Source organism: Falco rusticolus, chromosome 14 (assembly GCF_015220075.1).
Source record: "Falco rusticolus isolate bFalRus1 chromosome 14, bFalRus1.pri, whole genome shotgun sequence".
NCBI lineage: Eukaryota > Metazoa > Chordata > Aves > Falconiformes > Falconidae > Falco > Falco rusticolus.
Window position 1 is genome coordinate 1,150,851 of NC_051200.1, and position 137,788 is coordinate 1,288,638.

General features: G+C 53.1%; 5 protein-coding genes across 25 annotated transcripts; 1 reads left to right on the forward strand and 4 right to left on the reverse strand.

Moving 5' to 3' along the window:
- Nucleotides 1-376: 376 nt before the first annotated feature.
- Nucleotides 377-16,392, reverse strand: LOC119157241. Of its 11 annotated transcripts, none has more exons than XR_005107475.1 (13): nt 16,267-16,334; nt 13,742-13,796; nt 12,493-12,660; nt 10,867-11,208; nt 7,574-7,843; nt 7,261-7,377; nt 5,980-6,081; nt 4,883-4,999; nt 4,553-4,648; nt 4,115-4,207; nt 2,882-2,958; nt 1,727-1,873; nt 377-512 (listed from the first exon to the last, which is right to left on the reverse strand). XR_005107475.1 is itself a non-coding variant. In XM_037407948.1 (13 exons), exons 4-13 carry the CDS (start codon nt 11,710-11,712, stop codon nt 1,778-1,780), a joined length of 1,317 nt encoding a protein of 438 aa, XP_037263845.1. In that variant the 5' UTR covers nt 11,713-11,784; nt 12,493-12,660; nt 13,742-13,796; nt 16,267-16,330; the 3' UTR covers nt 377-1,777. The 11 variants fall into 11 exon arrangements, 8 of the variants coding, with proteins under 8 accessions (XP_037263845.1, XP_037263844.1, XP_037263847.1 ...); XM_037407948.1 differs by adding an exon at nt 11,686-11,784 and having other exon boundaries at nt 377-1,873; nt 10,867-11,188; nt 16,267-16,330; XM_037407947.1 differs by adding an exon at nt 12,078-12,401 and having other exon boundaries at nt 377-1,873; nt 10,867-11,188; nt 16,267-16,330.
- A 4,271-nt stretch (nt 16,393-20,663) lies between these two features.
- On the reverse strand, nt 20,664-28,648 carry LOC119157135. 3 transcript variants are annotated; one of them, XM_037407665.1, is made up of 10 exons: nt 28,116-28,648; nt 27,952-28,006; nt 25,632-25,976; nt 24,423-24,692; nt 23,137-23,908; nt 22,493-22,615; nt 22,176-22,268; nt 21,749-21,841; nt 21,407-21,464; nt 20,664-20,826 (listed from the first exon to the last, which is right to left on the reverse strand). In XM_037407665.1, exons 5-10 carry the CDS (start codon nt 23,147-23,149, stop codon nt 20,775-20,777), a joined length of 432 nt encoding a protein of 143 aa, XP_037263562.1. In that variant the 5' UTR covers nt 23,150-23,908; nt 24,423-24,692; nt 25,632-25,976; nt 27,952-28,006; nt 28,116-28,648; the 3' UTR covers nt 20,664-20,774. The 3 variants fall into 2 exon arrangements, 2 of the variants coding, with proteins under 2 accessions (XP_037263562.1, XP_037263563.1); XM_037407666.1 differs by lacking the exons at nt 24,423-24,692; nt 25,632-25,976; nt 27,952-28,006; nt 28,116-28,648 and having other exon boundaries at nt 23,137-24,081.
- A 6,762-nt stretch (nt 28,649-35,410) lies between these two features.
- On the reverse strand, nt 35,411-43,671 carry LOC119157167. Of its 2 annotated transcripts, none has more exons than XM_037407732.1 (5): nt 43,062-43,671; nt 39,386-39,787; nt 37,849-37,941; nt 37,107-37,150; nt 35,411-36,030 (listed from the first exon to the last, which is right to left on the reverse strand). In XM_037407732.1, the coding sequence occupies exons 1-5, from the start codon at nt 43,111-43,113 to the stop codon at nt 35,845-35,847; spliced, it is 777 nt and encodes a 258-aa protein (XP_037263629.1). In that variant the 5' UTR covers nt 43,114-43,671; the 3' UTR covers nt 35,411-35,844. The 2 variants fall into 2 exon arrangements, with proteins under 2 accessions (XP_037263629.1, XP_037263628.1); XM_037407731.1 differs by lacking the exon at nt 43,062-43,671 and adding an exon at nt 40,503-41,923.
- Nucleotides 43,672-49,667: 5,996 nt separating this feature from the next.
- TMLHE (trimethyllysine hydroxylase, epsilon) lies at nt 49,668-68,156 on the reverse strand. 7 transcript variants are annotated; one of them, XM_037407728.1, is made up of 10 exons: nt 68,023-68,156; nt 67,572-67,812; nt 66,591-66,684; nt 61,819-62,000; nt 60,238-60,414; nt 59,215-59,494; nt 57,985-58,104; nt 54,699-54,935; nt 53,861-53,999; nt 49,668-52,692 (listed from the first exon to the last, which is right to left on the reverse strand). In XM_037407728.1, the coding sequence occupies exons 4-10, from the start codon at nt 61,997-61,999 to the stop codon at nt 52,561-52,563; spliced, it is 1,266 nt and encodes a 421-aa protein (XP_037263625.1). In that variant the 5' UTR covers nt 62,000; nt 66,591-66,684; nt 67,572-67,812; nt 68,023-68,156; the 3' UTR covers nt 49,668-52,560. The 7 variants fall into 7 exon arrangements, with proteins under 7 accessions (XP_037263625.1, XP_037263624.1, XP_037263623.1 ...); XM_037407727.1 differs by lacking the exon at nt 66,591-66,684; XM_037407726.1 differs by lacking the exons at nt 66,591-66,684; nt 67,572-67,812 and having other exon boundaries at nt 68,023-68,155.
- A 17,176-nt stretch (nt 68,157-85,332) lies between these two features.
- On the forward strand, nt 85,333-96,616 carry SPRY3 (sprouty RTK signaling antagonist 3). Of its 2 annotated transcripts, none has more exons than XM_037408375.1 (2): nt 85,333-85,671; nt 89,595-96,616. In XM_037408375.1, exon 2 carries the CDS (start codon nt 89,642-89,644, stop codon nt 90,560-90,562), a length of 921 nt encoding a protein of 306 aa, XP_037264272.1. In that variant the 5' UTR covers nt 85,333-85,671; nt 89,595-89,641; the 3' UTR covers nt 90,563-96,616. The 2 variants fall into 2 exon arrangements, with proteins under 2 accessions (XP_037264272.1, XP_037264275.1); XM_037408378.1 differs by lacking the exon at nt 85,333-85,671 and adding an exon at nt 86,010-86,057.
- The last annotated feature ends 41,172 nt before the right edge of the window (nt 96,617-137,788 follow it).

Genomic DNA, 137,788 nt, shown 5'->3' on the forward strand with positions numbered 1-137,788 from the left:
GCAGGGCCAGGGGCACTCAGCCAGCCAGAGCTCGGGCAGGGGAAGCAGGGCTTGGACAATTGCCGGTGGCACCAGGGGAGACCTCAAGCCCTGTCCCCGCCTCGCAGCTCAGCAGGCAGGAAAAGGCATGTCCAATGCAAGAATGAGAAGCTGGTTTGTTCCCAGGACAGCATTCCCCTTTCCGGCCATGGAAACCTGCGCTGGCCAGGGAGCCCAGGGCAGCGGCCAAAAAGGCAGTGAAGCCCTGAATTTGCGCCGGGCCAGCGAAACCTGGGCCAGCACTGGCCGGGGCACAACCAGCCCCTCCGCAGGGCCAGGAATAGGGTGGGGTCGTTTTCTGCTTGACGAAGGAAAACAGGGATACACAAGAAGCATCTATGTGAAATATGTTTACTAAAATGACTGTAACAAAGTGAAGAAAAAAGCAACATAAGGCTATTTTTTCCTTTGGTTTGGTCGTGCTTTTTTTTTTTTTTTTTTCTTATGGATGAACGTGTTTTAGAGCTGACATCCTGTCCAAGGGAGACAAAAACCAAAAGATCTTGGCAGAACTTAATGCTAAGTTTTCCTGCAAGGATCAGGTTGGTTTTTTTCCAGAGCTGAAGGTCATGGCATGACTGCGGGTCAGTTAAGGGCCCCAGGGAAAGGAAATCAGCTCAGGCCAACCTAGATCAGGGATGCTTTAAAATGGAGTGAATAATCCCACCGCAAAGGTACGTGGGATGCTGATGGAGCTGCCTTTCCTGGACATCCTTCCCAAAGGTAAGGCATCCTTTCCAAGGCTGGGAGTGTGAGGGCAAAGGAGTGCCTGGGGGAGCTGGCAAGGAAGGCCAAGTGTCTGCGTAGGACAGGCGGGCAAGGGCTGGGCCTGAGTTTTCTGAGGAGGGTGATGCAATGCGGGGACATCTGCCTTGCAAAACTGAAGGAAGGCAAGCTAGAGGGGAAGGTGTGATCACAGAGCTGCCGCCCCTCAGAACCACCAACCTGACTCGCTGCACCTTAAGAAGGTCCTTGCAAAGGCAGGAGGACGAAGTGGTGCAGAGAGCAGCACCGTGCTCGGTGGTGTCAGCGGGGTTCTCGCGTGGGCAGAGCTCTGCTGAAAGCAAACCTAGGTCAAGTTCAAGCTTCAGAAGCAAAAGCACAGGCAGGGCAGCTCTGGCAGCAGCACATCTTGGCACTGTTTGGGCAGCATGGTACGTGTGTCTTTTGTACCGGAACAAATAGTGTCTGGGCTAGTGGCTAAAGCTGGGAGTTAATCCACTCTTCTGCAGTTGTCTATACTAATTAACAGCACCAATATATTCTGGTTGAGGCAACTGGAATAAATTCCTCAAAATGCTCCAGAGCATCAGCTTTTCTCCTCGACTGATATTTTACATGTCTTTTTGGTTTTGGTTGGGGTTTTTTTGACTCATTAATGTACTAACAAAAAAGGCATGTGGTGTGACAGCATTAGTGAGGATGGTTAACCCCCACCTTGGAGTCTGATACAATTTCTGGTTCATGGAAAAGCTGCCCTTGCTTTGGTAACAACCAACGTGAGCAAGGGCAATGGCTTGTATTTTCTTGTAGCCTGTGTTTTATGAATAGACAGCAGGGGAACTGGCCGGGGGGGCATATTATTTGCCACTTGGACCTATCACCTGGGGACCTGGGTGGCAGGATTTTGGCAGGATTTTTGCCAAAAGCCTTGACTCGCTAGTGCTGGGGTAGGTGCAGAGCTTACGGAGGGCTTGCTTTGGCTGACAGCAGCTTCCCAGCTCCTCAGGGCTCTTCCTCAGCTGCCTGTGGCATGGCAGTGCAGCTCCCCAGCTGGCGGAGGGGCAGCACTTTGCTCCTTTCCCTGCATCCGTCCTGGGATATCTTCCATCATCTGCCAAAAATACAGGGACCGTGTCGTTTGGTGGCAAAAAAGGTGCCCCACTGTGAAGCATCCCATAGGAAGCCACGCTGCTGGGTAGGGGGCAGGTTGGCCCAGCCCTGAGACAAGCCCCCACCCTGGCACATGCACTCAAACATCCCAACCCCTAAATCACCCCCAAGAGACTGGCCTGGAGGGAGGCAGTAAATCCCCCCTCCCCGCACCGTGACCCCGCCAGAGACAGGGGAAGGCTGCAGCTGCATGTGCACCAGCACCCCCAAAATGCAGGGGTGCAGCATCGGCCCCTGTGCTGACATCAAGCCTAAGGCTCAGCTGCAGGAGAAGAAAGTGAGGGGCTCCCCTGGCCCGCAGATCCTTCTGGCATCTCAGCGATAAGGAGAGGGAGGGGGAAGGGCTGTGGCAGGTCTGCTGCTGCGCTGGTGGTGCTGCGTGGGAGGGAGGGAGGTTTCTTCAAGAATGAGTGGGGCGGAAGAAGCAAAGAGTAAAGCAAATACAAGAGGCACGCATCTTTAGCATTGCTGTTGTGGGTAAAGGACCTGTGGTTTTCTTCTGTGCCTTATTTGTAGCTGGTTTGGGTTAGGTATGGTAGAACAGAATGTTTTTACCAAATCAAAGTGCAGCAGCCCTGAGAACCAGCATGTCTGGGACACTGAGATGCTTCTTTGGGCAGTTGAGCATGTCCCTGCAGTGCTGGTACAGGCAGGCGAAACCGCAGTGCTCAGGGCGTTGTCCACCACAGCCAAAAACCCAGAAAGCTCCCCAGGACAGGGCAGTGACCCAACAGGTCGCGTGGGACCAAGCTGCACTACAGCACCAGCACCCAGCAGCATCTTTCCCCAGGGTGAGGGCAGAGCCCATAGCATTCTGCAGGAAGGCCAGGCAGATGCTTCCTTCTTATTACAAATTAAATATTCATAAATATTCACTATGAATTAAATAATCATCATTAAATAATAAGGATTTGCAATAGCAGAGAACGAGCTGATGGCAGTGAGTTACCAAGATGGACATGGCTTGTGTGTTCCGGGTGGTCTCCTGGCTTTCCATTGTCTTCTCTTTCCACTTACTCCTGCAATCTGAAAATAAAGGAAAGACCAAGTAATTCCTGGGATTCCAACAGCACCCCAGCCATTCAGGCCGCCCCCTGCGTTTCATGGGGTGGGTGAAGTAAAGCTGGCTGCAGAGAGCAGTGAAGGGGGGAGCCCGCCACTGGGCAGAGCCCCTCTCTTTCCAAAACTGGCAGAGCCCCATTTCAGGGAGGGGGAAGCAAGAAGGTGGCGTGGAGAGTGGACTTCTGCTTATGGCACCCGCCTTGCCTGCAAGCCCCTGCAGCTCTAACCTGCCTCTCTTTGCCTGCATGGCCTCGCTGCAGTATTTTCTATATTTCAGACTTGGAAATGCTCTCTGCGCTCTGGGAAGGCATGAGTCCCCTTTTGATCCTTCCTCCTCAAGGGCATCCTCTTCTCAGCATGCTCTTGACCCTTCTTCTTACCTGTTCCCTAAGATGCTACATGTGATCCCGAAGGCTGAGCCCTCTGGAGTGGGCAGCCAGCCCTTGACAGCGGGTCACTGCAGAGCCTGTCTCTGCCAGGGGAGGAGGCCAGATATTGCTAGTCACAGCAATGAGGGGATTCACATCACAATACCACAGAAACCAGGAACTTTAAAAGAGGAAACCGGAAAAACCATGGTAGATGTGTGGAAATCACTTCCCTGACCTCTTCCCTCCCATCCCAGAGCTGGAGGGATGGAAAATGAACTACCTGACCTCACTCTGCAAGCCTCCCTTCACTGGGATGACTGATCAGCTGCTCTCCTGGGTCATAAGATGTTCCCAAACCTATTTCTGTCTGTTTATTAAATAGTTTTCTCCTCTGAAATCTTGCCATAGCTGAGGGGTTTTTTTTGACCAGAGTATGGCTGTTGCTAGGGAAGGCTACGGCAGGACATTCTGGAGGCAAAGCTCACTTTCCTTGAGCATCCATGGACAAAGCAGTGGTGCCGGCAAGGACCAGGGACCAGTGCCTCCTGTGGCTTCCCTAAAAGGACGGACACTAGAGTTGGGTCCTTAGCTGATTTGGACAGTCCTGCTCTTTACAAGTCAGGCTATTATTTAACTGAAAGCATCTTCACTCATACCCGCTGCCAGGGGTGTGTGTGAGAGCTGAGCCTGGGGGGTCTCAGTGGCTGAGCTTCTTACAGATCCTGAAAAGAAACTGCAGGGCTACTTACATGACAGGAGGAGGAGCAGCAGCACTAGGAGGATTGCTACAGCAGCAAGGATGCAGCTGTTTGTCAGATCAACGGCCTCTGAGCAGCCTCGCTCTGCCAAAGAGAAAGGGAGAACTTGTCAGCAGCTGCCCCTCTGGCCACCTTCCCCCTCTGAACATTTAGGCACCTTGACTCTCGTCCAGAGACTTCTATGTGATGGAGAAGGGGGATCCCTGTGTTTCAAATCACGGAGCCACCTAGGTGAACCTCACTTTGCTACGTAAGAGCTATGACCTCAGCTTGAAGCTGCCGCAACTACATCAACCACAACAAGGTTTCTTGCAGGACCAGCCATGCAAATCCACCTAAGGACTCTCTCTGCCCCCCCAGATACCTCACTGCTCCCCAGAAGAAAGGCGAGGAAAGGCACAAGCAGTGCAAATGCAAGCCACCCCTTACCGTGGAGCTTTTGGATATTGTGGAGCAAGAAGGTGGTAAACAACAAGTTGACAATGATTGCTGTGGGGGCTGTACTGTTCCGGATGACACGGTGCCCTGGGAGAGGGAAAAACTGCTGACGGATGAGAGGAAAATGCATGAGGAATGCAGGCTGGCATGCCGGGGAGCCGGGCTTCGGTGGGAGGATGAGCAATGGGAAATGTCTGGGCATGCGCTGCAGCAGCGTGCCGAGCCTCCGCTCCCTCCTGGGAGGGAAAATCTGAGGAGTTTGCTCCTGGGCTCTTAGCAGGCCTTTTCCACCAGAGGTTTAGATCATAAACAGCAACTTACACATTTTGAAGGGGTTGAAAGCTGCTGGTTTCCACACCACTGCTGTTGCCACCCAGGTAGTTCCTATTGTGGCAGCAAAGAAGAACAGCCCAAGAAGGATCAAGGCAGCAGAAACCCCTGCAGGAATAGAAGTAAACCAGAAAGCGAGATGGAAACTGGTGGACGCAGCAAGGACAAGGCAAAGGACGTTGGCTTGTGGCAACACTGCACCCAACTGCTGCATCTGGGAGGGCAGCATCCGTCACCCTGTGCAATGGGGCTGAGCAGCAGGAGCAGGACTTCTTGTTCAGCCTGGAGAAAAGAAGGCTCCAGGGAGACTTAGAGCAGCTTCCAGTACCAAAAGGGCTCGACATGAAAGCTGGAGAGGGGCCTTTTACAAGGGCCTGTAGTGACAGGACAAGGGGCAACGGCTTTGAATTGAAAGAGGGTCGATTTGCATTAGATACAAGGCAGAAATTCTTCCCTGTGAGCGTGGCGAGGCGCTGGCGCAGGCTGCAGGACTGGCTCAGCGCTGCTGGCCAGGGGACCCTATCCTACAGCTGAGGACACGTTTTATCCTGGAAGCTGTTAGCAAGCAATATTTATTATAAATGTACACACAGGCAACACCCTTCTTTCAACAGGGAATGAGGAAAAGACCTGAATGTTTCAGGGGAGCTTCTCTGGGCTTCTTTGCCTTAACGTCTGCTTGCAGCTCAGCGTGTAGCAAATAAGTGCCCATGGCATGACAAATACATAGCCTCAGCCCAGGGCGGGGAAACACTGGCTACAGAGCAGTTTTAGAACAGCCAGACTTTGTGTTCATCGCCCGTGGTCTGTTAATGTCTGGTGGAAGTGGTTTCTGAACTGCTTTTTAATTTTTGAGAAGTCCTGGAGAAGGGGTAGTGGTACCTGAAGAGTACAAAGGGACAAATGTAGCCCTTCGGTTTCAAAGGAGCAGAGAAAGAGGATCCTGCAGGCTCAGAGCAGTGAAATCTAATGTCAGTTTATCCAAATCAAATACTGCTGCATCGAAGATGCTACTGTAAAGATCCGGGGAAAGAAGAAAGATGAGACACTGAAGCAATCATGAACAAATCAGGTTAAATGAATCCTACCTTCTTCCTGCATCCAGATGATGGAGATGGCAAGCAGGAGGAGAGAGGAGATACACAGCAGTCCATGGATGGACAGAATTACATGTTTCTGTGCCTCATTTCCTGAGAAAAAAAGGCAAGTGTACTCAGTACCACATAAACAGGATGGGTGCAGCCTGCAAAGGGAAGGTAAAAACAAGCACAGGCTTTCTTTGTAAATAATTGAATCCCTGAGGTTTAGAAACCCTGAAAAGAAAACCTGGTGAGCTATCAAGGCCTTGCTTTGACTGCAAGAGGAACCAGAAGAAAGCAGCCAGATCTGGGGTTGTTCCACCCTGAACCAGATGCCAGTTCCACCTCGTGAGACGCTTCTGCTCAAGATTTTGTCTCCTATAATGACCTGACAAGTGCTGGATTTCCTCCGGAGACCCATTTCGTAGGGGGAAGCCCACAAGGCACAAGCTCTCCCCACCAGCACCAGGCTCCTCAGGGGAGATCACCCCCAAGAGCAAGACCTAACGCCACTGCCTACACCTGTTCCTGGTTTTCATGCTGAGAGACAAACGTACATGGGAGAGCTTCCCTGCCAGCTTTAGGGCTTCACCTCTGCTCTCCAGATGGTCTCCATGATTCTGGAGATTGTTCCTGGGGGGTAGAAGGATGCACTAGCAGATTACAAAGACTGTGCAGAAGGACTAGCTGTCAGCTAGTCTTTAGGATTGTTTTCAATACATGTGTTGCTACTGAAGCACCCGTGTTAATCTGTATGGTCCTTGGGTACGGGTCCAATGTCGACCCAAACACCAGTGTGCTGGGTCACCAAAACCCATGAGACACGATCTTTGGCCAACTCCAGGCAGGGAGGCTCTTCCCATGCAGCCTGCGTCTCACAGAATCACAGAATTATTTAGGTTGGAAAAGACCTTTAAGATCATCAAGTCCAACCGCTAACTCAGCACTGCCAAGCCCACCACTAACTGTCCATCCTGCACTTTTTATTTCTTCCCAGGGATGCCTGAAGGAATGGGAGAGGAATGGCTCGTGCGCTTGGTACTGATATTTTTGGCTCCATCTCTCACAAAGCCATTTGGGATTACCGGCTTCTAGGGAGCTTTATCTTCTGTGCAAGCTACAGAGGCATAAGAAGAAATGCACGAGCTGAGCATGTTTCCTCCCACCACCAAAGTGAATTAGGATGACAGGGGAGAAGGAGCTTGACTGAGACTTTCTGCTGTCTGCCCTGTCCACGGTGGGGAGACAAGGGTTTATTTTAGGGGGCTGGGGTGTAGTCCTGGCACTCACCGAACCTGTGTTCCTTCGGCTGACAGACCACTATAATGAAGCCGATGGTGGAGACAGTGGTGAACATCAGCGTGATGACGGCCAGCCTCTGCACGTGGTACAGAGGAGATGTGAGACCTGCAAGGCAGAGCACGAGGGAAACCCCATGCTGGGGACAACCCCGGCACACAGAGCGGGGATCCCAGAAAACTGCAAAGTGCTGGAAAACCTGACGGATGAGTCCTGTGTCTTACTTGCTCAGAAAAGCCCGTGAGAGACAGCTGTGGGGCGGACCTGTGACAACACGACCAACCGCTGGACCCACAAGGCTAACCTGTGACCGTCAGGTTCAGGGCTGCCTCCTTCCAGCTTATCACATTGCTGATGTTGCAGGAGTAGGAGCCGCAGTCTGACTTCTCCCCGCTCCATATTTGCAGTGTGGTGGTGTCCCCAGGGAGCAGATAGCACTTTTCAGGGGGAAGGGGACGTCCGTCCTTCTTCCAGGAGATGGAAGCCACTGTTCCCTCTGGCACCACGCAGATCAGCTTGATGGGCGAACCTGCCAGGTTTGAACTGAACTGGAGCTCAGGCTGGGGCACAGGCTCTGAAAAGTAGAGAGCAGCATGGCAGCACTCCCAGGAGCGTGAGTGCTCCCTGCTTTGGACCTGAAAACTGGGTGACATGCAAGAATACCGAGCCCCTTGGGGAGCGAGCAGGTCCTTCCCTTCTGATTTACCCCCTAGGTTATTTTGGAGGGAGAGAAGATACTGCAGTGAGCAGGGCATCATCCACCAAGTTCAAAGCAGGAAGCAGATGTCCCCATCCATGCCACCATGCAACCCTTGGGATGGACACTACCAGCCCTTGGAGATCAGGCACAGCACCGGGTGCACCGACCCAAAAGAACTGCGAGTTGGGATCATGCTGGGAAGCGATGACAGGGACTTTCCAGATGCTGTCTGCCACGGGGTGTCCCAAGAGGAGGGGGCTTTTCCCACACACCAGTGGCGTGGGAGTATGGGAGGGGGTCAGAGAAGTCATGAAGTTCACCCAAAGAGCAGCAACGTGAGACTCTGCTGCTCCCTGTCTTTAAACTGGTCCAAGTCCACATGGACCAAAGCATGGAGAAGCAAGCCTTGCATGCTGGAGGCTCCTGCCATGTGCCAAAGGAGGGCTGACCCTGTCCCTCAGCTCACGCCTAGGTACCTGCACCGGTCGGGGCTGCTCTTAACTGTATCTGGGTTTCCACTTGGTAGCAACCACATGCTCCTGAGGTCCTTCAGCCCTGGCTGAAGTCCATCCCTACACTACATGCAGTATGCTCATGTAGTGATGCTGAGCTCTAGGAAAGGGCACTTCAAAACAGGGTGAGCTCTCATTTCTGTTTATTTTTTCAGAGAAATTCACAGACAGAGTAAGGCAGTGCTGGTGTGAAGGAACAGAGTCTGCAGGGCCTGGAGCTGTTCTGGGGGAGCTTCTGCAGGGAGCCATGGGAGATCAGCCACAGGAGATCTGCCTGGCGGACCCACCTTCCAGTGAAAAGCCTTCATAAACCCAGCTGGTCTCAGGATCTGATCCTGAAGGGACGAGTAGGGCTATTGGTGAGGCAGCAGCTTATTCTGGGCCTGCTGCCAAGGAGCTTCTGGCCCCAGTCTCAAGGGACAACCTGCAGCTCCTGAGGTAGGTCCTCAAATCATTACCATGGCATTTGTTCTGCTCATCAGATGTGATCAGAAATCCCTTCTCTTGAGGGAATTTTATGCCATATGCTTCCCAGGAGCGGCTGTTTATGACACAACAACTACATAAATTTAAGGCAGAAGGTGCCCCCCATTTCTGTCACTCCAGGATGAAGGCACCATGCAGCCTCATATCCCAACCAGGAGCTCAATCCACAGCCAGACACAGTTGGAAAAAACCCTCTGGCATTTCCCAGCAGCCCTTGTAGGGTCTCCAGTCTGCGTCTTTCAAGGCAGCGATGAAACCAGAAATCCTCCTCTAGTTCGAGACTTGCTGCTCCAGCTGGATGCACGTAAGTCCGATGGGATCCATCCCAGGGTACCTAAAGAGCTGGCTGATGTTATCGCAGGAACCTCTCTCTATTATTTTTCAATGGTCTTGGGAATCTGAAGAGCTCCCAGACAAATGGAAGCTGGCAAATGTCCCAGTTTTCAAGAAGACCAAGAAGACAGACCATGGTAACTACAGGCCTGTCAGTCTCACTTCAGTGCCTGGTAAAATTATGGAGAAGGTTATTCTGGGAGTTATCCAAAAAACACTTGCGAGACAATGCAGTCGTCGCTCACTGGCAGCATGGGTTCACGGGGGCAAGTCCTGCTTAAGTAACTTTATTTCCTTTTATGACAAGGTCACCCATCTAGCTGACCACGGGAAGCCAGTAAATGTGGGGGTTTGGGATTTTAGCAAAACTTTTGATACCGTCTCTCACAGCGTCCCGCGACGGGTGTTGCAGCACACGGCCAGATGAGCCCAGCGCACACTGTGGGAGCGACCAGTGACAGGTCGGGCTCAAAGAGTTACAGTAAATGGGGTGACATCAGGCTGGTGACCAGTCACCAGTGGGGTTCCCCAGGGCTCAGTTTTAGGGCATCTGTTCTTTAATGTTTTTTTAAGTGATCTGGATGCAGGAGTTGAATGTACATTAAGTAAATTTGCTGAACTAGGAGGAGCTGTGGACTCCCTTGAGGGTACAGACGCCTTGCAGAGAGATCTGGATAGACTACAGAGCTGGACAGTCACCGAGCATATGACATTCAACAAGACCAAGTGCCAGATTCTCCACCTGGGATGGGGTAATCTTGGTTCTGCGTACAAACTGGGGGGCGAGAGGCTGGAGAGCAGACCTGCGGAAAGAGATCTGGGGGTCTGGGTTGATGGCAAGTTGAATAGTCAACAGTGTGCCCCAGCAGCCCAAAGGGCCAGCCGTGCCCTGGGGTGCATCAAGCACAGCATCATTAGCTGGGCGAGAGACACTGTCCCACTCTACCACACTGGTGCGGCCCCGCCTCGAGTTCTGTGTGCAGTTTTGGGTGCCTCAGTACAAGAAGGACATGAAACTATTAGAGGGTGCCTAGAGGAGGGTGACCAAGATGGTGAAAGACCTCAAGGGTGAGACTTGGGAGCAGCTGAGGTTTTGTTCTACCTGGAGAAGAGAAGGCTGAGGGGTGACCTCATCACAGTCTACAGCCTCCTCAAGGAGGGCAGCAGAGGGGAGGTCCTGATCTCCTCTCTCTGGTGACCAGTGACAGGACATGAGGAAACGGAATGAAGCTGTGTCAGGGGAAGTTCAGATTGGACATTAGGGAAAGGTTCCTCCCTGCGAAGGTTGTCAGTCCCTGGACCAGGCTTCCCAGGGAAGTGGTCATGGCACCAAGCCCATCAGAGTTGAAGAAGCATCTGGACAACCCTCTTAGTCATATGGTTTAGTGTTAGGTGGTCCTGTGAGGAGCAGGGAGCTGGACTCAATGAGCCTTATGGATCCCTTCCAACCCGAGACATTCTATGATCCTATGGCTCTACTCTGGTTGCCATCCTGTCAACCTGTTTGCTGCACCAACTGGCAAATATTTGTCTGAGAAAACTATCCGCTCAACACGTTTGACTTACTGATAACTTCAAGGAACGTTGTCCTAGCTTTATCTTGCATCAGATCGACTGTTGCTTTATAGATGCCACTGTCCATCTCTTGTAACCTCTGCAGGAGAATGGAACCATTCTTTGGATAGAAAATCACTCTGCCTTGGTAAGCTGAGTAAATGGTTGGAGACTGGAAATGTGCATAGTACTGCAGGATGAATTCAGGGGTGGTGTTCCTTATGTATTCCCACTCAGTGTAGTTTACATTCTTGATATCTGGTGCATGCATCATGATGGAGGATCCTTCAGTTGCAGTTCTTCTTTCTGTGATTTCCACTGCTGCGGAGGGCCCCTGCAAAATCAGCAACAGGTCTGGAAACAGGAGAGATGCCAGAGCAAGATGGGTTAATTTTAAAGCAAAAGCCAACGAGCAATTTAGTCTGCTTGTACATCCTATTTTTTCTTTTTTTGGTACAAGCTACAGACTGACTTCCTGAATTGTGTTGTGCCACATAACGTAACAGAGGACTTTCTTCCTCCTTTGCCAGGATAAAAACTCTAACATTTTTATCAGCGTGTTGTATAAATGCTTCTCAGCTGGTTAAGACAATTCCTTGCCCTTTGGAACAAAAATGGGAATCTGGATTTTGAGGGTTTTCTGCACATTAGGAATTGCTAACAGGGACTATCATCAGTGCGGCTTCAGCCCTGGATCTCAACCTGCTTCCTCAGCACCTGGAAAGAAGAGCATTGCTTGACAAACAAGCTCTGAAATGTACTTTGTTGGGACTACATGGTCCTGGCTGCTGTTTAACTGCTGTCTGAGAGCTGAATGCTGTTAAAACCTACCGGCACATTCAGCCTTGGCCTCACCATCCTCTCACGGGGAGGTTAAGCCCTGCAAAACCAATGCTCCCACTCAGCCAGGTGCCCAGCAACCTCATGCATCTGGAAAATACATCACATATTCACGTTTCCTGGCACCTCTGAGTAATGCAACGGTTCTCTGGTGCAACTGCTGCGTAGATAAGCTGTTTTTAGCATGAAAAGGAATCCAAACAGGCTTTGACATGAGACCCTTTTATGGTTTCCCCAGGGGAGAATGAAGCTAACGGGTGTGGGGGAGTGTGTGTGTCTCTAAATGCCACCCTGAAAGGTACCTTTGGCAGTACAATCCCACAAGAATCCTACCGTTGCACTGCTGATGTGAAAGATTTTAGCAAGCAGAAAGTCACACATACCTCCAGCCCCCAATCTGCCAGAACCATCATCCTGGAGCCACTTTTAGCATGTGTAAAAGGTTGTGCTGGTTGCTGAAGCTACAGTAACAGGTACCAAAGGGAAAGCTCATCTAAGGAAAGAGGAAGGGTACCGGAGCGTACACCATGGTCAGAGAGCAGAGAAGAGGCCCACAGGGAAGAAATCCTTAGGCATGCAGTGGAAGAGAGCTGCTTGGAAGAGGCAGTGGTGGTACCCAGGTACAGTGATGCCGCAGCACTGGGAGGAAGGTGGCACCTGCCAGGATGGCTCCCCAGAGCACGTACCTTGACCAACACTGCTGCAACCTGGAGCAGGGGAGCAAGGAGAGCACAGAAACTCTGCAAACATATGCTCATAGCTGTTGCAAGCCCCGCACAAGTCCCTTTTCATACTCACAGCCTATGACAGCCGTCTGCAGCCAGGTTAACATGGTAAAACCCTGCAGGCTTTCAAACCAGCATGAGGGATGAGCTCCTTCTGCAGTGACATGCTCTTGGGATGGCTGCTCTGGGCATGGTGGATGGGCCGGTGAAAAGCAGCGTCAGCATCTGCCATGCAGGGACTCTGAAAGGTGAAGGGGAATCAGCGCAGTGATGGGGGAGCCCCCAACCTTCTCCATGTCTCCAGTGGTGTCTCCACAGCTGGCACAGGCTGAAGCAGGGGGTTGCTGTACAGCCGCCCGAGCGTGTGCCGCCTGTAAGAGCGCAGCTCAGGGAAACCATCACGATCATGTCTGTGTTCAGCACCAATTCAGCACAGCAATCACAGAAAGAAAGATCTCCTAGACACAAAGATCACCAACATCCAACAGCATCAAGACCAGCACAGGCACAGCAGTTACTGGGGGGGACCAGAGTGCCTGGCCGCTTTCTGCAGCCCTTCTGTGCTGCAGCTTTATGATGCTAGCAGGTACAGCCCTGCCTCCTCCTTTTGGTATTTATTTCTGCATCTGCTGGCCATGCAATTGCCCATTTACATTTAGCAACCACCTCCACAGCCTCCCAAGGTAGCAGGAGTCCCATGATCACACACCGACACCTGCAGAAGTATTTTCTTTTCTCTGGTTTAACCCACTCTATTGCTTCCTCAAGCAGCCCTGACTCTTGGCATGGAGCGAATGTGGGCTCCGCATCTGCCTTATGCATCACCTTCACAACTTCAAAAACCTCCATCCCATCCTCTTTCCCACCCCCTCCTCTCCAGCCTGAAAACTCCCAGACTTTTCAGGCTTTCCTTGCAAGCTCCTTATTATTTTGGCTGCTGTTCTCTGGGTCTTCTGCAACTTTTTTTAGAACAACCTGCCTGCCTCCAACACGCTGGGCGGTGGGGCGTTATTTGAAAGGGAGCAGTGCTCAGAGATGGTTTGCAGAGCCAGGCTGAAAGCCTGAATGTTTGGACAACAGGGTCTGCATTTGCTGTCGGGTTTTTCAAGGCTCTGGAGCAAGGGTGAGGGCAGTAGGACAATTTTTTTGCAAAGGGTTTTCACTGTCCTGTGATTAGAGTATGAGCCAGGAGCAGAACAGGTCAAGACGGTCTATTATGGTTTATTTTAGAGACAGCCTGAGGCTGGTGGTAGCTAAGGAACTAACTTGTGAAGTGAGGAATTGCAGGGGAGAAGGCTGAGCTCCCTTCGGAGAGATGTTACCTCCTGGCAGCATCCAGCTTTCCTCTGGGGAACCCAGCAAACAGCAGAGCTGCATCTAAAAGGGAAGCCAATTCCACCATGGAGCTGCCCACACGCACAGTGTGCCTGGCATGCCCTCCCGGACCCGGCCAAGCAGCCCCCTGGCCCAGCCCCCCGACCCCAAGAGGCAGAAGAGAAACAAAACCAACCCAAAACCCCAGGGAAGCAAGCACAGCCAAGGTGTGTTGTGTTCACCCCTGTGGCAGAGACCTCCAGCCTAGGACGCCCCCCCCACTGGAGGAGCCAACTGCACGTCCCTGGATTCTGCCTTGCTAAAAGGAATTCAGGAAATAAAGTTCTGGGGAAAGTTTCCCCAGTTAAGGCTGATTTGGCTTCTGTACACCTAAAAACCTGCATTATCTGGGACAGAGCAGCTGCTGCAGGCTGAAAAGCCATGTCAATGTGTGGAAAGCTTGTTATTTGAAGACCTTCGTGTCTTACATTAAGTTATTGTGCTCTTCCCAGGTTAGCAGGTATATGGAGACCAGAAAAATCCTATTGTTTCTGTTGTAGGATTTCCTTATAAATGGTATTTTATTCTCTCATTAACCAACAGGTCTAATTAGAAGCAGAGGAGGGGTTTTACTCCAGCCTGCTAGGGCTTTACAAAGAGGTCTTTTTAAGGAATGTCTGTGGATCTTCCTTACAAGGAAGGCATATGACTTTTGGGAAACACATCTGCGGTGCTGCAGCCTCTCATCCAGCCTTTTACAGGAATGGGAGGTGCAGCAGCTGGCTTTAGCTGCTACAAAAGGGCTTATTCTATGAGCTGGAGCTATGCCAATGACTGACGCACCACATAGACAAGCAAAAAACTGTCTGTGTTTGGGAAAGGGAAGCTCCCCAGCACTACAGTTTCCTTGCAGGCGGTGAGAGCTGCTGAGACATTAACCAGCTTCCTGCAAGCAACGCAGGAAGCCCTGCCAGCTGCCGGAGGCGGGTGAGAGGACCCTTTAGGGATGGAGGGGCCAAAGAAATGCTCCACCAGAGTGGCAGCTGCCTTCTCCTCCTCTGGTGGTTGCAGCTGCCAATGCCTGAAGAGAGCTAAGAGCCTTCTGTGGTCTGACAAGGCAAGTGGCAGCTGTTCGTGGGGTGGAGATGAATGCAATCAGCTCGGACCAGCAGCTGCATTGGGAAAGCACAGATGGTGACACAGCCTCGTATCAGCCCCTGGCAGAAGGAAGGGGGGGAGGGCGTTAGGCCAGGCCTTATCTGAGCAGGGGTGGGGGCTGGCTGGCTCCCCATGGGATGGGGCTGCTCAAACACCACCTTTAGCTGGAGGAATGTCTCCTGAACAAGCGAGGCGATGCCAGTTCCTGCAGAAGGGTGCTGTGCATTTCCCAACACAATAATAATAATAAAAAAGATGCAAATCTTCCTATTGTAAGTCATCCCACAGCTTTGGAAGATTACATATCACATTAGCAAATGTGCAAATGAAACCCCACATCTAGCTCTGCTCTCTCGGTTTCACATCTGCTGACACACAGCAAAAGGAACAAAGGAACTGCTACAGTTGGTGACAAGGAGAAAAACGGTAAAAACTGAAGTCCTGTGGCAAGACAGTCATGAAGGTTCTTCGTGGCTGACAGCAACAGAGACAACCTAAAAAGCCCCCAGATCCCTTTGTGCTCAAACCAGAAGGAAGTGTAACCAAAAATCTAGAAAAGAGCAGCTTTATGCTTACGTGCTCTAAATAAACCAAGAAGCTCTCAAGAACTCAAGACTGCTACTTCTCGCAGTCTTGTAACTTCACCCTGCCCTTGTCTAACCTCTTTCCATCCTGTGGGTAGGACAGATAAATTAAGCTCGGCAGAGTCACAAAAGGCCACCGAACGGTGAGCTGCTCCCGTGCGAGGGGGCTCCAGCCCGCCCCAGCGGCGGGGTGCGGGGTGCCCTGGCGGGGTCCCGGGGGTGCCCTGGCGGGGTCCCGGGGGTGCCCTGGCGGGGTCCCGGGGGTGCCCTGGCGGGGTCCCGGGGGTGCCCTGGCGGGGGGCGGGAGCTCCGGGCCGCGCCAGCCGGGGCAGGGCGCTCGGTGGGCGCCGGTAATCGGGCAGGGGGCGGCGGGGGGAGCCGTCCCGGCGCTGCGCAAACAGCCTGCGGGAGCTGATAACGAATCCTGCTCCTGTGTTTGTTTAGTATTTCTGGGGCTGGGTGGGGATCCCAGTTCCTGGTGGGGGAGAGCGCCTGCGGCCAGAGGGAAGCGCTGGGGAGCGGGAATCCCCCCCGGCCCCTGCCTCATCCCTCCGTCCCCATTGCTCCAGCCGCCCCTATCACTCCAGCCCCCAGCCCCATCGCTCCGGCCCCCGGTCCCCCCGCTCCGGTCCCCGGCCCCCTGTCCCCTCGCTCCCGTCCCCGCCACCTCCGCTCCTGTCCCCGCCCCCACCCCCCAGCCCCCTCGCTCCCGGCCCCCTCGCTCCCCTCCCTCCATGCCCAATTCCCGATCCCACAGGGCTACAGCCCGCAGCCGTCCCCGCGACTCTCACCGTGGCTCCGGGACCGCCGTGCCGCTGAGCCGTGCCTCGCCGAGAGGGAGCGGGCGGGGGCGGGGGCGGGGGCGGGCTCAGGGCTGCCCCCACCCCCGGCTGCCCGCCCCCCGGCTGCTCCCCCCCTCGGCTGCCCGCCCGCCCGGCATCCCGGCCCGCGCTCTGAGCACGCGTCCGGCGCGGGTACCCCGCTGCTCCCCCCGGCAGCTGCCCGAGAGCCTCGAGGGCCACCGGCAGCCGAAGCCGCCTCCATCCTTGCCCCTCCATCGCTCCGGCGCCCTCCATCCTTGCTACCTCCATCCCAGTGCCCTCCATCCCTGCCCCGCCATCATCCCTGTGCCCTCCATCCCTACCCCTCCATCATCCTAGCCACCTCCACCCCAGCCACCTCCGGCAGAAATCCACCTGCTTGTGGAAAGCCCCGGGAGCAGCGGTGACCTGGCTTCTGCTCAGCCCCTGGCTGCCCCATGCCTGCAGCTCATCTGCTTCCTAAGCAATGGGACCACCATGCAGAAAGATGCTCCCTTTACCCTGTGCATCCACCCCTGCAGGGACCTGGACCTTCAGCTTTCTACTCCACAAGAGACACTTCAGCTCCAGGAAATGTCTCCAGCCCATCCCTATCCCCTGGGATCTCTGGCTCCTCATTAAGTGCCTCCTTCTACTCGCCACCATTGCACTTGGCAAGCTGGTCTTTTGACACTGTCTCTCCTAACATTCTCATAAACAACCTGACCAAGTACAGTCAGCTACATGGGCAGTGGGACGGGTGAGAACTGGCTCAGGGGCCAGCTCTGGAGGGCTGTTGCTAATGGTGCATCCTGGGGGTCAGTAAGGGGTCAGTGCTGTTGAGCATCTTCATTAATGACCTGGATGACAGGACAGAGCACACCCTCAGCCAGTTTGCCAATGTCACAGAGCTGGGAGGAGCGGCTGAGCCACCCAAGGGTCATGCTGCCATTCAGAGGGACTTCAACAGGCTGCAGAATTGGGCTGAGAGGGGCCTCATGCAACAAGGGGACATGTGAAGTCCTGCCCCTGTGAAGGAGCAGCCCCAGGCACCAGGACAAGTAGGGGCTGGCTGGCTGCGAAGCAGCTCTACAGAGCCTGGGGGTCTCGGTGGACACCACAGAATCACAGGTTTGGGTTGGAAGAGATCTTCAAAGATGATCCAGCCCAACACCCCTGCCGTAGGCAGTAACATCTTTCACTACATTAGGTTGCTCAAAGCCCCATCTAACCTGGCCTTGGACACTTTCAGGGATCTGACATTCACAACTTTCTGGGCAACCTGTGACAGTGTCTCACCACGCTCACCATAAAAAATTTCTTTGTGTCCTAGTTTCAGCTGTGATGGAGTTAATTTTCTTCTTAGCCAGTACAGTGCTGGGTTTTGGCTATGATGTAAGAACGATGTTGCTAAGGCACTGATGGTTTTAGTTGTTTATATTAAGTCAAGGACTTTTTGGTTTCCCAGTTTCGAGTTTTACATTCCTTTCTAATTCTCCTCCCCATCCCTCCGGGTGGGGGGAGTGATCAAGCGGCTGCATGGTTGACCACAAGCCAGCAACGTGCCCATGCAGCGAAGGTGGCCCGTGGTGTCCTGGGCTGAATTAGGAGGAACATTGCAGGTCGAGGAGGATGACCCTTCACCACTGAGCACTGGTGGGTCCCCGTCTGGAGTGCTGTGTCCAGTTCTGGGCTCCCCAGTACAGGAAGGATATGTGCTTACTGGAGAGAGACCAGCAAAGGGCCACAAAGATGATGCGGGTAACTAAGCATCTGTCATCCAGGGAGAGGCTGGGAGAGCTGGGACCGTTCAGCCTGGAGGCTCCCGAGGGTCTCATCAAGTGGGATAAATGTCTAAAAGGGGTTGTAACAAAGACGGACCAGACTTTCCAGTGGTCCAGGCCAAGAGGCGACAAGCACACATTAAAAAGGGAATTTAATCCAAAGAGGAAAAAAAATGTCTTACTGTGAGGGTGACCAAGTGGTTGCCCACAGAGGTTCTGGAGTCTCCAGCCTTATCAGCATTCAAAAGCCACCTGGCCATGGTCCTGCACAGCCATGCACCCTCAGCATGGCTAGTTTAGCCTGCTAGATTAAATCAGCCACTTTTTTTTTTTTTTGAACCTTAATGGTATTACAGAAAAGCCAGAGACACTGCTGACAAGGGCTAAGCAAACACAAATTCAATATATAATTCATATTCATTGCTACTAGGGCAACAGGGAAGCAGGATGTAAGGTTGTCCTGGTTTTAGCTCCGGCTGGTGACTAAGCACCAGGCAGCTGCTCCCCCCTGCCCAGAGGGATGGGGGAGAGAAAAGAGGGACTGGAAGAGTAAAAGTGAGGAAACTTGTGGGCTGAAGTAAAGGCATTTTAACAGGTAAAGAAAAAGCCATGCATTCAGCAAAGCAGAACAAGGAATTCATTCACCGCTTCCCATGGGCAGGTGCTCAGCCACCCCCAGGAGAGCAGGGCCCCATCATGTGGACCAGGGGCTTGGGAAGACAAACACCCTAACGCTGAACATGCCCCCTTCCTTCTTCCCCCAGCTTATACATACTCAGCATGATGTTCAGTGGCATGGAATAGCCCAGCTGTCCTGGCTGTGTCCCCCCTTTCCATTTCCAGTGCTGCCCCCCGCCCCCAGCCCCCTTGCTGGCAAGGTCTGCGAAACTGAAAAGTCCTTGACTTTGTATAAACATTACCCAGCAACAACCGAAACCATCCGTGTGTTATCAACATTTTCTCATGCTAAATCCACTGTACCAGCTCCTGAGAACATTAATTCTATTCCAGCTGAAACTAGGATGAAGGCTCATCCTTCATGTAAAGGATGAGATATAAACACAGCCCATGCCCCCTGGAGAAGCTCCTGTCCATTATTAATTAGAGATTTTTGTGACATGGTGCTTGTAAGAGGGAGAAAATTCCCTTTACAAGTGGCAGCAATCCTTGGGCTGGCCAAGAGGTTTCCCGCATGCAGAACTGCAGGGCTTATTATGTTTGCAGGAATACCTGGTGGGGGGAACACTGAAAAAGGGACTTTACAAAGCCATAGAAATGGGTAATGCCTGTAGTACAGCTGCGATCTCTGGTACAGGCTGGTACCTGAGAGCAGTACCAGCCAGAAGCTGACTGTCACATTGGCATCCTGATGGGATGAGGCCATTTTGCCTGTGATACTTGCTGGGTCTGTGAGTTCCCTTGCCCCTGATGACTCTCTGCTGCCCGATTTGCTTTGTGCAAATTAGCTGATGTTAAAGGCTATAATGACCTCTGTGGCCTTTTGCAGTCTGGTGGCCCTTAAGCCAGAATGAACACTCAGCCTAAGATTAAGGTAGGAGTTGTGGTTTCTCTGTGTCCTAACGGTTAAAACCAGCCACAAGTCATTGCTTAGCCAGAGGGCAAAACCACAGGCTGCTCAGAGTTCAAATCCCCACTTCTCATTTTAGTGTATATTTTCCTCATGTCTCTGTCTTACTTAACTCCTGATACTCAGTTGCACGCTCTTCCCAAGCCAGGTTGTTTGGATAGGGGTCCATAGAAAGTACGGTTCCTGCTTAAGGTAACAGGATTTTTCCCTGTTTTCTTGATACAAGAGGCCCAGGAGCTGTTGTTTCTCTACACAGCAAAGGGGGAAAAAGCAGAGCCGAGATGTGGATGTGACTCTGTCTATTCAGGCAGGAAAACCCAAGGAGGAACTGGAAAAAAAAAAGGAGTTAATGAGGATCCAGATTCCTGCTGACCAGGCAGAGTGAGACCACCCTTGCTTCCATGTAGGCAGCATCCAAATCCCCACCATCACCCCAAAACCACGGTCCCACAACTGAGCCCCTCCTTGTAGGCAGGAAAACCCAGTGGGGAGTGGAGGACATAACATCACCACACCCCAGCATGGGGTCAGGGCTTGTACAGACTGATTTGCATCTAAGCAAACAGCTTAAAGAGCAGGCTCAGGTCAGCTGCTGGTCCCCCCTCCCTGAGCCTCGCCGCAGCTGGGGGGACAGCTGACCCGTGGAGATGCTGTCCCACACTAAGGGGGTCAGGCAGCACGTAGAGCTGTGGATTCAGGGGAAGAGAGCCTGAGACACCCTCAGCCATCACCAAAACATGCACCGGGGAGCAACAAGTCAAGCATGGCTGTGGGGAAGGGTGGGGTGGGTACATTTGGTTACCCATGTAGGCTTAAAAAAAGATGTGGCTTCATTATCTTATCGCCATAAACTAGCGAGAGAGACTCCTGCAACTATTTCTGAAAGTGCTTCTCTACTTTAGGGCCTGTTTTGAAAGAGAAAGGAAGGGGGGAAATGTGCATTTTGCTCCCCCCCCCGCCCCATTCTGTGTTAAATTAAAAAAAAAAAAAAGCAGAAACGAGTTCATTGCCCTTTATTAGAGGTGTCACAGAAGTTCCAACCCACTGAAACAGAGAGCCCTAAACCCATTAAACTAGGAAGAAAGATTGGGTTGACTCAACCAAGCGAGAAACACCCCGACAAACCTCTAACAGGTGGGAACAGCATCCCTGCTGCTGGGCTGAGACATTTCAAAGGACCTGGAAGGAAGAGGAGGTGGGATGTGCTGAGCATCGCTGGAGGCAGGGGCTCTAGTGACCCCCTCCAGTCCTGCCCCTCGCAGGGGCGAGGGCTGCGGTGGCCTCTCCCCGTGCCCACCCTTGCATGGCCCAGAGACATGACAAGACCCTATAAACGCCTGTGGGTGTGATACTTGTTCCTTTGTATCTCAGGAGGGTTTTGGCTGGGGCAAAGTGAAGCTGGCTGAGGCCCATGAGGTTGTGGTGCCCTGTGGGCTTTCCTGCAGGGCATTCAGGTTGCCTAAGCCCAAATGGCTGAAAAATCCAAAGTGCTGGGATGAAACCAGCAGGAATTAAGGCTTAAAGGCTTCAGGCTAAGGCCAGGAGGGAGATTTGAGCAGGCATTCAAGTGTTTTGCTGGATGTTGACCTCCCCCAGAGCTACCTGAACCCAGGACAAAATCAAGGCTGGGAGAGCAGCACCGGACTGCATCTTTCTTGGGTCTAGAACTTAAAACAGGGCACAGGATAGTTTCTATATCCCACTCTTTGCACTTCAAGACGGTATGAATTTACAGGGAAAAAGGCAATAGAGGATTCACCTTGCCTTCTCCACCCAGCCGGAGTCACGTTCCTTCAGCCACCCCTGAGTCGTGTGATCTGCGAAAGGACAAGTCTGTTCCCAGGCATCAGGAGAAAGTGTACGAGAGGCACCGAATGCACCGTACAGGATCTTGTACTTGGGGGATGGTGTCTGGGGCTCCCCGGGAAGGGAAATGGTCAGTGGAGAGGTCTGGGGGTCTTCACAAGAACTGAGCAAATGTCAAATAATTCATATGGCTGCTTGATCGTGTGGGGACAGAGGGAAACCAGCTTGCTAAATATAGGGCACTCGGGGGGGTGGGGGTGGGGTGGCAGGGAAATGAAGGAGCTGGAAGACTTACAGGAGAGGAAGATGGCAAGGAGCGGGAGGGCAGACACGGCTGCCGTGCTGACCGTGAGGACGGTCAAGTCCACGAACTCGGTGCATCCTTCTTCTGTGGTCAAAGAAACCAGGTGTCAGCACAAAATGCCATCCGGAGCAAAAGAGAAAGGAGAAAGACAAATTGCCGCTGTGAAAAGATGTACACATGGCAAAAAACCAAGGAAAAATTAATGGAAGTCTGAAAACTAGTTTTGCTTTTGCAAAGATTCCTCTTGCCTGAAAACTCCAATATGTTGGTTTTTTGATTTTGTTTTTTTGGGGTTTTTTTGAGCAGGTCTGACTCCCAATGGCTTGAGTTGAAAGGATATAGGGATTACAGATCGTGGGCAAGTTTTAGCCTCAGTGTGATAAATCCTTGGGGTGGTCCCTGGAGCATCCCCTCTCACCGTGGCGATGGTGGATGTTTTTTATGAGGAAGCTGGTCGTCAGCACCACCGAAACCACTCCTCCAGGAGCAGCATAGCCCATCGTGCGCTGTGCTGGCCGAGGGAAAGATGACAAAGTGATGTTAATGAGTGTTACGAGACGTGGATGGGGGTCTGCCCTCACCCACTGTCTGGTGTGGAATCCACCAGCCTGAGTTAGCACAGAAGTAGAAATGAAGTTTTTATGTAAAAAAGTCAAGGATGAGATTTTTGGCAAAATAAAAACCTCATGGCCCAGTTTTATCTCCCTCCCCGCCATCCCTGGTAAAACATCTCACCTGTTTTACTTTTCAGTTGGATGAGCTTTGTAGGCTGGAAGGTCACGGTGGCAGAGACCAGGAAGGTTACCACGATCACGTATGTAAGGGCGATCTCTGGCAATATGATTGCAATAGAAGGGCCTGAAAGAAAACAGGACAAGGCAGACTACTGGTTCTTGCATCTGTCTGCCACCTGCACCACTTTGTAACCCTCCACCTTATCCCTTTCCCACTCTCTCCCGGCTCCCAACGTTTTCACCCTGTCCTTGCAAGCAGCCTCTCCATCCCTTGAGCGTTTTAACTGCCCTTCTGCAACAGACCCTGGGAAAGGGCTCTGGGAAGGGGCAAATAGCTACATTCGTTGTATGGGTGGGTGTGTAACCCACACGGTGGTCCAGCCCCCCCCACTGGCTGAGATCACTCATGGGGAAGACACATGTCGCTCTGTCTGGGTCTATCCCCACGTGTTTAGCTGTGTGACCCTCCCTCTCCAGGGCACTCCTTCCTCTCTGACCCCCGTGAGACCCTACATCTGCCACAAGGTCCTCACCCCACTGGTCTGCACAGCAAGGATTGCTTTTCTGCACCGTGCCCTGTGCAGGGAAAGGAGTGGGGTCTGCATCGCGCCACCCCCCACCTCAAACCCCACAGCCACCTCCTACCTTCCTCTCGCATCCAGAGGATCCCGGCGGTGCCTGCCAGGATGGAGGCGATGCACACCAGCCCGCAGGTGTAGGCGCTGAGCCATCTCCACAGCTCCCCCCCTAGACACCCAGAGCAGCGTGGGGTGACTGGAGTGAACCCCCGGGATGTCCTGTGCCAGTCCCACCCCTTCCTCAGGGTGGGATGCAGCTTGTCCTCACCCGGGATGCTGTGGGCTATCCCTGGCCAGGCCTGGTGGGTTTGACCCGCTCTTTAGCGTGGGTACCTGGAAAGGGCTCTGCTCCCCCCAGTGCAGTGTATTAAGCATATTCTCTTAAAAACAGAGCTTTGTAATCAAAAAATGCTCCTGAGAAACGTCTTTTTCTATAAAAGTGTCAATCGATCACCTCAGCTCTCTAGAACAAAAATATCTGGGAAGAACCAGAATCTAACCTAGCTTGAAAACAGAGTAAATCCATTTTTGCCACTAAAAAATTTTGCCAGGGAAAGTTTCTCTGTGCTTATAAAGACTTGTCGGATGATGTGAAGATGAGGTGTTCACACAGCAAGAAGGGGAATTAGCTGATTTCCAGCTCTTCCCATGGCAATGCTCCTTGCTCTCCCCCACCAGACCAGAGAAATGAGGTTTTGGCTGCCCCACAACTGCAGACTCACTTATTCTTAGCTTGTCAGACTGGCAGACAGGAAAAATTAATCCCCATCCTGAGACGGCAGCAAAGACCACGGCAACCACTGCAACCCTCAGTGCGTCCTGCAAGGGAGGGGAGAGACCTGGGAAGAAAACACCCGAGCAGCCAGGCATCAGGCCACCGGCAGGACCAGCATGGATGGCTCTGATGGGCTCCTCCATCACCAGGACAGATTCAATTTATTTGCCACCTGGTGGCAAAATCGGCACTTTCTGCAGCAGGCTGCAGCCCACGAAATGCCCAGCCTGGGGTGCATGCTGCCCACAGGCTTCCCGGCCACCCCACCGCCCACATCCTGCTCACCATCACCTCAGCCGAGGGCCATCACTTGGGACCTTCTCCAAGTGGGAGCAGCCAGTCTCCTGCCACCCGTCTTGCCAAGGACGGTGCCTTGGGGGGATCAGGGACTGGGATGGCTGCTGACCATCCCACGATGGGGAGCTCCTGCCAACAGCACGTGGGCCACAACCTCACAAGAGGATGGCCAGACCTTGAGGGGATGGAGGCAAAGGGATGGGATGAAACCACCCAGGGATCCCCAGCAGAGGGTGGAGAAAAGGAAAAGCAGCAGGAGGTGAAGCCCCAGCAGCCATCACCTGCAATGGTGACGTTCAGGGAGGTTTCTTGCCAGCTTATCCCATTGCTGGCGTTGCAGGAGTAGGAGCCACAGTCTGACTTCTTTGCTGACCTCAGGTACAAAATGCTGAGGCTGTTGGAGAGGTGGTAACCTCTGTCTGAGGGAATGGGCTGCCCATCCTTCTTCCAAGTGATGGTGTCCACCTTGCCCTCCATCACCTCACAGAGGACCATGCCGGTGGCCCGGGCCACGAGAGCACTGCTCTGGAGCTGAGGGCGAGTCACGGGCTCTAGAAAGGGAACAGAAACACCAGCACTTCTCTCAGACATGCCCTGGAGCATCTGTGATGGGGATGTGGGCTGCAGTTAAGTCTTCCTTCGAATGTCCCATGCTGCACAGGGCTGCTGTACTTTCTGGGTTTGGCTTTTTTTTCTAGCAGAATTATTGCTTTTATTGCATATTGGTAAATACGGGGTGTTTTTTCCTCTCAGAAAATGAGAGAAAAAAAAAAAGGAAAAGGATGCAGATTCATTAAGATTTATGTGAGGTGGAAAGGAGAAGTGGGTGGTGAAAGGCTGTGGTAACATTATGGCAGCAATTTTATTACTGCAGAGAAAGGATAACGCCAAAGCAAATTAAGGAAATTGCCCAGAGAGATATTGAGGAGGAACTTCTGTGTTATTAAAGTGTACTCTGGTCTCTGTGGCAGCAGCTGGCGCCTGAAAATTGCAAACATCAGTTAGTATGGTCTGAGGGGAAGATTTTTTTCATGACTTCTCCATAAAGCTCACCCTGCTGGACTTAGCTCCATCAGCTCTACCTGTTCTCCTTTGTAAAAGTGCTGGAGGTACTCTCCACAGGTGGCAATGGGTTGACAGCATCCTACCAGTCCCTCCTTCGCTGCACTTAGAATAGAAAACAAGGGAGGAAACTGCCTTCTCCGGGTGGACCCCAGCCCTTTGTCACAGCGAGGCACCCCAGGAGGTCTCCTTGGGCAGCATCGCCAGACCTTCTGCCCTAGGACAGGTTTGGAACCTCTTCTCAAAGCCTCCCTCGTGATGTCTCCATGCACGACAGGTTCAAAGAAACTCATGACTGACCCGCTGGACTCAGCCCAAACTCCTTCTCCAAACCCCTTTGTCAGCTGATGGTCCATACCCAGCCAAATCATACCACTGCTCAGCTTGTGGCCATCAGCTCGCTCCTCCCTCCCATGCCCACCGCTTACTGAGGACTTCCAGCAGGATTCTCAGGCTCTCCCTGTCTCCCACGTTGGCAGTCACTTTGTAGGTGCCACTGTCGCTTTCCTGGACATCCTCCAGCAAGAGAGATCCATTGGCTGGATGGAAAATGGCTCGTCCTGCATAGGGCACGTGGATGGCAGTGTTGTGAGACCCCCTGTAGTACTGCAGGATGGTGCGGGAGCTAGTGCCATTGAGGTACTCCCACTGCATGGAGTAGATGTGCGTGATGTTTTCCGGCCCAGGAAGCAGCACCGAGGATCCCACAGCAGCAGCTTTTCTCTCGAGGGGTCCCACCGCTTCTATGGCTTGTTGCAAAGGCACCAGCAGCCCTGGATGGCAGGGGAAAGGAAGCTGAGCTGGGGGAGACAGAACAAGTCGGCGTGGCTTGGGAGAGGCTTTGATAACCCCTGTGCCAAGGACACCCAGGCAGTACTTGGACCACTTGGTCACAGCCTCTCACAAAGGCATCGCCATTGCCCGTCATGCTGCCAGGCAGGGAGACACCCCAGCTGGAGCTGATATAGGTGCTAAATACAGCACAGGGTGCTTGCAGATACATGGCTGCAGGGCTGTAAGCTTTTGCTACTTGAATTTTGTGTGTATTGCGGTGACATTTCTTCCCAGCCTGGACCCAGAAGGGACTTTCTAATCCTGATCTAATTTCCACGGCAAATTCCCAGTTACTGGTCTTGTCTGGGGCTGAAAGTGTCCACCAGCTCCCAGCCGAGAGGGACACAGCCGTCTCCCCAAAACACATGGCAATTTCTGGGCTTGGCATGACTGGGGCTCTAACAGGCGCTTGAAGACCTCTAGAGGAGCTGCTGTGGGTAAGGTCACAGCTCCCAGCCCAGGGGGAAAAAAGAAGAAAAAAAAAAAAAGCCAGGCAGAAATCACTGTCTTGTAAAAGGGGATGCTTTAAAAAAAAGGTGAGGCTAAAAGGTGTAAAGCAAGAAGCCAGCCATAGGCAGAGGAAACCCCAAAAGGGTATTTAGCTACACCGGCAGAGGTTCAGTGACTTGCCAGCAGCATTCCTAGGGCTCCTAGGAGGCTGCTCTGAAGGGGGCACCAAGATTTCTGCTAAAGGTCCTCTTCTCCTCGCCAAAGCTCAGTCTAGCCCTTGCATGGGAGCATCTGAGTCTCACTGAAATGGGGACCAGCAGCAGTGATCCCAGCCTGTTCCCAGCCACCCTTCACCGAACGACCACAGCCATGCTTCCCAACAAAGGGAATGTCATGGAAAGACATTTCCAGCACCTGTGGCCCCCAGCACCCCGCTCAGGCAGCAAGGCGGAGGGATGCTCGGCAGGCAGGATGTGCATGAGCATCCACAGATGCTAATCTCAGACCCACCAGCTGCACCGGCTGTGTTTGCTCTTCTCCCTCTCCACCGTGTCTCGTGTCTCGCTTCCTGCCCCGATAAGCAGATGTTTGTGTGCATTTACACTGCCGCCTGCCGCCTCTGCAAACAATTCTGGAAATTGCCCCTTGCACTCTGACTGGTGATTTCTCTTAGCAATTTTGCAGCATAAGTGGGAAAGAAAATAGGTGTAAATCAAGCTCATCTGACGATTTTAATTTCTCCCTCTCATAACCTTGAGAAACAGCTACCAGCTTTTATTTCTGTGCCTTCATGCCCCCCAAACTTTAAGACATGCAAGGAGAAGAAACAATCTTACGACGGAAAATCCCTTTGGTCTGGGAAAACACTACTTATACAGGGCACAGGGTACCACTAGTAGAAGATAAGAGAAAATACTTAATCACAGGCATCTTTTACAACTGCAATATTCAAAGCTTATCCTATAGACGCTCAAACAGAGCTTGCTCACACCACGGCATCCAAAACTCTAGGTACATTGTAATGGGTTTTGGTGACTTGATTAATGGGTAATTGCTGGCTCTGAAAATCTTTGTACATCTGTGCTTCAGGGCAGTTAGTACATATATAAGGACCACAGTGAGATTGCTCACATGAGTATAACTGCAATAAATTTTGTGGGTTTGCATATATCAGCCCCCATATAAATCTGTCTGCAGTACCCTTTTAGCCTCGGCACTGTGCCTAGCTCTTGAGCTGCTTCTCCCTCCTCTGTCTTTAAAGAGCGAAGCAGAGACACTGTTCCCTTCCAGGTTAAGCGTTTTGCCCCATCTAAAAAATCTAACTTAAAAGGACCAGAGATGCTCATGCACACTTGCAAAGCCCTGCTGAAGCCTCGGGCTCGCTGCGGGTTTGCAACAGGCAAGGATCTGGCCCAGAGAGCACTGGATGGCACTGGCACCTGGCCCAGCCTGGGGACAATTTACCTGCAAGGAGCAGCCAGCTGGTCCCCAGCAGCTTTGCAGAACGGCACGTCAGCATCTGTCAAGGAAGAACAGCTCAAAAATTGCTATGTTTTTAAAATGTCTTAATTTCCTTCAAAACTGCCTTGAATTCCACTCTGCAATAAGAGTAACCGGTCAGGCTGTACCGTGTGAGGAGTTCCACAGTTGTCAGGACCGGATTTCTGACGCTGACGAGGGCAGTGCGGTGGATGGTCCCAGTCTGGTCTGGCTCCAGCCTCACTGTGTTCCTGCCGACTGCTCCTCCCCGCGGACCCTTCCCGGGAGGCTCCCGCTGTCGGGCAGCAGCTGCCCGCTCTTGCCCCCGTGCTCGTCGGTGCTGGCCACTCCCCGGCGCTGCGAGTGGGCAGCGTGGGCAGGCAGAGCTGCCTGCTCACTGCCTGCACGGCCGGCTCCTGGCGCTCAGAGCCCGGACGGCCTTTCTGCCGTGGCAGGGCTGCAATGCACCCCAGAAGTGGTCCCCCTCCAAGAAATGCTGAGCTTGATTGCCAGGCCAAACCAGGGGGAATAACTCATCCCACTCTGCTTCTAGGAGAACTTTCCTATGTCAGTTCTCACAGCAGTATGAGTTACAGGGGATGTCCCTGATCATTTCCATGGTCTGAGTCCAGAAGATCCATCCCTGTCCCTTTCTTACAGCTCCATCATCTTCCATCCTGTCCCTGGGAGAGGAGCCCAGTGGCCTGAGCAGAGCAGAGGTTCAACTCATCCTCCAGCCTGTTCCTAGCAGTGGCCAGGGGCTCAGACAGAGCTCCAAAACACTTGTCCCACTGCAAGTGCCTTTTTCCTCCAGCAAGGCAGGTGTAGACTGGGATCATCCATGTCCCACAAGCTTTCTGCAAAGGCAATTCTAGTTTAAGGGGGAGACACTCCTGGGATCAGAGGAGCACCTGGGGACCAAATTTCATGCTCTAGACAGGAGAGCAGGGGGATGAGAGACTTGGGAAGGTTTGAGCTTGGCCCCAGAGCGCAGGGGAAAGCTTTCCTGCCCTGCCGAGCGCGGCTGGCCCTGTCTGACTCCCATGGACCACCAAAACCAGAGCAAGATGTGTCTGGGACACGACCACTGTGTGTTAAGCATTAGGAAAAAGTGGGTGAATACAGATGTCATCGGGTCCAGAGCACCAACACGGTGACACCTGCTGGCTCCATCAGCCAGGGAAAGCACCCAGCCCACACCTCCCGCCTGACCCGTATGCCGTGCTCAGCCCGATGCTGCCCTTGCCATCCCTTTTCCCATTTCTTGACCCTTTCTTTCTCCACCTGTCTCCTTCCAAATAAATGTGCTTGTAATTACTTTCCCCCCTTGGTCTTCCTTTTGCGGCATCCATCTACAAATTTATTCCTGACACCATTCCGCACACAATCTCAGCTGCAGCTGGTATTACCAGTTTGATTTTGCCTGGGTGATGCTGGCTTTGTGCGTTTTCTCCCTGGGAGGTCCCCAGTGCTCCCTGCGGTTATCCGAGAGGGAGACAGTGGGTTGTTTCTCATTTCTCACCACCACAAAACCTAGCTGCACCTTGCACACCGGCTTAGGGTTCTGATGTTCCTCGTGCTGTAATCTGCCACTTCTGCTGACTGCAGCAGCTTCCTACACCCTGAGAAGGGCTGCTTAGCCCCAGGCTGGAGCCCAGGCAGCGACTGTCCACCTGCAGGCCCAGGGGCTGGACGGACCTTTTCGGACAGGAAGGACAATGACCTTTAAGATGAGTGGAGCTTACAACTAGGTTGGTACAAACTTATGCCAAACATGTTTTTGGTGTTTGTGTTAGAGGGGAGGCTGCTCCCACTCAGGTTCTGCCTTTCACAATGTTTTGTTGCCAACTGTGCATTTAGTTTAACTTCTCGTTTACCCTGTGCCCAGCAGAGCGCAGGTTCTCTGCTCCCATCTGCTCGGTTCCTCAATGCAGGGCCGGGTATTTGCGGGGTCATATCACAAGCCCATTGGCTTTTTGCCATCACAGCAATGGGCTGCTGCATCCTGCATGCATTTTGCATGAGCTTGGGATGTCTGAGAAGCTAAAAGCAACCGCAAGCAGTGCAAAAGCACAGGCACAAGATTTGAGCTGGAAAATGCAACTGTGTCCTTTCCCCAGGGACGTTCCTTCCCTGGAGCAGCACATTTCTTGGGTAGCCCTTGGCAGCTGCAATGGATGCATCAATGTGCAACCATTCACCCACTGCAGGATGCAGCTTCTGTTCTTCAGACAGGTTATTTCATTTCCTTGCAGGAAAGGTGAGCTACTGTAGATGAGTGTTGCCCAACCCCTGTTCCCACCATGTCCCCATCATCCACATGCACCTCTTCATTTAATTGCTCCAAAGAGTAGTTTTTATCAGTCATGCTATTCTGGCCACATTAATCCTTCCAGGCTGCTGGAAGGAAACTTTAAAAACATATTCTCAACTTAATCTTAGATAAACTGAATGAAAAAACAAGGCACATTTCCACTAGCGCTTAACTGTCTTTTCTGTCACTTGTGTTGCACCCTGCACCTTCTGAGGGGCTGGAAGAGACCAAACAGCAAATAGAGCAGCACAAAACCCTGTAAATATTGGCTGTGAGGAAGAATTTGCACACTCGCTGCTTCGGGCCAGTGCAGCTTATTGTGGTTGGAGAGAGATAAGAGCAGCGGGTGACCATCAGCAGATGTGAAAATCATACTGCAGGGTGTCTAAAAGCAGAACCCCAGGTCCTTCTCTTTTCCCAGTCCCACGCTGCTGCAACTCCTAAGTCACAAAGGGGCAATCGTTGGTCTCTGGCAGAAATCAGAAGTGAGCAGATGAAAAATAAATTGCATCTGCTGGTTGAACTCAGCACCCCTGTTGCAGATAGTGGTTGGAGAGCCCTCCATCCCCAGCAGGACCAAGCCCAGGGTGCAACAAGCATGTGCATGGACCAGCTGCTGCTGCTCACCCCCTTCTGTGGTCCCCAAGCTGGAGCAGACAAACTACCACCCCTCTACAGTCAAGGGGAAGGGGGAAAGACTCCTGAGTCCTGCCCACAAAATTACTGATGTGGACAGTAGCATGCTGGGGCAGTTGGGTAAGGAGAGGACCTTGCTGTGGCCAGCATGCTCCTGGCCATCACAGATATTCGTATGGGTGCTCAGCAGAGGTGTCTGCAACCAGCTGTGTGTACGGGGGTGTCCTGAAATTCTGCACCTAGGATGAAACAAGAGGGAAAAACCCAACCAGTAAAAAGGAGTCAGATTCACCTGATCAGTCCCAGTGAAGAAGGTGCAAAGAGGTGCAGCTCGAAGCTTTGGCAGACAACTGTAATCTTGACCATGCTGTGTTCATCGCCTTAGATCAGCTCAGGTAGCCATGATATGCATGTCGTAGGCTCTGAGCAACCCCTGTGCAAGGAACAACTGTGACAGTTTTTCCCTCTAAACAAATAGTGTGGCTGAATCTCAGAACACCAGAACAGCTGAGGTTGGCTCTGGAGGTGAACTAGTCCAAGCCCCTGCTCATGCAGGGGCACCTAGAAGCAGGTTGTCAAGGACTGTGTCTGGGTCCAGTTGTTCAGCAAGTTTTCAACCCAAAAAACTGATAAATCCACTTATCTAACTCATACTTCATCACCTTTTCTATGAGGGTGCTATGGGAGATGGCATCTCAGGGCCCAGGTCCCTTTCAACCCAAACCGGCGGCTATGACTAGCTTGCCCAGCTTGCTTAGGTGCTGCCTAACCTGATCCTCTCCCACCAAAAGAGTCCTCCTTGCTGTGGACTTTCTGCAGGCCCTGGAGCTGCTGAAGGCCAGCCTCAGTGAGAAGGCATTGGGTGCCTCGGCCATGTCCTTTGTCCCCAGCAGCAGTCTCAAAGGCAGACATTCAGCCACATGGACCTAAGATGGATTGAAACATGGAGGAATAAATTATGACAAGCAGCAAGGCTGTTGAGAGGACCAGTGTGCCACTTGAAGACTTTAAAATACAAGGCTAGACGTACCCAGCTGGAGGAAGCCTTGCACTGAGATGCAGCCAGCGCACACCTGAGGTCTGCAAGCACTGAGCTACACTGACCTTTAAGAGCTTCAAAGAGCAAACAAGTGCCTGGGGGCAAAGCTTGGTGAAGATGCTGCTCAGAGAAGGAAATGAAAAGGCGGAGGCAGCTGTTAAGGCTACGGCGTGGGTTAGAGACAGGGACGGGAGACACAGCGTAGGCAAAGACCCAACACCACCTGCGGTAGGAGCTCAGGGTGAGCGAAGGGTGGAGAAGGTAGAAATGGGGAAGCATGCGTGAAGAGCATGGTGGAGCAAGTGTGGCCAGACTTGTCTCCTTGCATTTGTATTTTTTTCCTCCAGTAATTTCTGCAGTTTCTTCTCCAGTTTGCATGCAATGTGTTCTCCCTCCCACGGAGATGAGACCCCAGCTGCAGCCTTGCAGGCGCTTGGTCTCTGGGGCTGCAAGAGGAGCTGTGGGCTTGTGGTGAGGGCTTCACAGCTGCTCCGCTCTGTGGGGCCTGCATTGTCCTCCCCCAGTCTACCAAGATTTGGTAGACTTGCAGTCTACCAAAGAAGTACAGCATTTCAACAGCACGAAGCCACAAAGGCAGTTATCCGGCTAGTGTATCAGCCAGCATCGAGGACAGGTCTGGGTAAGCCTCATTAGCACAAAATCGCATGTAATTAGTGCTAATGCAGCATCCTGCCAGCCACCAGCAGACACTTGCCTCTCTTCGGATCTACTGCTACCCAGCTCATCTGTCTGGTGGGAAGAGCAGCCGCTGCTGGCAGCGATGCATAGGCTAAAGCAAATGGACCAGAGCCTGCAAGCTCCAGAGCAGGCATGTAATGGAAGAGCCTGTTTTTCCTGGTTGACACGTTTGGCAAATGACATGCACATTATACAACTGACAAAAAAAATGAGTGCAAGCAGCACCTCACTGCTGAAGATCCCGTTAAACCCATCACTCCAAATCCTGGGCCTCCAGTCAAGCCAAAACCCAGCCTTCCTCCTAATTATGCCTGACAGGCTGAGCATGGCAGAAACTGAATATTAGCTCAAAACAAGAAGGGGAAAAGCAAGCGAGTTTTTAGAAAGTAACTAAGCTTAGTCTTCCTACAAGCATGCTAAAGCAAAGATGAAAACTGCAGCTCTTCTGCAAACTGTCCAGGAATCTGCTGCTCGCCGAGACCTCGCTGGTCCCTTCCTTTCCACGCCACTGCCAGCTCACCAGGCCAGAGAGGGGCCAGCCCTGTGGCACGGCTCCTTCCTGCCAGAGCAGCCCTCCTCGCCCTCTGCACCAAGGGCTCCAGCCCCAGAGACCTGTCTTTCAAAAGCTGATGCTGGCTGTTGATGGGGAATAAGCTTAAAGAGACGGCAGACCTCACCCCTGGGAAAAGGGTTGTTTGCAGAAGCAGCTCTAACGAGGCTGAGCAGGGTCAGTAAACCACAAAAATACCACATTGCACCTTTGTGCTACACCTGATCAAGCCCCATGCCAGCACGCTGCTTGGAGTTAAGCCTCGTACCCCAGGCACTTCATATGGAGAAACACACCAGCCCACCACACGGATTTTGCTAGCTAGCTCTGCTTTCCAGGCCCAGAAGAAGGAAGATGGCCAGTCAAAGCTAACCTCATTCCTGTAGCTCAAGAAAACACCTGAGCCGAGGTCAGCCCACCTCGTAGGGGTGCCGCAGCTCCTGGTGTAACACCAAGACTCGAGTCCCACAGGGGGGATTTAATCCCCTCGTGAAGCGCAGGTCCACATGCAAGTGTCCAAAACAAACCAGCAGCTCAGGGCATGTGCAGCTTCAAGGTGATGGGTTGTCCCTCCCCGCTGGGTACCGCTGCACAAAGCACAGGCCAGGGCGAGGGGAGGGAGGTCTGGGGCGGTCCGTGCCCTGCGGCAGCTAAGGAGCTTTACTGCACTCATGGTTTGGCAGAGCATCAGGGCTTGCTCCTGCCTCTTGGTCTTACCTTCTGGGAAGCAGTGGCTCAGCCTGGCGTGTTTCTGTGAGTCAGCCCATGGGCTGGGCTCCCCGGAGGTATTTTCTCCAGGAGGGAGTCTGTTCTGGGAGACACAGATACTGGTAATGGGGCAGTTGTGTTTCTGGGTGATTAGTGGATGCACAAATTTAGTTCTAGGTCTTCATTTTGCTCCAATCCTGAGATGATTTTGTGGCTCACCAGGCATGGGGGGTTATTCTGCTGACCCTTTCAATGAGCTGTGTGGCTGCTGGCAGGTGTCAAGGACCAGATCAGTGTCCTGAGCATCCTCTCTTGCCTCCCTCCCCCTGCATTCCCCAGGGATGGTGTTTCCAAAGTCCTTCAGCAGTGGGGCAGAGACAGCCCCCAGCTCTGCCAAGAGGACTGGCAGTAAGGCAGTAACCGTATGTGCTTTAGCCTGAAGACTGAAAGCCGTATGGCCTGTGTACTTATTTGCTACTTCACTTTTTTTAGTACTTTCATCTCTCCTGAACTTAAAGCCTCGCATTAACCACAGCAGTAGGTCTATCTTTACCAAACGCAAACATTCAGTTTTTGTGACTGCACTGAACCACAAAATGCTTCTGTTTTCTGCAGCAGAGCTCTGCCATCCTGACTGCTGGCAGGGCTTTCCAAGAGCAGAGACGCCGGGCCACGAGGCAGGTCTTCCACCTACTGCCAGGAGAATGGCTGGTGGATGCTCAGCTGGAGATGCAGCTGAGCAGAAAGCAAAAGCTGCACGTGCCACTGCATGTCTCTCTCCAGGAAAAGATTTCTTCCTTGGCTAGCAGCAGTCAGGAGTGTTGGCGGCAGCCTTCAGCGCTGCTGAAGGTGTTGGATGCTCTTTCCTTGCTTCCTGGAAGGAAGAGGGCAGGAGTGAAGGTGCAGCACCGGTGGGAGCAGCCTCCTTGTGCGTGGTACTTTGAACATCATCTTCAGCATCATCCCTCTTGAATGTCATCCCAGATGACAGAGGAGCACTCAAAAGGAAGAGAGGCAGCAGCAGCACCTTCCATGCTCTGTTCCAAGGGAATCCTGCCCTGCAGCCTGGCATCATCACATGTACCAACAGCAGCTGCCATTGGGAGATGCCAAGGGCTCTCATCCTTCTATAGCATCCACTTTTTATTGTATGTAGCCATGTTTTGGTCCATACTACCTGGCTTTCTGCAAAACCCAGAGGGAAACAAAATCCATTTATGCCCTCACTGCATTTTAAAGATGCCTGAAAAAGCTAGTGCTGCTGAGGGAGATGCTGCCTTTTGATTTTAAACTAGAACTCCACAGCTCAGCTTTCTTCCACCCGTGCATACCATTCTGAGGAAACAGCACTAGGTGCCAGGACCATCCTTGTGCTTCAAAAGGACATTTCAAAACAACAGAGGAACCTGTTGCCCTGGGATCCCAAGGTCAAGCAAACACCATTGTAGGAAGAATCTGCTCATCAATTACTTGCCATACTTACAAAAATAAGGACAACTTTTCAGAGTAAAGTATCTTCATACATTCTTTTAATATGACAAGGAACAATATGATAGTAAACTTGGGACACACAACTAAAATCTATTTGATGCTCTCCATTACCCCGTAAATCAAGGTGAGTCTATGGACTTCCCACAGACAAACTCTTGATTTGCCTTTGCCTTAGGCATTTCTTATGTTGGATGGCTCTGTACTCTAAGGAAGCCTCAAGCAGGAGTTAAAACCAGCTCACCTCCTCAAATTCAAGAGAGGCTGCAGTTCAAGGCAAACTAATGCATTTCTGTACTCTGTTGCTCCCAGCTCTTTACAGCCTAGGCTTAGCATGCAGAGCTGCTGGAGGGGGAGCATCAGCACAGGCAGCATCAGTGACAAAAACATCCTCTTTGCTTTGAGGCACAACTACCTTCTGCGATGGTCCTGCAGCTCCCACAGTCAAACCAGGAGATGGTAGGGGCCAGGGTCCAGCCCTGGGGGACCAGGAGCAGTTATAGATGCATACATGACCTCTGGTGTTGGTCTTGGCTGTGACTGTTCAAACCTGTCTGCAACTGTGGCATAAATGGTTGCCACGTTCCCCACTGCAGCGCTTTCCACGTGGGCCTCCTCCATGCTGGAGACCTAGAGAAATACAAAGGAAATACCAAAGATGAGAGCCTTCTCCAGAGGCTGCGTGGGGATCAGGAAGGGTCCAGAGCTGGTCTGCACCACCAGGAGCCGGCAGAGGCGGGAGCTATGTAAAGCCCAGGTGGCCCTCACTTGTGATAGCAGGGAGGAACATTGGTCCCAGCAACCCTACCCCATGGATGCAAAAGTGGCTCAGCCCATCGGGTACACCGGAGGGTGACATCTACTTTGCCCAAGGACCTCTCAGCTAAAACAGACACAACCTGGGGAGCCGATGGGGGAGCTTGATGGACACTGGAAAGGGAGATGAAAACCTCTGCTGAAGTTTTGTTGCATTTCTAGGCCAGAGAGCACAGGGGTGGGGAACCTGCCCTCAACCTGGGCTATTTTCACTGGGAAAAAAAAAAAAAAAAAAAAAAAAAAAAAAAGCACAAAACCCTCTTTGGCCTCTTTGTGTAGAAAAACTGTTGGCTGGAAGTACCTGCATGACATGCTTTCTGGGGTACTGTAGTACTTCTGGGACATCTGCCACCCCCAAGGCATCAGCTTCTCCAGCACTACGTGGTGGGCAGAGCAATGACTTGAGCCATCTGGCTCTCATGTCTCCTTATTTTTTTTTACTTCTTTCTCTGCTTTATTTTTCATGGGTAAAACTCTGTGTGAGACAAGTCCCGAGATCATCCACGCTGATCTCTGGAGAAGCGCTTTAAGGTAAGTTTGGTTGGCTAGGAAGCAGGGAAGGGATGACTATCTGCACGTTTCTCTGCATGTATCCATTTGGCATTTTCCTTGCTGCTGCTGGGCAAGGCTGTCCCAGGGCTCCTGGGCCAGGGAGGGAAGGCTGGCGGTGCCTCGGGGTCTGCCTGGGGGGGAGGTGGAGGGGAAGCGTGCAGCCGCAGTGCGGTTGGGGAAAGGGCAGGCGCTTTGCAGCCTTCCCTTACAGTAATGAATTAACTTCCTGATTTTATACCCAGCACCCAATTCTTGCAGCTCAGTATGTCTTATTCAAGCCAGCAGTTAGCAGTTACCCAGCTGCCTGTGTGCAAAAGCTTTCCGATTTTCCCCTGTACCTGCTGTTGTTTAATGACTTTCCTCTTCTGCTGCCGAGCTGCACCTAGGAAAAAAGAGTTTTATTATCTGGCAGAGACATTGATGGTCTGCACCTTCCTCTCTCCCAGCACTGGAGAACCAGGATCACCCTACTGGCCCTTTCACTGGCGAGGTGGCGTGGATTTTGCTTTTAAGGTGGAGATTTCTGTTAACTACATTCTCTCCCTTGAAAAGAAATGAATTTGTTTCCTGCCGAAGGCATCCTCAGGGATGCAGATTTGGAAGACACCACTAGTGGAAGCTGTGGGGATGCGCACCTTGTCAGCTTGCTTTAAAGTGAAAACATCCCAAGATACCCTCCCCAGGTGGAGTTCTAAAGTAGCTACAACAGAACAGTCATGGCCACACTTAGAGGGTGTGTTTCAAAGTCCTTGAAATTGTACCTCTTTTACAGATGAGAGATGTTACAGTATCTTGATTCTGGTCTCAGTGCCAAAAGGTATGAGTTCTCCAGAAAACCATTGCAACACCCCCTTAGCTCTGCTAAGCTGCATTATGAACTTGAAATATATTCAGTGACTCTTATGACTGGAAGGAGGTGGCACATTTGAGAGATGCTCTTACAGAAGGAATAATTTTGGTGTGAAGAGCAGAACCCAGGCAACTCTGGAGCCCTTCACTACCTGTAACACCCGGGAATATGCCTGTGCAAGCTGGAGGGTGCAGCCTGGAAGGATAAAAAGCCAGAGCAGATCCACTCACCTCGGCGCCTTGTGCAGTAGAACAGCAGGAATAGCAGGGGGAAGATTGAAGAACAAATCCAAATTGCATAGTAACGGCCTTGGCTGCTCTCATCTGTTTGAAATAAAATAGGTGGTGTATTTCTTAAGCAACAGTGTTTTCTAACTGCAGTAGCTTCACCACGTTTTCCAGAGCGCTCCTGCTGATTTCAGCACTCTTGGGATCAGAAAGCAGCACGAGGAGCTGGAGATAGGCAAGCAGGTGAGAGGAAATACCGCATTGCAAAAAGCCAACCCACACCTACAGCTCAGGCATCACTGAGTTTCCTTTCCTGCACCGACTGCTGCACGTCTGCCTGCACGGTGTGCACCCCATGGGCTGCATGCCCTGCACCAGGGGGGTGCTGTGACTGACACCGGCAGCCCTTGGAAGTGCTGCACCTGGGTACTGCGGGTGCTCAGCATGGAGCCAGGCAGGGCTCAGCCTCATAACTGGTCCCTGGGTTTTGTGATCGGCATCTTCCCCCAGCCCCAAAGCCACGTGGAAGTGCAGGGGCTGTGCAGGAGGGTTCCCTGGCCACAGTACCGGGAAGACAGCCGACAGCTTCACCCCAGGCCAGCCAGAGGCTGGAACTTGAGTGTCAGCCCAGAAAATATTCTCAGAGACATTTCTGTCCTGCAGAGAGCACGAGCCATGTGCATGCCTCATGGCACTGCTGGAGGGGCCAGGGAAGGAGCTCGCTAGTCCTACCACAGAAGGCACAGATGTTCATACATGGATTTGTTCTGACCCACGGCAGATACTGCCACAGAGGTTATTTCATGTGCTTTGTTTGCAGGGTGGCAGCAGAGCTGAGGAAGAGTCACTGGTACGCAGGAGGCATGCTGTGCCTTGTGCCTTGAGAGATGGCGGAGACCCAGCAGGGGAAGCAAAACCCAAGGAGGGAATTGCGAATTTACTGAGTGCAAAGTTCGGTCTTCAAAACCCCTTTGTACACTGTGGTGAGTGATAAACCAACCAGGGAACAGCAAGAGACAACAGCAAGAGACACACACAGTGAGACAGATGGGTGTGGGGCACATCATCAGGACTATGTGGCAGCGCAGCTGGCTGCCCCATGATATACGCATCTTGCATGGTCATAAACAGCAATCGCTTGGTATATTTTTCTTAGCCAAAGATTTATCCCCGAGCACCCCGCTCTCCCCAGTGAATACTGGATTTATTCCAGCACAGGACCCAAACCCACCCACCTCTCATCTGCAGCCATTTGCGTTGGGTAACCACAAGATTGGCAGAAGAGCATTTCTCATCAGAGACAACCAGCGGCAGAGGAAGCCCTTACACTGTGGTGGAGCTGGCACTGTGGGACAGGATGGGTTCTCTATCATAGGAAGAAAAGACCTACAGCACTGTATAAGACATCCCTGGAATTTCTCCCTTCACGGCAGAAGCTCATCCCTTCAAGAGGAGGGACAAATACTCCAGCACCCACTCCGTCCGCACGTGTGGCGGGGGCAGTGTGGGACGCGCCTATGCTGAGCACAGTCATGCTTACCTGGAGGCGGTGGGCTGGAAGGCTGCTCATGTACCGTCAGGGTGATGGTCAAGGTTTGGGGTGGTGGTCTGAACGTGACAGTGTAGCCTCTGCTATCGCTGAGCTGCAGGTTCTGCAGCAGCAGGGACCCATTCTCCGGAAAGACCTTCGTGCGGCTCTGGTACGTGGCGTAGGTGAAACAAGTTGCAAAGCAGGAGCTGGGAGTGCCTCTGGCACCCAGGGAGCAGTTGTACACCGTGCAGGTGGTGAACGGGCCCTGGCTGTCATTGAGTGCCCAGAGAATCCACACTGGGAAGCAAGGGGCACCATCAAACCTGTAGGAGATGGGCAGCAGCACAGACTCACCCACGGTGCCATTGACCGAATCCTGATGGATTTTGACATGGATACCCAGGTTTCTCCCTGCAGAGAAGGGCAAGAGGCAGATGAGTGGTGAGAGAGCACAGGCTGGACCCACTGCCCCTTCCCCTCTTTAAACACGGCCCCACGCAGGCATTTGCAGCACACCTCGCCCCACCTCCCCCTGCGCTGCAGCCCCATGCACAGAAGCTGCTTCTCAGCAACACGCAGCTGCTGCATGCCTGTTTTTGGGGGGCTTCACAGGGGACCCGAGCTCCGGCAGAGAGGGGCTCTGCCTGCGCAGCGCTTGCAGGGAGCTGTGTCGTCTGCGCCTGCCCGTGAGCCAGAGCAGCAGCCCCGCAGGGAGCTGTGAGATGGGCCCCAGTCATCCAACACCCCCGGTGTTATTTGTGCCTTGGCCCTTGCGCACACTGCACCGTTCCACAGCTGGGTTTGCCTCTCTGGCCACCTCCACGTGAAGCAGCTCTTGGTCCTTGCACCCTGATAGGAGAAGGGGAGGCAAAGGCACAGCCCCCTCCCGCTCCTCATCTACCAGCGGATGGAGCAGCCCCTGCCACCATGACCTTGCCTGGGACTGACGCCAGAGCAGGTCCCCATTGCCAGCTGTCACAGGGACGGGAGTCCTGGGTGCCACCAGCGTGCTGTTGCCACCACCCAGCCAAGGAGCCACACCAGCATCACCCTCCACGGACCCCTCTGTGAGCTGCTCCCGGCAGCACACCCTGTGCCCTGGGACCCCAGCGCGGCCCAGACTCACCGAGGAGCAGCAGGAGGGAGCCGAGGCTCCAACGGCACCAGCCGGAGGACATCTCCTCTGGGTGCTGGGGCCAGCCCCGCCACAGCAGGGGAAGCGGGAGCTCTGGGCAGCCGGTCACCACGCTGCCAGTGCGGGGTCAGAGTGGTCAGAGTCGGCACCGAGGCAGCCAGCGAGCATCTCCGAGCTGTCGCCTTGACAGAGGAGGAAGTCGGTGACTCTTCCTCAGTCCCCAGCGCAAGCCCAGGCTTTCTTCCTGTGCTCGGCGATCGCAGCCCACAGGCTGCTGCAACTGCTGGCGGTGGGACCCGGGGAAGAGTAGGGGTCCTGGGGGACAGCCAGCTGGCTGCCGGCCCTCACCCAGGAGAAAGGGCTTGCAAAGCCCCAGCCAGAGGAGCAGAGCCGCGGGCAGGCTCAGCGCAGATCCCAGCAGGCAGAGATGAGGGGGAGCCCAGTGCTGCAGAGGGAGGTGCTGCTCCTGGGGGGCTGGGGGAGCCCAAAGCAGGCACTGCTCGTGGCAGAGAGCTGCTGCCGCGACCATGGAGCATGGCAAGGACAAGGGGGAGCTGCAAACATGGGAGCAAGGGGACAGCTCTGCCCCAGGGAACACCCAGTCCCCCATGCCAGCTCCTGCTCCCCAGGTTCATGATGGCCAGCACCTCGTCAGCAAGGGTGGTTGCAAGGTGGTAGGTTGGGGCTCTCTCTCACGCAGCCGTCCTGCCTGAGAGGCAGCTGGAGCAGCAGCAGAGCCCCGTCGGTCTAGTTCAACTTAATCTTGGTTGCTTATTCTCAGAGCTGACCACGGCTTTGTGACCACCATGGTGGGATGTGGGCCAGCGCTGGGGGAGCACGGCTGCAGCGGGGACGGGGCTACAAAGCTCTACAGCCCTCTTGGCTGCAACAGCATCGTAAGATGTCATGGGGTCACCTCATCTCGCCTGGTCACAGCAGGAACGTGACCATGGACAATGCTGAGAGGTGTCCACTTTCTCACCCTCAGGGGACAACCAGAAAATATCCTGCAAAAGCAGCCCCCGGTTCCTGGCAGCCCCACGCTGAGGTGCTTTGCCCTTTTTGGGATTGCCAGAACCTTTGGAAAATTATCTCCCCTCTGGCTCGGCAGCTGGAAGAGCCCAAAGCGATACTGCAGACACAGCCTTGGCTGTTGTGGGGAGCAGGCTGTTGGAGGGAGGGGTGCTTATTCCACTGGAGAGGGGTGCTGAATGGGGAGAGGGGTATTTGAGTGCAGGGAGCAGCGCTGCGCTGGGGCAAGGGCTATCTGGTTGGTGACAAACAGGGCACCTTCCCCTCGCTGGGATGGAGAGCTGATCCAGGGCAGGGGGAGACACAAAGTGCTGCTGCGGAGGTGTCCGCACCATCGCTGGCAAACCAGGAACGTGCCAGGGTGGAAGCGCTTGCTTGAGACCCCAGCCCTGAGCCCTCTGCCCTGCAGGGATGGGGTGGTCGGGGAGGGAGGGGGGGGCAGGGGACAGGCACCTCCACCGCATGCCCACGGGCAGGTTGGGGTGGCAGCTGCTGCCACTTGGGGCTAGGCACAGGGCGAAGCACATGCCACCTCCCACAGAGGAAAGAAACCTCAGTCACACAGGGCCACTGGAAGACCATTTTATACTGGGGAAACCACGGGTCTCTGCCTGCTGAGCAGGCATGCTGGGGGCACGTTTGCTCAGGCAGAGCGAGTGGGAGGTGCTGCAGTGCAAAGCACATTCACTTCGCGGTAGGACGGCTGCTGCCTTCACCGGCTCCCGGGGCTCCTGCACCAGCAAGGGGACAACCAGAGCAGGTGGCGCACAGAAAACAAGCCTCAGAAATTGTTCAGCACATTTAAGCTGCGCAGGCATTGCTGCAAGGGCGCTGTCCCGAGCTGCGACGTTTCCCTGGGGTACCACATGTAGCCGCTCCTGCACGTTCACCTCTTCCCTCGAGCAGCACCCAAAAGCTTCGGGAAGCGGCATCAGCGCAGCTGCGGAGCTGCCCCGTGCTGCAGCCGGCTCTGCCTGCTCCGTCCCTGCGACTGAGTGGGACACCGCGTCTGATGCCTCCCAGGAGCTTGGCTGTGGGAACAAAGCAGAAGTTATCCCCAAACTGTCTGGCTGCAGCTGTGAAAGCTGGCAGCGAGGGGCTCTGCCTGCGCAGCGCTTGCAGGGAGCTGTGTGGGCTGGGAAACACTGGTCCATCAGCCTGAGAGAATTTTTCTTTCCTTCGGGAAATGGACAGCACCAGGGGTTGGGCCAGCTGTTATGAATGCTCTCTCAGGGTTCCATTTGTGATTTCCAACTCACATCTAAAACCAGGGAAAGCCTTTTCACGTATGTTATCATCACATAGATGAAAGCAGAAGAGATCTTCTGAATTGCAGATGCAGTGATGAACACTGGCAGCTGAGAACTGATAACCCTGCTGTTATCACCCTTTGTGGGCTGCCCAGAGATTACCAGCATTGACTACTACACCAGCAGAAGCAGTGAACAGAAAGCATTGCCCCAGTCCCAGCTTCTACATCCCCCAAGTCACTTTCTGCCTGCCCCATCCCAGACTTACCGACGAGCATCAGGATGGAGCAGAGGGTGCAGTACCCCTGCAAAGAGCTCATGTTTTGCCTTGGAGGTGCAGTGAGGACACACTCATGAGAAACTGCATCTGTGCTGACCTCAAAATTTTCATGAGGACGTGTCTCAGGCAGGAGGTCGGTGGTCAGCAGCTCCGGCCAATTGACTTTGAACTACTTGAGATGGTCCTGGGGAAGTCTGGCCACATGTCAGTGCCTCTGCAATCCCTCTTCAGCTCAGAAGGATGCTACCTGCTGTCAGGACACACAAGGGCCAGGGTGGCAGGATGCAGCCAGCCCAGGGGAGGGCTCAGGGAGGTACTGGAGGGATGAAGGTACATCAGAAGTCTCCAGCGGGGAGGCTGGAAGGTTGGTGTCAAAGCAGGTGGGTGAACAGGAAGGGGGGCAGTGACATTTCAAGAGGTTGATGAAGGAGCTGCAGAGGATAGTGATGGCCAGGGAAAGAGCAGCAGTTTCTAGAGGGCAGAAAACGTCTGTCAGGATTTGGGAACAAAGGAGAATTTGAGAGGACTGCATTTTACTCTGTGTTTTTACCTCTTTCCCCAAGGCTGCTCTCCTTCGCCAGACACCCTCTAGCCCAGCCCCCTCCCGCTCTGCCCCCTCCCCTGCATCAGCTCTGCCTGAGCCCGGGGTTAGCCTGGCTCTGGGTGGATGCTACAGCACCTCCAGCTGCCTCCTTTTCCACCCCCAAAATCTAAACCAACCCCAGCCCCATCAACACACAGCTGAGATGTACAGAAGGAAAAGCAACAGGAATGATGCCTTCGGATGTTAGCACTCATTTTCTTAATAAGCTAAAAGCTGGGAAACACCATCTGAATATGTATGTTTCTACAAGTCATTGCTTTTAAAGTAAATATAAAACATCGGTGTTCAGTAATTGAGCTTTATGTTAAGAGGAGCTGACCCAGGGGGGTTTCATGAGCCCAGGGAGTGGTCCTGGTCCACCAAAGCCAAAGTGGGTCCTGTTCCCCAGCCCAGGCAGCAAGGAGACAGAGCACAGACCCCAGTGCACGCAGGCACTTTCCTACCGCCAGCCTCTGGCAGGTCGGCCCAGCCACCGGCACCCCCGCACCCACACACAGCACTCGCAGGGATGTGAAGGGCCTGATCCTGCTCTCGCTCTCCAGCTGACGGGCTCACAGCTCACTCGCAGGTCTCGCCCTGGTTCACACTACAAAACATCCCTCAGCAGCTCGCCCAGCCCCGTGTCCCTGCACCCAGCCCCAGCCCTGCTGCCCCTCTCCCACCAGACTCGTCATCCCATTCACCAGCCAGGCTGACTCAGGTCTGCGACGGGATCAGCAGCTTGCCTTGAACTGAGGTTGGTTTTTTCCTGGAGATCTCCTTAGCTACACAAGCGTAAGGCGTTGTGACTATAAGGGCTTCAGTTTGCCAACAAATCCATCCCGAGGAATGTTGAAGGATGAAGGGGGCTGGTAGAAGCTTTGCAGGGGTCCCTTCCTCCCTGAACTGAAGCATCGCTGGACTTGTCAGAGCCCCCTGACCTCATGAGGTACATCACAAAATTTGCATTTGCTTTGCAGAAGCCTTGCGACATCCCCGTCCTGAGCACGGCACCCCGCAGCATCCAGCACCTCCGGCCTCTTTTGGACTGATGGACCTGGCTGTGTTGCAGAAGCCCTCACACACTTCACAAAGCCTGTCCCTCCTTGCATGGCTCCGCTGTGGGTCAGCTTTGGGGAGCACAGCTGGGATTTAGGGGCAGACCTCAGCCTCCTGCAGCTGGCCACAGCCACCAGCACTCACCTGAGGAGTCTTTCAGAGATGGAACCTACAAGCGCAGCAGATGAACTCATCCCCAGCCCCACCAACCACCGTGGCCACCCAGGAGGCAGAAGGTCCCTTCCCTGGTGCTTTTTCAGTGTTGACACAGAAACATCCTGCCTTCCCCTCACAGCTCTGTAGTTATTTCTAAAAACAAAACCATAGCGGTATAGGTGTTTTCTTTAGAGGCTTCTTTTGCTTCCAGAGTTGTGTGCACGCTCAGGAATCGATGCAACCACTGCAGAAATACCTGAGCATCCTTTTCTGAGGTCCCGGCAGCTGGGGAACCTTGGCTTTGGTCTGGGGGCTCCTGTGCCATGTACACACTGTCATGCAAAGGCTTTTTTAGAGCCGTGAGCAATGTCAGGGCAGGAGGTGAGAGTACCAGGGCTGCAGAACGGGCTCAGTGGTGCAAAAGCAGCATTACCTGTGTGCCGTGAGAAGCCCCCACCTCGCATGTGCAGAGTGCCGGCAGCAAAAATTAGAAATTTAAGAATATCTTCATCTGCAGCAGAGCTGGAGGAGCCACACTGTAATATGGATTTGCAAAGCACTGAGAGTAACAAACAGGGATTAAAAGTGCACGAACACTAAAAACATGACCTGTTACAGCGGCCTCTGCGAAACCCTCGACCTGCCAGGCTTCACAGCAGAGCCCGTCGCTCGTGGGCAAACAAGACACATCCAGCTCCCACCCCTTCCTTCCTCCCCACCAGCTCAGGGAAACCATCTGCTTCGCTAATATCTACAGACAAATGCTAGTTAGACCCTTGGTTTCAGGAAAGCACAGCAGAAAAGGTCTCTTACTACAGCAGTGCCACTGGAGGTGCCTCCGTTCACACCCCTGGCACTCAGAAATAACCCCAAACCACAGGTGCTGCAGAGGGTCATCTCTGTATCTGGGTTAACGATACATTTTCCTAGTAAGGACCATCTGATTTTGGGACATAGCAGTCTCCTTCTGGCTTCCTCCAACACACTGTGGAAATAGTGGAAAATCCCCTGCTCTGTGACATATCAGAGCCCAGCCGGTTACCGCTGCTCACAAACAGACCTTTCCCCGCTTCCTTCCCACTCATTTTTAACACAGAAAAAAACACCACAACCCCTTCTCTTCCCTTCCCTTCCCTAGGGAAAGCTTTGAGGATGACTTTATGGACCATAATTCATCAACACACTCATAGGAAAAGACTGCCCTTTTATCACCCAATTGCCTTCAAATCCTCTGCACCTGGAGCCACATTAAAGTATTTGTTTACAATATCCAGAAAGATACAGGCATGTGGAAAGGACATAGGAATAAAATGAAAAATCTTGTGGAAATCGAGATTAAACCTGAAAACTGGAGGAAAAAGCTGATGTGCAGCCTTTATCCAGGTGATTTGCTGCAAACTTGCTGATGCAAAGCATTGTCAGGGGCTGGGGTTGTGCCGAGGGGTTTCAGGCTGTTTGCAGAGCTCATCAGCTGGAGCACCTCAGCTTTCCCAGCTGAGCTAAATGAAAACTCCTCGAGGGCTTGGGTACATATAACCTTGCCATTCAAAATATACTTGTTTCTTCTTTCTCTAAACTTATGCAAGGAATAGTTTTGCCCCCTCTTGCATGTCACTAAGCATAAAGCATCGCCATCTGTGGCTCCTGTATTTTACATTAACACGCACATCAGCAAAATACAAACCTCTACGCAGAGTAACTGCTCGCAGGCGGGGGGCAGGCAGTAACCAGCAGCGGGTGCAACACCGCCTTGATCACCTTTCTGGATGTACCAGAACAAACGTGCTGCTTGGCAGATGCTTTCCCCTGAAAAATCTGTTTTCTGCATAACCAATGTTTTAACAGAAGGATTTTTGTGCAGGAGAAGGGGCTAATGCTCTCTTTCCTGTGTTCAGTTAGATCTGTGTCTTTCACAAGTGGCTTTTTCTTCCTCTTTTTTTTTTTTTTTGGATACTGAACCATCTGACTCAGCGAATGTTGATAGTAAAACTTCTGCTTACATTTCACCCGGGCTTACATATGCGTATTTAAAAGTATCCTTAACTGCTGGATGGGGATGTGTCTTTAAACATGCAATGTTTTCTCAGAATGTAACTCTGACTCCTGGGAATCTTTATTTTCTCTTTATTTCTTCTTTCCTGCTCAGCAGCAGCCTTTCACCTCTTGTGGCCTTACACCTTCTGCTTTCCCCCTTTCCAGTGTTTTCAGGCACAAACTCTACCAAAATCTGCTCAATTAGAATTCCCTGCTGGTATTTCCCGGGGCAGGACTGATCTGCTCCAGGGGGGGCCCAACAGGAGTTTCTGAACCACAAAGCAGGTTTTGCCTTCAGCTTTTTTCCAGTAAAATAATCAAATAACCTGCCTGTAAAACAATGTGAGGTTTGGCTGTTGACTGAAATCAAAATGCTTTAGAGCAACAGGTTTTATGGAGAGCTCTCATGGCTGTGTTTACATAAAACCCCCTTTTTTGTCTCTTTTTTGCCTCTTTGGGCCGGAGGGCAGAGGAGCAGGAGCTGCGCGCTGAGCGGAGGGGGGGTGCTCTGCCAGTCCTGCCTCCCCAGGCCCCTTCAGCCCCACTGCTGCTGTGCCCAGCCCTTTCAGAGATGCTATAAGGGATTAATTAACCACAAGTCAATTGTGCATAACTGGTTGGTGCGAGAGAACAGCAGAATAATTAATCACTTGGAAAATCTCGGTCTGGTGCTATGATCACCAGGCTCCTGTGAATTTGTAAAGGTTTTCCCTTTGTTTCAGTAAATCTACTGAAGTTAGAAATTGAATTATTGAATTTAATAATTGAAATTATTAAAGGGGGCCAGGTGATAATTTGCTTCCATCCCTGATCTAATGTATTTACCCCCGTTACATTCTCTCGGCTCCAAGTGCTATGACAGCACAGGTAATGAACAGTAATGAGCCAGAAACGGGTACCTCCCACGAGCAGGTAGCACGATCTGTCAACGAATACGTCCTTTCTCTGGCTGATGACTAAGGAGGTCTCTGAAGTTCAACCAGAAAAAGGGGAGGAGGAAAGAGGTAAAATGGGTAAAATGAACAGAAACCCATCGTTGGGCGCATGGGAGAGAGAGTACCGAACACATCCCTGCTCAAAACTGCCAACCCAAACCAGGGATGTCTCTGCTGCCGCGGGTTATTCAAGAATTTGAGAGGAGCAGGAGGTGTAAGGAGGAGTTCCCAGGGGACACCGTTACCATCAGGTTTGCTGTGCGGTTTGCATGTTGCCTTTGGTACCTCACACGCTGCGAAGGGCAGCCCACCCTTCCTGCAGCCCACTGAAGGCAATTACAAGATTTGCTTGCACTGTCTGTTTTTCCTCAAAATTATGATACTTGCCACGTATTAATTTGCTTCCACCTTGTTCTTCTGTAAATACAAATTGCCCCATTTCCATAGCAAAACCGTTCCTGTCTCTCTGATCCTCACAGTTCAGGTTGGAATGAAGGTCTTTAATAATTAACTTTAGGTAATACATTTTTAGTTAAGTAAGCTGAAGGCCCCTATTAAAATAGCTTCTGTATTTTCCAGTAGCCAAAAAGGAATGAAATGAGGACTAAAGCTACAAATGTAAATACTTTTCAGCTTAGTTAAAAATAATTTCAGTATTTATTCAGCAAGAGCAGAATTAAACTTTTTTTTTCATATAAGAAAAGGCTTTTAGTCACTACATAAAGATTGTAATTGAGCGAAGCATGAATCAGACATTTGCAAGAACAATACATGCATTCTTTTTCTTTTTTTCTTTGGTAGTCTCTCTACCAAATTATTCTTTGCAGCACTGAAAGCAGCTTATTTCTTTTTTATGCAAGTCCTGTCAGGAGCACAAGGCTCCTGGCGGCCCTGAGGGGGCCAAAATGCAAAGAGAGGATAAGCCAAGAGATGAAACGGAGCAATCCTGCAACCTGGGGGGGGGCAAGGGGCTCTGGAGCACCCTGGGAGGAAACCAGAGCCCTGGGGCATACTGGAGGAAAAACAGGGGTTCCTGATGGGATGAGCAGGTAAAAAAGGGGTGTGTGTGCCTGGTTTCACCAAAGGACTGAGGACCCTGGAACACCAAAAGCTGAATGATGGGCTGTGCTGTGCAGCCACGAGGAAGGGGAGTGGTCCCAAAGGGAGCGTGCGGTGACAGACACCAAGCAGGTGGGTGGGGGGCACTGGAGGACAAAAGGGACAGTCTGGAGCAGACCAGAGGGCAAGTGGAGGCAGCTGAGGGTGTGTAGGGGGGGTGGGGGGTGTTCAGGGTGCTCAAGGTTAGGGAGAGAGGGCCCCCAGTAAGCAAAAGGGACCAAACTGTGGGCCCTGGGATGGGAACCAAGGACGCCAGGGTACATATACATTGCCCTCCACCAACCCTCACATGGCTCGTTTCCTTCCCAGGTGCCCTCAGACTGTGCTTAGCTCTGCTCCCTTCCTGCCTCACGTGCCTTCACACCAGCTCCATGTTCCCCCATGCACGCTCAAACCATCCCCACTGCGCTCCCAGATTCCCTCCGCTATATCCTCACACCAGCCCCAGCCCCCTCCCCCCCCCCCTTCAGCATGACAGACATCACACCCTGCAGCTCCTCCAAAACGCCTGCAGTCCCTCAGGCTTTTGAACAGCACTTCTCAGAGTCCCAGAAGAAACGCCTCTAGCACAGCAAAAGAAACAGCAGCAGCATCCCCAAAGCCACACAGGGGTGACACTCCTCGTTGACTTTTTAATATGAATTTCTTGCATCTTCTGCCTTCCTGTGGCCAGTGGAAGAATGAACGATGAGAAGTCAATGGAGATGCATCACTTTACTGCTCCTCATGTTTATTCCACACTTGGTGGGCAACACACTCATTTTCAAGTTCATGATTGCTTGAAATATATATTTTGTTAAGCTGGCTACTTATAAATCATTTATTTGAAGACTTTTATTTCTTAGTTGTGGAAAATGTTTTTAAAACACATACATTGGATCACCAGTATAGAAGGAGAAGGAAGCTGTTCATCATTTATTGGCTGAAAGAACTGAAAAAGCCCGATTACAAAACCAGATCTGATACCATTACAGCAAACAACCTGCTCTGTAACACAGCACAACAAACGCCAGTGTCAGACAGGTGGCAGCTGCCAAGAAGTCCTGTTCCTTCAAATGAAGTTTTAATGCTCACAAGCTGCTTAGGAAGAATTTAGCCCTCTTGGGAAGTGGGGAGACATAAAGCACAAGATTTAAACAAAGCTCTCTCCACTCCACATTTTATTGTTGGGGTGGCTACATTAATTTGGATAATACCTATAAGGAAATGTGTTTCTTCTACATTCGCAGTGAAAAATTTTCCTCCAAAGAGATTACACAATCACTTTGAGGAGTGTGTTGGCTTGCAGTTGGCTGGTAAGAGGTTGGTTTCTGAAGACCACGGCCCTTGGCAGCACCAGCCACGGTGGGAGGCAGAGCTACAGTCACTGTGTTCCTTGTCAGAAAGGCACGTATGTCACGACAATCTGTCATCAAACAGAATTTGGTCGGTTCTCCCTTGTGCTAGCCAGAGTCCTGCACACTCCAGCTCAGGGTAGCGGCAGATTCAGCTTGCAGCTGACCAAGACAGAGGTCCCATGAGCAGGGGAAAGTAAAGCTGACCTCATTGACTAAGGGAAGGTTTCCATGATACCCAAGCACCTTCCCTCACATCCCGGAGGCACAGAGAGGCAAAAAAGAGCTCAGGAACTCTTGATACCCCCAAATAATTTGAAAGACAGCTCCGCTACTCAAGGGTTTCAAATACTGATCAGGACCCCTTTGTCCTCTCCTTCATCAGCTAACACAGAGATCGCTTTTTGTCACCACCTCTTCCCCCATGCTCCAGGCCACAGCTTCACCCAGCAGCACAGGGTGAAACCAACCCCAGCGCACCCGAGCTGTGTGAGGGGGAGCACACGTAACCGCTGTGGGTTGCCACTTCAACACGATGCACAAAGATTTGTAAAACTTTGCATCTAAGCCATGCTGGCATAACTGGCACCTAAGGAGAACCTATGAACAAAATGCCTGATAAAGAAAGTAACAGAACACACGCTGCAGGCTGGTCAAGGAATTCACTGCCTCAGCCTAGAGGAAAATGAGAGCTCCTGCCTGTGTCTGAGGCTGCTGTTCACAGGCCTGGGGAGACGTACCTGACAGAAGCCAGTTCACTTCAAGCTTGCATTACCTGCCACCATTGCTCATGCTTCACTTCCTCACTCATCCTCTGATCAACAGCTCCCTGCCAAGCCTTCGCTCAGAAACCCCTTCCAACTCACGATGGAAATACTGTGAGAGACCGCATCACATCGCTTGGTCCACGTGGAAAAAAATAATAAAAAAAAAGCTTTCAAGAGTGCCTCTTAACACTAGGATCTATATATTCAGTGTTTAGATTAAATGAGGACAGCAAGTCTAGCACTGCACTCATACCTTGGACCCAAGCATATTGCTTGCACAGGAAAGCCAGGAGAGGGACCAGCCCCATTTTAAGGTCTCTCTCGTCAGAGCAGAGCAAACACCCTCAAAAGATACAGAATGAAAAATAAACAAATCCTAAAATCCCCTCTCCATTCTAAAATTCCAGTGTTTCTAATAACGACAGAACTTGCTTTTATGGCCCTGCCAGACTCCAATTTATCCTCCCAGCTACCCGGAGCTGAAAGTCACCTCTGTGTTCACTACCTTCACATGCAAAGAATCTGATGGAAAAAGAACAAACAACTCAATGGTCAGCCTCATGCAGCAGCCAGTTTAACGATGACGCAACACAAATTCCTTCTTCAGAAAAGATGAAAGAGCAGGCACAGTAGGAAATTTGTCAGCAAATACTGTAGCTGCTGAGCACTTGCCCTTGATACAAGCACAGCGCAACAGGCAGGAAGAAGCCAGCATTACATTACTGGAAGTCAAGGAAACATGAGAAACACATCCCCCATCTAACACAGTCACCTCTCCTTCCCACCATGCAGATCTTGCTACTTCCCCCTTTCCTTCTAACCTAAACCTTTTCAGAAATACCCTAACTGCACCAAGTTCTCCTTCCTGGCCATCTCTCAAGCAGCACAGCTTGTGTCAGTGACTGCTAAGGGGGTACGTAGTATGTTTAAGAGGAAAGCAAGCACTGAAATACGTCAACAGCCCTCAGTTTGAGTAGTGGCATTTTCATCAAATAGGGACCACAGATTTCCATTTTCTCTAGAAGGGGGTGAAGTTCAGCCTGGGGTGAGACAAGACCCCGGAGATTTCCTTTCTGCTCCACTAAAAAAAGCCAGACTCGAACTGCCAGCTGACAAAAAAGGCTGAACAATAGGGAAAAATGCAAAGACTTCAGATCCTGAAGGCACTTAGATCGGAGGATCACTTCACATCAGTAGGTGCCAGGCACACTTCCTGTGGTATGATTCGCTCTCACTCAGCAGAGCTGGCACAGACTGACAGGCTGGAAAGACCAGGCTGGGTGCACAGACAGCAAGAGCTGACCATGCTCAAAGGCAGAATACGGTCCCATAAAGCTCCCGTAACCTTTGGCTTCCACCTGCTCCCTCTCCTGAGGAGGCACCGAGAACTGCTTAGAGAGGGTGGAGGTGCCTGAGGTATGTGCAACATCTTAGTCGTGGTGATGCACCAGCGTGGTGGTGCCGGCGGTCTGACTGCCGCTCCGCAGAGGGCGGTCCGGGCTAAGCTTGGAGTCCCAGTACGCGTGCGGTGTTCAGCACATCATCTCTCGTCAGGTAACAGCCACAGAGCTGGCGGTACCCTGTGAACGCTTCCCGTCCGTGCAGGACACGCCAGTTATCTACAAACAGTGCCTGCAGTGAAGAGAAAAGGCTGTCAGAAGAAAGGCAACCACTGCAGCCAGGACCAGGACCCTCTGACAGAACAGGTCCTGGAGCTCCAGATCCCTAGAGACTGGAAAAGCAAGTAAGACCATGCCACAGTGGGCATGACCCTTCCTCCTGTTCACCACTGTCAGACAACACAAGACTCTAGCCAGATGTTTCATGTGTTCTAGCACAGCTGGTTTACCTGAAGCCAGCAGTTCTGCTCTGCTGCTAACCACAAGTTAAAACACGACAGCTAGCAAACCACAGAAATACATTCCGGGCTGTTTCCTTGCTTTTCTGCTGGAAAGATTTGGCAATAGCTCACCGGCAACAGAAAGTGGCCATCTTCTGCCTGTAAGTGTCACTTCCCACCACGGCACCCTTAGGAACAGGGAGGGGCAGGGGCTCTGACCACCTTCCCTGCTAGACCCTTTCATTTTTGGGCTCAGGCTGAGTCTAGACCCTGTAGGAATAAAGCCCCTTTCAAGCAGGCACAGCTGAAGGAAGAAGCCAGGCACTGTAACACCTTCAAGTCCACAGCTGTGGGTTTAGCCCTTCAAGCTCCTCCACAGCTGTACGCAGCATCAGCCTTTCAAACACAGGGCAGAGCTTTTTCCTTTAAATACCAAGGTGTGCTAAGGCACCTTCGCCATTTCTGTGACAGTGAAGATGGCCCAGGTCTCCTGTGATTCACTGGCAATGTAAGGGTCCAAATATAACCTCCGAACAGAAGTAAATTCAGCTTCCCACACCTTTATATTGCTATCAAAATAAAATCTTCTTCTGGATTAAGTTAGAGGCTGAAAGTTAAGTGTTTGCAGCCCCTCTGCTTCCGAGGGTCCTCATTTCAGTGACTGGAAAGATCTTCCTCGTCTCCCCCAGCTTGGACTAACTGTCCTCTGAGGCAGAGTTTGAAGTAAACTTCTGCTTTACCTGGAAGCTCGTATATTTTTAGGACAGTAGGAACACATGCACAGGAGATGCCAATGCTGTAACACAGGGCACCTTAAAGCAGCTGTAAAGAGGAAAACTGCAGTAAATGGAGCTTGCCTGAAGGATTTACCTTAGTGGCAACAAGTCTGCACATCCAGAAGAGCACCCTGCCTCCCTCCCTGCACCAAACACAGACAAGCCTTCCAACTCCAAGTCCTACCTTGCCTGGCTTCAGTTTGACCCACAGTTCATTTTCTGGTCTCCTGAGCTCCGTGGTGAGTGTGCGGTGCGCAGCGTACCAACGATGTACAATATCGTAAGGCACTGTGTTGATAACGGCACGATCATAGTTATTGTATCTACAAACAAAGAAGAGGTTAGAGACTCCCCCCATGGCTCCACAAGCCCAGCCAGGTATTTCCAAAGGGAACCTCAGGATCCTGTAGGATTAGTCAGTATTTAAGGGAGGCTATGCTGCAAGCACAGGACTTTCAGGAAGATACACAGCACTGGGAGCAAGGTGTAAAACTCTTCTTGCTGATTTTCTACAGAAGGATGCATCACAACAACAGGCAAGACCGAGGGCTGTTCAGAATACGAGTGCAAGGCAATGCTAGACAGCCTCCTGCACTAGGACAAGCCAGAGCCTCAGAAAGCAGCCCAAATTTCCTACAGAAGGGGACCAGTCCGCACTATCCATGTTCCCTGTATGCCAGGCTAGTTTCTAGAGGCTTTTTCAGAGAAGGGCTGAATTCTATTGCCTCTCAAGCGAAGAGAGATGAGGGCATGGAGCTGAAAGGAGGATGACAGGAGCAGGGAAAAAACCCCAAATATCAAAGCTCAGTACTGACACCTGCCTTTGTATCGGTGGTTCTGACACTTCCTCTAAAGCGGTAATGCACAGCCCAGGAGGAAATGCAGCGCTTTTCTGTGGTTTCACCCCTGCCCCTCAAACATACACTGGTTTTTAGTTTATGGTATCTTCTGGAAAACCACTACCACCTGCCACAACCCCCTCTCCTTCCCATAAAAAAAAAGAGGTCTCACGTTGATGTTACCTGATCAGATAAAGCTCGTTGTTCCAGGGATAGACATTGAGAACCGGCCCGACTCCGATCATGTGATTGTGACAGTCTCCCACGTTCTCAACATACTCGTGCTTCAACGGCACCTTGCTGAGCAGCTCGAATTGATCAGGGGCTTGCTGGAGAACCTGCTCTGCTGCATAGAAACCATCCACCAGCAGCGTCCGCCCACCTGTGCCCTCGTGCTTCAGGCAGTGAAACACCTGGATGCTGCACGGGCGAGAGAACCCAGAGCACAAGAGAAAAGACCTTGGTTGCCTGTCCCATGGACAGAAGGTGCTCCCCACCGACGCAGCCAGATGCAGATGGATGCACCGCCCCTCTTATTTCACCAAGACCTGCCAGGGGATGGAGACAGACCGGCAAGAAATGGCTGTACCTGCCATTTCTTCAGGCCCAATCTCACACAGTTTCCTTTCTGAGAGAACTGCCTACATTGCCTCCCAAATCAAGTGACATGAGTCTGGGAGACTTCAGGTGGTGTAGGATCAGGCCTGTGTCACCCAAAACCCATGCAGGCAGTAGGATGCAGAGGTTCAAAAGCACAGAACTTCTCTAGAGCACCTCAAAACAAAAAGGACAGTTAAAGACATGCTGGTTGTACTGTTGAGGTCTCCAGGAGCTACAAGGGGAGTCCAGGGTGACTCTCATTCAAAAGCACGTACATCGTGGTCTCCCACACGCAGGAGACATTCCTCAAGGCAATACATTAAAGACCCTTTGGAAAGCTTGGAGTGGAGGAGTCCCCAGTAAGCAGCTTACCTACATGGACATCCCCTCCCTAGTGGGAAGCCATCCAACTCAGCTTTTGTCCTTCTGTTACTTCTCTGAAGCTTCTCTTTTCCTTCATCCAAGCAACATAGGCATTGTACTGTTAGGAACAAATACCCAGGAGCTGCCTCAAGCCACCTACTCCCAATTTTCACAGTGTATCAACCTCACTTGTTAGAAAATTAACTGTGACCTTCTGGGAAAGCCCTTATCTTCTGATCTCCCTTCTGAGCCGATTAACCCAGACCCACAGCAATTGATGTGGCAGGACCTCCCAGCTCCACCCTCACCAGCACCTTTTCACCTGGGTGATCAGCCACCCTTCTACCCACAACATTTTCAGGATAATTTTACAAAGTTAGTCCACAAGCACAGGAGCAAAGAACACCCTGTGCCTCAAAGGCAACAACCTCCTGCAGCTGGGTGCACTGGGAAAGTCTCTTCAGAGGGCAGGCTCTCTGGTACCTGATGAGTGAGATAACATCAAAGTCTTTCCCATAGCCTGGGGAGTTTCTATCCTCTACTCTGCAATAATTTAACTGGAGACCTGTCAGATTTGGCTGAATTCAGCCAAAGCATGGGTGGAAAGCAGACATTCAAATGAACACATCTTTCTTGAAAAACACCTCATTTCATTTAGAAGCAGGTCAAAGACTGTTTCAGGTGTTTTGGAAGTAAGTCTGAAACAGTCTGGGAAGAAGGGATTTCTGACAGAGATGGGGGCTCAGGAAAGCAAGAAATTCATGTTCTTCCTGCACAACTATGGTTTTGCAGAATTGCAAGCACTGATGGTTTGCCCTACTAATTTAGCCCATGCTGTCATTGCTTGATATACTTCAGTTGGCTGCAGATGAGAATACACCTACCTGCAGGGAACCTTTCCAAGTAGAAAAGGTATAAAAATAACTAATGAGCTCTATAGTTCTGGCACCAAGCAGTTTAATCAAAGGTCTTTTGTAGGCTGAAGTTCTGATTACTAATTACTCTTTTCATTTGATTTTGGGGAAGATCTTGTGAGCTCCTAAAACAAGTCAGCCAAGCAGGTTAACGCTGCATAGGTCACGAAAGCATGTGGGCTCTGCAGTCAGCTGTGTACTTGGAACAGAGACGCCAACTAGATCTGGCTTGAAGTGTGTGGCAGGACCTATGCTTTATGCATCTACTTCCAGCTCCACAGAGCACAATAAAATCCACTTACTTTGCTCCTGATGTCGAGCTGCTTCAGAACAAACGCTACTGCCCAAAAGCTTCCTGCCTGGTTGGGCACAGACAACAGTGCTCAGCACCTGGGTAACTCGACCTTTCCTGGTCTGAAGAGCTGCTCTGAAATCCCCATGCAGCCAACAGATCTCACCTCTTAGTCCTCTACTTTTACAGCTTTGCATCACAGGCCTTCTCCATTAAGATGCTTAGCAAGTTAACAGCCTCACTTGGGAAGAGCTAATCTTGCCCTAGGGCAGGAGGTGTGGACTGAGTGACTCCTCTTTGTAGCCCTAGTGCCATACCAGATCACAGTACTTCCACCTGTTCCACTCCAGGCCATTTCCTGACGATTCCCCTCTTGATTGAAATAAAAGCAGCCAAAAAAAAAAATTAAGATAGAAATTAAGCCTAAGCCTCTTGTACTTCACTGTGAGCTATGACCAAGGCTGCTGCCTTCCCTTCTCTGTGTATAAAACTCACGCCCCAGAGGGTGTATCAGAAAAGCCATTTGCAAGCTAGAATTTGGGAAACAATGCTGTAGCTACAAACTGCTTTTACAAGCAGACAGGTGTGAACTTCGAAGGGCTGGGGAAGCCGGGTTTCTAACTACCTACAGGGCTGGAACCACTGCCAAAATGCAAACCCCAACCTGTTTGAACTGAAACAGAGCAACAGCACAGAGCATATGTGAGCACAGCACATCCATCAGCAACCACTCACACAGCCTGGGAGCACAGAGACAGTCACTGCGGGCTGTGCCAAGCGCAGCTGCTCTCCCTCCTCTCCCAGAGGCTACCGCTGACAGAGCTCAGCCAGCAAAAGAGACAGTGCTGATGCGGGCAAGGAGAGCTTGCCGCTTTGCCAGATGTATCCAAAAGACAGAATCAGCTGCTCATTCCTGTGAGGTTGAATGCTGTCTGTCAGTTCAGAGACAGAGGAGGGGGATTTCCGTAGAGAGGCTTCAGAGTAGCACAGAAACAACTACAGTGCTGAGCCACCTTTGTGGCTACAAAAACTGCTTGAACCACAGCAATACCAAGCAGCAGCCAGCACTAACAGCCATGTCCTAGGTCTTCCAGAATGCAGGCAGTAAAGAAGTTCCGAGCATAGATCTACAGACCTCCCCAGTCCACAGGGATCAGAGAGGGCCCAGAATCGCTGTGTGACTAGCAGTAGTACATGCCATCAGTAGCACTGGAGACAATGAAGCCCAAGCATCACAGCATCACTGTGAATTGCTCCTGCCTTCTGCACTTTGTGTCTGTGAACCAGCCAAAGCACTTACCCGCAGGGCTCCTGGAAGTAGGTTGTGTCGGTGTGACGATCCAGAGCCAGCTTGGTGTAGGCAGTGTCCCCCCGAGAGAAGTCAGAGGTAAAGTACCACATTCTACCATAAATGGTCTCCCTGCAAAAGAGGCAGGCAGTTATCACACAGCACTGCGGGGATCAGTGCGCTGGTAAAACAGATCCTCTCCTGCATATGAAGTTGCTCCTCTCCGTCCTATGTACACAAGAAGTTAAGGCAGAACAACTTAACGAAAGTCACATTGTCGAGAGATGGTGCTTCTAATGCTGCTTCTAGTACTTAATTTCCCTTTCCTTCCCGAAAGACTGATGGGAGCGAGTCTTGCTTCCCCTCCACAGATACAGATGACCTTGCCACACCAAACATCAGTCTCAGTCAAATCAAGGAAGCCACTGAGGGATGAGGAGTTGCCAGAGTGCACCTAGCCCTTGCTTGTACCCACTGCAGTTACCCAACTATCCCATTTCTTGTTCTTAGGATCCTGAATTTTCACCCATGTCCCCACTACAACATTTGCAGAAGGGGACAGACAGAAGGCAGGGACAAGCACTACAGGGTGAGGGTGCCTGGAGAAAGAGAGTTGGCTGGATATTCTTGGAGCCCCTCATTTCTATTCGGAGTGACTATTCACTAGAAGAAAATCCTCCTCTTCCAATGGCCCAAGGCAAGTTCAACTGTTTCTGTAGCTTGGACAAAAACCTAAACTCAAACCCCAACCTGCCATGCTGTTGGTGTGTTCTAAAGAAACACAGAAGAAATATTTCTCAATATTTTTATTTAGCAAGAGCTACAAATTGTTTTTGATCTCCCTGGCTCCCAGGGCCAGGGCTGCCCTTCCTAACCTTTCAAGTCATAACAGGAAATGTCTCTCCTTGCAAAGCTCTAGTCTTCCCAGACAGGCTACTTCCTTCAGTCACTCCTCCCTGTGCACAACCCCACTATCGTAAAAGTCATCATATGCTCCTGAGGCAGTTCCATAACCTGCTGACTCCAGACTTCCCTCTAAAAAGAGGTCAGATCCCACAGTGCAATACTCCATCTCAGTTCAAGCGGAGTGGCCAGAGGCTGTAGAAGACCCAAACCTTCTGTTTACAAACACTGCACAATATATAGGATACGGCGGCAGCACACAAACAAGAAAACGGCAGTCTACACTTCACAGCTCCTCTACAACATGGTCAGTGGCCTTCCCAGGGCAGCCCTAGTTACCTGATTAAGCTGATCCTTTCCGCCAAAATTTCCGTGTCCTCTTTGGTGGGAGTGACATTCTCTACAAAAGCAATCCCATATAACAAGAAGTTTTGCAGGAATTCCTTTAGCCCCTCATCTGTCTCCAGGAAACTCCGGCAGTCGACGGATGGGACCTGGGCTTGGCGGTAAATTTCTGCATTCCAGAGAATCCGCGGGTGCATGACCTGCTGCTTCTGCCCCTCATAGCTGTTCTTCACAAGCCACTCCAGCCCATACCGCGTCACGTGCCCATCCGGCCCTTTGACAAGGGAGAAGAGTCGCAGTCACCACAATTGCACTGAACAGCCTGAGATCATGGCCAGCGCAACCGTCAGTCTAGGACAGTCCCCATCCTTTTAATTTTGTCTGGTGACAGACTCTTTGCACTCTGATGCCACCCAAAATATTATCTGGTTAAGGCCACAAGTCCTAAAAGCCTTGTCGCTGCTGCAACAACTCCAAATTCAGAGCCAAGTATTTCAATTTCAGTGGGTTTGTTTTCTACTGACAGGACTCCAAGGAGAAGTAAAGCATTGAAGACAGGCCCATAAAAGAAGGTAAGCTACAACAAAAGGAAGAAAGCAGCTGGGAAGCCAAGGAGAAAGGACAGAAAATGTGAATTCTGATGAGGGACACCAGCTCAAACAGGACAGGTTAATGAAAAGAAAACCAACCATTTCTTGACCAATTTGTTCACTACCTGCATAGCTGCTGTGTGCAAACAAACGGGTAAAATATGCAGACAGTGAAGATACACACAGCTCTACCCAAAAAGGGCTGGGGAAAACAGACACAGATTGAAGACTGATGCACTTACATGCTGCTAAGAAGAGCAGTGTTTAAAGCCTGCTTACAGCTAACCCCCTCCCAAAACAGCTACTGATTTAAAAATAAGGTTGCCCTCTCCCAGCAAAGCTAAGAGTGGGATCCAGCAATATGGCTCCCTCCAAGCAGGGCTGGTGGTCCATGAAATACAAAGGGCACAGGTGCTTTGCTTCTTACACGTGAGGAAGAGTGTGGTCTCATCCACTCGGACAGCCTTGGGTTTGATACCCAGGTCCACACTAGCCGTGTCCAAGCTGCGCTGGTTCGTCTTGGCATTGTAGCAGGAAGCAGAGCGGCAGTGGTCCCTCAGCCACACAAAATCGAAGCGCATCAGTGTGTTCGCATACCTGAGCTCTGCAAAGAGGGACAGGCTCAAAAGATGCACTGGTGTGAACAGTGAGAAGAAAGAGAATCAAGAACTGAAGCCAAGAGCCCACAAGTTATGATCCCACTTACAGGGGATGCAGTGCCTCTTTACGTACATTAAGCTAGCCTGTCACATGAAGACCAGGCAGAATATCTTCTTAAAAGGCCTGGCTGTCAGTGATCTCACCACTGCCTCCCTTCTCACCAAGCCTACAGGCAATCTCATCCTGCAACAGGAAGAAGCGTGGCCGACAAACACGCTGGTCACATACTTACCTCTTCAACAAGCCATAAACTCTGAACTGTACAACAGCTGCTGTACATGACATAGTTGTAGACCCCAGCACAGGAATTACAGGGAAGAGTGAATCAAATAATCACACCGGCATCCAAACTGTACAAACATTACAGGCAACATCAAGACCTCGATGCAAAGCTTTGCTATCCACTTAGCATTACAATAACGTCTCTCCTCCTTGCTCCATCCCAGGACAGCTCAGGAATACTCAAAGCCCTTCAGATGGGGGTCAGAGCCAGCAGAGGCAACAGGAGAGCCCTTCCTGCTCTAGTCCCACTCAGCTTTGAAATCCAGGTATCAGAGGTCACCTTGCAGTGGGAAAACAACAGCCTTTCTTGGGGCCACTGTGTTGGATAAGGTACTGAGCTGTTCCCTTCGCTTACAAGAGGCTTAGATAACCAACATCTCATTATTAGCCTCAGTGGCCATCACCCTGGCAGACAGACACTGGACCAAATCAAACAGGCCATGGGGAAACATATGCCTCAGTTGCCAAGTCACCTCCAAGAACAGGACAAATATCAGCATTAGACAGCATTCATAACTGGCTTGCTCCATAACTTCACATTAAGACGCGCTCTCCTTGCTTTTTCTTTAAGCGGTCTCTCAAAGGCTTTTATGCCCCCTGCTGCTCATGCCATCCAGCCACACAGACAGACAGGCTGCTTGCAAACCTGCTTCAGCAACAGCATTTCATGCATCAATGTTTTAAAGAAAACCTGCACAAGTGGGGGCAAGACAGCCAGGCACACACCAAACCAGCCATCCTGCCTGCCGGTCAGAGCACTACGCAGAAAACAAGCGACTGACAGGCCAAGGCTCAGGAATCCCTTGATTTGATTTCTGATTTAGTATTGTCTTGTTTATGGTAAAAGACTTACCGCCAGCAGAGAAACCTGTTCCGCCCTGCCTTTGGGAATTCCCAAAGGGAACATGAAACAGACTCCAGTGTGCATCCCTCTAACGCAGGCCATTTCAGAAGGAAAAAAAAATAAAAATCACTCCCGGGAAACAAGGGCAGAAAAAAAAAAAAAATCTCACTCCTCTCCCCAGACAGACTCAAAATCAGGTACACACACACCCAACACACCTACCTAGATGGTCACCATGTAACTGCCAGGCACATTTGAGGGACTCTGGGGCTGTGTGATGCCAGCGAGCTGCAGCACCGAGGACAGCCTTTCTGTCACGGGACAGCCACAGCAAGTGATGTCTTGCACTTCCACTCAGCTGGCACGGCACCTTGAACAGACATGCCAGCCTCCTGCACCACATCCTGAGAATCAGGAGAGAGAGAAGGGAAAGAACAAGGTGACTCGGCTGTGCTACTGTATCACATCCTGGTCTCAATCTCTACACTCTTGTGCCAGGTACTGGAAGCATTTCTGGGAAAGCCAGTATCATCCTCCAGAACTGTAATTTACTGACAAAAAAGATGAGTGAGACCTAGCCCATTGAGGAGGAAGAAGAGAAGTAGGCATGATGACTGGCAGCCTGGCCAGAGGAGAGAGTCACTTACCTCCCAGGCACCATCTGGACATGAAAAAAAACCTAAACGCAGAGTTTGGAGAGTCTCGTATTAAATGCTTTCACTGCCAAGTCCAAGTACCATTGTCACTTTTGTATTCTCCCAGTGACAACACAGTCAGGCACGCTGCCAAGCTTTTTCCCCGTGCCTACAACCCACGCTTATTGTTAACATCACACAGACTGCAACAATCTCCGTGAAATTGGGCATCCCTTGCTCAGAGCAGCTGCAGTAGATAGTAGGCATCACCAACACCCCAGAGGAAGACCAGGACGTTGCATGTGAAAACTGGCTGCCCTCAAAAACTGCATGTAACAGAAGCAACAGGGAATTAACCATTAGGGGTCAACCAATGTTTTTAAATAAACAAGCTAATCCAATCCACAGGCATCAGCTGGAAGCAGAAGGAGGAGAGACAAGGCTGTCTTGCTTATTTTGTGACCACCATAAACCACTGCAGAACACAGTCCTGAGAACACACAGATGAGATCCTAGGATTTACCAGGCAAAGCAATTCCAGAAGAGACAGCTGTGCGTGCAATGTTCTTGTGCTAAATACTGGCAAAGCCTCGTCTGCTGCAGGTCTTGTCCCTTCTCCAGCCTTCCCAGTTTGAATTCACCATTCCCACATAGAACTACAGAGACCAGGGAAGCAGGGAAAAGTGACCTTGGTTACAGAAGCAAGAACTAGGGGAATACAGTAATTAGGTCAGTTCTGGAAAAAGTATGCAAAACAACGAGGAGGAAGAAGATCTCTACTTCTACTGAAGGACACAGCTGGCATGGAAAAGGAAACCAATTGTGGTTAATTTTAGGTTGGAGATTAGAAGGCGATTTCTCAGAGGGAGATTTGTAAAAACTCTTCAATACAAAGAGCAAGGGCAAAACCTTACAAGTTTTAAGATATGAAGCTAGGGTCTACATGTGCTGTCATGTTTATTAATTTCTGGAGGTCAGGTCTAAACCCAGCAGGATTTTAACAGCACTTTGGTCTGAAGCGCATAGAAATGTGGTGCCACTGGATAAGAGCACAGACTCAGAAAGCATTTCTTATCCTAGACTTCTGATTTTCCTTCATTTTCTTATCTGGAGAGCACAGACACTGACGCTTTGGCCATCCAGCCTGCTTTCCTACTTCATAGCTGATTCAATGCATAGATCTCAAAAACTGGCAATAACAATGAAATCAGCAGAGGTGCCACATTGCCAGACAACAATTTGCTAAGCCAGAAAAAAAATAAAATAATGCAGACAGCCAGCTCTAGAGAAAAAAAAAAAAGTGCAAACATTTTTATATAGAGAACATGGTTTGAGATTAAGATGCACTTTTCAGCTACCAAGTTTTGCAAGGTTTTTGGCCACAGCTTGTGCACAAGTCCCTGACAGTGTGAGCACTACAGAAAGATTTCAACTCAGAATTTTCTGATTTCTGTGGCTGCTAAAATGCAATAGTCACTCCTCAGCAGGCTGCAGGGAATCGGGCTGTCCTGGAAGCCATACAATCATAGAATCACTTAGGTGAAAAAGACCTTTAAGATCGAGTTCAACCATTAACCCAGCACTGCCAAGGCCACCACCACTAAGCTATGTCCCCAAACACATCTTTGTAGATGGTGACTCCACCACTTCCCTGGGCAGCCTGTCCCAGAGCCAGACAGCCCTGTCGGTGAAGAAATTTTTCCTAACATCCTGCTTAAACCTCTCCTGGTACAACTTGAGGCTGTTTCCTCTATTACTTGAGAGAAGAGACTGACCCCCACCTCGCTACACCCCCCTGTCAGGCAGCGGTAGGGAGCGAGGTCCCCCCTGAGCCTCCTTTTCTCCAGGCTGAACCCCCCCAGCTCCCCCAGCCGCTCCCCACAGGACTTGTGCTCCAGCCCTCGCCCCAGCCCCTGCCCGGTGCTGGACACGCTCCAGCCCCCCAGTGCCCCCCCTGCCCTGTGGGGCCCAAACCTGAGCCCAGGGCTCGAGGGGCGGCCGCACCAGCGCCGAGGGACGGTCACTGCCCTGCTCCTGCTGGCCACGCTGTTTCGGCTACCAGCCAGGGTGCTGTTGGCCTTGGCCACCTGGGCACCCTGCGGGTCACATACAGCCGCCCCCCCAGGCCCTTTCCCACCGGGCAGTTCCCAGCCCCCTGCCCCCAGCTGCCTGGGGCTGGTGTCCCCCCAGGCACAGAGCGGTGCTGAGCCTCACACCACTGGCCTCGGCATTCGCCCCTCAGCCCAGCCCCCCTGCAGGTCAGCATGGCCCAGCCTTGGTCCCCTCACCCAGATCGTTAATACAAGACATGAAACAGCTCAGAAGCTGATGTCTCACTCCACACAGGAGGGCAGGCAGCGGGAGCTCCTTGCTGGCTGCCTGACACCTCCAGTAACCAAGATCTCTGCTAACACAACTGACCTTGCACTTCAAATACCGCTGCGAAGCCTGTGAAATTCTTTATAAATGCCGACTGAGCTGCAACATCCTGAAAGACTCCAGCATTCTCACTACAGACCAAGAAAATGGGGCACCAGAGAACTTACACAGCCTGAGCCAGAGTTACCAGGCATCTGAAGACACACAAGAATACTCACTTTTCTCTTTAGTAGTCTCCAGCCAGCCAGAATATCAGTTTTGTAGAAAGACCTGTGCTAAGTCCTCGGAAAATGCTTTCCAACATGTGCGACCTCCCCAGCTTTGAAAATTTAGTATAGGAAAAAAGAATTAGCCAAATCTGACACGCAAACTTAACACTAAGTAAAGAAAATCTACAGCTATGGAAACCCCAAAGTTGACTATGATGTTTATTGGCAGGAAATTATTTAACTCCCTGAACCAAGCATCACAGCTCACAAAGCTTGAGACTATTCTTTGAGAAAGACACACGGGAGGGAAGACACTTGTTCAGTTTAACTTTTGGGTACCAAGGATGTCCACTAACCCAACGGCAGCAGGCAGGGAAGCAGCAAGCTTATTTGCACATGTCTCATGTCTCCTCACACAGGACCCAAAACTGACTGGAAAAGCTCATCTACAAATCCATTTAGGAAGCGGCCTCTGCCTGGGGCAGCTCCAGCTGAAGTTGTATCTTTCTGCACACGCTCCTTTTATCTCACCCTCTTCCAATATCAACACTTACCAGAGAAAAAACATAGGGAATAGTAAGTGACCCAGATATTTAATCAACGAGACCTCTTGCATCTCTGCTGTTCTTGCAGGAAGCAGACACCACAAACAGCTCACAGAGAAGCCCTAAATTAATTTTTTCCAAGAGATACTGAAACTAAGAGGAGTTGAAAACAACAACAAAAAAGGCTATATGATTTGAGAGGATTTACATTTTGCCTTTGTGTTTGTTTAGTGAGAGCTAACAGCTCTCTCCTGGCTGGAATTAGTTACGCGAACAGCTCTTTCCCCCCAATCCTCCTGTTTACTTCGCCTTTATGCTTCTCATCTTTAGTTGTCCAGACCACACACAGCTCACCTGGGTAGCAGCAAAATGCAACAGCTAAGAGATTTCAAGACAAAATTTCCCTTGAAATTCAAAAAGAAAAGGCAGGAGGAAGAAGACATTGAATGACCCTGTATGTAAACGCAAGTGGACTTTGGGAAGGGAGTCATGTTCAGTTACCAAGCCTGCCCCTCTCCCAAAGCAAGACAAACCCCCATGCAGCCTTATATGTGAATATGTTCTGTGTGGCTCATCCTATGGAAGAGTCCACCACATGGTAGATGAAAAACAGAACTCACACTTGAAGTGACAGGGTGAACAAGAGGAACAGGGCAGCAGGTGCTAGAGGGAAATGGAGAAAACTCAAATATATTGTGATTTGAGGAATTATCATAAGTCTCTTGAGAGAAAAGACAAGAGACAGGCTGTGAAAGGAGGCGGAAGGAAGAGCGGGCCCTCAGCAGGGACTTGTCTGTCCAGACTTCCCTCCTGGCCCTTGAGCAGTTTGTCACACTGCTCACACAAGAAGCATTTGAAGTAACCAATATTGTTTTTAACCTCTTTGATAAAAAGCCACAATTCCCATTTTGAGCAAAGAAAAATAATGAGCTGGAAAAATTAGTGACCAAATAGTTCCACCAATGAAAACATATACGGAAGGAGAAACCACACCGATCTGTGGTCTTCACCCAGTATTTAGCTAAAACCTTCCAGGAACAGAGCGACACTGGCCTGTTGGCATTAGGGAAGCTGCTCCAGTGCCCTAACTGCTGGTGCTGTGAACAGACCTGTTTCATCACTCTGTGACAGCATGTCCAGCCTGTTTTTCAAGCTCATTTGGCATTTGAAAAAAAATTATGTGTTTTTCATTAAGCTTTTCCAAACGTTCAGTGGATTATACTCACGCATCCTTTCTCACTGCTAGAAGCGTCTGGCTAAAGCAAAGGTTTCTGATCCATAAGAAACAGGAAAATTTCTGGTAGCACAACAGGCCTCATACTTCAAAAAGAGAGAAAGAAATTAATAAAGAAAGGGAATGTGGATAGAGAGGAGTGCAGCAAAGCCTGTGACAGAGCTGCTGCCTTGAGAGGGCTGTGCCAGAACCAGAGGAGCCAAGTACACTAACCCAGGTGACAAACCCCTGTGGTGGGCCAAGCCCCCTGGAACGGCAGGCATCTCTTAGACACAGCCACTCCATTGCCAGCGGAGTTCAAGGTTTAAAATCCTGAGCTGACCTAGCTTACCTATTAATTACAAAAGAAACAAAAGGCTGATTGCCTGTTCCCTGCTGAGAAAGGCTCCTGCCCCCCCACTGCAGACTGCTCTGCCACAGCAGACAACTGTATGAGATCTCAGCTGTCAGGAATCAGATTATCCTTCCAGCCCTTCCCCGCAAGGGATTTCAATTAAATTAAGGAGCTAATAAAGACATCCCAGACACTACCAGCTTCGCAGCTACTTCATTCTCCTAGAAATAAAGGTAATTATCTGCTCAGCCCACGTTTAACACCAGCCGCCTGACTCCAGACCCCCTTTCCATAGCCTTACTGCAGTCTCCTGTTTGCTGTTTCTTCAGCTATCTCAAGCAAAGCCTTTTCAGGCTGCACAGCTTAACAGAAACAAGCTCTAATTCTTTTCTTCAGCAAAGCAGCCAGCCCTCGTGGTATATCTCCCACAGGGATATTTAAGACAGTAAACTCCTGTTAGTAAATCACTTCATGCACCCAGTCTGAATCGTGCCCTGGCAGCTCTCCCGGGCAGGGAGGGGTTGCATTTTATCAGGGAAGGAGAGGAAAACGCGCTGCCCTTGGCTGCAAGCTTTTAATCACAAACTAAGGGGATCTGACGTCTTAATCCCCGTCTGAACCCCGGGCCCGTAACGTTACCTGGGGCCGTGCGAGCACGGGGCTGAGGTGGGGGAAAGGACGGAGCGAGGCTTCCCACGGGCCCGGGGCGCTGCAGGGACGACAAAGGGTCCGCGCTGGTGGTCGCGGCTCTGCCCTGCTCCCTCCGGCTGGGCCCTGCACCCACCCGGTGCAACGGCCGCCCGGAGGCTTTCCCACGCCGACTGCGGCAGCTCGGGGCCGGCGCTGCCCGGGGCGCCGCGGCTGCTACGACTGGAGCTCGCTGAGGCACGCGGAAAACGCCACGTTACCAACCGCACGCTGAGCGCCCGGCCCGCCAGCAGCGCCGGCCTCCGAGCAGCCCCCGCGCCGCCCGCCCCCTCCCAGCACGGAGCGCAGGGCCCGGGCCAGGCCCCGCAGCCAGCCCCGGCACGACAGCCCGTACCGGGCCCCGAGGGCCGCTAAGGAGCCCCCGCCTCAGGCCCCGACCCACCTCGGCAGCTCCCCCGGAGCTCGGAGCCGCCCCAGCTCCTCCTGAGCGGCTCCACCTGGCCCCAGGGCCGCGGGGCCGGGCAGCAGCGGCGGGACCGCGGCCGCCTCAGGCGGCGTCAACCGGCGCCGCGGGCCGCCCCGGGGCGGGGCTGCCCCACCGAGCGCGGGCGGGCTGGGCTAGAGCGCCGCCCGCCATAGAGAGCGACCTGCCGGGTAGAGCGCCGCGCCCGTAGAGACGATGTGTGATGCCGAGAGCACGGCGGTCACACGGACCGGGCCGGCCCCGCTCTCTGCGGGAGAGGGGCAAAGCAGGGCCCGCACCGGGCGGCGGCAGGAGGCGCCACAGACCGCGGCCCTGGTGGCTGTGAAGAGCTGGGAGGCCGCTACGTAGAGCGCCGAACACACCATAGAGACGGGGAGGGCGGCTAGAGCACTGCACGCCCTATGAAGACCTGGCTGTCCTAGGGCGCGGAGGTGGCGAAAAGCCTCTGCGCGCAGCGAGACTCTCCGGAGAGGCTCCGGGCGAGAAGCAGCGGGGGCGTGCGATGAGCTGCTTCGGTGCTTTAACCGTGGAGCGCCCCGGGGGGAACCATAGAGGGGCACGCCGCAGCCCAGAGCGTCGCGGGGAGGGGGAGCGTCGTGGCCGCGCATGCGCGCCGTGCCGGCGCCCGGCCCGGTGGCGGGGCCGCCATGTTGCCGCTGGCAGCGGGGCCGGGCCGGGCCGGGCCGGGCCGGGTCGGGCTTGGTGTTGGGGTTTGAGCTGGGACTGGGTCCGGTGTTGGGCTTGGCGCTGGGGCCAGCGCCGGCTCGGGGGCAGCGGTCCTGTCCCTGCATCCGTCCCTGGCCTGCTGCTTCTCCCGGCTTGGCTGCGGTCTGCGCCCGGGGAGGGACAAGGCGTGCCAGGGAGCGGGGCCGGGCCGAGCCTCGGGAGCTGCCGGTACCGCGCGGGGCGGGGCGGGGGCAGACGCTACCTATTTGGGGTATAAAATGCCGGTTTTCATTTAAAGGCACCAGGGTGCAGGGCGGGAGGCTGAGGGGAGGTGCGGGCTGCCTGGTCCCGGCTGTGGTGGCTGCCGCCTCCCCCCGGCCCCTTCGCCCTCCCCCGCCTCGCTGGGGCCCGTTCCTGGCCCTGAAGGTGCCCTGGGGCATCCCCCGCCAGACCTGCTGGGCGCCCTGTCCTGAGCAAGGGCGGACACCCTGGGCTTCCTCGAAGCAGCAGCTCTAGCCCCCGGGTATTTAATTCTTTTCTCTAGCATGAAGCATCTTCAGTGCAGGATTGTGGTGCCGAGTCGCCTTTGGGCACGGATCCAGAGGGAGATAGATCCGAAAGCGCAGGTGGCATGGGGATGGCAGCGTGGGGTGAGGATACATGACGCATGGTGGCACTGGAGCTCTGAAGTTTGCTTACATGTGGATTGCTTTAACCCATCGGTCATATGCTTATAACGTGATGCTTTTGTAGAGGAATGGATTCCACCCCTGCTTGTCCCATCAGCAGTTGCCCATCTGTTGTCCATCTCCAGCATCTGTCGTGCTGGGGAGAAGCACCCCCTGGACCCTGTTCCTCCCTGGAGATGGTCCGTGGCCGCTGCCTGGCCTGAAGGGTGTCCCAGGATGTCCCTGTCACCTGGGGACATGCTGTGCTGGCAGGCAACGGGGAGGGCAGAACATCCCCAAGCAGGCTAACCCTGCTGCCACTCAGCACATCGGATGCATCCTGAGTGGTGCTGAGCCCTGGCATCCTCGGAGATCGCTCTGGGCTGCTGGCCACATCCCTGGCAAGCAGCTGCCCTGTCTCATGTGCTGGAGATGGGGCAGGATGAGGTCTGGGTTGCTCCTCCATGGTACCTGCATAGACAGTTCGCCCCTGCGAAGCACTGCGTGCTTCTCCCCAGTGTGGAATCTGTGCTGTGCTGCGATTTCCATGCCCAGTTTTCCAGAACGTGGGCCTTTAGAGTCCTTACAGTTTCCCTGCTGTCGCACTCCTGGGTGTGCTGGTCTGGCAAGAGGTGGAACAGCCACTTGCTGTGATTGCATTCACAGCGAGGGGACGTGGTGGTGTGTCACCACAGCTTTCTGTTTTCCAAGAGTGTTTTTCAGGAAAGGGGTGGGGGCGGCGCCTGGAACAGGCAGAGGAGCTGGCGGGGATCTGCTGCTTCCCAAAAACTTGGTACAGCTCCCAAGGGAGATAAACAAGTTAGTCACTCGGTGAGCTCACGGCAGAGGCATCTCAGCCTCCATGAGAATTTGGCGCGGGCCCTTCCCAGGCTGCCGGGGTGCAAGCGTGCCCTGATGCCAGCTCCCCAGGGGAGGCAGCAGCTGCATGGCTGCAGGCAGTGGCTAGCCCCATGCTCCTCATGCTCACCCGGTGCCTCGTCCCGTGTCTTGGTCCTTCTCCCGCACACCATGGGCCTGGCAGGAAGCCCCAGCCCCTCTCCCACCATGCCCTGGTGCTCAGCACCTCTGACACAGCGCCTGGGTGTCTGCAAGATCCAGGTGTATTCCTGTCATGAGCAGTGGATGTGAGCAGACACGAATAAATAGTGAATCAGCTGAAAGGCTGCTAAGGGTCTGGGGGGCTCTGGGGAGGAAAGATCCCCCTCCTGTGGTGTCTCCGCTGGCTGCGTTTAGGACGAGCAGTGCAGCAGCATCAGGATGTCCCATGGTTTGTGTCTCACGTAGATGAGCCACCGTTAGGGGTATGGAGTGTGGTCTCTGGAGCTCACCAGGGTGTGCAGTCCCTCTTGTGCCCTGCAGAGCTGAGCTTGGACCTGCCGTGTCTTGTGGGGCAGGGGCTGGCAGTGCCACAACCCCAGTCCCCCTTGGAGGTGCGCTGGCTGGCTACCCTCTCCCCCAGGTGCCCAGCGCTTTGGACATGCACCTGCTGCTTGGCCCTGGCACGTAGTATGTTGTGTGCTGGGAAAGAAAGCGCCTGGGAGCTTTCTGGGGATTTCCCAGGGAGAGCTGGGACCTGGGAATTTTCTGCCCCCCCTCCTCTTCTCCCCTCCTTCCTCCAGCAGCGGCTCTCACTCGCATGCTAGTCTTGGGGTCAAGAAACGGTTTTAAAAAAAGCAACAGCCCACACAATGCTCTTCCCTTCCCTAATGGGTGCTGGTGACGAGATACCGCATCCGGCCCGGGGGATACAGAATTAGCCCTCTGCCTGGGAAAGGCCCTGCCGGTCCCTGCAGCAGCTCCAGTGCCGTGGGGCTCCGAGGTCAGCAGCGCATCGCCACGCGCAGAGGAAAGTGACTCTGCATCCTACAGATGCATCCTCCGTTGGGCTCGCTCATTCCGCTCTGACGGGCCGTGCAAGAAATCTGTCACCCTTCCCTGCTCACAGGATTTCTCAGGGGTTGTGTTGCCGGTGCTGATGTCAGGTGGTGCTTTCTGTGACGTGCAGGGCACACACAGGTTTCTCTTTACACGTGGCTTCCACGCTGGCAAAAATTGGGGGACATTTCCGCATGTCAAGACAGGAAATTCACGTTTTACAGGAAACATGGCAATTTCCACAAGAGCAACCAGAACAATAGGTGCCTGAGCGGACAGGGGATGTTCCTGGAAATGAGTGTGGGACACTCACAGGACAAAAATTCTGAAAGATGTCAGTTTGGGTGTTGGAACTATTTTATTCTGATGCACATCCAGCACAACTCGATACAATCCAACCTGAATGATGCAGCCCAGCCCACCGCAACCCAATGTGAGTGGCCCAAAACAACCCAACCCAACGCCAGTGATCCAACATAACACAACCCAACGAGAGTGACACAACCCAACCAACATGAATGATCCAACCTGGCCCATCTCAACCCAACAAACCCCATCATGGATAACACAGCACAGTAAGATGAGAGGAAAATCCGGAGGACCTTTGGGAGGTCAGGGTTAGGAGGGTCCAGGGACTGGAGCTCCAGTTGCTGGTTGGTCTTAACTGACCCATGCTGCAAGGTTGTTGTAATGAAATGAAAAGGGCAAAACAACCTCTGCCCACCAGAACTTCCCCTCTCAATAGGCTATGAACTGGTGAAATGTGGCTGTCTTGGGGACCTGAGAGTCCAGGGGGATTTTCTGGTGTGTCATAAGGGGCTGAGCCCCTCTGTTCCTCCTCACTCTGTCCTTTCATGACACTTCTTAGGACTAAAGTTGCCTCTAAACTTCTGTCTCTTAGAGTGACACTGGTCAGTGATTTCAAGAGGGTTGAGGGAATGGAGGCTAGCAGGAGAACCTGGCGTGCACAATGGTGATAAGAATGCAAGGTAAAACCTGAGGCAAAGCCCCCAGTGTGGCTGCGATCCTGACACCGGCACAGCGCTTGATCCAAGGGCTATCGGAGCCGAGGGACACGCGCCGGGTCCCTCTGGGTGCAGTGGTGAGCTGCCCATGGGGCCACCCGTGCCGTCACTGGCTTTGCTGCTCTGGCATTACTTCTCCCCGAGGCCAAGCTCCCACTCCCAAGAATGCATCACGTCCCCACAGAAACAAAAATGCTTATTTATTTGTCTTGTTTCAGTTTTGCTTTTTTAAAATGAATTTAATTCCACCACCCCCACCCCCCCTTTTTTTTTTTTGGGTTGTTCGAAGGAAGGAAGGAAGCCCAAACTCGGATGTTTGTTTGTTCTGTCCTGGCCGATGTTCCCTTGGTCGCACTCCAGTGGCTGATAAACTGGCAGGGAACTGGAGCGTGGAGCACGGCGGAGCCTGGGAAAGGCCAGGACCCTGCTTCCCCCAGCCTTACGTCACGGTTTCTCTCCGATGAGCTTGGCCTGGGGGCTGCGTGCTGCTAGCTGCCTCCGCTCCCCCTTGGACCGGCAGCACCTTTGTCACCAGCTCACGGGACCGTTCTCAGTGGGATGTCTGCAAGGAGAGCATCTCCTTCCAATCTGGGGTTCCTCCACCCCACCCTGGTGTCACCTTCTGAGCTCCAGAGCCATGGTGCGGCCGGGACCCATGGTTTGCCCCTGCCTGTAGGACCATGGAGGGGGAGAACCCAGAAGGGATCTGGGCTCGGGTGTGAGCTGTGCTCTTCTCACAGACCTTCACCCTCTTCATCCAGGCAGGTTGCACTCAACTGCGGGCATCCTCTGATGTCTGAGGCCAGTACAGACCCCAGACAGGAGGAGGCAGTGCTCGCAGGTCTGAGGAATCAGAAGCTCATCCCACAGCTCCTGACATGAGCCGTTAGGTTGGCAAGTCTCCTTCCTGCAAGCTGCAGTATGTGCTTGACGTGTCCTGTAAAAGACAAACATTTATGGGATATTGAATATGTGCCGTGGGGGAGCTGGAGGCTTTGTGGTCCTCTCGCTCCCAGCTCCCTGTTGAGGACAGGGAGGCAGTTCAAGGGAAAGGGGAACACACAACGGGGGCTTGTTCAGCTCAGGAAACCTCTGAAGCTCTCCTGGGAACAGCGTCTGCCCAGGGATGCTGGGGTGTCTCTGGGGATGTGAGACCCTTCCTCATCCCCTGGGATCCTGGGGTCAGAGGCATGTGTGGGTGGGCTCAGGAAACGAGTCCGTGGGACCCTTGCAGGGTACGTGAAGATGCTGGAGGTACTGGAGGCAGAGGCATGGTAGGAAGTGCTGGAGCAAGAAGGCGACAGAGGGTTCTCTCTCTGTTAGAAGTGGAGCATTTGCTCTCAATGTTTTTTTCTTTGCAGCAATGGAGGGGCCCTGAAGACACCCTTTGGGTGTCCCCTCGTTCGGGGAGGACAGCAGGAAATATGGGTATGACCCTCCAGCACCCAGCTCCTGCTGGTAGCTCCAAACCTCCTGCCTTGGGCCCCACACCCCAGCAGCTCTTTTACCTCTCGCTTGGCTGCCATGGAGCTGTTTTTCCCAGGGCTCTTGAGTAAATTTCTTCTTCTCAGTGTCTTGGGAAAGTGAGAGGGAATCGCTGAAATGATGTAGAGCACCACCACGGGCATCTGGATCCCGTAAGGAGAGGGCAAATGGCCGAGGAGGAAGGTCCTTCTCTGCCCATCCTTTGGCACAATGTCACCTGCCCCTTCCCTGGTCCCAGCAGCCACCTGGCAGGTTCACCAGCTCCGGCTCCCTTCTCCCAACTGGGTGCATGTGGCCAAGGGCCGCCCTGAGCTGCGCAGCCTCTGCGTGCGGGGGAGGGTGGTGGGCACTGGGGGCTTTCTTGGGGGGTGAGTGGGGATGCTCTGGGGGGTCCCCGGGCTCTGTGCAAGGCCAGGTCACCCCCAGCACCATGCTGCACAGCAGCCACTGCACTGGCTTGCTGCCTGCTGGCCAGGGCACTCGTTCCAGAAGATAATATATAGCTTTGATGCTGCTAATTGGAGCTCTTTCCCTACACTTCCTCCTTTCAATCTTCCTCCGCCCTCAGCTCTGCAGGGTCAATAAGTGATTTGCATTAAAGCAGAGTCCCTGTCGGTTCCCGTGTGTCTATGGCAGCCGGGTCTCTGCCAGGGGGCTGGGAGAAGGGGGCTGCATCAGCAGGGTGAATCCTGCAGACCCTCCGGGGATGGGAGACAAACCCTTGCAGGTCTCTGTCCAAACCTTCTGCCATGCAGCTCTGCTGCCTTTCCCAGAGCCCCTGGGGTCCCCCTGCTCTTCCTCTGTCCCCCTGCCTCGCCTCAGCCCCTGCCTCCCCTCCGTCTGACCCCCCCGCCCGGTCTGGCCATCAGCAGACAGCCACTATTGATTTTCCTGGTTCAGCAAAACCCAGCCACGAGGGGAGCGTGAGCTGGGGCTGGGCAGCGGTGACATGTGCGACGGCAGTGCTGGTGCATCCGTGAGCCAGGCACGAGGGTGATGGGGGAGCCGTCTGGGGAGAGCTGTCACAGTCCCCCAGGGCCCCGCCAGTGCTACATCTTGGTTTGCTGGGAGACCTGGGTGGCTCTACCTCCCCTGTGCCCTGAGCAGCCCTGGTTTATGAGACCCAGTGGTGGGGACATGCAGCTCCTCCATGGGACCCGTCTGGAAACCTTCAGTGGGGAAGCAGGAAGCCCTCAGCCTTCCCTCTTCAGGGATGAATGATCCTTTTCTCTCTCCAAACAGACCCAGGTGGATTCAAATGTGCTTTCCACAGGGAGCCCATGATTTTCTCAGGCCTGTTCCCAGCTGAAATCTCGCATATCCCCCAGGCTGCCTGGGGACACTAGTAGTGGGGGAGAAGCTATGGCCAACACTGAGGCTGGATCACTGCCCTCCTTCTAGCCTGCTCTGTGATAACCCCCGGCAAAGGTGCTTTGGATCATGGTATCTTGGAAAGCAGTGGCCAACCTCCTCCTTTGGCTGCGCCCTGGGGGTCTGCCACATCTCCCATAGCATGGGAGAAGGAAGGATGCTTCCCAAATAACTGCAGGCAAAGAATAAGCCATTGCACCCTATCAGAAGTGGTAAACTGAGTCAAGGAACCATGAACTGACTTAATTTCCTGATTTCCATTAATATGTGCTTGGTGGTGTCCTCCAGAAAGGGAGGAGCTGCCAACTGTGGGCAAAGACAAGTCCTTCCTTTGACTTTGTTACCTGTGTATTTGGAGCAGCAGGTCCTCTCCCAGGCTGCTCTCACACCCTTCCCTCATGGAAAATAATAAAACATTCAGCCTCACATTGCCCTGCCTGGGAAAATGGGGTGTCCATAGAGGGACAGACACCCAGGTGCTGGTGCAGGGATGAGGCAGCATCTGCACCTGCCCATGCCTCCCCCTGGAGACAGGGGAAAGGTGAGTCTTTATGAGGCTCTATACAACCAGAATTTCCTCTCCTGTCCTGGGGGTGGATGCTCTTCCTGCCCCAGAGCAGGTACCCGAGGAGGAAGGAGATTGACCTCCCCTGGGGATGAGTGGGAGAAGGTGGGATGAGTCAGGTGGGAGCCTTGCAGAGACTGTGCCCATTAAACCCAGGACCTCGTCCCAGCTGAGGTTCAGAGCCCCCCTAGGACCCATGTCGCATGTCCCCAGGTCTGTTCTGTGGCTCTTGTATGTGCTCCCCAGCATCACCCCTGTGCCTGATTGCCTGCACCAGGGGCTCAGGCCATGGCTTCTCTCCCACCCTGCTGGGACCCGGCAGCAGCATGGCCATCGGGAGGCGGACGGAGCCCCGTAGTGGGGCTCCCCAGCTCAAAATTGCCCAACAAAACACCGTGGTCTCTCCTTGCAAGGTGGCCAGCCCTGCTGATGCAGCCTCCGAGCAAGGCATGTCCTGTTGCCACCCACCTCCAAGAGAGGGGTGGTGCGTGCAGGTCCCCCTTTTTGCCAGTCGCTGTATTTGGGAGCAGTTGAACGCAGCATGACGGGGGAGGGCTGCCTGCCAGCTCCCTCAGGGCATCCCTGGGTTCACCCCCTCTGCTCACCCCCACACCCCAGCCCCAGGGGTACCCTCCTCCGCGGGGTCACTGCTTTGGCTGCTGCACAGCCCCTTTCCCCACTCGCCTCGACTTTCCCACTGCCTGCAGCCGAACCTGGCCCTGCCCCAGCTTTTCCATGGCCCCTCAGGTCCAGCTCTGCTTGGAGTGGAGGAATGCAGCTCTCCAGCCTGGGGTCTCTTTGCCCTATTAAGTGGCCCTGGGAGGGTCTTGGTGTCAGGGCTCTTGGCACAGAGGCAGACAGTGTGGTTGTCCCTACCCAGGGCTTGCCCTGTGCTCAGCCCACCCTGGCAGGGCAGCATGGACCAGCAGCATCCCCAGGGAGCACCCCTGGACTGCCAAAATATGCCTGGCTGCTCTGGGAAGCTCTGGAAGTAGCTTTGGGGAGAGTCCAGCCCCATATAGGAAGCTTCAACCTCCTCCTCACCTTTCCCAGCCCATTAAGAGGCTTCAAGCGTCTCCGCTGCTCTCTGTCACCAGCTCTGCAGGTGTGGAGGGGGGAGCGTGGGCTGGAGTTCACCCGTCATCGGTGGCAATGTGCCAGAAGACCCCTCCCTGTGGTGGGCTTAGCCTCCCATTCCTCCTGCTTGTGGGTCCCACCTCACCAAGTGCCAGTGGCTGGGATCTGCAGCCAGACAAGCTCCAGCCACTGCCGAAAGGTGGGGTTTGGGGGGGTGCAGGCAGCAGGGGGACACTGGTGCCACCCCTTACCACCACCCTCCAATGGAGCCCTGAAGCCTATCTTAGAAGATGCTTTTTCTGGGAACCACAGCGAGGGACAGATGAGCTGGGTTTGTGAGACCCTGGAGCAGAGCATCGGCTCCCCACGGGTCTGGCCACCACCCTGCCCATGTCGCTGCCCTAGCCAGGCTTGGTTTGAGGGCAGCGGGGGAGCTCTGCCATGCTGGAGGTGGGAGCACTGTCCTTCTGGCCTGACCTGGAGACACTCAACCTCCATGGCATTGCCTGTGCCTCAGGGGCTTGCTTATGGGCTTGGGGCATCTTCTGCTGTGCCATGTGGTGAGATATGGGCTGTGTTGAGGGGCAGTGAGGGATGGGGTGTCAGGGGGTCACAGCCCTGTGGCAGACCCTCCCTGTCTCAGCAAAGGAAGGCGAGGAGGTGAGAGAAGGTCAGAAAAGTTTTTGCCTGACCCAAAAGCGCTTAGGCAGGTGGGTCCAAGCCTCCAGATAACCACTGTTATTTAATTTATTTTTTCTAAATAAAAAAAAGGAAGGAAGTTAATAAATAATGTAAAGTGGAGAATGCATTAATGAAAGAGAGAGCGAGGGAGAGAGAGGGAAAGAGAGGAAGGGACAGGGCAGAGTGAGAGCGCAGGGGAGGAGGGGGAGAGATATTCCTGCCTGTATCGATTGGATATGATTACATTAGACCTATCAAATATTCATACTACATTCCACAAGAGGTCATTGTGTGTGTTTTTCCAATTTAGCTCTGCCTTGGCACAGGGAGCAGGCTCCGAGTGGGAAAAGGGCTGTGCAAACGGCTCCAGCTCCGTGGCCCCAGGGCTGCCTGCTCCCTGTCACCACAGGGATGTCACCAGCTGGATACCCTGGGGTGGTGACACCGTCCCCGGGTGGGATGTAGGGGCTGGGGGTCAGTGGGGAGGGGGATGCTCAAGTGGGGTGTGGAGAGGATGCCGAGCTGGCTGCTGGCTCTGCAGGTCCTTTGCAGAGCCCCTGCGGGCTCTAGATCGTGGGTGGAAAGAGCAACTGCTGCTGAAATAGAGCTGCAAGGACACGCGTGTCCCAGCTGCAGCACCTCTCTCCTCCCTAGCAAGCATTTCTGCGCCCTTCCCAGGCAAACTCGGAGGCTGGTGGTCATTATTTACTGGCTGCTATAGGCTGTTCCTTACACAGGAGAGCCTTAATGGGGGATTTTAACTGGGATGTCCCTTTTCCAGCTGGGAAGGAGTCAGCCCAGGGCATGAAGACAGGCAGGAGGTGGGTGAGATGCCACACGGAGGGCAGGCAGCAATGTGTGGCAGGTCTCCCACCGCAGTGCCCATCCACCAAGGCACGCTGGCTCCTCTCCCCGTGCCTCCATCCCCATGAGCCCCCCTTGCAAAACCCACCCGCATGGTCCTTTGCCCTGGGGAGGCAACTGGGGGGCTGCTGCCTAATTTTACTTCCATGGGAGGCACTTCCCTTGCCCGTGCCTCAGTTTCCCCGTACTGCGATGCTGCCAGTGGGGGGATGCAGCCGTGTACTTCCACCTTCTGGCAGCATCACTGTGGCACAGCTGCTGTCCCCACAGCCCCCGGCTGCTCTGCCGAGGTCCCACTGCCCTCCGCCCCGCTGCGGCCCCGGGCGGCATGAGCCAGCGCTCCGTTCTCTCCTTACATTAATAAAAATTTTACAGCACGGTGGCAGGAAATGCATTTTCAGTTCATCTGCTGCAGCTATTAGATTACCAGGAAATGGCTGGCTGGCCGGCGGCCAGGGCCTCCAAAGGGCCGGTGCACACCCGGCGTGGGGCGGAGGGAGAAGGCGAGCGGAGCCCACCGTGCTGGTGGGCGCTGGGCTGAGCCGATGAGACTGCTCCCAGTCCCCCTGGCTGTCCCCGAGGTGTGCCAGGCCGGCCCTCACCGGCCCTGCCCGCGCACCTGGGTGTGCGAGGCTGCCTGGGGATGTGGGTGCGAGGGATGCTCCGAGCTGGCAGGGACCGATGGGTGGCTGGGGGGAGCCGAGAAGGCAGCTGAGGGTGACCCTTGGCTCCATCCGAGGAGCAGCAGAGCCCGAACCGGCTGCAGCCTCTGCTGAGGTTTGGCTGTGCCGGGCCGGGAGCCGTGGAAGTTTTGGGGCTGGAAGAGGCAGGGTGCATGCACTGAGCAGGGAAGGTCTCTGCAGGGGTTGGTTATTCCAAGCCATGGGATTTGGGGCTGCCAGGCTGGACTAAAGAGGAGCTCAGGAAGGAGTTTAATTTGTTTTGTCTTTAAAAAAGCCCAGAGGAGGGGGTAGGTGCTGGCTATAAATACCTCTGAGGTGGCAGTGCTAATGAAGGGAGGGAATTGCTACAGCCCCTCGGAGAGGAGGGCCAGCCGCAGCAGGAGAGGGAGAGCCCCCCCGGGGAGGGACGCAGTTTTTAGGCTGGCGGTGTTTTCAGGAGAGCCCTCTTAGAGGTGACTGCGGCTGAATGCTGGAGCCAGCCTCTACAGGTGGGACAGCTTCGTGCTGTGACCCCGCGAGTCCAGCCCGGCTGTGTGCCCTGGGTTCCCCACGCCTGAGCGTGGGGCACCAAAGCAAAGCATCTTCCTTTGGTGGGGGTCAGGCCCTGGGGCTGCGGCTGGGCTGGCTCCACCCGCGCTCCAGCTGCGCTTTTGCACCTTCCTGGGGTGCAGCGTGTGCAGCCCCTGCTTTTGGGGCACTCCGAGGGAGCGGGGCTGAGCTCTGGAGGGGTGCCGGAGGCTCCCTGCCTGCACCTGGCAGCAGCCCAGGCGTCTCAAGCCCTCACTGCCTGCTTGGCCACCCAGAGCCCCCGGCTCCATGTGCAGGATGCTGCTTTGGGGTAGGAGGCGACCCCAGCCCTCCGCTCCCCAAGCCCCACTGCGGTGACGCCTCCACTCCAGTCCCTGCAAGCTGGGACCAGGTAGGAGAGGACTCCGGGGCAGTGGGAAATGAGGGATGGCAAAGAGGGAAAGCAAGGGATGATGGAAGTAAGAGGGGCAAGCAAGGGAGCAAAGTGTGGGGAGAAAGCAAGGTCTGAGCCTTGCTGAGGTTTATTAAAGTTTAACAGAAAAGAAACCCTGGTTTGCGTGGAGGGGACCAGCTATTTTTAGCCGTGGGTAGGATGTCAGCTCTGAAAATAGCCTGCTACCAGATCCTAATGAAATCCTCTCTCTTTGGCTCTCACCCGGAGCAAGTTTGGAGGGGGAGGATCGCTGTCACACCCGCAGCCGAGGAGCTCCTGACATTCACAATGACTCGCCTTATTTTTTTTATTATTTTTTTTTCCTTCTCCCTCCGGTTTCTCCTATTCTTTGCCGGCTCTGCCTTACACCGAGCAGAGGAGTCACCAGCCAAAAAAGTGAATGCGGGGGTGGTGCTGCTTAGCTACGGCCAAATCCCAGGCAACATGTGACCAGATTGGCAATTTAATACTGAGCCTTTCTCCCCTGCACACGCGCACGCTCAAGTTAAAGTGACATTGAAACGGGAACTCAAAGTGCTGAAGGCAAAGAAATTGGGGGGAGCTGCCTCCCACCCCCCCTGCCCACCACCTCCATCCCCGGGGAAGGAGTTTTGCTCACTGGGGCATGAGAGGGCTTGGTCTGGGGTGGGAAGCGTGGTACCCAGGCGAGGGAGGATGCTCGGGTTAGGTACCTGGGCTTGGAGGGGAACAAGAGGTGGAAGATCTGCTGCTGGGTGCATGGACCAGCTGGTTGGTGGAGACCTGAGTGCACCCGGGCATCTGCAGCAGGGATGCCTGATAGACATGGTGGAGCTCAGTCTGGGACCTCTGGAAAGCCTGAAGACCTGAAACGGTGGGTGGTGACTGCTCCTAGGAAAGATCAGGGTGGTGGAGAAGCAAGCACAGGGAGCATGGGGCATAGAAGCCAGGGAGAGAGTTGGCCCAGAGGGCTTGGGGACAGAAGAGACAGTCATGGGAGCCTCACATCCCCATCAAGCCAGGGCTTGAAGGTGCTATACAGACAGAGGTCGGATGAAGAGCATATGTCCAGCAGACACTGGGTCAAGCCTGGCAAGAGGGACCGGTGCTCCACAGGCTCTCTGGGGACAGTTAGGGTCTGGAGAGTGCAACCCCTTTGGTACCTGATTCCCTGGTGGGTGTAGCAACGGGTTTTGGCTAGGGAAATAGACATCACTTTCCCACGGCACCCCACACAGACCTCAGGCTTTGGCTCACCAAAGGCAGCCTGTTCCTAATAGGAACAAGACTCCTTCAGCTCTGCACCCTTCGCCTGCCAAAGGAGGAACCCCTTGCAGCCAGCTGGCTGATACGGTGCAAGGGGTCCAGCTCCAGAGCTGGCTGCCTGTACCGCAGGCGGAACAGGTGCTCAGGCACCTGCCAGTCCTTCCAGGGAGCTGGAAGGTGGAGTTAACAATTTCCCAGCAAGGAAATGCTTATATTGATACCCCTCCCCCCCCAATATCTCTACAACCAGTGCCCTGTCCAGCTTTACCCGCCCTGCGCAGGTTCCCAAGGAGCTCAGGGTTGGGCTCTCTGTGTACAACATTTGAAGCCACACTTGCTGCTTGAGTCATGTCTTTGCTCTGGTTTCTCTGCTGGGGGGGGCGATAAGGATTTGGGCAGGGACCTCGTGGGGACAAACATATTTTCTGTACAAAAAGAGCTACGGTGGAGGCACAGGGAGCCCACCGATGCACCGGGACACCCTGAGCTACGCACAGTGGGACACGGACAAAAAAACCCAATACACCTCCTTTTGCATTCACCCTCCGGCTGGGTTCGCATGCCGGGGTACCAGCACAGCCCCTGCGCTGGATGCTCTCCCCTGAGACAGTACCTCCTGCCTCACCGCCGTCAGCGTGGGGATGGAGCCATCTGCATCAGTGAGTCAGCAGGACCCACTTAACACTTCTCCAGCAGGATCTACTCCTCCTGACAGAATGGGCAGCTTCTGGCAAGCTCCGTCAGCGTGTTACAATCTCAGCTCATTAAAGGGACGCATCCTGAGATCTTTATTGATGTTTTATGCTGCCTGGCTCCATCTTCAGAGAGAAACTCACATTGCAGTCAATGACTACACCTCTGTGGTGCTGCAGGCTGAGTAAGGAGCTCAGGATCTGGCTCGCATGGCAGGTCGGGCTCAGCTCTCATTGCTACAGACCCTGCAAACGGTGGGGTTTTACACCAAAGCATGTACACCAAGAGATGTCTCGGGGCCAGGATCCCTGTAGGGTGTTTCTTTTCCAGGGACTAGGGAAGATTCAAAAAGGAAATACAAGGAAGGGATTGCTTTTTTTTTCCTTGCTTTCTTATCCGTCTTTGCTGGGCAAAGGAACGGTGTGACATGGAAGGAAAATGATGTTTTCTTTCCCCCAGTGCTGCCGTCTGTTCAGCTTGAGCCCAGTGGGGTGGATGTACCTGGCCTCCTCCTTACCAGAGCGTGTGTTGAGAGCCACATGTCCCTCCACCTTCAGAGAATCGCGATCTTTTAATAAGTTCCCCGGCACTTGCTGTTGTTTCTAAAAAGCTAGTGGCACTGTCTGGCTTCAAGTGGCTTTTACATAATACAGACTGTCAGGCTAGATGAACATCACGGTCCCTTCTGGCCCTAAAAATCTGTGAATCTAAAAATTAGAGGGCACCAGCACCTCATTGTTTCTGGCTGATTTAATTAGGGGAATTGCATGTTCTCTTTATCCTCTCCTTCCCCCCCTCCTCCACATCATCTTTAACTGATGACCCTCCCCCTGTGCCCAAGCTTGGCAAATAGCATCAGAAGAGATCAGACATCTTCAGCCTTGCTCTGGGATATTCTCCTCTCCGCTTCCTGCTTCTGGACTGATTCACAGCGCTTAATTGTTCGGCTGCTGTCTGCACCAGCAAGACCAGAGGTGGTCAGGCTTGGAGGCGGCTGGACAATGTGCCTGGAAAACAGTGCTGAGCTCTCCTGGTTGTTTTAAAATTGCAGCTAAGTTCTCCAGGCTCCAGATTTAGCTCTTTTGGTCTTGTGAACATGTATATGTATCTAGCAAAACACTTTTTGAGGAGGGGAAAGGAGGTGACTAACTCCCCACCTTTTTTGTGGTGTTTGGGATATGCAGGTGGAGTGGAAAGAGCAAAGCAGGGAGGAATTGCTGGCAGCCTGCTGGGATTGCCAGGGATGAGGGTTCCTCCAAGGCAGAGATCTGCAACAGGTGCTGAGGACTTGTCAAGGGGGCTCAGCTGGAGTTGGGAACATGGGGACGAGCTGTTGCCATCTCAGTGACCGTATCTGGGTGCTATCAGAGGTCCCCAGGCAGGAGATGTGCTGACAGTCCCTACAGTAAGGGCAGAGGATGGGGCTTCTGGCAGCTGCTTCTCTTCTGGTCCCTTTGGACAGGACCCCAAGGACATTTGAGGGGTTAAAAGGTGGCAGATTCAGACTGGAAGGAGGAGTGAAACCAGTTCAAAAGGCCAGTTAAGAGGAGCTGGCAGTTGCAGGTAGTGGCTGAGACTGGGCAGAGGCAGCGGTGGGTGGCTGCAGGAGGGATGTTAAATCCTTAGTCCAGGGGCAGCCACTCACTCCTGCAGACCTTGCGTGGGGAGAGTTCACCAGGAATCTAACAGAGTCTCACACCTTCCCCTGACATGGCTGACATCATGGCTGTGCACTGTCAGGGGACCACATCCCTCTTCCAACAGCCAAAAACCCTCTGAAAACCCACCGGCGGCTCTATCCCAGACCCTTCCTTTGGGAGCAGCTCTAAACTTTTCTGCTTTGCAAATGCATTCAGGTTCCCAGCCCTCCTCTTCAGAGATGCTGCGGTCAATAACTCACCAGGAGGCTGCTATTCTCCCTCCGCTTCCCACCCTCCCACTTGTCTCGGTATCTCCGCATTCATGCCTTTTTGGCCCTCCCTCGGCAGCGGGTGAAGAATAAAGCAGCGCTGGCTGAGCACGATGCAGGCTGTGCTAGGGATGCTGTGAGGCAGCGGAGGGAAGCCTGAATCACCAGCACCTCAAGGTGGGAGTGATAAAATGGGGCTGGGAGAAAGGGAGGACATCACACGTGCTTTTAGGAGTCAGGTGCTCACAGCCAGCTGGCAGTCACTGGGAGTTGGGCAACTCGGTTCCTTTCTGCGCCTTTAAAGACAGAGCTGAGAGCGATGGGGAGGAGGGGCTCGTGGGAGCACAGGGAGATGCAGCATTAAGGCTCTGAGCTGTAGCCAAGGCTGAGGGATGCTATCAGGGACTTGTTCCTCTTGGAGAAAGTCCTCCTGGAGGAGCATCTCTGGTGGGATCCTATGGAGATGGAGAAGCGCTCAGCCTAGAAGTGCCTAAAAGTAAGCCTGGAAAGGCTCATCTGGGTACCACGCTGGGAGAGCAGAGTCCCTGGCCTCTGCTGGGGAGGACTCCAGTGCTTCTGCTGGCATCAGCTGGGAGTGAGCCATGGAGGTCAGTGGGATCACCCTGGTTTACACCCATCTGTTAGAGCAACAAGTGGCAGAGCTGGTTTTGTCACCTGTATTCAGGCTCCCCCTCTTCCCTCCCCGCTGCAGCCTGCTCTCACGCACACAGACGCTGCGTTACCCACCGGCAGCAAACACCAGCAACGCGCAGCCGGGCCTCGGGCAGCTACCCGCCCCACGGGAGCGCGTTCCCATGCTGCCAGGGGCTTGGCTGGCATGGTTGAGGGCTTGATGACTTCAGCTTCACTGCTTGGAGACAGGTTCTTAGCCCTCCCCGACCTGTTAATGTTGCTTTGCTTATTCGGCGAATGCTATCAGAAAGGATGGGTGCCCAACCTGGAAGTGTTGAGAGGAATAAAATGAGGGTGGGAGCTCTGGTGGGGTCCACAGGTGATGTCCAACGTCACCAAGGAGAGGCCTTGTGTCTCTGGGACTGTCAAATCATCCGATTTATTTACATAGATGGGACCAAGGGGTATCACAAGGATCCTTGGTGCTCCTGAGCAGTGGTTGTTGCCTTAGGGAAAGCGGCACAAGGAGCGCCCCGGGGAAATGTCTGGGACAGAACATCCAGGTCCTGTTTGGACCTCGAGTCCGAGGCTTTTGTTTCTGGGAAAATGGGACGTCTGTGGATCTCAGTACAGAAAAGCCCCTTTCCAGCCTCTCTGCCCCAAGCTTCTATTACAGGAGCTAATTCAGGTGTTAGTTTAGGCTTTTTGGCCGTACCAGGGGCGGCCGGCGCCTGGGCTGTCAGTGATGCCTCCGGAAATGCCCAGGGAGAGGCGAGCTGGACAGGCGCAGGAGGGCGGGAGGGTGACTGGTGGCTGTGCCCATTTCACAGCGATTTGCAGACCAAGGTGACAGAGCCCGACAGTCGCCACCGGCCCTTTGCAGCCGAAGCCGCCGCGCTCCCCGCACCACCTGCCCCAGCGCCGGCCGGGCGCGGCGGCACCGCGATGCCCTGGCGGCCGGGGTCCCCGCGGTCCCGGGGGGGGGGGCGGCGGGCTGTCCCGGTGGGCGCAGGGCGGGAAGCGGAGCCCGAGGCAGACGGAAACGTTTAAATAGTGCCTGCTGCATCCCGCAGCCCCGGCGCTGCTCGCGGCTCCGTTGCAGTCATTATCTGGGGAGCGGATGCCCAGGGCTCTATGGGGACTGCTAATGGGCCGATTCAATTTCAGCTGGATGACGCCACTTAGGTAAGCGTTAAGAGCTCCAGCTCCGGGAAGGCGAGCGGCAGAGAGAGGGAGAGAGAGATGCTAACGGGCAGCAATAAATCCCTCCCTCCCTCCCATCCTCCGCGCTGCCCCCATTCACAAGGAGCGCCGGGGACCAGCCTGCATTCCCGACCCGGAGCCCCGCGGCCCTCCCGGGCTCTGCCCTGCTGCCCCCGCCGGCGGCCCGGCCCGGCCCCGCTCCCGCTGCCCGCGGCGCGGAGCACGGCGCCGTTGCGGGGCCGGGGGGGCGGGCGCTGCCCCGCGCCCATGCCCGCCGCCGGCCGTCCCTAGGCAGCCCCGCTCCGCTGCCCCGGGGCCGGCGCCGGGCGCCCGGCGGGGGATGGACCGGCGGCGGCGGCGGCGGTGGGGTGAGTCCGCCCGGCGGGACGGGGGCACGCGCGGGGCTGGGGGCGGGGGGGCGCGCGTGGGCTGCTCTGCCGAGGGAACGGGGGTCCTGGGCACGCGGGGGGGGGGGTGGGGGCTGGGGGCGAGGTGCGGGTCAGTTGCGCGTGGGGTGTCCTGAAAGCGAAACGGGCTGCGCGCACGGAGGTGCTCAGGGGTCCCGGGAACGCGTGGGCTGTGCGGGGCGGGGGGCTGCGGGCCGGAGCCGGGCCCCAGGCACGCGTGGGCTGAGGCGCACGGAGGCGGGGGGAGCCGGCCCGCCGCGGGGCTGTGCACAGGGGCTGCAGCCCCCCCGGCCACGCGTGGGCGGCGTGCGGAGCGGGGCTGGGGGCTCAGCGCCCCGCGGCGCCCGGGACAGGGTGAGGGGGTCCCTCCGGAGGGAGAGAGCCCTCGTCTCCCACCTGGGCGCCCTGTGCAGCTCGTCCCGGCTCGCAGCCACCTCCAGCCTGTAAATCATTTGCTTTTACGATCCCTCCTCTGGCCCATTATCACACGAACTTTATATGTTTGGAGCTGCTGGCGGCCATAAAGCTCGCCCGGTTTCCGGGGCTGGCATGCCTCCCTCGCAGGCAGGGTGTGAGGAGGAGGAGGCTGGGGACACGCTGCCCCGGTGCCCCCCCGACGGGCAGGTAGGCGGGGGGTGGTGCAGCAGTGCCTCCGGGACGCTTGGCACAGGGGGCACGGGGATATGGACTGGTCGCAGCCCCGGGATCGGGCTGGAGGAGCAGGGAGGGCTGGCAGCGAGTGGGGGGCACTGAGCTCCCCCTGGGGGGTGTGTGGGGGCAGGAGCAGGGTCTCAGACCCAGTCATAAAGCCCCTCTTCCCCCCCGCATCCCGCTGGACCCGGGGACCCACAGATCCTCTGGCTCACATTCCTTTGGGTCCCAGAGAGACTTTTGCCTCCCCCCGGCCAGTGAGCCTGGCTCCGTGTCTAGCCCCTGTGCTTGGGGACTGTAGGTCCAGGAGTGTTTGGGTCCCCGTTCAGTGCTGGGGGTCCGCCCAGGACCTGCCTTGCCTGGGATGCTGTGTCGAGCCCAGGTGTCCAGGTTGTGACACACTGCATGGCCCGATTGCCAGCTTCTCTCTCTGCCTGCTCTCCCCAGGGCTCTGCTCCTCCCCGCAGCATCCCCTGTGCATCTCCTCCTGCCTAAGCACGGCTCCTGGGCTCCCGGTGTCTCCTGAGCTCTAGGTCTTGCATAGGGGATTGGGTGTAGCTGTACCGGGTCTGCCCTTTGGCTGCTCTTTATCTCCCAGTTCCACAACCTCCATCACAGGGAGCCTCTGCTGCCTCGGTCTCTCGCTTTGTGTCCCACCTGGGTTCAAACCCCACACGGGAACATCAGGCTGAGTCCTGATGCCCAAATACTGCCAAATCTCAGCGCACAGGTCAGAGGGGATGGACACCCAGATGTGAGCAGCTCCCCCCCGGGTGCACATCAGCATCAGCCCCTGAATGATCCCGCCCCAGGATGGGATCTGGGTCGTGAGGGACATGGGAACCCGCCGAGGCTGCTCTCTGCTCCCCTTTGCACAGTCCTAGCCGCAGGCTGAGATGTCACCCCTGATCTTTTTAGGGTTCCAGGGGGCTTCAGGTCACCAGCCTGTGCTTTAGTAAGACCTTCCCAGGTGAGGAGCTCAGTGGCAGCAGGTAACAGCTCACGAGAGGGTGTTTTGCCTCTGGCCCATTCTCATCCTGGCAGCACGCTCACGAAACCTCCCCTGGGTCAGCCGTGCCCTCCTAATTCACCTTGATATTTCTGTTAAACTAATTGGTGTCCACATCCATTGTGGGTGTCCTGGGAGAGCAACTCATTCATTCATCGTCTGCGTCTCCCTGGATGAGGTGAGCATTTGGCTTGAAATTACACAGAGGGGAGGCAGGTGGGCTCCATGCACAGGAAAAACCCAAATCTAAGCAGATCGGTTGCTTTTTCTTTCCAGGGAGGGGGATGGGAGGGATGAGATCTTGCTTGAACAGTCAAAGTTGCCTTTGCTTTTCCCCTGCTCTTCAAGGTCAGCCTAGCTAATGAAAATCAATCTTCCCTCTGCCTCTGTCTGCTGCATGAGCAGATTCTACCTGTGGCCCCTCACCTACTTGAAAGCCTCCGCCGCTAGCCGCCAGGCCTGCCGACCATGTGCAATGCTGGTGGGGAGCTTCCTATTGAAACAGAGTCTTCCTGCAGGCCTGGGCACCGTGACAGTATCTGTGTCACTGAAGGATCACTCATTTGATCTGCTAGAGGAGAATGGCTTTGTCCCGGGGAAGCTGGCTGTGTACGGAAGGCACGTCTCCAATATTGAAGCCTGGGCTGGAAGTGCTGGGGGAAAGCTCTTGGCTGGGGTCTGGCATGCACCGAATGGTTCTGTCCTCTGCGTGCTCCTGGGCAGCCCCGTTTTGCAGGCAGCAGGAGTGGGAAGTTTCCCTCTCCCTTCCTCCTAAGGGCCAAGACCTGGCTTGTCGCAGACCCACTCGTGCCTGCCTTCTCTCTGAAGGGGTTTCACCCAGCACCAAGGTCTGGCAGCCCCAGTTTTTGGCGATGGTGCTGATGCCATGAGCTCAGATCTAACGGGGGGGGGACGGGGGGGGACACACATGGGTCCTCCCTGCTGCAGCCTGCAGCCCTCGGAAGGTCCTGACCCTCCCTCTGGATAAAGCAGGCACTGCTGCCAGCGCTGCGGACTCGGGAAGTGCCATTTCCTGAAAACAGCAGCAAACAGCATGGCAGCCTCAGTGCAAGGAGCAAGACGGGGCTTGCCTGCTGCCAAGTCAGCTTTCCCTGCTTCACCTTGTGTTTGTGCCGAGGTTAAACAGAAACCTGCCCTTCTCAGTGTTCCTGACGGGGGGTAAATGGGTTTCTGGGCTGTGGCTGGGTTGCACATGGGAAGATGGGATGCTGCAGTGGGAGCTGCCAGGGCTTGGGGAGTCTGTGGGCTTGGCCAAGTCTGTGTCTCACTAGATGTGATTTGTTACTGATGCTGCCTGAAATGAAATGTGTTCAGATCCCCTCCATCCCTGTGCCCCTGGCGTGTACAGGGCATGGCACTGGGAGGCTGCTCGGTGTGTGCTGGGAAGCCTCAAAACGGATTCGCCTACTCTGGCAGAGATGCCATTCCCAGTTCTGTCACTGGCTCTGGATAAGTCACAGCTTCAAGTTTCCCCTCCTCTAGAGAGGGCTGGCACTTTCCCCTGGGGAAGGAGAGGGAGGATAGATGGGGTCTGTCAGTGCTGGCAAGGGGTGGGAAAACCTCTGGAAGGACAAAAAATGCTCAAAAGCATGGGGAGATGCTGTGCCCACCTATTCAAAGGGACAGATCTTATGGCCCTTGCCCTTTGGACGTGTCCAGCCCAAGTCTCCCCAAGCACAGAAGCACTTTGAATCTGATTGTTGGAAATAAGTTCACTAGGAGTTCTCCAGTCAGTCTTTGTCTCCTGGTTTGTGTGGAGGGATCCATTATAAAATGTAACACAGATGTTTTCTCTGTCTTCCTGCCCCATCCTTTAGGATTTTTAGATGTACCCTGATGCCGCAGGGTCTCCTGGCTCCTGGAAATGCAGCTCTCTTCCAGTGTGGCTGAACTCAGTTGTGACGAGACAATGGACCCACCCGCTGAGGACTTCCAGCAGGTCCTGTCCATTGACCAAATCCGCTCCATCCGTGCCAGCAACAACTACGTGGAGAGACCGGCTGTCTGCTTCCAGCAAGCCCGCTCCAACCCATCCCTGTCCCAGGCACCACACAAGCAAGAGTGGTCCCAGGACCGCCTGGCGTCTTCCACCTTCCAGGACCTGCACCGCAGCCACAGCCAACAGCACCAGATGCCGCCTTTGCAGCAACACATGAGCCATTCCAGCACAGCCAGCTCCGTCTCCCAGAGCACCACCGCCTCCGACCAGCGCCTCCTGAGCAGCCTCACGCCCTCCCACTCCGGGCACTCCCTCATCCGGACGCAGCCCCGGGCTGGCGAGCTGAAAGTGGAGGAATCGCCGCTGAAAGGGGTGGCGGACAAGCCCACCCTCCACACCGGCCACCTCTTCATCTGCGAGGAGTGCGGGCGATGCAAGTGTGCCCGCTGCACAGCTGCCCGCAGCCTGCCCTCCTGCTGGCTCTGCAACCAGCGCTGCCTCTGCTCTCCCGAGAGCCTCCTCGACTACGGGACTTGCCTCTGCTGCGTCAAGGGTCTCTTCTACCACTGCTCCACTGACGACGAGGACACCTGCGCTGATGACCCCTGCTCCTGCGGGCCGGGGTCCTGCTGTGCCCGCTGGGCTGCCATGAGCTTCCTCTCTCTCCTCATGCCCTGCCTCTGCTGCTACTTTCCTACTCTGGGGTGCCTCAAACTTTGCCAGCGGGGTTATGATGGCCTGAAACGACCCGGCTGCCGCTGCCAGAGCCACACCAATACGGTCTGCAGAAAGATCTCCTCCTCCAGTGGCACACCTTTCCCCAAGACGCTGGATAAGCCGGTATGACCCTCCCGGGGAGGAGAAGCAGGATTTGCTCCTTTTCCACCGCCTCCTCCTCCTCTCCCCTCCCCTCCATCCCCCTACTCCTTCAGCTCCCTCTGCTCTGCAGCGCTCCCTGCTACCCACCATCACCTCCCAGGAATGAGACAGGTGAACTGTGGGGGTCCCCCAGCCCCTGGGAGCAGAAAGGCAGCTGGGTGGCCGGGGGAGCTGGCACCCAGCTGGTGGGAAACGGCGGTTTTGCACACCTGGGTGAGGGACCAGGAGAGGCAGGGAGAGCTGCGGGTGCCCTCTCCGGTCATGCCCACATAGAAGGGCGACCTGAGGGGTCCTTGGGACTCTGCTCTCAGAGGGTTTTAGGAGCTGCCACTGCCCCCCTGTGTGGTCCTTCCTGATATGGGGAAGAGGCAGGTCAACGCATCCCCTGTGCAAGAGTCCTCCAGGAGCCAGACCTCTTTCTCTCTCTCTTTATCTTGCTCCAGCACTTTTTGTGGGTGGCCTCTCTCCTCTCATGTGGCCACAGGTCTGCTTTCCCCAAGGGATGGGGTGCCACAGGGTCCCACTGGTGCCAGTGGCTTCCCTCTAGGCTTGGAAGCTGCTGGGAGAAGCAAGTGAGCTTCAAAATGAGGTGCCATCGTATTTTTCTGTCTCAAAGAGGAAGGGAAGGTGTGGGAAGCTTTAGAAACCTTCTGGCAGGGGAAGGAGCTATCGGAGGCAGCCCAACCCACTCGCTTCTGCCCGACTGCAGCGAGGGAAAGGTCCCCTCTGGGATTTGGCTGAGAACAAGAATCTGGTTTGAAATTGCCATTCATTTCTCAGTGCCTCGAAGGGCTGCCTCCGGAGCTCCAACCCTGGCGGAATGGGAGCTGCTGCCTAGCTCCATCCCACTACTGAGCAGATGCGACAGGCACCGGCTCCTTGATCAAGCCTCCAGAACCCCGATCTGGTACCTTCCACCAGCACTGAATTCACTTTAAAAAAAACAACCAAAAAACAACCAAACAACTGAAGACCCAACGCCTCACACTGCTCTCCCTGTCAATTAGTGCCAGTCCTGGGGGACTCCTCAGCAGGGACTCCTGCAGCCCCTGCTTTGGGCTGGAGGGAAGTGGAGAGCAGGAGGGGGTGTTGAAAGACAGGAGCCTGACCTTCCCTCCCAGCAGAAGCTGCCTTTGAGTCCTCACCTGGTTTTCCAGCAAGGAAACCACCACCACCAGTGTCGTGCCGGCAGGCAAACCCTGCTGGCACTGCTGCAGGTGTTCTGCAACGGTGGCTGCCTGTGGCAAACGGGAGATGGGTCTGAACCAAGCCCCGGGGCTGGGCCATCTGTAGACCAGAAGGAAACCCAAATTGGGGTCAGTGCTTCATGGTTTACTTGCTGGGATGATAATGAGCCCAACCCGTTGCTGCAGTCGGGGGTTGCTCCTCCCTGGTCCTGGGCACAGCCCCATCTTCGCTTGCAAACGCACGGCGCCAGCTCTCAGTTGTGACCCTGCTGACATCGGCTGATCTGTCAGGGCAGTTTGGAGCCAGAATGGTGTCCCGGTGCTTGGCTCTGCCTGCCTGTCCCCCCTCTGAGGTGTGTGAGTGCAGAGTGAAGCGAATGGTCCTCCTGGAGAAATATATGCAATGTGTCCCTTGGCTTCCTCCAAGACCCTGCTATCCAGGGCTCATCCGTCGCCTTCCCTCAGCCACCTCTTTACGTAGAGTTCTGTGGATCTATTTTTGTATATATAAATATAACATTAGGATGGCTAGGTCTATTACTAATAATATTCATGATACTGCTGTGAATGGTGCCAGATGCAAGGTTTGGCTTCCTGGTACACTTGCACATGCTGGAAGATGATTTCCCAGTCTGTTTATCACTAATCCTAGACCTTTAGTTCCTAGGTAGTCGGGAGTGGGGGAGTGTCCCTGGGTGGGGGGGGCTCTGCAGAGAGAGGGTAGGATTTAGTGCTGGCTGTAGGGTGAGGGAGGAGGTAGACTCTCACCATGGGATTCCTCTTTCCATACATTTGCTATCTAAAAGTCGCGGCTGATCCAAGCTTCCTCTGTTGCAGAGAAAAGCAGTTCCAAAGAGTGATTCATCCAGCTTGAAAACATTATTCATTAAATTATGTTCTGGTGGTGCTTATCTCCCTTGACTCAAATGGGACCCAAACACTGAACTCAAGGTTTCCTGTGGAAAGGGAGATGAATCCCATCCCTGGTGTGAGGTTTGTGCCTGGGGCGTGTTACAGACATGACCGAAACCCTCACCCTGATTTCACCTACAGCCTGAGTGGGGGTGTTGGAAGATGCTTCCTCTGGCCAAAAATGGAGAGCCTGCTTCCATAAGCTGTGGGGAATTCGGGATGATGCTCTGGGTTACAGTGAGGATTTCCTGGCATTAGGAAGGGAGAGGGCCATGTCTGTGCAGTTTGCCCATCCCTTGAGGACAACCCTGGACTCTGAAATCGTTTGGGTTTTAAGGCAACGACCTTCATAGAGGATGCCCTGTAGGTGTGTGTACCTCCGTAAGATTGGTCCGTGTCTCTGTGGCAGCAGTTATGAAATATATTGCAAACATATTTATCCATATGCCAATAATTGCTTGGCTCCCTACTTCCAAGCAGTGTTCGGGGGAGAGACTTCCATCAAGAGGCACCCTTCCTTTTGAATGCTCGGTTCACTTTTCTGTTGGTGCTGATTAAACTCCTTCTTCCTGAAAAGTATAGAACTTTTTTAGGGGAAAAAAATGTCTCCTTTTCACTGAGGATTTGAGGAACTGCCTCATTGGAATGAGAATGTGAAATAGTTCATTGAAACTTTTTAAAAAAACCTAATGAACAGAATTTTCCAACTTGCTCTACTTTGATTTATTTTTTTTCTCCTTTTTAAATGGATCCTACTCATAAATTTAGTTACCACCTCTGTATCTTTGCAATTCATTGCTTCCTCTCCTGATGGTGGAATGACTCAACATGTGAAGCTTCATCATTTTCACGGCCTCCCAAGTCATGCAAGCACGGGGTGACCTCCCCCAGGTGCTGGAGCTGTGGGATGAGAAGATGGCTGTCCACATACCAGCTCCCCAGAGCCAGTTTTCCTTGGCAGTAGCACGGCGAGGCGGAGCCCTGCACTACTATTGCAGCATATTTACCTTCAGTAATTGGTAGGAGGCCAGGACGCCTGCCAGTAGCCTTCTACCTAATGGGCTTTTTCTGGGTCAGTGCAGAAGTCCCACTTCTACCAGGGAATCATGCCATAGCCTGGGTGCAGGGCTGAGGAGTCTGGCCAGGTCTCCTGGATGTCTCATCTCCAAGAAATGACAACCCTCTGAGATATATTTTATGAAATACAGGTCATGTAGAAGGGAACTGGAGAGGAGGAGAGCCCAGATGGGCACTGAGGTCCGGCAGACCAGCGCAGGGCTTTGCTTTGACTGTGTTGAGGGCAAAATGCAAAGCTGCACCCAGACCTTGCATTCGTGTGGGCTAGAGAAGTTTGGAGCTGTTGGGCCCTACTCTGCTCGTAGGGGCAGGTGGCTTCACGTGGGGTTACTGCTTCCCACCCCACCAGGGGGGGTCAGCCAGCTCCCATTCTTTGCTCTCAGCAGAAAGGACAGGTTGGGATTTGCCAAAAGCTCTCCAAGGAGGCCAGGTCCGGGGCACCGCGCTCATCTGGGGTCAGGAAGGCTGAGGGTAGCCTCAGATCGTGAGGTTTTCCCTGAGCTTTTCCTAACATCTTCAGACCAGATCTATCCTGCTCCCTTCCCATCTCTGGCTGCCAGATAGTTTCGTTTCCCTGCAGAGACGACTCCAATTTTGGTTGGGGTTGAGAGCCCCTTTCCTGCCCCACCCTGCAATGAGTCAGATAACATCTGCTCCAGATGTTTGTTTGCAGCTGCTTGTCCTGGCAGTTTGGGTTTCTCTCTGTCCTGACGTGTCTTTTTTGGTTTTCTTTTGGGAGAGTCACATGCTGAGTTCACTGTTTTCCCTGCACCCCATGATTTGACGAGGATGGATCCACTTTGCGAGGGAACGTTGTTTGTTTTTTGCCAGGAAACTTGCAAGGCTGTAGGGCAGATTTAGACAAGGGAAGAGAGTCTCAGGTGCCAAAGGAGCAGGAGGCAGGAGTTGCTGAGCAGGACCAGGGCTCCCCCTCCTCTGCTGCCCATGCAGGACCCCCCTCTTCCCACCCAGACCTCCAAAGGTCCATCCGTGCAGGAGCTCCTGCTGGTGCTTGCTTTCTCTGAGGCTTCCCTTGGTCCCACTCCCCTCCTTCCCTACTGGCAAACGTGAGATCAGTCCCAGCACTGCTGAGGAGGGGTCACCGGGGACCAAGGTGGGGTCTCTCCCATCCCAGCTCCCCAACCCACCTGGTAGAAGGACAGAAGTGGTCCTTGGGCTGCTGTCTGCCCATCCCTGAGAAACATCAGTGCCAGCCAAGTCCCTCAAAGGACAAGGTAGGGAAGCTCTTTGGGACTCTCAAATTCCTGCAGAATCCCATTGAATTTGCTCTTCCCCATGCCCATGTGTGAACCCAAAGACTGGCAGGCAAGTGTCATCGACCATGAGATGCCAAAGCACAGAATAACAGTTTAGTGCAATAAAGAGGCATGAGCGGTGGGGGGAGAGGAGCTGCTGCCAGATTTGCGTGGCTGGGCTGCACAGGGAAGGAGCATGCCATGCCCCAGACTTGCTGTTTCCAGCACCCGCTCTCTTAGGCTGCTCTCTGCCTCAGGCCCTCGGGTGTTTTGAGGCTGGAGGAAGCTGGAAGGTCTTCAGATATTGGAAGGTCTAACTTCTTTGTGATCAGCTTGTGAGGAAAGTAGGTAAGGGATGATGTACCCCCACCCCAAAGCCCATTCTTGGTTTTTAGTAGGGTCCAGTTCAGGCTTGTCTTCTTCAAGGAGCCCATGGAGCCCAGGCCTGCGGGATGCTCGCAGCAGCTGGAGGCTGCTGGTCAGCATCTGGCCCGTGTGGGCCAAACCAGAGCTGTGATCTCTTTGGGCTCAGTCTGCTTCTGGGTATTTCTCAGTGAGCATCGGGATCTCCTGCAAACTCCAGAGTGCAGGTTGTGAGCTTGCATGGGTGAGATCTGCTGTCCAGCTTGGGGTGATGCTGCAGGAGAATCCCCTGAGGGTGTAAGCCAGGGAGGCTGAAGGGTGCCCTTGCAGGGGGGCTGCAGGTGGGAGGGTTGTTGGATGGATGGGACATCACACGTCTCCCTGGGGCAGTGGATGTGCGAGTGCTGGGCGAGGGGAAGCAGCGCAGGGTCTCTCGCTGGGTCTCTCTCCCGCTGCACCTTCCTGCAGCACCCCAAGGGGCTTCAGCACGAGCAGGACCAAACCCAGCCCGGCAAGCTGGCCTGGGCACTGGGGGTGAGGTTTCTCATGCCCTTTGTCCCAACTGCAGCATCAGCCGAATGGAGTGTTGCTATCCCAGAGCTGGCATGGCTGGTCCCCGTCTTGCTCTTGCTGCCGCTCAGCCCTGGCACAGCCCCTTTCTCCCTTCCCCCGTCCCCTCTGCCCATCCTTTCCAGCGGTTCCCTCAGGCCCTTGCGATGCTCGGCGGACAGGCAGCGGCTGCGCAGCCTCCTGCCTCCCCAGGTGTCCTCAGCACAACATTCTCCTTAAAAGACGGATCACCCTTGGCTTCAAAGGAGGGCCTCGTACCAAGAACCGAAGCCTCTAATTCTCCATTTAATTGGTACCAAGGCATTCTGTACAGTGTATAAAGAGATTCCCTCCCCCGCCTCTCTTTGTTTGGGTTCCTTTCTATAAGGTATAATATATGTTTATAACCTGATGGCTGTTTTTTGACAATACTCTTGTACCTTTTAAGGGAAAAAAATAAAAAAAACCCAAAGTATTTATTTGAAAAGTTTATTTTAAAGATAAGAAAAAAAAATAACCTATTTATTTTAATGCACCCTTTTCTGTTCAGTTTTCTTCTCTTGCAAAGCTAATTAACTGTTACTGAACCACTGCTGAGATGAAAGAAGTAATGCTGTGGGTGGCTTCACAAGCCCACTTAGAGCAACTATTCAATAAAAATATATATTAATTTTGAATGTGGTCTCATTCTTGTCTGTGTGATGGCCAGGGCATGACTCAGACTCCTGGTTCGACAGGGCTTGTACGGGCTGCGGGGCGCTGGGCGGCTGAGATTGCACTGGTATGGGTTGAGTGTTGGAGGCATCACTTCTAACTCCATGAGGTCTCCCCTGGTAGCCCTCTTCTGGTGCTTAAAGAAAACCTCAAAAAGTCTCAGTGTGTGCTTCCCTGCTGTGACTGTGCCAGATCCTTGAGGAAGTGTAGGCTCTTGTAGCAAAGGGCAGGAGCAAATAGAGCAGGGTTGGGTAAGAAATCCCTGAGATCTGGGGCATTTTGGTCACTCCACAGAGATTCCCACACATTCCCAAAACCTCTTCCATGCCAGAAGAGATGGGGTGATGCCGCAGGGCAATGGACATCTTCTGCAGGAGCAGCTGCAGTTTGGACACAGCTACCTCTTCCCACCGGCTGCAGAAGGTGCCTTGGTGATGTGTTTAGCCCCAAAAGGATGAATCTGGGCCATAGCACCAGCAGTTGCTGGATCAGGCTGGTGCTTCTGATCTCTCCATGCGTATTACAGGCCAGTGTTTCATGCACTTCTGCATATACAGAGCCCAGTAACTTCTTGGCCTGAGGGTGTCTTCTGCTCGCCCAAAGCTCTTCTCTCACAGAGATGGTGGATCTTTATTCAGGCAGTTCCAGAGCGTGAAGTCCTTTCACATAGATTTCGTGGCTGAAGAATCCCATGGTTGGTGGCACCTCCCTTATTCCCATCTGAATTTGTTGGCTTCAGCTTCTAGCCCTTGATTCCAGCTGAACTCCTTTCCTCCAGCTGCAAGGGTCCTTCCGTAGGATGGGTTTGCTGGGCCAGACCTGTGCTCAAGAGCCCTCTCAACTGTCGTGCTTCATTAAAAGCATGCATTCTCTGTGTCTTTCACCATGGAGCCTTTTCTCAGTCTGTTTTACTGGTTTTGGAGTCCTGTTTGTACCGTCGCTGGTATCAGGGCATGCTTTCCAAAATACGTTCCAATGGCTCAGCCACAGTGCTCAGGATCTGCCTCAGGGATGTGGAGTACAGATGCGAGTCTGATCCCTGCTGTGACTCACTCTTTCCCTGCTTTTAAAACAAAAGATTACTTTAGACCATTTGTCACCCATTGGCTTTTTTCAGTGCCAAAGTCCCGCTTTCTTGGACACAGCCAACCAGTATCGCTCCTGGACGCACAGCCTTCTTTTAACTGTGTTAAAGCCCGTTTGGTTTCTATAGTACCACCTTCCCAAGCCTTCCCTGTCCTCATCAGTTCATACTACCAAATCTTACTGGCATCTGCGGATCTTTATCAGCTGTGGTCGTGTAGAAGAAGGGTGAAGGAAAGCTCAGGAGCTGAACTGTAATGTGAGATTTGTGGAGAAGCACAGCTGGCTGGCCCACAGACAATGATGATCTGAAAAAGATGGTAATGCTTGCTTAGATGTTTCTTTCTCCTGCGTAAAGAAAGTCATTATGCCCCCCTGAATCACAAAAAGTGACAGCAGCTGGACTTCCTTCAAAGATTAGGGTCATGCTTTAAACTGCACAATCTTTAGCATCTGTGTGAAGACCAGGTAGAGACTCCACAGGCTCAAGCACACCATGGCACACACCGTAGAGCACGGGGCCGCAGGTGAACTGGTGGTAGCACCGGGTCACAGTCACATAGCTGTACCGCCTGCATGGCTGAGCCACTCGTGCTAGTTGAGCCTAGAATAATAAGAAACTTTTTCTTGGCTAACACAGCCAGGGCTTGTTCAGAGCTGAAATGGCCTGTACCGTGCTCTCCTAGGACCAGCATGGCCAGAGCAAACTCAGCTCCATGAAACCCCCCATAGAGGCTGGGAAGGTTTTCCAGAAGTGGATTTCCACCCTTTTGGCATCGAAATCTTCCCTTGCCTTCAGAGAGAGCAAAGTTAGGCCAATCTCAAATCCCTCTGAGGATGTCCAGGTGTCATCCAACCCGCTGCCTGTGCTGGAAACACCCAAGAAGCCAACATCGGGCACCAGCCTGGGAAGGGTGCCTGGCGTGCTCCAGGAGAGCAAGGGTAGGTGTTTGCAGTCAAGAGGTTGGCTGTCTAGACAGCGGAAAGAAACAAGCCCTCTTAAGGAGTCATTCATCTCTTCCTAAGATGGCTAAATAGGTCAGATGACTCATGCCCTGAAAGTGCCTATTTCTCTTCACTGACTACAAAGAGGGAAGGAGCTCTCGACAACCCGTCACACCGAAGACATCTGAAGGTAAAATGGATCTGAACCTGGCAACTGTGGCAGTTTCAGCGGGTCAGCAGGGGAATTCAGCCTACCCTGAGGATCCACAGCCCTGCTTCATCAGTGACTTCATCAGTGACGGTGATGAGGAGACAAAGGAATAATTAAATGCCAGCTGGTTTTTAACTCATGCAGAAGGTGATGTGTGTGTAGCAACCTGGGCACACGGAGTTGGATAGGACCAGGTAGAAGGTCAAATCTAGATCCCTGCTGTCACCATAGGCTGTAGGGACCACGGAGCAGGAGTTTAGGCTGGAGGGATTTGCACAGTGGCTTCTCCACAGCCATAAACTTTTCCTTGCTTGGCCATAGTCATCCTCCACATAGTGCTGAGGGCACCATATTGCTCTGCAGACCTCTGACCACCGCTCTGGCCTGAAGAAGCTGATGCTGCTCTGGTGTGGGCAGATAGGAGAGCACAGTCTGGTGTTCCCCCTGGGTCCACCTTGCCTAACCCTGTTCAGCGCTGGTCAGTGATGTTCGAGCAGTGGGGCCCCGGAGGGATCACGGCTTTGGGGTTCACCCGGACCAGCAAGGTGGCAGGCGTGAGGGCAGCGAGGAGCCTTTGAAATAGCCCAAACCAGAAATGACACCTGTGAAGGGTCCACCCATGCTGTGACTGCAGCCCTGGGGATGCAGGGGGGCCTCGCTCCCTACAAGCAAGGGGGTGTCTGTGACCCCAGTGGTGACAATGTGCCCTGGTCCTTTTGCAAAAGGGACAATTTGCTTATAAGCCCCCAGAAGCACCTGCAGTTTATGGCACTGCCCTGATATTACAGACCCATGCTTTGGCCCTGCAAAACATCATGAGATTGGCTTAAAAAATCAAGATGCAGCTCACAGCAGATTCTTGTTTTTCGTTGCTGCTTTTGGAGGCTGACTGAGTCATGCTCACAAGCCTCTTTTGCCAGACACTGGGGCTAGCAGCTTTGCAGAAATAATTAAATGAGCACGAAGATTCTCATGTGAGCCCAGGAGCTGGCGGTTCTGCTGGTGCCCCAGACGTCGCAGCCCATCGCAGCCCAGGGATCAGGAGTCAGACTGGACACCCCAGCCCCATGTCAGAGAGTGCAGAAAACTGCCATGTGCAGGAAGGACCTTAAACTGGGGATGATACACAAAAAGCAGGAGCGACAGGAGGTCCATCTTCCAATTTTAGTCCAGTCACTGACATGCTCTTTCCTCTGGACACCTCTCTCCTTCCTCAGGCTTTGTCCTTGGCAGATACTGAGTACTGATGCATCAAGCTGCAGGGCTGCTGGTTTTCCTGGGGCTACTGCCGTACCCCACAAACACGACCAGCAATGTCTCAGCCCCTGGCTCTGCAGCCAACTGCATTTTAATGTCCTCCACTGGTGTCTGAAGAAGCTTTTCCCCGGCTGGAGAGCTCCTCACCAGGGCGCTCCCACAGCATCCTCCCTCTTCATGTTTCTGTGCTCGGGAAGTGGCTGAGGATGAGGATATTTCTTGCAGGCATGTTCAGAGCAAAAATTGTTTTCCTGAAATGAAACTCAAACTCCAAATTCTCCTGGGTAGCTTCTAAAGGATTTATTTCCTGTATCCACTTCCCCTGTGCTTTGCTGTTATTCGTAAGGACATTTGCATGAAACAGTGGGATCTCAGCCTTCTGATGTGCAATTATCATCTGCAGAAATGACTAATCAATTAAGGACAGTCACTACCAGGATTTCTATTTCTTTCTTTCTCATTGAAACCAGAGCAAATGTGCCCTTTTTCACAGGAAAATGCTGGGGGTTTTTCCAGCCATCACTGCTGAGAACTTCCTGATGGATCTGAAAATTACATCATGCCCTTCTTGGTCCCTGCTGTTGTCACCATCAGCACTGGGGTGGCCATGCTGCTGACAGTGAGCAGGCAGACGAGCAAGCCCATGCCACCAGCCCTGCCAGCTCAGCGGTGCCAGTGGGAGTGGGGACATGCCAGGAATGGCTCGGATCGCACTTGGAGAGCGGCTCAGGTGGGTAAAAACGTGCCCATAAGTGTAAGCGAGCATGAAGGTACTTGATCCTAAAGGCAGTCCACCGTGAGAGGCTTAGCTAGAGGAGAGCCCAGACTTAAACTGCCGGTCTGGACTTCTCCTAGGCATAGGGGAATCTGGATTTGAAGGGTTCAGCCCATCTTTAGCCACAAAGCACTGTGTGGGTTTCCCTGGCAAGAGGCAGGAGGACTGGGCTGTCTCTCCCAGACACATCTGGCGATGCTGATGTCTCCTCCTGTCAGGAGTGTCCCCATTTCTCTGCATGATGCCGTCTGTCTCAGCAGTTGTCCCTAACTCTGTTACAGGCAGCTGGGGTTGGGTGGGCTTGGATGGGTGGGCAGGGAGCCGGCAGACAGCTCTGGCTGGGCTGCAGAGGGAGCAGGGGCTGGGCAGTGGGAAGGAGCTGCTGCAGGGGCATGGCGTGGTCTTGGTATTAGTACTGGGAGGGAGAAAAAGGATCAAAGCAGAGTCCACAAGAGGGAATGACATGAGCCCCGAGACCACCAGCACAAACCCCCTTACCCTGATGCTTCTCAGGACAGTGCCTGACTCCTGTGCCCTGGTGACTTTAGGGTGTCACTGGCCTAGACCTGTGGGCACACCTCCGAGGGGACAGTGCCATCCCAGGTGAACGGTGGCCATGGGTCTTGACCAGGAGAGGCAGGTGTCTCTGCACCTCTGCACCAGGGGACTGAGGTGTCTCTGCGTGTGTGCACATAGCATAGGGAAGCTGAACGAAGGGTCCAAGGCATCCTGGATTCCCACCCTCATCCTGACTGCTCTGCCTGGGGGAGTTCCCCACAAAAGGAGAAGAACATCCCTCCTGGTCCAGGTCACTCTGTGCACACATAGACTCCCGAACTGGCTCTGTGTTCAGCAGCAGAGGGGGAAAATGAGCTTCAGAGCAATGAGCCAAGGGACAGAGCAGGTCCAGGGGCTTTGCGCTTGCCACTTGGTAAGTAAAGACAGCAAGATGCACTTGGGAAGGAGGTTTGCAGGAAACCTTTGCATGCTTATTGCCATCCTGAGGAGCAGAGAGGAGGCTCCCACCTCAAAGTTTGGGTTTCTCACCTTTTCTCCTCTGCCTGCTCACACCATTGCTCCTCCCAGAAATGCTGTGTGACCCTTACAAGGGGCACAAGGTTGGGGGTGGCCCCAAAGATGAGAACAAGATGAAGCTGAAAGTGAAGCAGAGCTGTTTTGTAACAGGCTGCCCCCGGGGAGAGATCACACCACACCGGAGAAGTGCCTCCGGAGAGGTGCGGCAGGCACGGAGGTGACCAAATGAATTGACACCAGGCAATTCTCACTGGAGCTAAAGAGGCAAAGTAATTGAAAATAAATGAAGGAATATGACACCTGGCTGGCAGATCAGTTATCTATAGCGTACCTTTCCTGAAATAACCGCCTCCTGAACATCATATGCTGAGGCAAAACCAAGGAGATGCACACGTAAAATAGGCCACTCCAGCAGGGACCTGAAGGCCCCTTTATTTTTAATCGACGCTGTCAGAAGGGTTAATTAGATGGTGCCCAGCAGTGCCCTCTGCGTGGGGTATTGGCTCTCCTTGCCACTGATAGGGACTGCGTGTAGGTGTACCATGCCCCATCGTTCATGTCCTTGGGCAAACACTCGGGTGGCAGACCAAGGCGTGTGGGGTCTTTCCTGGCTCTCCAGCCTCAGAGAGAAACCCAGACACCCTGGGGAGAGCTGGGATGTGGTGCTGTCACCCCACGGGGCTTTGGGTAATTAGGGTAAGGGGGCAGTCGTCAGCTCGTCTAAGCTCAAAAATGCCCCCAAAAGTTCTCTGAGGGGGTCATGTACAAGCTGCTGACCCCAAAGTGGTAGCCTGCAGGGACAGTTCAAAAGTGCTTTTACTCCTGATGGGACATAGCTGTTGTCCTGCGGAGCCTGGCATGGGCTGTCCCTGCCTCTGCAGAGAGGTGGATGCAAAAGAGAGGGGAAAGGGACTGGTTTGGGCGATCGTGCCAACACCAGGAATTAAACCCTTCAACCAGCAGCCAAAACCACACCAGTCAAATCACCCCACGGCCCCTTTCCATTGCTGACCGAGGGTGTGGGCTGATCATTCTTCCCCCTGCAGACACCTGGGAAACAGGAGGTGAATCCCAGGAAGTATTTAAAAACCATGTAGATGCGGTGCTTAGGGCCATGGGTTAGTGGTGGGCTTGGCAGTGCTGGGGTAACGGTTGGACTTGACGATCGTAAAGGTCTTTTCCAACCTAAATGATTCTGTGATTCTGTGCTCAGCACCCTGGGGAACGAGGAGGTTTAACATGGCTTGGCTGCTGAGTTCCGAGCCTGGTGGCTCAGGCAATACATGGCTCGCACAGTGGTGGCTGATGGCATGTTCATGCTCTGTCCTGCACCCCTTGGAGGGCTGGTGCTTGTGCAGGGGAGCAGCTTTTTCCCAGCCATCACTGGGAATGTTGGTGTACATATCCATATATCCAGAAGGGAAACAGCCTCTGCCCAAGGGAAAGAACGTGTTGGTGTGTTGCAGACGGGGAGGCAGCACCATCAGCCCGGCCTTGCCACACGGCCCCTGGCAGCCTTGCTCTGCTGGGACACAGCACCAAACGCCATGGGGATGGGACCCACAGCAGCAAACGGAGAGGCCCCTGCAGGTACGTGGTAGTTGGCCATTCCTGGGTGACACTTTTGGCTTAGACTTAAACCCTGGGTTTTCCTCCCTGATGCAGCGAAGCTGGGTTATATCTGCCTTTGGAAGCAGTACCATCAAAGTCCTGCGGTCCCAAGGAGACACGGCAAGCTTTTCCCTTTTCATCTGTTCGTCTCCCTGTTCTAAAAATGAAAGCAACCAGGGCAGAAAGGAGGTGCCTGTACCTTTTGCACAGAGGAGAAAAAAACATGAATGACCAAGAGGCAGGTCTGTGCCTGAAAAAAGAGTGGCTATCAAATACAGTAGCCCTTGACTAGTGCTCCCTGAGAGGGTTCACACAGCCCCTCAACCCCCACCCCTGTGCCTGTGACATGGGGTGCAAGGCAGGGCCATGCACCCCAGCTGTGGGTTGGCAGCACCTTCCTAGGGACTCCTTCCCTGGGGCAGAGGCTCAGCCATGCAAGAGGCTGAGCTCTGAGGGAGAGAGATCAGGTGCCCCCCCTGGCAAAGCAGCAACGTCGCTGCCAGGGCTCTTCTGTGCAGACTGAGCGATTTTTTTAATGGGTCCCTCCATTACAAGGGAGACAGAATTTGCACCCCCAAAGCACTTGGGCCGTCTGAAAGGGACAGGCATGAACGATTCCTTTTTTATACTAAGATGTGGTGCTGATCTTTCTATTTTACCTTTTCAGGCATCCCGATTTTTAGCGCTTCTCTTGCTCACTTTCATTAAATGAGGCAGAGGAGTCGACAAGCAGCCAGGAGCTCTGGTGTCCCAGCTGGACTAAATTTCATGAAAAGAAAGTAAAAAAGAAAGCAAGAAAGAAAGGCTCTCCCTCCCCCCCAGCAAATGCAGCTGAAATCTCGTAATGAAAACATGGCCAACACTCTGCTCTGCCCTTTACGGTGCAGGTTGCAAGGTCACAGAGATGTGGTCCCCTGGTATTGATCAGGGCTCTTTTGGGCTGGCATATGGCACCAGGTTTCAAAGGCTGAGCAGCTAAAAAAGAATTAAGTGGGGGCAAAGAGTGGAACGTACCAGATTGAACTCCTGACACGCGGGGGTCAAAGAGCACTGGAGATAAAGCGGGTGCTGGAATGGACTGTGCAATGTCAAAAATAAATAAGTAAGCATTAAAAATCAAACACCCCCCAATGCTCGGGCTAAAAGCCCACTGTGTTTTGGAGGGAAAGAAATGGTCTGGATGAGTCTGACACACTAGAGAATTTATAACAGGGAAAATGCCCTTGTTTGTACCTCGGGACAAGTGCAAGAGAGCCTTACCTGGAAGGCAAGCCCGTGGGCTTTACCGGCTGGTATTCTGTGGGGTTTACCTTCGTCTGCATGTCCCTCAGCTCCCTGAGGACAGAAGGACCAACTTCAGAGAGAAAGGGGGAAAGAGTGAGCTAGAAAGTAAAAAGAGCATCCAGCACCCCTGGCTGTGCAGGAGCATCGCTTCTTAACTGGCAAGGTGATTGGGATGAGAAGAAAGCAGCAGCTTCAGCAGTCCACGCTCCAGAGCAGGAAGAGATGGTAGAAGTGGAAGAGTCCAAAGAGGACTGGAAATTAATGCTTATATCAGAGTTTTTTTCCTCTGCTACGAGCCACTGTGTCCAACGGGTCAAGCCAATGGGCCAAGTAGATGGCACGGGGCATGTAAGGAGGTGCTGAGGAGAGAGAACCAGGTTCTGCCCCTTCCATCAGTGCATCCTTCTTGTGTTAGGGGGCACAAGCCATGAAATGTGCTGCAAAAGTGACCCTTGTGGTAAGTAAATCCACAGCTTCAGCTACAAAGCTCACGGGATGCCATGTCTGGGTTCCAGCCCTGTGAAGGCTGTGGCTTTGGTGCCACACGGAGGGTGTCTTCCTAGAATCAGCTGGTTGCTTTACTCCTCACCTTACAACCTATTGAAAATGTCAACTCCTGAGCTACCTTTGAAGCAGAAAACTCCAGCCTGGCTCTTCCTTCAGGTCCCCAAAGAGGGACAGACTCCTGAGAGAAGGAGAGGGTGAGTGTCCCAGTCACTCCCCTTTTCCATCATGGTGTTCCCCGGTTTTCATGCCCTTGCCTCTGCTGACTCTTTGTAGTGTTTGGCAGGACATGGGTCCTCAGCTCCAGACACGTGCTAAAGGAGTCACTGAAAGAGACCAGCTGCTTGGTCCCAGCAGAATGGGAGACTGTCAGAAATCCAGCAGAGGACACGAGAATCTGTGGAACAGTTCTGTGCTCGGTGGAGGCTGGTTTAGAGTTCACTGGTGCCTCTCTCCAAGCGTGTTTCAGACTTCGCGCAGGAGCAGGGGTACTCTGTAAGGTCAGCCACCTCTTTGGGCACCTCCACTAGCAGTACAGACTTCATGTGAGGGATCACACCAGTACGTGGCTGGATGGCCCATCAGGAGGAAGGATGACTCTTCTCTCCGGAGCAATGACTCAGCAAAGGACCAAACAAAGAATGGATGGGTGAGGTTGAAGAACTTTCTGCAGCTACCATGGGACCTTACCAGGCACATCTGTGCTGCCTATGATGAGTCTACATTTGTCTTCCAGACCAGATTCACTGTATAGACTTCACTGGAGCCCTCAGCCCCATGCTGGGAGTTCTGAGGAGGGACATAGAGTACGTTCAGTATATTATGGGAACACAAGGTTCATGTGGTCTGCATGGGCTGGGGAGGCAGCAGACAGCTCAAGTTTTGTCTTCCTGAGTGCATTGTGGATGCTTTAAGTCCAAGCCACAGCAGGTTGAAGACCTTATACCAGATCTTCAAGCTTCCCCATCATCTCCAAATGTGATAACAGCCTCTGTGTTCTCCAGAGTTGTACTGAGGGTGAAAGGTACATGGCCTGGAGGAAAAAGGCATGAAAAGGAAGAAGCCTCTTGATTAATGGACTTACCCAGGGCATCCTGTGGTTATTTCAGTTCTTCCCAGCACTGTGATGCCCTGTGGGAAGGCACACGGCAGTACTGCATCTTTGTCCCTCTCTCTCTGGGCCATGCAAAAGATTAATGAATCACATGGTGCCCTCATCTCCATCTTTATTAAAGCCGCCCGAAATCTCTGGTGTTCAGTGCGGGAAGTCTGTGGCTCTATGGACAAACTAGTGAGCTTGTTTACCCATCTGATTTTGTTGCTTTCTTCTCTTCTTTTGTTCTCCTGGAGCCTTTCATATCCAGCCAAGGTGCTCTATCTTCCTCCCCAGCTCTGCCCGTGGGGACATGCTCCACTCTGCTACTTAATGTATCTCCTCTGTTTGGTTCCTGATAAAATACATTGCTTTGTGCAGTATGCAGCAGGGCCGGGTGTGCTTCCAAACACAGGTTGTGCAGCCAGAGCCTTGTCACCATGCAGTTCCCCCAAAACATTTCCACCATGGACACCAAAGCACCTGGCCATGAAGTCCAACTGCAGTTTCTCAAAAATTTCCACTTTGGGCATTTCTAGTTGCATACTGAGAACAAGGACCTCCCATAATGCTGACCTCCTTACAAATGTTTTCATTTCCCTGGTTGTCAGGGTTAAAACCCTTCAGAATTTGTGGGGTGAGAGGTGGTTCAGCAGCGAAAGAAAACAGATGAATACTTGGGAGAGCAGGAGAGTGCCTGGCTGTGAAGTCCAGTGACATATCCAGAAGATTATGCTACGTCCACCCTCTCCACTGACCTCTCAGGTGTGCCAGACAGGCTAGACAGAATGGGGTTTTGTGCCCGCATATGTTTCTCCTGAATCTCTGTAGGCAGAAACTCTAAATGGCATATTATCCCTTCCACTCTGCACTTCCCCTGGATTTGTACTTCTCATGAATGTTAAGACGTGTTCTAGAACTGCTGTACGATGAGCAGTCAATGCATAAAAATGCTGCCTTCTTTTTTTTCCATTTTTTGTGGTGAATTTAGTACCAGATGGTAGCCTTACAGCCCTGAGAATGAAGTGCTCCGTAATTGACAGCATAACATGACTAGCAGCAGTGAAATCTTCCTCCCCTCTCTTCCACCGCTGAGACTCCAGTGGTGCAGAGTGAATAATTTAGCATCCATCTCTCATTCAGCAAACACTGCTGGTGAGCTGTGTGAGGATGATTTTTATTAACTGGACGGCTGGATGCAATTTTCCAGCAAACCCTGTGTGCAAACAAATTGTAGCTGACTGCTGGGTAAATGCCAGTGCTTATGACTGTCTACTGGTACGGAGAGATTAGATGCCCACATCCTGTTACACCATCTCCTCTGCTCGTGAACTGTTTCCCAAGTCCACAAGTAACTTTGCTGGTGAACAATCACATTTTCATGTTGGAAAGTCTGTTTTCAGCAAGACACATGTTTATGATGGCTTTTTTGTTCCCTGGGAACACTTGAACAAAATCGCGCTGCCCAGCCTGGTCTGTAAAAGCCATTGCGGATACTGCTGATTGGGCTCATGGGATCTGACCAAGAAAAACATTTATGAGCCCTTTTGTTTTTGCTCCGTTTGTCTATTTCCGCCTCATTCCAGCATCAGGGTGACCGTGTTAGGAGGTGAGAGTGGCATCTGGTCCTGTTGGGCCCCTTCGTTGTCATCGGCTGTTGCCAGAAGCTGTGGCCATCGGGGGACCACGCTAGTGCTATGGCAGTGGTCAAAGCTGGGCAGATGTTCCTGGACAGAGGCTACTGTGGTGGCAGGCAAATTGCTGCTTTTGACATTGCCTCTCCCACGCTGGTTGTCGCTTGCAGCCCCCTTTGCAGCCCCCAGCAGTGCGGCGGGGTCCTGCTAGCCGCTGTCCCCACTGCGGACAGGTGCGGCAGCTGTTCCGGGATCTTCCGGAGCCTTGCAGTTTTGTGATGGCACATCTAGATGTCTGTTGGGAAGTGTGATGGATATGAATCCTGCAGTGGGCAGGTAAGAAACTCTGAGTTTGTTGGACAGGTGCCTGGAACACTAGGCTGCTCTTGGAAACATGAGGCTTTTATGGTAAGTAATTGTAATGTTATCGGGCGTTTTCCTTAAATAGCCCACCACACTCCCATATGCTGGCAGCTGATGCTGAAGGGAGAGGTGTGTACGAGCACAAAAAAAAGAGAAGGTGAAGTGGTTTTGTTCAGATGGGATGTAAAACAGTGATTTGGGGCAGCTGGTAAAAGTCTCTCTGGCTCTTTTCCTGAGCAGAGGGGCATGTGTCCCTGCTGCCCTGGACCCTGTCCAGCTCAGATAGTTCTTTTCCAGCTCTCTACAAGTTCCTGCGAGCTCATGGATGGATGCGGTGTTCTTCTCTCCCTGCCCTCGATGAGAGCAGGGAAGCACCTGAAGAGATGCAGAAGCGAGCGGTCCCTTTGGCAGTGGTGGTGCGGTGTGGTCAGAAAGCTTGTTTTGACCCACAGCATTAAGTCAGGTCTGGAATGGGCCAGTGCTCGCCCTCATGGCCAGCTGCACAGCTCCACAAAGCTTGTGCTGGTGCAGCCCTCGTGGCATTTCTAGATCACTGGTGCTTGGTCATTCCTGGCAGCTTTATAAGTACGGAGTTTTATAGGGATGCGAGACCCCCGGACTCTCAAAGTTTGAAATGCCTGCTTTACCCTGCTGTATTCTCCCAATGAGGCACCTTCTACAAAGAAAAATAAAAACAACAAACCAGGAATGCCAGCAAGAGTCCCGATTCACCTCTCCTTTTCCATGAAGCAACGTAATCCCAAAAGACTCAAATGCTGAATCTTTTCCGGTGTCCTTGGACACAATAGATGACATGGAAAGATGAAACTCCAGTCTGAAGTCCCCTTTGGTTTCCCCCTCCTGGCCAGACTTCACTGCCCGATGGCCAAGCGCAGGAGAACAGGCTCTCTCCTCCACCATGACGGTGGGTCAGAGCTTGCCTGAGGTTGGTAGCTCATCTGGTCACCACTGGGGCTGTTGGCATGTTTGGGAAAGGTCAGTCCAGCCGCAAGCCAGCGGGTGTGTAAGAAAAGCGAGCCCTTTTGGCTCTTAATGATAATGATTTCCCCAAGTCCTGGCCTGGGAAAGCCTTTTTGCAGCCTGGGAGCTGGATGCAGGCATCCGAGGGGCTCGTGGCACTGCGTGCTGTGAAGGCACCCAGGTCAGAACAGGCCGGGTTTTGAGATCAGCAGTGAAACATGCCAATATGATATCCGTCCTCTTCTGAGCACCGAAGGAAGAGTAAGATCATCCCCAGAGCTAAAACAGCTACAACAACTAGGCCACCCTTGCTTGAAATAGCCCATGGGGCAGGATTAGCATAGTTTCGCCCAAGGAGAATCCCAAGCATTAAGAGATCTCCCTGGAAAATTTGATATTTTTCTTTTTTCTCATACCCAGCCCAAAGGAGTGCCTTTTGCTTTTCACCACCCACCCTTTCTGACTGTCTTGTACACAGGACTGTAAGCAATGCCCCGTCACACCCCAGGCTCGTGGCTGGTCCTGAAGTTACTCAGAAGCAATGAGCGACTTCCACGCGCACACCGTCCCCATACAGTTGCCCATGAGAGCTGGGCTGCCAACATCTGACAGCAGTAAATAACCGAGAGCTCGCAGGAGGCAGGGAAACACCTTTGAACTCCTCTGAAACCTGATGGAACTGGAGAGCTGCAAAAGGGCAAGCCATAAATGTTTGGCTAAAAATGTACCTGAGCTCTGCCAGCTAGGTGGGATGGGTCAGGGGGACTGGAGGCAGCCTGAGCTAGCGGCTAGGGTGGGCAAGTAGCCATTGGGACTGAGCGGTCCCATTATGAGCTCAACTGGTGCCGTGCTCTTTGAGCAGGAGGGAGCTGGGGAGGGTTTGATCTGAGACCGACAGATGTGAGCAGAAAGGACCCCACCGTGCTTGTTGTGGAATACAGCTGAGCCAAGCCCATGGGCCACATCCTGACCCCCTTCGCACCCCACACCAGCCATGGGCTTGGCAGCAGTTCAGGGCTCAGCTTTGGCATCTCCCCTGCCAGCAACAGGGTGCCTTGAAGAAACCACCGAGCCACTGTTTGGGACTCACTTTTGCCCGCACTGTCCAAACCTCCTTGCTGCTGTCTCTCACCTTCTTCCCCATCAGCCCACCCTCCTCCTGTCGTCCTGGAAACCAGAGGCCAGGATGCCTGGGCCCGGGTGACAGCCCCGCAACAAAAGCGGCTTTCAGAGTGTGGCGGGATGGGGTCATGCCCAGCGCCCCGTCCTCCCCGCTCCCCTGCACAATGCGGGGCGGTGAGTGCTGGGGGTGGCCCGAAGCCCCCAGAGATGCCCAGTGCTGGCCAGCCTCGGCGGGTCCTGGCTTCCCCCCCCCTCGCTGCCTCCTCCCTTTCACGTTTAACAGGTCAGGGGACAGGGTTCACTGGCTCCTCTCGGCGACAGGGCGAAGGTGGATTAAGGAGGGGGCAAGGGCTCATTCTTGTCACTGTTGCAGGGTGGAGGCTGGGTCAGCAGTCCTCGAAACCCCTCACACAGCCTGGTGGGTCCCCAAATGTCATTCAGCGTGAAGGAAGTTGTCCATCAAAGCTGGGGGAGGACTGTGGGAATACCTGCAGGCAGTTTGCAGGCCAGGAGATCAGGAGCATCTCAGGAAGCTGAGTGGAGGGACAGCAAAGCAAACTTTTGGCCCTGCTGCTTTTTGCTTTTCCTTCTCCCACAAATAAGCACTTTCCCAGGCCCATCAGATCCAAGGAACTTGGTGGTGCAAGCCTGGAAACAATTTCCCTGCAGCAAGACTTTGCATTTGCTTGGGTAAAGCATGGGGGATGGAAAGCTATTTCAGGGTGAAATCTGATTTGCAGATAAAGGTTGGTCTACCGGGTCTTCTTGCCTAAAAGGGAAGTAAATCTACCTCAAAGTGCCAGAAATGTCAGATACACAGCAAGGGCAGGCACATAATTTTGAAGGCAGACAGACCACTGAGGCAAATAGACTTTCCCAAAAATAAGAGGCAAGAAAGAAGAAATCCTCCTCAAATACACACAAAACCTGGATATGTATCAGGCAGGTGGGTGCAGACTGCTTTAGGAAACACACACCAACAGGTTTGCCCCTGATTGTCACATCTGCTTTATGTTCATGGAGAATATTTGAATGATTGATGAGGGAATGCGCTGCCCACATTTTCATCAGCAAGGAGGCTGGGGCTCTGCCATGGCTCTTCTGGCACTCTGAGTGGGGGGCGTCATCTCACTGGCATAAGGCAAATGGGGGTGCAGGTGGCACGCTGAGATCAGACAGTCCCTTGAGTTGAGGGTTTGCCTTAAAGCCTGGGAACTGCTGCTTCAAGCTTTTTATTCCTTGTCTATCCTGCTTCCCAGGTGAAGGTGCTGTCCTCCAGCATCATACTGATGCCACCCAGGCACTGGCAGAGCAGAAAGCTCTCAATCCTGTCCTGTGAGCTTGTAGAGGACCTGGCAGCTTGGGTGAGCAGCCCTTGCCAGGCACCCCAGAGCACCGGGGTGCTGCTGGGGCAGCAGTTTCAGGGCTGCAAACACACAGGGAGGGTGGGAACCTCAGGGCTTCCTCCAGCACTGGGAAGGGAGCAACTTCTGCCCTCTGTGCCAGGGTCCAGACCCTTTCCAGCCTGCTGATGTACACTACTTAGGCATGCTTATGCGCATCTAACTCGTGCCTGCTTGCTCAGTTGCAGCGGTGCAGCTCTCAGGCTCCCCTAACTCGCCCCTCGCAGCACCCTTCCCTGTGCGCCACTGCACCGCAGTCCCTGGCCAAGCCAAGCTGTCTCCCCTCCGCAACCCCATCCTCCCACTGCTCCCACCAGCAGTGCATGGGGGCAAAAGCCAGTGACTGGTGTGGCCTCGGTGGGGGACATCCCCCCAGGCTGGGGTCTCACGGGATGCTCTTGGAAGCTCCTCTCCTCCCACCGCCACCTCTGCCCTCTCTTGTCCTGCCCCCAGGGCTCCTCCACGGTCCCTGCGTGCACAGGCGGGCAGGCGAGCATCTTCCCCTTGGGTGGCCGTTTCTGGGAAGCCGGTGGTGTGTGACAGAGGAAGGAGCCACCGTGGCTGCAGGCAGGGAGTGCTCCTCGGATCCACCCTCCGGCTCCTTCCTGCCTTGCTAAGCTCCGCTTTCCTGCAGCCAGGTCCAGGCTCTTCTCGGCCCCTGCCTCCTGCCTGCCGTGCTAAAAATAATTCCCATGTTCAGGTCTAGGGAAGAGCTTCTGGGCTGGAGTTCAGCCCTGGAGGCAAAATGAAATAAAGAAGAGGCAGTCAGTGCCCCCTGGACAGCTGACCCATGGTGTGCTGGGGCTTGGAGCTGCAGAGCTGTGCTGTTCCAGTCTTGGAGGGCAAATGTGGCCCCAGGGCTTTGGAGATGCTGGCCCATCATCGTGCAGCCTCTGAGTAGGCAGTGGGCTGTGCGGAGTTGGGAGGTCATGTCCACCCCAGCCGCCCAGGGCTCACCCCTTACAGATCACAGCTGGACACAGCACAGGGGGATCTCCAGGCTGGGTAGAGGGGATCCACTCCTGGAGCCATCCTGGAGCCATGTGTGCCCAGTGAGGTCCCACTCCTGCCCTCCTCAGTCTCAGCTGCTGGGTCTCAGCCCTGCCTTTGGGTGCCTGTGTGATCCGTTTGGGTATCTCCAGAGGGATGGAGAGGGGAGCCAGAAAGCAGATCCACTTGGAATCGAATGGAGTGACAAGGTTTTCTGTTTTCTGGGGGCTGGGTGGGGTGGGGTGGATATTTGCTTTCTGCCCTACTCACTGCACATGGTGCCATGTGGGGCAAGGCATGCCCTGCATGCGGGTACCACCTCTCCATTCCCTCCATCCTTTCCTCCCTCCTTCCCCCTCTCCCTCTCTGTCCCCAGGAACCTCATGCCTTCCAGGAAATGGGGTATTAAATAGTGTTAATGAGCCTCTCTGGCAGAGGTTTCAACAAATGGCTCTTCCCCAGCTAGCTGGATGGGAACGGATGGGTTCAGGGGAGGAGAAGGCGAGGGGGCACATCTGGGGCTGATGAACCTCCTTCCTCTGTGCATTGATCAGCTGTCAGACCGGTGGAGAGGCTCAGAGCAGTAATTCCCCAGTGACAGACCAGCTCTGGGGAGGGGAGGGAGAGACCCGCTGGCTCTGCCAAGCTGGGTGGGGAAGAGAAGTGATCTCCGACTACTGGATGGTTTTATTCTCTCAGAACTTGCTGCATTGCTATTTATGCATGTGCAGCATCGCAGCTGGCTGGTGAGGAGCAGAGGGTTCCCAGAGCATTTCTGGGGAGGGACGCAGACAAACAAGGGGTTGGTTTAGACTGTGCAGGAAGGTTTATGGGCTCTCTCTGCAGGGTGGACAGCAATTTGACCTGGACAGTATTTCCCAGGATGCAAGTTGGTGTTACGTGTCCCCTGAGGTTCCCTGGAAGGTGCGAAACTGCAAAGCCCATGAGGGCTGCTGCCCCTGCCCAGACCACCTTGGCTCCATCCTTCCCCTCCTGCCAGCTGCAGGAGCCCCTCTGCTGCCATCGGGATACCCAAGCCACCAGGTCACTCCATGTTCCAGGACACAGAGTGGGAAGAAGTTTTCCCATTGCTTCTTCCCCATCAAAATGACACCCTTGGCTCTGGCCAGCAGTGGATCTGAAGTTAATGGCTTTCCCTAGGGGTGAAATTTGGGTCCTGCTGGGGTGATGATCCAGATCCTGTTGGGATGATGGAAGTTTGGTATCAATTGGGGTGCCGAGGCTCCAGAAAACCCCTACTGCCCTACTGCTGCAACACGCCCCCCCCCTCCCGATTTTGCTGCAGGGATTTTTGTCTGCCAAGCTATGGCTTGGACCTGCAAACCTGCCTGCTGCCCGACACAACAGGCTCTGTCCTCTGTATTCTGGACAAGAAAGTGTTTGAAGGCTTTTCCTTGCAGAAGCAGCCCCTTCGTATTTCATTTCCCTGGGGTTTATCTTGCCGTAAATGAGGATGCAAGGATACATCTTTCTACTGGCTGGCTTACACTGGCTGCACAGCCATAGAAAAGAAAGTTGGATGGCATTGGAGCTGCCCTGCTCTGCACAGCCTGCCCAGCCAGTGTGCCCATCTTCAGGTGGGCTGGTGGTCCAGGTGGGTGTCCCAGAGCCCTGGCACATCTCATGTCTTGCCCCTCTGTCTCCTGACGCAGCCCCAGTCTTTATATAGCTGATGTTTCCTGTTTGTGGGCTGTGCGGGGAGGCTTCTCGCTCCCTCGCTTGCGCTTTTCCCTCTTGGCTGAGGGCAGGAGGGAGTCAGTGTCCTGGGAAAAGTAAAACTTGAAAGCAAAGCTGGACTCTTCATTGTCAGGAGTCTTTTTTCTTTTTTTTTAATGCATTTCCTCTGGCTCCTTTCCTTTTCATTCGAATGCGGGTTAAAAATATGTTTCCGCTGACATCACCCCGCTGTCCCTTTTCAGAATAGATCTGGTGCTGGTGTCCATGAACACCCCAGGGCTTTGAATTCCTCTGACAGCCATGAGAAACATGCCTGGAATGAGCAGCCAGACCAGCCGGGGCAGCTGGCGGGGAAGGACCAGCTGGGGAGATGGGACTTTCGGACTATTTGTGTAGGTTGTTAATGGGACTTGTTGGTGATACTCTTTGTACGGGGGAAATTTGGCCTCATTTGCTACCCAACAGGTGAGGGCAGCTTGGGAAAATTCAGCTCTTCTCTTATTCCAAGCAGTGGCTGTCATGAAGGAAGAGGATGATAGACTGTGCGCTGCTTGCGACTCTTGTCTGGTTGCTGCTGGAGAAACCCATTGCTGCTCCGCATCTAGTCAGTCCCAGGCAGGTGCCATGGGACAAGCAGATCCTGGGAGGTAATACGCACGTTTTGGCTCCCCTGTCTCTGCACAAGCCCCATCAGCCATCAGCACAGCGCTCAGCGGGCTGGGACTGAGGGGTATGACCCACAAACGTTGGTGGGCTTGAACAAAGTGGTCACAGGCTCGCTCTCTGCCAGAGCCGGCAAGCCCTGAGGGGTCAGCACCGTGCTGTCTCACATGGATCTATCCCAGGGCCTCCTGCCCATCTCTCCAGCCCCACAGGACTCCCACTGAACGTCCATGGTGTCTACGCTGCTCAGGACATCCCCTGGCACCTTCTGCCTGTGGTGGTGAGACCTCAGTGATCGCTTCTTGTGGAAAGGCTGGAGCTGTTGGCAGCAGGTCGGTGGCTGTGCAGAGGGATGAACACAAGGGTTATTTGAAAAACCAAGACCTTTGCTGCACCCCAGCCACAGCTCCATGGAAGAGGAGCTGGAGCTGTTCCCTCTCTGAAGCCCGCTGGGGGTGGGGGTGAGGCTCAAGCATTTCTCCCTTGGTTGCTGTACACACACTGAGAGGTCCCAGGGATCCCGGAGGAAGGGTTATGGCCAGCTTCCCCAGATGTTTATACAGATGTGGCTTCATGCTGTTTGCTTTGTGCTGGGCGGCCCCCAACTTCCATGAAACATTTAGTGTGTGGGGCAAAGAGCCCATGCAGCCATGCCTTGTGCTGCTGGCTTGGATGGGGAATAAGTTAGCTGGACTGGTGTCTGATGGCCAGCGCTTACTGAGAAAGGATTTCTTCCCGAGCTCTTGCAGTTTTCCCATCCTGATGAAAGCTGTCGGGAAGTGAGAGGCCAAATGACTATTTTGGAGCTGCTCACTCCAAAAAAGCTGTTTTGTTGGGCCAATCAACTTTAGAACGTGGTTCAGGAGGGAAAAGCTGTCCTAAGAAAAATGTGTCTGTGGAAAAACGGGATGTTTCAACTTTTTCCAAACATGTTTTTAATGAGGAGAGATCTGGAGGAGTGGAACAGCTCCAGTTCAAGTGAGCCATCATTTTCTGATGAAAGTGGTTTGCTTGGGAGGCGCCCAGCTGGCATGAGTCGCAGTAAGACCCCAGGAACACTCGGGGTGAACCTCTTCTTCATGGCCAGATCAACGGTGCAATGGCACACTGCAATCTCACTGCTCCACATCGTCAGATGTGCCGTGTCAGCTGAAAAAGGGGTATCTTGCCCCATTTTATTTCCTTCCACAGCCACCACCTCCAAGAGACCACCTCATTGCTCACCTCCTTCGTTGCTCCTCTACCTCCACCTTTCCCGCAGGCAGATGCCAGCCTCCTACATCCCTCCCTGGCTTTTTTCTCCCTCCAGCCTCTCCCAGGCCGGCTCTCTCCTCCCTGGGGTGGTGCTTGCAGGCAGTATGTCCAACAGTCCTGCCATCGCCTGAGCTATGGGGCAGCCCTTCCTCTGTCCCCAGTGCTCCTGGACTGGAGAGTTATGAGGTGCAATCACATCCCAAAATACCAGGCTGTGGCCTTGGTTGCCAAGGGGAGCTCTGCATCCCTGGTGGGATTTCAGCTGCTCACTGAAGCTTGAGGGCACTTGGGCACGAGGACCTGAACCCACGGTGTCCTGTCAAAGGCATGTTCATCCCCAGTAGCTTTGAAAACCCTTGAAATGTGGGGACAGAGACATTTTGTCCAGGTGCAGAGAGCCCAGCAGTGGGCTAGAGCATGGCCAGAGGTGGGATGTGGGTGCAGGAAGGCAGGCGGTGTGGATGGTCAGAGCGGACCTTTTGCTGAGCACCCTGTGCCGGTTGCTTGTGCAGGAATGTGGTGCCATAGGGTGCGTTTGAGGAGCAACTTTGTGCAGACTCAGGTATCTGCTGGAGCAGGGACCTGAGCCAAGAAAAAACCCCTGATCCAGGCTGCAAAAAATCCCCGCCGCTCCCCAGAAGCAGGGGCTGAGGACAGCCCGGTGGTGTCCAGCCAGGAATAACAAATGGGGCAACCGCTCCATCTTGTGACCGAACCTGCCAATGCAGCAAAACTGCCGGGATGGTAAATGGGGCAACATCGAGGCTGCTCTGAGCTCGGCCCCCCATCGCCGAGCCCATCAGAGAGCTCCGTGTCCCACTGCTCGGGCTGGTGGAGAGCCACGGCCCAGCAGCAACCTCTGGTCTGGTTGGGTCAGTGTTAACCAGATCCAGCTCCTGCTCTGTCTCACCGTACTGCAGAAACCACTGAAAGATCTGTGTAGGACGGGACTTCTGCAAGCCTGAGGGCCGCTCTCCTGCTTTCCCTTATTCAGCTGGGTTTTTCTTCATAGCGGCTTTTGGCCCCTGAGTTTTTGCAGTGCACCTTTGGGAGTCTGGCTCCGTCCTACCTGTGACTCCCCACCAGGCAGCTGAAGGCAGCAGTTAGATCCCCCCTCTGGACTCCTTTCCTCTGGGGTAAGAACACTGTTCCCTCAGCATCTCCTTGTATACCATCTGCTTCATCAGCCCGACTTTCTTGATGGCCCTGCAGATGCCAGTAGCCTCCAGAGAAGGAGGGAGGGAGGGTCAGATGAACAACTGGGGCAACTGGTGCTTTGGGGAGTGGTTTGGGCTTCTGTTGAGACAAGGTGGCATGTGGCCAGAGCCCAGGAGTGAGGGTGGTAGCCAAGGCGTGCCCTGTGCCAGCCAGTGTGCTGCGAGGGGACTTGTGTGCCCTGATGACAGCCGCTGGGGACATGGCAGTGGGTAGGGACATGAGGAGAGCAAGTGTGGAAGAATTACAGAGGTAGAGGCTGGGTGCAGACCTTGCAAAAGGAGAAGATGAGGAGGAAATGCATTGCCACTGGTGATGAAAATGGTAAAAATGGTAATGGTCATGGTGAAGGGGCTGAAGCTCAACATGTTGCTGTTAGAAATGAGATGAGAGATTGCTGGCAAGGGGTGAGGTGGGCTCTTTCATGGATACAGGAACCTTTCAAGGATACATAAACCTGTATCCACCCCGGGGTTTTCCTCCCAAAGGGCTGGTCTTGTTCAGCAGGGCTGACTTTGAGGGCAGCTGAGCTCCAGAGGAGGAGAGGAAGCAGCACCCTAGCCTCTGTGAAGTTTTTTGCAGCCTCTCTGCTTTTTTATGTATGCCACCTCCGTGGCGTTAACGGGGAATGGGCTGGTGTGATAACCCATCACTGCCCTGCTCGGCACCGGGACCCTGGGCTGCTCGGAGTGACGAGCAGGGCACTGGTGTGCAGGCAGCAGAGGCTGCTCAGTTTGCAGGAGTGGTGGAGGCACTGGCAGGGACATGGGCTGGGGTCTGGTGGCATGGTTAGAGCTGCTGCGGATGCCTGGCTAGGCTGCCATAGCGTATGACACTGTTTGCAGTAGGGATGCATGGAAGTGTGCAATGAACATCCAGAGCAAAGGCTTGAAGCTGATTTTTGTACTCCCTGAGAACTGACTCTGGTCTGAACAAGCTAAAGCTCTTCGATGCAGATGTGAGGGCTGGTGCCACCTTTGGACACACCTTCCCCATGTCCTGGACCATTAATTTGTAGCTGGGGTTTGGCAGTGCTGGAGCTCATACCTGGGCTGCTCTGCAGACTGCATCTCTGCTGCTCTCTAGCAGCTTTTTCAGGTTCCTCTGATTTCATGGCATGGTTTTGGCAGCACCTGTAATGTTCGGCCTGGTAATGGTGTTTTGTGTTTAATGACAACTTTCATCTCACTGGAGCCCGAGAAGTTTATGACAGTGAAAAAGCTGGTGACTTGCTAGTAAGGGGTGTGTTCTCACTGAGAGGCGCCATGGAGGAGAGATCAACCAGTACTTCACTTTAGGCTGCCAAGCTGATCAAACCCAGCCTTGCCTTGGCTAACTCAAACTTGATTCATGCTGTTAGATTGCACCCGGATCCCCGCGGGCTTGTGACCCACCAGCTAGTGTCTCTGACCGATATCTGCCCAGTTCTGCATCCCACAGAGGCAGTGTGAATGGGTGGCTCTGTCTATACCAGATGATTTGGGGTGATCTTCTCCATCACTGTCCCACAAGGGTGCAGAAGCTGTGGCACTGCAGCTGGGAAAGCCGTAAATACTTTGCTAGAAGGACCCTTGCCTCCATGTCCCAAAAAACCCTCCCCACCTGCAGCCTTACAGCTTTCTGCCCTTCCTCTCCCGCACGACTGACCAGCCTCTCCTTGTCCCAGAAGAGTATGGTACAAGCCTCTCTGCTCAAAATCCATCTCTGCAGGATGCTCTGCATGCATATCTGAGCACGAAGCACCTCTGCAAGGAGGGGCTGAGCCCGGAGGAGGTGCTGGAGCACAGCAGCCCCCATAGAACGGGGATATCCCAGCAAGCACAGCAGCATCTCCCTTTAAGACTTCACTACCTCCTTCCAGTGAGAAATTATGACGTGAAAAAGGCATTTATTGGGCACCAACTGCATCTGTTGGTCTCTGGCTCAGGCTTAGGAATGATCTTGACCGACAATGAGCCTCCTCGGCTTTGCTTTAGGGCTGCCCGTTAATGGGAAAGCAGAAAAAACAAAAGGCTGAGAGAAGCTCGAGAGCTCTATGGGAGAACCAGCAGCAATCTGTTGTGTTATAGATCACACAGTTCCCCCTCCGAACATAAAAACAAAAATTAAAACCATTTACGAGAAAAGTCACTTCCTGGTAATTTATAGCCCTTGGCTCCGGAGTGGCCAGCCAGACGAGTTCAGGGCTGCAGCACGGGGGGATGTTGCTTTCTCCACCTTTCCTCCTTGTAGCATTTTAATTTGGGAAAGGCACTGCTGTTTGGATAAACCCTCAAAATTCCCATTGCTCACACTGTTCAGAGGAAACTTTCCCACTGAAGGGGTTTGCAAGGATAATTTAGAAGTCATTCTGTATGGCTGCAGCTTCTTGCAAGGACTCTGCTTGCTTTGATGGCAGGGAAAGGATTGATTTAAACCTAGTCCCAATTCCTGTCAACGTGGATGTACGCTGTTGCGGCTGCTGGCGTGCTCCTTTGGTGGCTCAGGCTGGATGACCCACCGCGAGCCAGGGGCGGCTGCTGGTGGGTCTCTAGTCCGGGAGTGGGCACATCTCTAACAGAGAAGCAGACATTAAGGAAAACAGCTTGGTTCTACTCCTCTCCCAGAGTCTGGCACTCCTGCACTGCCACTCCAGGGGGCTGCTGGAGACCTGACTTTGTTTTTTAATGTTGTTTGGACACTTTTCCCAGTGCAAGGGTGGGGAAGAGGCACTGAATATCACCAGGACCTGTTGCTGAGGCATGGGATGGTATCTCTCTGAGTTTCATGGATAAAGCACCAGTTTGGGGCTTGGGACATCTGGCCTCAGCCCTGTGCCCGTCCCAAATTTCCTGTATGAGGTCACCTGTCCCTAAGCCCTGAGTGCCACCACAGTGACAGGTGAGCTGCCTTTGGTGGGGCTTCCCTGTGCCTCAGGGCAGCTGGGGCACTGGTGACTCTTCCTTCTTCCCCCAGAGCACTGGGGAGCACCTGTGGCTGTGGAGTTATTCCAGACCGCCCGGAGAGGAGCAAAGCAGAAAGTTCAAAAGCAGCCCATTGGCATTTCGGACATGTCCATGGATGTTTTTTCCCCTCTTTTTTTTTTTTTTTTTTTTTTAGAGGAAAGTGCAAATAATGTGTTTTCTCCTAGGAAGTATTGCTGCCTGCTGGACTGAGAGCAGAAGCCGTCACCCCCCAGTGGTGATGGGTGTCTCATGGGAGAGTGTGGTGGAGAGGCAGCAAAGCAGAAAACCCAGAGATGTCACAGTGTGGAGGAAGGTGGCATGCCTCATGCATCACAGTCCGGGATGTCACCACTCTCATTGAGATAAATGGGGAGGTGGCCCCAGGAGAACTTGGGAGTCACTTCCATTTAGCAGCTTGCAGGAGCTGGCCTGAGACAGGTCAGCAGGAGACAAATCGCTCCACAATAGTTGTGACTCGACTTCTCCTGGAAGGGTGAACCTGTCCCGCCCTGTAACCCATCAGTGCAGGCAGCGGAGGGACGTGGGGTGTCCTTGCAGGCAGACACGGACCCGAGCAGCCCTCTGGTGTTGTGCTGGAGAAGCAAAGTGTGTGCCTGGGGACAGTGCCATGGGTCACAGGAGTGAGGATGGAAATGTGTCATGGACAGGAGATGACACGTGTGTGAGCTGTGATGTGTGGTGACATAGCAGGACATCTTTGGAGGGGTTTGCTGAAGGCATGGCAGATAGAGCATGGCCGAGCTCTGCTCAGGTCCAGGAAGACCCTCTCAACATGCTCTCTGGACACTTCATGGACCTCTCAGGCTTCAAGATACAGGAATTACCTGAAGTTTTAAAGCATCAGAATAAAAATCAAGACAGACCAGGGAAAGGTGGCTGGCAGGGTGAAAGGGCCAAGTTCTCTGAATGGATGATACGAGGAATTGTTTCTCAGCAAAAAGGTTGTGCAGGGAGGGAGAGAACACGTCAAGGCATAAAAAGAACGCAACAAAGAAGAATGGGGCTTTTAATTTAAAACGAAGTGCCAGGGAAAACATCTTGACAGAGAGATGTGTCAGGCCATGGAAGATTTCCCAGGGAAGTGCTGCAGATCCCATGGGGGACACTGGAAAGCAGATTAGAGAAAAATGCTGTGGTCACGGTGAGGCATCCAGCATGGCCAGGAGCAGGCATGAGGAGGGGAGCTTGGCCCCTTCCAGGCTCAGTCACTACTGGGTGCCTCCAGCTGGGAGCAGGGTTTCTCTCTGAGCAGCTTTATCACTATTTTAGGTTGTGAAAGACCAGTCTCTTTCATCTTCGGGCTGAGCTCAGAGATTCTCCACTTCACAGAGAAACTCATGAACTTAAGAGCTGCCCGTCCCCCAAGGAGGTGGTTTCTTGAACATGAAGGAGAAAAGTCCAGCCTGGTGGAGGATCTCCAGGGAAAAGGAGATGTCACTTCCCCAACTCCCAGGGAACAGATCCATCCAGATCCTGCCAACGTGTGGACCGAGCTGCGTTTAAGGCCTGCATTTCTATGTGCCTCCTTTGATTCGACTAATTGGCCAGCGAGCTGCAGGGAGACCCAAGTGCCATGTTAAAAGGATGAGATGAAATAAGAGCGCAGAATAAATCATGAGCCAATTTCCAGCATTTTCTTGGCTGAAATGGAATGGCTAATCATTTTGATGGCAGAATTAACATAATTACTCTACCCACTGGCCCAGGCCAGGCTAAGCAGTGAAAAAAACAGGCTGCTGTTTCAAAGGGAGATGTTTATGGAAGTGATTGAGTGAGTTGTGGGACTCGGATCTGGGAAGGGACTGTCTTGGTCATGGGGAGCCGCGGCTGCTGTGCTGGAGCTCTGCGTCCCGTTTGCTCTGTGCAGCTGTTGCTTCTCAGGCAGAGCCACACGAGCGGGATTTCCCATCCAGTATTTCCACCTTTCATGCGCAAGATGCTGTGAGTGATGGGTGAAACCAGAAGGAATTTGAAAAAAGAAGAAAACCAGAAGAAAGTTGGCAGTGTTGTGATACATGGGTTAGTGCAGCGGGGCCTCCTCGGCTCCTTTTCTTACACCCTGAATATCCAAGGAAATAGAATCCAGAAACCTTTCTGGATGGACCCAGTCTTACAGGCTACTTTGCAGCTGCATCTCCCACTTGCAGTAACGTTTAACTTGAATTTACCGCAAGTGGTACTATCTTGGTTTTCTTCTTTTTTCTCCTGTCATGCTCCTATTTTTCTACACTTCTATGCAAAACCATCATGGACCCCACACATACAATATGGCAATTCTTGTGACTTTTGGCAAGTGTGGTGTCTGTAGGACTTTGACTTACCTGAATTGGGAGGTTCATATTGCATGAAACTTTGGCTTTGAATTAGGTTCCGTCATGAGATCAGTGGCTAAAAACTGATGGCAATAAATCTCATGTTCCTTCTCACCCAGGTGTTTTGAGCTGGGTGCTTTATAGTGAAATCTTAGCATGCATTTTGCATCTTTCCAGATTTGAGGATCCCAAGTGAGGACCTGTCTCCTGCAAGCAGCCAAATCGGGTAGGAGCTTTGCAGAGCTCTAACCTCTAGCTCGGTCAGTAGAGGGCCATGTGCAGAGATGCAGGGCCTCCTGGCTTCATCTCCCTTCCCAAGCAGGGATGTCAGGACACTGTTGGTGATGATTTCAGAGCTTTCTGCTTCATCTTTCCTTGCTCTGCACTGAGACTATCTAACGAGGTGAAGCTATAGTCAACTTTGCCTCTTGATTCTGGCCTTGGTGCCTAAGACGCCAGTCTTAGGGTTGAAAATGTCACTGGTGCCTTAGGAGCATTCAGGGATTATAGGACAGCTCCCGAGATGCTAGGAATTGATCACTGAAGCCATGATGTCCTGTGCAGCCCTGTGTTTCTCTGATCCTACGGTAATGTTTGAAAGAAATTCTCATATTGCTTGGAAAAAAAAAAATATCAGCAAAGCAGAAACCTTTTAATGACAATCTGAGTTAATGCAGTAACAAAGCCTCCAGCCACCCGAGTTTCCTATGAGGTTATTGATTGTAGAACAACACTTGTATATTGTGTTAACATCGTTCATAAGGAGGACAGTCCTTGTTTACTTGTTTTGTTAACATTGGAAGACTCCAGGGCCTTCCCACACACATTCATTTGCATGTTTCTTCCAATGAAAAGTAATAAAATATTAATATCATTAAAGGAAGGAGGGAAAGAAAAGAAAGAGGCCTTGGACTGCTCTGATTGAATGAGTGGGTGAACTGCATGTTCTCCAGCAGAAGAGCAAGGCAGGATGGAGGTTAGAGGACGCACACAAATTTTAACCTGGGCACCTGGCCCTCGCAGCTGCAGCAAAGACTTGCACAGCATCCTGCAGCATCTCACCCAAGGTGCCACGTGGCTCTGCTCCAGCAGACCTGGATAAAACAGGGTGATGTTTTGCAAAGGTTCCCCTTCCTTGAGCCGCATGTCAAGACTGCGGCTGTCCGAGGTGGAAGGAAACACCTGCAAGCGCGTGTCTGGGGCCTTTGTAGTCCCTGCTGATTCCTCCTCCTTCTCTCCCATTCTGCTTCTTACCCAGAATGAATGGGTTGGACCTGTTTTGCATCAGCTTGTGCCTGTGCCCACTGTGCCATACTTAGCAGGAAGGTCTGCAGGGCTCCATGGGGTCCTGATCTCTCCATGCCAATGGAGGGCTGGCCACACTGCCCGCTGCGATGGACCACCTGCTTTTATTTCCTTGGTGAGGAGCAGAAACACCGTGGACTCCAGGAGCTGAAGTCATGGGCTAATCAGGATGTATAGCCAGCCACTGAGGCCATGTATTTTTAATGAGCCCTGTTAAAGGATTTTTAGAAGTGCTCTCCCCATGGACATGACGATGACTTCTTTGTTTATAATTTTTTCCCCCTTTCCTGTTGCCACTAATCACTAACTCTCTGCTCCTTAATGGCACCTTTGGGGAGCTCTAGGGATGACTTATTTATTTATTTATTTATTTATTTATTTGCTCCAAGCTGGAGAAAAGCATCCTTCCTTCCTGCCACTGTCACAGACTGTCACAGGTCTTAAGGTCCATCTAAACAGGAGCTTTCTTCAGGGCAGTGACTCCAGGTTGTGGTGAGCTGGCAAAAGTAGGATCTGGATCTATCCCCTCCCTGGCTGACAGCTGAGACGGACTGAAGTGATGAGTGGAGAGGAAGAGGAAGGGAGAGCCCCTGCACTGGAAGGTGGCTGCAGGAAAACAGGCTCCTTCCTCCTGGGCACCTGGGCTGGGAAGTGAGCACAGTGGAGAGCTGCCTGAGAGCCCAAGGGATGGCCCTAAAACATGGGGAGATGTTTAAGGTTTATATTTGGTGCCTGTTAAGATGGCACTACAGATGCTAAGCACTGCTGATGCATCAGAGTTGGTCCATCAGCCTCTTCTCTGCCTGCCTGTACCTGCCCGCCAGCTGGGGTACCCAGCTGCTGCCTGCCCTCCTCCTCTTTGTGCCTCCTGCAATTGCCGGCAGTTAAGCCCTGTTCCCTCTCACAGGCTCCATCTCCAGGGAACTGCACCAGGAGAGGATTAGACTGGATATTAGGAAAAATTTCTCCACCAATTCTCCACCAAAAGCACTGGAACGGGCTGCTCAGGGTGGTGGTGGAGTCACTATCCCTGGGGGTGTTTGAAAAACTGTGTAGATGTGGCACTTAGGGACATGGTTTAGTGATGGGCTTGTCAGTGCTGGGTGAATGGTTGGACCTGATGATCTCAAAGGCCTTTTGCAACCTAAATGATTCTATGATTCTACGAGATTGCCCGTCTCTGCACAACACAAGGGTCGGACTCTCTGCATCTTTTCCCAGGGCCTTTCTCCTTCTTCAGGGCTCTGCCAGTGTGAGGAAGGAACAGCTAGGTCCAAGGAGACCCTGGGGGAGGAGCAAGCGACTCATAATATTAATGTTAATGTTTGTTAATGTTAATGTAACACCAGAGCGTCCCATTTTGCTCAGCCAGCCTCTTGTTGATGTGACCTACTTTGCTAGAGATAGACTCATGCACTTAGTGCTGTGTGCATGTGAGTGTGTCAGCTCACGTCCTCTTTGACCACATCCTTCTCGCTTGCTGAGTTCCCTTCGATCCCAGGGAATCACGCGCTGTCCATCACCTTGGTGCAATCCACTTGGGTTACGCCTCGATGCTCTGGGCTTTGGTACGCCATAAACCCAAGGGTACGTCCTAGGAAGCTCCTAGGAAGCCGCATCCACATCCCAGTGCAGATCATTGTAACTTGAGGTGGGGACTCTGTCGGTGCCACTGCTGCGGGGTTGGAAGACCTCACTGCTGGGTATCTTAAGGTTCCTCCTCTGAGCTGAAAGTCCCAGGGACAGTATCGCTTAATCCCAAATCCAAAACTCTGGGGAAAAGCTGGAATTCAAAGTCTCCCAGAGAGGTTTTGCTTTAGCCCAAAGCAGGCTGGGAAGCATGACCTGGGAGGTCTTGGAGCTGTGCAGCACTTGGGTGGTGCTGGTTATTCTTGGTTAATTTAGATGGGTACATTCTGTCACCTAAACTCAACTGCAGGCAGCAGGAGGCAGAAAGGAGTCTCTCTAGCTTTTGGGAGTCAGTAGTTACGTATTTCGCTTGCTCTTGGGCTCTTGGGTTTGTATTCCTTAGCTCCAGCTACCAGACCTGGGGACAAGCCATCTAAGAACCAGATGCAGGGGTGCATCCTGCACAGGACAGGGTAGCCTCAATTCTTGGCCCAAAGACCCAGATGACAGCCCTGATGTCCTTGGTGTCCCTAGATGGATACTTCTTTGTGATATTTAGCTTGCTGGACTTTTCCTGAAGTGTCTGAAAGTATCTTCCATCTCACACAACTTCGAACATTGCCAGTTGGGCCAGGAGAAAATTTGCCTTTTTTTTTCTTTTTAATTTATAATTATTTTGTGAAGATGGAAGAAAGAAAGCTCTGCTTTCAGAGGAAAGGGTTACATCTTTAATTTTATGAAGAAGAAAAAGAGCCAAGAGCTGAAACTTGCTGATACAGGTTCCCAGGCTTCTACCACTGATGCAGTGCCCCAGTGTCACTCAAAATCTTCCTTCTTGCAAGGTCACAGATGCCAATTTGCTCGGGAAGGCTGGGGGTCTGGCCCTCCCTCTGGCCCCCAGCTCATGGCGGTCTTCCCCAGCCTCATGTAATGTAATGCAATTAGAGGCAGCGGAGCCGGTCCCAGCCCTGTGCTCTTCCCAGCTGAGCTTGCTTCACGTCGGGGCTGCTCAGGCTGCTGAGTGGCAGAAAACGCTCCTTCCTCCGTGCATTAATTTGCACTTGGTTCTGCTGCTGGTTCTTCCTCCAAGCCAACCGGTAGTGCTTTTTAATTGACTGGAGGGAGCCAGCTGAGCTGATGAAGGGCTCTCCAGAGCCCAAGTTTTTTTCCTCTGTAACCTTCTCAGCCACTGGTGGGTAGAGCGGCAGAAAACCAAGATGGGGAATTGAGCTGGCTCTTCTCTGCGAATGCTCCCACACCTCTGTAGTTGGAAACTCGTTCTCCAGACCCTGTTGTCATCCCTCTAACTGGAAGGGAGTCCTCCCTTCCTGGTGCTGCTGTGACAGGTGTCACAAGGCAACCACCTCCTATTCCCAGGTATCCTAATCCTTCCCAGTATGCTGCATTCTGACAGGAGGGGTGGTCAGCCCAGGACAACCTGTTGCCATCAGCTGCGCAAGAACTGTTCGAATTCCTGAACTTGCACCAGACCTCCACATCTGTCTCTGGCCCCAGACTTGGCCCTGGAGAGGGATAGATGCCCACAGGAGCCAGGAGATGCTGGTGTGTGGACCTGCCATACACCCAGTCCTCAAGAAAGCCAGGAGCCAAGGGGCTCACTCATGATCCTCAATCCTCACTATAGCTTGTGGACCCCTTTTTTGCTCTCCCCAACCCCTGCTTTGGGGTCCTGAGGTGGTCCTGCAGCCTGGAGGAGATGTATGTGTGATCTTCTTGTACTGGGGTCAAAGTTAAGGACGTGGTGGCAGATGCCACAACACAGACTAGGTCTTAAGCATTCGAATCCCTTTCCATGTGACCTGCCTCATCATCTGATTTGCATGCACTTGGTGCTTGAGCCGTGTGCCAACCTATCCCAGGGTGAAACACCATGTCTTGTTCCAGATGTGACCCTGGTGGCACCGAAGCAGACAGCTGTGGAGGATCGCCCCATTCTTTTTCTCTGCTCCCAAACTAGCACAAGGCCATTGCATCCTGCAAAAGATAAAGGCAAGAAGCATTCAAGCCCTGGCTGGGATCTGGGTGTGTGTTTCACCCTGCAGGCTGCATTCCCGACCCAAGGAGGCTGGAGAAACGGCTGCCCCGAGCCCTGACTCCGAAGGTCCTGCCTGTTTCTGAGTGCGCCTGCGTGCGTCCGGGCGCGCATGCCACACACGGCAAGTTCTGCAGCAATGCTAATGGCATGGAGAAAAGCCATTAAAGGAGGAAGAGTTGAGGTTACAATATTGTGCTGAAAAGTTTATTGCTGCCTGTAGAGACATCAGGTCTGTACTTCCAGGATTACTCAGTGCTTAATGCCGAGCGCCTGCACATTAGTTTTGCCGGGAAGCCCATTTGGGGTTCTTCCAAAACGGAAAAATTAAAGGGCTTCCCTAATAAATGTGCTCTCCAAAAAAATAAAAAAAAAAGGCTCCAAACCCAGCCCAGAAGCCCAAACTAAAGCAGCCAACGTGGGAGCAAGACAGCACTCTGGAGCCTGGGGGTAGTCCTGCTGTCTGAGCGGTGGACGGAGCAGAGTTTGCAGCTGGCAGTGGTGGGAAGTGACATGCATTTCTGCTCCCTTCCACTGTTAGGGTCCCCTGAGACTCGGCTACAAAAGGATAAAGTGTGAATTTACACAAGAATCTGGGTGCACAGCAGGTAAATTTGCTTGGGAAATTCTCTGTATTTTACAGATAAAAGGAAGCTCAGCCCCAAAGGTATGCAGTGACTTGCTCATAGCCTTGCCCTGCATCTATTCCCTGTGCACAAGAATGAGAAGTCGGGTCTTTCAAGTCCCAGTCTTACATCCAGGCTGTTGGGCCACTTTTCCCAGCATTTAGTGTACATCTGGGAACACAGCGCCTGAAATAGATGCAGACTATATGGTGTGGCAGCAATGATTTGGGGAAGCGGTAGTATTTCAGCCCTAAGTCAGGTGGTTCAGCTCACTCCTCACTCCTGTTCTGGCACCTAACTCCTATCTGAAATCAATGAGAGTAAGGTGCCAAGATGCAAGTTAGACTCTGTGTCTCTTTGCAACTAGTAGATACTATAACTTCACATAGGCACTGCCTGGAAACTGAGTGCAGTGTGGACCAGCAGTTTTCTGCTGTTTTCAGTAGGTCCTTAAACTGCCCGCATCAACAGAAAAGCCATGAGACTCTACCTGGTGTGGGTCTGGGCAGGTTTTCTGCTCCTGCCTTCTCCAGGAGTGATGGGGTGGAGGAGTGGGGGATGCACGTGTGTTCCTGGAGAGAGAGTGAGAGAGAGAGAGAGTGTGTGTGTGGGGGGTGTGTGAGTGTGGTTGGCTGTGCCGATGTGTGCTGGGGAACGGCACTGTGGGTCAGCTTGCCTTGGGAGTGGAGGGTGGGAGCTCTGCAACAGCCCTCTGCTCCCAGGCAGATTTACTCAGCAATGTCAGAACTTTCACCAAGAAATGTTATCTGCACAGGGGAGGTTTCTCTGCATGGTGGCCTAAGAAGGGAGTTAACGGTTTGCCTCATTTGGTGAGCTCCAGCTGGGCCATGTGATGGAGCATCTTGTAAGACCTGGCTGATCGGTAGGACTTGTTGGGTACTGGTATGTGCTGCCTTTAGCTGCAGGGCCAGGAAGACAGCTGTAGCCCAGCTGTGCGCTGCACTGCAGCTGTTGTTGGCATTGGGTAGTGTTGATGCTCAGGCTTAAGAATGAAGCTTGAGGCTGTGCTTGTTTTGCGCTCAGGTCACGAGATATCCAGAGGATTCTTTGTCTTAGTTTCTATTTCAACATGTTATTTTTTCCTCCAAATAAGCCCCATTGTCCTTGTTTCTGCTTCAGTCCCTTTTTAGCAAGTCAGTGCTGAGAAGTGGATTTGCACATATGCCATCGCCCACTGTTGCCAACCTACCTTTCCAGTGCTCTGGAGAGCTATTAGAGGATCACTCATGCCTTTGTACTTGAGGAAAAGCAATCAGTGTAATGCAGACTTATTGCTTGAGCGCGCTTTGGCCACACACGTGCAGCAGAGTGGTCCATGGCCTCAATGAGATGCCTCAGGCTCATTGCACTCGTTGGATTTCCCTTGCAGAAGGTGTTTGTCTCCCATGGTACTTTCACTCCCCAGTGATGTCGTCTCTCCTTGCTCTCCTCTCTCACAAGGCAGCATGCTCCTGGTGGGGATGGCACAGGAGGCAAACATGGCAGCCTGTCCTGGTCTTCAGTGAGTCCCCTGAGAAACTGTTGCTCCCTCGTCCTTCTGCAAGCTCTGTGTTCTCCCACCTCCCAGCATGGCTCCTCCAAGGCTTGCTGGGTTTCAGCCACCGCTCTTCTAAAGGGCTTGTAGGGACAACCTGCTTGCTTATCCCTTCAGGCTGCTTCTTCCAGACCTCTCCGTCCATCCCCACTAAGAGAAACAAGCAGAAATCATTCTGATGAGCTGTAGAAGCTGAAAGTGATCTATTTGAGGTTGTGCACCCACTGAACTATATCCTTCAACCTGCTGTCCTGATCAGTTGGTGGTCTCATACATTTATTGGAGTTTACACATACTCAGAGAGGTTTTTTGGTCTCCAGAACCAGAGAACCAGATGAGGGAACCAGATACTCTCCTTTCTCATAGCCGTCTGGGGATTCCTGAGGCTAGATCCTCCTCCAGTACCTGGGGAGCCCCAGCTGTCTGTAGCAACTAGGAATCTGCCTGCCTGGTTCAGTTTTTGGTGTGATTACTGTGCCAGGGACTTTGTCTGTGGCAGCACTGGAAGGATTACATGACAGATAAGTTAAGCGTGAAGATATTTTGGGAAAAGCAAGGACAAACAAAGGAAGAAGAGACAGAAGAATAGCACAGGCAAAGAAAGCCCTACCAGCAGCAAGACAAGGGCAGGCCAGTGGGGCAATGCTGATTTGCATCACTTGGGCAGCTCCGCTGCTTGGAGGTTACTTGGACTGCTACAGGGTTTCATGCTGGAGACCGTGCAGAATGGCCCAGCCCTCTTGGGTGGCCTGCGGGAGGGCAGCCAGAGCTCAGCGCTGCCACTTACCTGCAGAGCAGCCCCCAGCCTCCTGCTCCCACTGACTGGGGCTCCCAGCTATCAGTCCTGTCTGAAAGACAGAGCTTCAAAATTTCCCCTGTCATCTGCTCCCTTGGCTTCCCTTGCGTTCACGCTGTCTCAACAAACTAGGCATGCTGAAAGGCTGTCCTGAACTAATTCCAGAGGTCTTCTGAAGGCACCAGTCCCAGCCAAGCCTCCTTCTGCATGGGGAAAGCTTACATTAAGAGTCAGGCTTGACAGGGTGGGTGCTCACCTGAAGCTGGGTCTAAATCTCTCCATGAGCTGTATTCAGCATCATTAAATGAAATTTGAAGACAGAGAAACCTACTGTGCCCAAAGTTAGTAGAAAAGAGGTGGCAGTAGAGGATGGGTAGGTCAGATTGCAGGTTGCGGGGAAGCAATGGAGCTTGGGGAGGGGGAAGGAGAATATTTTAACCTCAGGGAGCTGTGAATTCCCTTGCAATAACAGATCATTTTGGAAAGTCAGCACACCCAAGTTTCACTTTTCCAAAGGCTGGGTGCTCTGCCCACTGAGGGATCTCAAAGCCCATCTGTGTCTCCCTCTTCAATGCCTGAGGTCGCATTAGTCTCCATTTCAAATCCTGCAGGGGGAGGCCAGGAGAGCAGACACTTCGCGCTCCCCCAGGCAGAGGCTTGGCACACAAATCCTTCTTTCTGTATGGGGGCAGTGCCAGCTTTTCTGCTCGCCACAAATCCCTCTTCTGCTTTCCCAGGAGAGCAGCTCAGTTCACTCTCCCAGCCCCTTGGGCAGTAGGTTCATTAGTGCACATTAGACAGCTCTGCTCCAGAGCTCGCAGCGTCAGGCAAGGAGTTGTGACCTCTGGGGAATATGTTCCCGTTTCTCCACTCTTCCCTTCTCTGCAGCTCCTTCCTTGGGCCTCAGTTTCCCAGCCTGTGCAAAACAGAAACTGCCTAACCGCAGTGCTCCTGGCTGCTGTTCTAAATCCATCGCTTCTTGCCCTGTCCAGCCAGGGCTGTTGCCTCTCTCCTTGCAGGAACACCTTGCATATTTAAGTATATTAATGTGTCTCCTCTCTGGTCTTGTCTTTTTTGCCATTGACATTTTCTTCTACATCTTCTATCATTATGTCAGGGATTTTTCCAGTTTATATTTCTTACTAGAGGCAATCCTGTTTCTATGTCCTAGGTTGGTGGTTCACCAAGACCAGCAACAGCTGAGTGACAGCTATAGGCAGAGCTAGACAGCAAGAAGGGAGAGAAGGTCAGTGTCTCAGTTTATCAGGCTACACACTGCCTAGGGAGGGGCTGTCGTGGTTGATAACCCTGTGACTTCTATGAGGAGTTACTGTGATGGAGCTTATGGGTCAGGAGATGGAGTCAAATTCAGCTTTGAGAAATGGGAGAGAACAGGGACCTGAAAGAGAAACTCCAGCAGAAGTCACAGCGCTGGACAGTCAGGGGTGTGGAGACAATGCATCAGAGCTGTGGGGCAGGGACCCCTTCTCCTTTTTGCCCTTCAAGGGAAATCTTTTGAGAATTAGTGCTGAGCACTTCCTCCACTTCTTGGGCAGGTGACGTACTCTTAGTACCCGAGCAGACGAGTGAGAGAGAGTTCAGATACCACAACCCATCTCAACTGCAGAGGGACTCTGCATCATTTCCCTCCGTGATCTGCTCCCTGGACCAGCTTTTCCTGTTTCTTCCTCAACCAGATTCTCCATGGGGAAAGCAGGAAGGTTCAAACTGCAGATGAGCTGAAGCCCAGAGCAGAAAGATGCAGTGGAGAACTCCCCTCTGTCCAAAGTCTCGACTCCATCCTTGCTCCTTTCCGCTCTGTACCTGGTGACCCTGGAATGCAGCAGGACCCTGTCTGTTGGCAGGGCTTAGCCCCCCAGGAACTGTTGTGCTGGGTGCTATAAATTCCATGGGGGGAGATAGCGTTGTCTTTCACGACTTGTGCGTCAGCTTTGCCTTCCTCATGAGCCTTTAAGCCAGTTCTCTCATTAGGTTGATGATTTTAGCACCAACACCGAGCCTGAGATTCAGAACAGGCTGAAGTACGTAGCACAGTGTCCTGGGGGCTTACGGCACGCTGGCCTCAAGACAGTCAAAGCATCACCTTGAGAGAGTGAAGCAGGACTTGGGCTTGTCTCTTCTAGTGTGTGTCTATGATATTTACTCAAAAAATGCCTTTGTCCTTGGGGAAGAAGGTCCATTGCACCTTTCGTGGCTTCCTTCTGGGTCCTGCTCTGCTGACCACCGCAGAGGGTCTGCAGGCTGCCAAGGCTGAGTAACTCCGATCTATTCATCCATGGCTATTTTCCAGTCTCTTGCGTTTGGTCCTGCTGCGGGACAAGTTCCTGGTGGACTTGTGGAGACTGGCTTCTCGAAAACAGCTCTGTTTACCTGCACACCAAGGGCCCCGTGATATGGAAGACATCCACAGAGGGGAAAAATATGGGGAACATCCAGCCTTGTACCACTGCTTTTCTAACCAGCACTGCACTTTAAAACCAGGCATTTCCTTTCTCGAGTCAAACACCTGTTTCTGCTAAAAAGCCACCCACCACTAGTCTCTCTGACTTGAGAGGCTAGTATTTTATTTAGGGCTGATCCATTTTTCTTTTAATTCAGATCAATGCAGGTTAATTGAGAGCAGCTTATTTTTACTTCTGCTGGTATCTGCCTGCCAAGATCAATACCAGTCATTTCCACTTAAACCGTTGTACCTTTACTGGAACTACCAGAGCACCCAGCTCTCCACACAGCAGCGTATTACGGACCAGCCCCGTACATGTGGTTCCTCGTGTTATAATTGAAACCAGTCTCTCGTCAGTCTGGCTGCAGCGGCATCCTCGTAATGCTGGAAGGAAATGGAGACATGCTCAGCCTCAACCAGGGGATATATATTACAGCATGAAACATTTGCACACTAAAAATACTTAGCAAGGGGCAACCGTTCATTGATCTCTCCTGCATTAATGGGGCCGCAGAGATCCCTCTGGCCACCTTTGCCACTAGATGGGGCGATGCATCAGCAGCTGCAGCCCCAGAGCCATGGCCTGAGAGGTGGCTTCCCTTTCCTGTCCCAAAGACGCTGAAGAGGTGGCTTTGCTCAGCCCAGAAGAACAAGGAACGCTGTGTTCCCATACCTGCAGCCTCTTTTTGCAAGGGCTGGCTGCGTGCAGAAATCCCCATGGCTCCCCCCGGAAGCATTGGGCACGGGTGGGTGTCCTGCTGAGGCTGGAGGTGACGTGGATGCTCTGTGCTTCTGTAGCTCTGGAGGCAAATCTTCACAGACGAACGGACCAGTGGGGCATGGGTTTGGGACCAGGCTGTTGCATCCCGGCGTTTGTGCCTGCCCAGTGGAAGAAGTCTTCATCAGTGGAGAGTGATGGGGAAGGTCCAGCTTTCCCAGCTGTGGCTGGGGTGGTAAATGCCAAGCTGTGCAATAGGAGAGGCACAGTGCAGAGGATGTGAAATGTTTGGCACCTTGACATTTCTGCAAAGCTGGACTGGTCAGACAGCAGCATGGGTGGGATGGAATATATGGCAGGGTTTGCCTCGCATCTCCAGCTGCACAGAGATGGTGGTAGCAGGATGCATGGCCACAGCCGGGTAACACAGAGGGGATCTGACCTGGAGCACATCTGGGCTTGACTTTTGTTCAGTCTCACACAGGGTGGCAGAGGACTCAGAGCACACATTAAGGGGAGAAACCCGAAAAAAAAAAATATTCAGATGGGATCCCTGGAGGCTGTGTTGAGCCTGAACTCAGGCCAAGCCACTGTTCCCTCTGTATCATCTCCATTCCCACCCCGTGCAACTGCATGGGGATGCAGAGCGTTGAACAGCCACAAGCTCATTATATCCCCTCACCCTGAGAAAGCTGGATGTGGGGAATGTCACCAGAGGACGGTGGGACAGGAGTGTGCCTCATCTACATAGAGCCAAACCCAGACAGGCTGCAGGGTTTTGTGGCTTATAAGGTACACATCTAGGACAAGTTGCATAACTTATGATTTCCATCAAATCCCATGGCCAGCGTGGTGGCCCAAACGTGGCAGCCGCCACATTTTCCTGCCCCTGTCCCCCCCATCTGCCTGCTCCCACCTTCCTTCTTGCCCTGCCTGGCCACCATCCATGTGTCACCCAGCTAAGTGCTCACTCTCTGCTCTCACAGCAGCTGGGCACCTGGTCCTCTTCCATCATCTGGTGTAGAGTCTGTGGAAGCATTTTAAGAATTATTTTTGTATTTCATTAGCTGATATATTAATGCAGAGCAAATTCAGATGGACACAGGGGAGGCAGAAGATCCTCTGCAGTGCATCAGTTCAGTGTTTAAAGGACTTTTTCCTCCCAATCTGCTTGTTGGGCAGAGGCTCGCCTTAACTGGAGCGTTGTTGGAGCAGCTTTCTGCTCCAGTGTCCATCTCTGTACAGACGAGGGCCAGCTCTGGAGGCTACTGGGTCTTGTCCATGTGTAGTGGCTGCGGGTGAAGCAAAGGAGGAAGAAACCATTGAAGTGATGGGAAAAATCATTCCCTCCCCCTCGTTCCCTGGCAGCAGTCCCTGTTATTTGCTGCTCTTTCCAGACCAGGCAGGTCAAGATCTCCCAGCCCAGATGTGGTGGTTGATGCTGGGGGAAGAGAAGAACTACTAGTGTCTTGATAGGTAAAACTAGTGGGCTTGCAGAAGCCGTAGGGACAGAGCAGTCAGCGAGTCATGGTCATAAATGTCAGAGGATAATGGCTTTGGCCCATATCCCTCAAGCAGAACTGATTTAAAGGGTCGTTAAGAACTGTTGGTGTCCATAAGGGTGGGACACAGGGTCTCCAGCCCAGGTCTTTTATTCCCTCTGGCTGTATCAGTCAAGGCAATGGACCTGGAGAAGCCATATGTCAGCTAAATGTGTCTCTAATTGATTTGTGGATCTGCATGGAGTATAAACATTTTACCAGTCAGAGAGCAGCTGATCAGGAGAGGAGGAAAGAGTGTGGTGGGAGGGGAAAGGATGGGAGAAAGTCTGGTGTGAAGCAGTGGGGGAGTCTTGGAAAACGACTTTTGTCTGGACCCATCAAACCCCAGCTTACCCTTGCCCCTCCACGGGGTTCCCTGGTAATGGAGTCACTCCCAGGGCAAAAGTTAACTCCAATTAGAGGGTTTGAAGGGAGGGTTTTCAATCCCACATCTTCCCGCAGGAGCCGTGTCAGCTTATGTTATGGAGATGTGCTGGTGGCGGGCAGGGGAGCAGCTGGGAGCAGCATGTGGACAGTGAGGGGTGTCCTGGGAATCCTCCCTGTGCGAGGACGAAGACCCGTTCCCCCTCCTCCTCCTCCTCCTCCTCCTCCTCCTCCTCCTCTCTCCCAGCAATGGACAACTGGCTGTGGACTTGCTCACACTCAGCTCATTGCATCCCACTTTCGGGGAGCCCGGTGGCAGCAGGGACCCAGGGCGCACACCACGCAGCCTGTGTGCATCCAACCCACAGACCTCTGCAAGGGCATGACCACACACGCCTCCCCACCCCCACCCCCACCCAGCCCCAAATTGTACTTTTAGTACAAATGTTCTGTTCCCAAACTGGCAGACACCCCATAAACCATGTCTATTTACCCATCCCTCTGCACAGCCCCTCTTTTTAACCCCTTCATTGCCACCCCTCCTGGTTGCTCACAGGTGAACCCCACTTTCTGTGTGACCAGCCACCCTGGTGACACTGGATGAAGCTTGATAGGACCAAAGAGGTAAATCAATGAAAAGACTGATGCTGCCCAGCAAAGCTGATGATTAAGAGCCAGAAAGCAGGTACAGGCAGTCAGGGGCAGCATGTGGGAAAGGGCAGGTGAGTGTGGGAACAGCATTAACCTGTTGGGTCACTGGGATTTTCCTGGAGAGGTGGCCGTGAGGTAAGGAGGAGGTCCAAAGCCACAGCGTTACCCCATATGAGAACCCCGGTGGTATTTGAGACAACCTCCCAGGAAAATCTCCCCCCAGTGTCACCACCACTACCAAGATGGTCCCCAGGATGCTACTCTATTTTCTCACCTCTTAGCTGCCACCTGCCCAAGGATGGGCTGTTCAGGTGGCAAAGAGAGATCTTTAATTCCTTAGATTCAACCCTCAAGATTTTACTCCAGAGCCACAAAGAGTAGGGAAGTGTTGAGGATTATCTTTCTCAGTGTGAAAAATAAGATCCATAAGAAATTTCCTACTTCAACTCCAGAAATAATCAGCTCTAATGAGCCTTTTGATAAAACTGCAAAAATGAACACTCTACTTCTTTTACAGAATATGGTGGAACTTTTCATTGGATTAAACCACAATGAATCGTGCTTCAATCCCTTTTTCTTTCTTTTTCCTCTCCAAGCCTGTGCAAAGCTTTCACTTGACTTGGATTTCATGCACATGTTCACCTGAACGGAACTGAAACCTGTTCATGAAACCCAAGTCAAGTTCAAAGAGATGAAAAAGTGGGGAATTTATTAGAAAATGTTAAACAGAGTTGATTTAGGGGGGAGTTGGCTGGTTGGGGCTTTTTGCTGCAGAGGGGTGATCTGGTTCTTAAATAGTCCTAAACAGGGAAATGACATGCCGAAAACAGCTTAAAGCTGAAGTCCAGATAACTGCCAAATGAAGTACAATGTTTTGGTCAGAAATAGGGTAAAGCATCTTTTTCATAGGGACACCTCTTTTTCTCGCCGGGTGGGGGAAAAAGATAATCCAGCCTTCCTATACATCCAAACAATTTTTCCCCAATGTGTGACTCAGTGGGTTTTGCTGTACCT

What these genes read in the sequence shown, in the direction of transcription:
- TMLHE (XM_037407724.1), bottom strand. An exon ending in GACCACACTCTTCCTCACGT is followed by an intron (nt 59,495 to 60,237) that starts GTAAGAAGCAAA and finishes CCCTTGTCAAAG; the next exon opens with GGCCGGATGGGCACGTGACG. An exon ending in TACTTCCAGGAGCCCTGCGG is followed by an intron (nt 54,936 to 57,984) that starts GTAAGTGCTTTG and finishes TCGCCCGTGCAG; the next exon opens with CATCCAGGTGTTTCACTGCC.
- LOC119157167 (XM_037407732.1), bottom strand. Translation starts at nt 43,113, where the DNA reads ATGAGCTCTTTGCAGGGGTACTGCACCCTCTGCTCCATCCTGATGCTC. An exon ending in CTACTGCACAAGGCGCCGAG is followed by an intron (nt 37,151 to 37,848) that starts GTGAGTGGATCT and finishes CTTTTTTCCTAG; the next exon opens with GTGCAGCTCGGCAGCAGAAG. An exon ending in AAGTCATTAAACAACAGCAG is followed by an intron (nt 36,031 to 37,106) that starts GTACAGGGGAAA and finishes GTATTTCTCTAG; the next exon opens with GTCTCCAGCATGGAGGAGGC.
- LOC119157241 (XM_037407944.1), bottom strand. Translation starts at nt 12,526, where the DNA reads ATGTTAACCTGGCTGCAGACGGCTGTCATAGGCT. An exon ending in AACGTTCCTTGAAGTTATCA is followed by an intron (nt 7,844 to 10,866) that starts GTAAGTCAAACG and finishes TCTACTTTTCAG; the next exon opens with AGCCTGTGCCCCAGCCTGAG. An exon ending in CACAAGCCATGTCCATCTTG is followed by an intron (nt 1,874 to 2,881) that starts GTAACTCACTGC and finishes TATTTTTGGCAG; the next exon opens with ATGATGGAAGATATCCCAGG.
- SPRY3 (XM_037408375.1), top strand. Translation starts at nt 89,642, where the DNA reads ATGCAGCTCTCTTCCAGTGTGGCTGAACTCAGTTGTGACGAGACAATG.
- LOC119157135 (XM_037407665.1), bottom strand. An exon ending in CCAACTGAAAAGTAAAACAG is followed by an intron (nt 22,269 to 22,492) that starts GTGAGATGTTTT and finishes TCCCTCGGCCAG; the next exon opens with CACAGCGCACGATGGGCTAT. An exon ending in AAACATCCACCATCGCCACG is followed by an intron (nt 21,842 to 22,175) that starts GTGAGAGGGGAT and finishes CTTTGACCACAG; the next exon opens with AAGAAGGATGCACCGAGTTC.